Here is a 144179-nt window from a genome sequence, read left to right on the forward strand (position 1 = left end):
AACAATATTACTCATGCTAGAAAAAAATTCTGCATTCTATCATTATGCTATGTATGCCAGGTTCCTTGTATATTCAGCCCTCCAGTTTTTTTTTCTCCAGCATTGTGATGAAACACCAGAGGGAAATTGATGCTGGAACTGGTTCCATCGTTTCTATAGGACAGTTCCAGGCATCTGGCACATTGCTAAATGCCTCCCTGCACAGCGTTGCAGGGATGGTATAGCAAAGCAGGTTCAGGATATGATGCAGCAGATGGAGTTACAAAAGTATTCAGTATTTATTTATGACCTAAAAAATGCAAGAGAATAATAGTAAAATGATAAGTTAAACTTCTACCGTAAAATCACCTAACTACTAATTACTTATGGCTCCTGCACACTGCCGAGGGCAATATCGAGCCGTGAGTTATGGCTCGACATCGCCCTCGCAGTCCTGAAAACCCCTGGATGTAAAACTCGCATCCCTGCAGGGCTTCCCTTTATCTCTGCTGTGTCTGCAACAGCAGTGGCAGAAGATCACGACCTTCTCCTATTGTTTTCAATGGGCGATAAAGAATGCACATGCTGTGATGTGTTTCCTGCATCATATCGCAACGCGGTGCCATGTAGAGAAACCTTGCAAGTGTGAATGAATGGGTTTCATGTTTGTGCAAGATTTGTGCATCTCGCAACGCACAAATCTTGCACGATTTTCTCGCCAGTGTGAAGGAGCCCTTAATCAGCTAACTACAGTTAGCTAAGTCTTGAAAACAAATGTTATCAGGTGAATCATACACAATATCCACAATACCCTTCAAAGGTCACTATCAACAGTATTTTGCAACACATAGTTTTGTTACACCCTAGTTCAGGTCTGTCAATGTAATGTGCAGTTCTTCTGGTAAGGATAAAAATTCCACACAATCAACAAAGTCTAATGGAAATTCATTATATGAAACTTGTTCATAATGGCCTCCTATAAAGGCTCATGTTGCTTGAATAATAACTCAGTTCGTATGTTAGAGCGAAAGTAATTTGCTATAATCCTCTTCTGTAGACTACAATACCTTACTGCACAACAGGCCTATTGTCTACCTAGTAAAGTCGTCAGTGGTGTGCACACCTACACCAGCCTGAGGTCGGCCTCACTTACAGTTTGTTGCATAGGAGTAGTTAGGCTCATCCAGAGTTAGGAATGTTCCACAATTATGGTCTCCAGATGTCCTTGTCGCTATTCAGACTATTGCTCCAATCTGTTCCTTGTTACTTGGTCAATCATTTACAAACCTCTTGTGGTTGCTGCCCTCTCTTGTAACTTGAGTAGCAGGCAGATATTACTTCTATATAATACATGCTGTACGCTCCAAGCAATCTCTTGCCCCACAGTCTCTAGTCTAGTGGTGTGTTGCACCTCTCACTGTGCAGCCGGCAACTTGCTCTGCAGTATATTGCTCCTCCAGGGACACCTGCTCATCAGCACTCTCAGCTCTTGCACTGACAGGCTATGACATTGCAGCTTATTCCTGTGCTCACAGTGAAGTCCCTGCTACACTGCCTGTGGTGCAGCAGAAATTGCCTTTCATATAGGGTAATACATCCAAGAATTGTGTTTGCCTCTTTGGCTACTCATGTTCAGTTTATGATCTATTAGTATACCCAAGTCTTTTTCACATGTGCTGCTGCGTAGCCAAATTCCTCCCATTCTCTATGTGCTTTTTTTCATTTTTCTTGCCCAGATGTAGGACTTTGCATTTCTCCTTGTTAAATACCATTCTGTTAGTCGCCGCCCATTGTTCAAGCTTTTCTAGATCTTTTTGAATACTTTCTCTCTCTTCTCTAGTGTTAGCTATCCTTCCTAGCTTTGTGTTGTCGGCAAATTTGATCAGTTTTCTATCAATTCTCTCCTCCAGATCATTTATAAGAATGTTGAACAACACTGGGCCTAGGACAGAGCTTTGTGGTACCCCACTTGATACATTCTCACACTTCGATGTGCAGCCATTTATGATCACTCTTTGAGTACGATCACTCAGCCAGTTGTGAATCCACCTAACAGTTGCCTTGTCAATCCCATATTTGGTCATTTTTTCAATAAGGGTGGTGTGAGATACTTTGTCAAATGCTTTACTAAGGTCAAGATATACTATATCCACCACATTTCCTTCATCAACCCAGTTGGTGATTCTGTCATAGAAGAAAATTAGATTTGTCTGGCATGACTTGTTTGTTACAAACCCATGCTGGCTCTGGTTAATTACTCCATCTTTATCGAAGCACTTGCATACATGCTGTTTAATAATTTGTTCAAAGATCTTTCCCGGTATAGAAGTCAGGCTCACAAGCCTGTAGTCTCCTGGGTCCACCTTCTTCCCTTTTTTGAAGATAGGGACAGTAATTGAAATCATTGTACGACTTTTTATCAAGTCTGTAAAAGAATGATTGGGAATAGGAAATCAAGCCAGAAAACTAGAGATGAGCGAACGTACTCGTCCGAGCTTGATACTCATTCGAGTATTAGCGTGTTCGAGATGCTCGTTACTCGAGACGAGTACCACGCGATGTTCAAGTTACTTTCACTTTCATCTCTGAGACAGCGCGCTTTTCTGGCCAATAGAAAGACAGGGAAGGCATTACAACTTCCCCCTGCGACGTTCAAGCCCTATACCACCCCCTGCAGTGAGTGGCTGGCGAGATCAGGTGTCACCCGAGTATATAAATCGGCCCCTCCTGCGGCTCGCCACAGATGCATTCTGACAGAGATCAGGGACAGTGCTGCTGGTGCCGGAGCTGCTATAGGGAGAGCGTTAGGAGTTATTTTAGGCTTCAAGAACCCCAACGGTCCTTCTTAGGGCCACATCTAACCGTGTGCAGTAGTGTGGAGGCTGCTTTTTGCAGTGTTGCACATTTTACTTGCGTCCTGCAGTAATTATACATTGTCCAGGGCCAGTAGTGGTGAGGCAGGGACAGAAGACATATTTAGTGTATATGGGCAGTGGGCCTTTCCAAAAACATTTGGGAAAAAAAATATATTTGGTCTGCCTGTGACCGTCCTCAGTGTACTGGGTCTCTGCTGGGGGTAGTTGTCCTAATTCATACGCAGCCAGCTAAGTGTTAAAGCAGGCTTGCGCAAAATTCTTTTCTGCCTCTGTGTTGCCTCTTACATCACCGCTGTATTCCTGTCCACAAGTGTACTGGGTCTCTGCTGGGGGTAGTTGTCCTAATTCATACGCAGTCAGCTAAGTGTTACAGCAGGCTTGCGCAAAATTCTTTCCTGCCTCTGCTGTGCGTTCCGTAAGCGAAGTCAGCCTCCAACCACAGGCCAATAAGCGGCACATTTAATTACAGCGTTCTGTTTCTGCACTACTGGTAATATAGCATGCTGAGGGGTAGGGGTAGGCCTAGAGGACGTGGACGCGGGCGAGGACGCGCAGGCCCAAGTCAGGGTGTGGGCACAGGCCGAGCCAGTGCGGTGGCCAGGGGTAGAGGCAGGGCCAGACTGAATAATCCACCAACTGTTTCCCAAAGCGCCCCCTCGCGCCATGCCACCCTGCAGAGGCCAAGGTGCTCAACGGTGTGGCAGTTTTTCACAGAGACGCCTGACGACCGACAAACAGTGGTGTGCAACCTTTGTCGCGCCAAGATCAGCTGGGGAGCCACCACCACCAGCATGCACAGGCATATGATGACCAAGCACCCCACAAGGTGGGACGAAGGCCGTTCACCGCCTCCGGTTTGCACCACTGCCTCTCCCCCTGTGCCCCAACCTGCCACTGAGATCCAACCCCCCTCTGAGGACACAGGCACGAGTGCCTACCGGCCTGCACCCACACCCTCACCTCCGCTGTCCTCGGCCCCATCCAGCAATGTCTCTCAGCGCAGCGTCCAGACGTCGCTAGCGCAACTGTTTGAGCGCAAGCGCAAGTACGCCGCCATGCACCCGCACGCTCAAGCGTTAAACGTGCACATAGCCAAATTGATCAGCCTGGAGATGCTGCCGTATAGGCTTGTGGAAACGGTGGCTTTCAAAAGCATGATGGCGGCGGCGGCCCCGCGCTACTCGGTTCCCAGTCGCCACTACTTTTCCCAATGTGCCGTCCCAGCCCTGCACGACCACGTCTCCCGCAACATTATACGCGCCCTCACCAATGTGGTTACTGCCAAGGTCCACTTAACAACGGACACGTGGACAAGCACAGGCGGGCAGGGCCACTATATCTCCCTGATGGCACATTGGGTGAATTTAGTGGAGGCTGGGACTGAGTCAGAGCCTGGGACCGCTCACGTCCTACCCACCCCCAGAATTGCGGGCCCCAGCTCGGTGCTGGTATCTGCGGCGGTGTATGCTTCCTCCACTAAACCACCCTCCTCCTCCTCCTCCTCCTCCAACGCAACCTCTGTCTCGCAATCAAGATGTGTCAGCAGCAGCACGTCGGCAGCAGTCGGTGTCGCGCGGCGTGGCAGCACAGCTGTGGGCAAGCATCAGCAGGCCGTGCTGAAACTACTCAGCTTAGGAGAGAAGAGGCACACGGCCCACGAACTACTGCAGGGTCTGACAGAGCAGACCGACCGCTGGCTTTCGCCGCTGAGCCTCCAACCGGGCATGGTCGTGTGTGACAACGGCCGTAACCTCGTGGCGGCTCTGCAGCTCGGCAGCCTCACGCACGTGCCATGCCTGGCCCATGTCTTTAATTTGGTGGTTCAGCGCTTTCTGAAAAGCTACCCACACTCGTCATACCTGCTCGGAAAGGTGCGCCGGGTCAGCGCACATTTCCGCAAGTCCAAGACGGACGCTGCCACCCTGCGGACCCTGCAACATCGGTTTAATCTGCCAGTGCACCGACTGCTGTGCGACGTGCCCACACGGTGGAACTCTACGCTCCACATGTTGGCCAGGCTCTATGACCATCTGCCTGGTCCTTGGAAACTTTGAGGAGTTTACCCAGATGGTGAGCTGGGATGCTGCAATCATTAGCGTCACCATTCCTCTGCTATGCCTCTTGAGAAGTTCCCTGCAAAGCATAAAGGCAGACGCTTTGCGCTTGGAAACGGAGGCGGGGGAAGACAGTATGTCGCTGGATAGTCAGAGCACCCTCATGTCTATATCTCAGCGCGTTGAGGAGGAGGGGGAGGAGCATGAGGAGGAGGGGGAAGAGACAGCTTGGCCCACTGCTGAGGGTACCCATGCTGCTTGCCTGTCATCCTTTCAGCGTGTATGGCCTGAGGAGGAGGAGGAGGATCCTGAAAGTGATCTTCCTAGTGAGGACAGCCATGTGTTGCGTACAGGTACCCTGGCACACATGGCTGACTTCATGTTAGGATGCCTTTCTCGAGACCCTCGCGTTACACGCATTCTGGACACTACGGATTACTGGGTGTACACACTGCTCGACCCACGGCATAAGGAGAACCTTTCCACTCTCATACCCGAAGAGGAAAGGGGTTCGAGAGTGATTCTATACCACAGGACCCTGGCGGACAAACTGATGGTAACATTCCCATCCGACAGGACTAGTGGCAGAAGATGCAGTTCCGAGGGCCAGGTAGCAGGGGAGGCGCAGAGATCAGGCAGCATGTACAGCGCAGGCAGGGGAACATTCTCCAAGGCCTTTGCCAGCTTTATGGCTCCCCAGCAAGACTGTGTCACCGCTCCCCAGTCAAGGCTGAGTTGGCGGGAGCACTGTAAAAGGATGGTGAGGGAGTACGTAGCCGATCGCACGACCTTCCTCCGTGACGCCTCTGCCCCCTACAACTACTGGGTGTCGAAGCTGGACACGAGGCCTGAACTCGCGCTGTATGCCCTGGAGGTGCTTGCTTGTCCTGCGGCTAGCGTCTTGTCAGAGAGGGTGTTTAGTGCGGCTGGGGGAATCTTCACAGATAAGCGTACTCGCCTGTCAACCGACAGTGCCAACAGGCTAACACTCGTCAAGATGAACAAAGCCTGGATTTCCCCAGACTTCTCTTCTCCACCAGCGGACAGCAGCGATACCTAAGCAATACGTAGGCTGCACCCGCGGATGGAAGCATCATTCTCTATCACCACCATCAAAAACGGGGACCTTTTTGCTTCATCAATCTGTGTATTCTATTCATCCTCCTCCTCCTGCTCCTCCTCCTGAAACCTCATGTAATCACGCCGAACGGGCAATTTTTCTTGGGCCCACAAGGCTCAGTCATATAATTTTTGTAAACAATTTTTATACGTTTCAATGCTCATTAAAGCGTTGAATCTTTCACCTGAACCAATTTTTATTTTAACTGGGCTGCCTCCAGGCCTAGTTACCAATTAAGCCACATTAACCAAAGCGATTAATGGGTTTCACCTGCCCTCTTGGTTGAGCATGGGCAATTTTTCTGATGTACATTAGTACTGTTGGTACACCAATTTTTTGGGGCCCTCGCCTACAGTGTAATCCAATTAATTTTTTGCCCACCTGCATTAAAGCGGACGTTACATCAGCTGTGATGGGCAATGCAATGGGATATATTTATGTACCGCCGGTGGCTTCCTGGCACCCACCCATGCTGTCGGTCCACACGGAATTGTAACTCCATGTGTACACTTCTAAAGAACCCCAGTCTGACTGGGGCATGCAGTGTGGGCCGAAGCCCACCTGCATTTAATCGGACGTTAACACAGCTGTGTTGGGCACTGCAATGGGATACATTTATGTACATCCGGTGGGTTCCAGGGAGCCACCCATGCTGTGGGTGCACACGGAATTCCCATTGCGGAGTTGTACCTGCCTGTGACTATTTATAAAAAACCGCGGTCTGACTGGGGCATGCAGACACCTTGACAGAATGAATAGTGTGTGGCACATAGGTTCCCCATTGCTATGCCCACGTGTGCAGCTCCTGATGGTGGTAGCACAGGATTATATTTCTCATTGCTTCTGTACAGCATTGTGGGCTATCGCCCCGCCCCTTTTAAAGAGGGTCGCTGCCTAGCCGTGCCAACCCTCTGCAGTGTGTGCCTGCGTTTCCTCTGGCAGATGCACTTATAAATAGACATGAGGGTGCTGTGGCATGAGTGCAGCTGAAGGCTGCGCAGGGACACTTTGGTGTGCGCTGTGGACACTGCGTCGGAGAAGTGGCAGCGGGGTGTCATGCAGGCAGTGATTGTGCTTTGTTGGAGGTAGTGTGGTGCTTAGCTAAGGTATGCATTGCTAATGAGGGCTTTTCAGAAGTAAAAGTTGTTGGGAGGGGGGGACCCACTCTTGCCACTATTGTGGCTTAATAGTGGGACCTGGGAACTTGAGATGCAGCCCAACATGTAGCCCCTCGCCTGCCCTATCCGTTGCTGTGTCGTTCCCATCACTTTCTTGAATTGCCCCGATTTTCACAAATGGAAACCCCTAGCGAGCATCGGCGATATACAAAAATGCTCGAGTCGCCCATTGACTTCAATGAGGTTCGTTACTCGAAACGAACCCTCGAGCATCGCGAAAATTTCGTCCCGAGTAACGAGCACCCGAGCATTTTGGTGCTCGCTCATCTCTACAGAAAACGATATACAGACAGCTGTTTTGGAGCGTTTGCCCCACATCAGTTTGCAGTAGGTTTCTGGTTTGGCTGGTGAAAGGCCTGTGACGGGGGTCAAGAGGAGTGTCATCTCTCCCTAAGGAGAGCACCTAAAACGTGTGTGGAGACACCTAGAGGATGAGTGGGTTGGGAGATGGCACAAACTTTTTGGGTGCTCCACAAACTTTTTGGGTGCTCTCCTTAAGGAGAGACGACACCCCTCTTGACTGTACATTTCTTGCTAGTTTTCAAAAAATACTCTGCTAAAGTCTCTGGCTGGATTTGGTCTTCAAAAAAATCACTTGTGTGCAGTCTACTGCTAGCTTGGTCTTTAATGGAACACTCAATGAGACCATAGCAGCAAGAATTTACTGAAAGATCACTTACACGTATTTATGTGCGTTCAGTTGACTCAGCAACCAATGATCATGGATTGGGGAGGGATCAAAATTTCATGTACTCGCCCGCCAAAGAACCTCACGACCGCTAACTATTCAACAAAAAATATTTTGCCTTGTGTAATGGCTCCCAACAATTCATTACACAAATTCAGCATTATTGTATTGAGCAACAAGTGACCCACAATTGTTCTTTGTAAAAGCAGGCAAACAACAGTCGTTCGCATGCTTTACTAATCATGTGGAATGAACAATTCTGACAATAGTTGTCCTGTGTAAAGCTACCCTCATGCTGGTTACTATGTATGGGTTGACTTTAATTTTGTTAAAAGAAAAGTAAGGCGAAGAAAACCCAATTTTCTACCACATTTCATCCAAAAAAAAAAAAAATGGACAAGAGTTTCATATATTTTCAACTTTTTGTTTTCTCGTTGATTTCTATGTGTCGTGTTCTTTGAATACAAACTGATAATTTTTATTACTAGCAGATGATATAAATTCCGCACAAAACCTACAGTGAAAAATCCCTCTATAGAAATATAGCATGGCCGTCACTCCAATATAAACAATGTATAACAACTGCAATAAGACATCACATCAAGTGAAAATATAGCTTTTACCTAAGGTTGCCCTTGAAATGAGAAATCTGACAAAACATCCCTCACTTTCCACTGACAAGTAACATGTTCTATTTTGTCATAAAGCTTTCAAACTCATTTCTCCTTTTCATGTTCGGTTTTCTGTCCCCGGCTGCAGTATAACATCACAGAACGTTTTCTGTAATGCAGCCTACAAGTGCAGAATACTGAATCCAAGCACAAAGGCGGCTATAATTAATAGAATGGGAAAAATGCAATTAATCTCACAAAATATTTTTAATTTATCGAAAATTACACATCTTGTCCACTGTGTCCCATTTGACTACAAAAATGTTCATTATGTACCATTAACTAAGCAATTATATTTTGCTTGTCATGTGCAGCCATTAAGCTACTTAGAATGTCATTGAGTAAAAAAAAAAAAGAAATTACGCTTTATGGAAAACAACAGGATGGCATGTTCAATACTCAGTGTTCGTTAGAGCTGTTCAATGTTGTAATACATAATGGAAGTTTAAAGCTGGAACAAACTGTTAACCCGGCACGCACACACTAAATGAAGCAGTAGGGTATATATATATATATATATATATATATATATATATATATTACTGATGGTCAAAAAAAATCAAGCCCCTTGAACTCGGCATGCAGTTCCATCTCAGGCCAATATGCAAATGATTAGAGTTGTGGGTTGATTAAATGAACTGTCTTGCCACCTGAGGCTCTAAAAGTGGTTCCCCACTTGGCCCATTAAGGGGCTCTCAGAGGCTCCTTGTGTGTAGTGACCTCTTCTTCCGTTTGCGTAGAGCTTGCTGACCTCTAGATGCCTCTACGACACAATCAAAGAGATTTCGCCCAGTTAACAGAGTTTAAGAGGGGTGCATTATTGGGGTGCGAATAGCTGGATGGTCGTATAGACGAATTGCCGCCACCTGGGCCATTCTGATCAGACCATAAGGAGGTGTTGGGACCAGTGGATGCGTGAGGGCACACAAGATGACCGGGCTCAGGACGCCACCTACAAGCTCCCATTTAAGGCTTCGGTTAAAGCTATACCACACAGCAAACATTTTTTACTGGATGTTTCGGAATGGAATAGTGCAGTCTGCTGCACTGCTCCATGCAGCAGAAAAAAGCAAATTCAAAGCCATGACAGAAACCACACAAACATATTAGCATGAGATCAACTGTTATAACAGTCCCATTAGTACGCAGATAAGGGAACTTTTCACAGGTGTAGCTCTTCAAACAAATTTGCTCCTCCTTTTGCATCTTTATTCCCTTGCGATTGGGCAGTAGTTTTTGTCTTCTATCCTCCTCCCACAGGTAGAGCATCTCTAGAGCAGCATACCATCTGGTAGGTCCCGATGATGCTGGGAACTTGGCCGTCTTCACAGTTTTGATGCCATTAACCCTTTCCAATCCAATTTGTATCCTAGTTCTCCTAGGGGGCTCACTCTTTTTGTGCTGTTATACAACGGCGCTATATGCTGGCTAAAGCCAGTACTGCATGAGGTGACACATTGGATAGGCTCCGACAGCAGAGAGGCTGGCAATGTACTGTAACAGAACCCCGATGGATATCTTCCAACATCGGAGCTGTACAGCCTTAAATCATAATGTCTTCAGACATCAGACAGTGGATTGGAAAGGGTTAACTCCTCCACTTTCAGCACATTTTTCTGCATAGGACACGCTCTTCCTCTCTTCAGGGCCATCACCCAATACCTGCTTACAGACCTCCTCGCCATTTTTCAGGCTCATTCTGCTGACTATGACATAATTAAAGATATGAGCTGGAGACTCAGACTTGATCAGGATCAACCTTACTGGAGAGAAGGCAGGATGGTCAAAAAAAAAATTGCCCTTTGCAGTAACTGATATTTGGTTGCAGATGCCACTATAAGAAAGCATGGCTGCCGAAGTAAGATGCAACGAGGAGGAATACCTCTGGGAGCCAACCAAAGTCTTGCGATAACGTTTGTGTAATGCCAAAAACAAAATGAGTAGCAGATATCAGGTACTGGTTTCACAGTCTTTGGTGTCAGACTGGGTGGCAGCAGTGGACTGACTGACAATCTTCTCTTAAAAAGTTTTTTCCCCATTCAACTGAACCGTGATAAACTACACAGAGGTTTTCTCGAATGGCCTCCAAACAACCCTATCTCTCACTCTCAATTCCCATATCTATGTGGAAGACCCCTTTTATAGTGCGGGAGCTGCTCTTATTTTGGGGGGCTGTAATACCCATTACAAATGCTCAGCCAGTCACCTACTATGGGCACAGTTCTTACAAGCCAAGTTAAAGGAACAGTATCATAAAGTAACACTCTTACAGCAAATAAAGAAAAATACTTTGGCTAGTAATCACCCCCAACAAATTTTCCCATAATACAGATGAGTTTTCCAGTCTGATCACAGATCTACTGATCTAATGATGAAATCGCTGCTAGCGACCATGCTTACTGATCTAATGCTAGAAAATACAAGGACAGGTATAGAACCACATCCCTCAGCATGCAGACAGGCAGATTGCTATATGGAGGAGCGTAGCTCAGGTTCAAAATACTGATATACAACAACTCACATACCTACCATTTATTGAGTCCAGTGGCTGCTTAGTATAATACTTGCACATAGATAAGGCATACAGAGGGTGCCAGGCCAAACGATACGTGTGGTGCATCATGCAGGCTCGCAACCTATTAATGACACCCCATACGATTCAACCCCGCGGGTTACACTGCACCTCCTAAGTGAACCACACTGGCACTGACACCCCAGGCTCCCACAGTATATAAAGCCAGGCTACTTGATGCAAAAAAATTCAATATAAATATGAGGTATTGGTTAAAAGTTTGGCCAAATTACTCAAGCTCACAACCCAACGTCAAGGGTTCTCATTATCTTGTGATTCCCTACACTAACACTACAAACAAATCACAGAAAAAGGACATATCCATTCACAAATCATTCCCATGATGCTCAGAGTTTGAGTCAGTAGACCTCTGGTCAAACTGAAATGCTCATCAATATTATGGGCAATATGATTGTCTGAGACTGGGTTTAACCACAGTTTGTCTTAGCAGGCATTGCACGCCACTATCATTCTACAATATGGAAGGAGCAATATTGTATGTGGGTGCTTGGGGCTCTTGTATGCGGGCGCTTAGATAGACAGACAGACAGATATATAGATATATATGACTAAGATATGAGATAGATAGATAGATAGATAGATAGATAGATAGATAGATAGATAGATAGATAGATAGAGCGATATGAGGTAGATAGATAGATAGATAGATACATAGATAGATAGGGCGATATGAGGTAGATAGATAGATAGATAGATAGATAGATAGATAGATAGATATGAGATAGATAGATAGATATGAGATAGATAGATAGATATGAGATAGATAGATACATAGATAGATAGGGCGATATGAGGTAGATAGATAGATAGATATGAGATAGAGAGATAGATAGATATGACAAAGATATGAGATAGATAGATAGATAGATAGAGCGATATGAGATAGATAGATAGATATGAGATAGATATGAGATAGATAGATAGAGCGATATGAGATAGATAGATAGGAGATATATAGAGAGATAGATATGAGAGATAGATAGATAGATATGAGATGGATAGATATGAGATGGATGGATAGATAGATACATATGAGATATACATATAGATAGAGAGAGCAATATGAGGCAGATAGAGAGATATGAGATACATAGATAGATATAATATAGATAGATATGAGTTACATAGATAGATATGTATATAGGTAACGAAGATAAAGCTAAATATGAGTGAAACCATAAATGTCCATGTAGATTGATGGGAATTCTCCTCAGTCTCCAGTAATGATACTTTCCAATGCAGTTCTTCCCGTTGTAGCACTTCATTCACATTACATTCAATCCCATCAGCATACTGCCTTTCAATTTCAGTTCTATAACTGCCTTTGTGAGAGAGGATCATTTGTGCTTGGATTTGATTATACAAGGGCTATGTGCTGCAGATGGCTCAGAAAATGTACGAGATCAAATAAAATCTCATATATGGAAGATAAAAGGGTTTCTCTACTTTATTAAAAGACTTTTATTAACCCTGCTTAAAGATAATACCATGGTGGACTCCTGCCAAAGTTAACCCTTTAATAAAGTCCATGATATCAGACTTGTGATTTATGTAAGAACCTTATCTAACCTCTCCTGAGAGGGACCAAGATTTTAGATGTTTAAATGTTAAATGTGCTTACATTTGCTAACCATACAATAGCGCTGTTTCTGAAACAAGCACTCTGTTCTCCATATTGAATCTAGCCAAGAGGCTGTTATGCAAAGGGAAAGGCGATCTATTTAAAACCTTAGGTTTTCTTATTAGTTGTTAAAGGGGTTTTCCGGTATGTACTATTGATGGCCTATCCTCAGAATAGATCAATAGTTGGTCAGCGGGGGTCTATTGCTTTGGAACCCTGGTGATCCCAGGCCCTGCACTCTGAACCTGTTGTTGCAGCTGAACCGGATGTTGACAGCTCTGTTCTTATTGCAGTCAGAGCTGAAAGTGAAATAGGAGGCATCACTCCCATTTATTTTAGTGGGAGTGATGCCTTCTATTAGACTTCTAGCTTTGACCCCAGTGTGAACATCCTGATCAGCTTCATTAACATCAGACCAGAGCATCAACTGATTGGCAGACCATTGAGATCAACTATTGATGCCCTATGCTAAAAATAGGTCATCAAAAAAAAACCCTTGAAAATCCCTTTAACTCCTTCCCACCCCATGACGTAAATGTACGTCCTGGCAGCAGGGTACTTAATGTAATAGGGCGTACACTTACGTCCTGTGGATAGCACAAGATCATGAGAGATCCTGCGCTATCCGGCAATGGGAGCTGGCTGTCACCGATAGCCGGTTCCCTGCTGCAACAGCAGGGGTGTATCAGGATAGTGACCCCTGCTGTTAACCCCTACCCTGCCGTGATCTGTGAAATCGCGGAGAGGCGGAGGGTTGCAATGGAAACAGGATGCCAGATACAGGCACCCTACATTGCCATTGTCTATGATAGCTATAAGAAGTAATAAGGCATTGCAGGAGAGAAGTCCATGGCGTACAGTAACCTTGTAGTGAGGGGAAAGGGGACACGGGACCCCTGTCCTCAAGATTGATAGGGGTCTCAGAGGTGAGGTCTCCTCAAAAAGTTTCCACTATCTTGGTACAACCCTTTTAAGTCTTTTACATTTTTATTGGACTTTTTGTTTCCAGCACATCCTACAGATGCTCAGTTGGATTAAGATCTGGAGAATTTGGAGGCCAGGTCATCACCCTGAACTTTTTGCCATGTTTCTCAAACAATTTCTCAGTCATTTTCAGTGTGGAAGATTGAATTATCCTAGAGGCCACTACCATTAGGGAATACTGCTGAGAAGAAGAGTTTACTTGGTCTGTACAATGTTAGGTAGGTGGTATGTGCTAAAGTAATATCCACATGAATGCCAGGACCCAAGATTTCCCAGTAAAACATTTCGAGAACATCACACTACCTCCACCAACTTCTATTCTTTCCCCCCACTTGATGTAAAGGAACATATGATTCATCAGACTGTTCCACCTTCCTCCATTGCTCTATAATCCAGTTTTGATCCTCACATGCCCGTTGTTGCTGCTTTCGAATTTGGACAGAAGTCAGCATGAGCACTCTGACCCATCTCCAACTACACAGCTCCATACACAGCAAGCTGTGATGCAGTGCGTGTTCTGATCCCTTTCTTTCATAGCCAGCAGTAACTTTTTCTAAGCAACAGTAGCTTTTCTTTGGGATCAAATTACTCCATGTGCATTGCCGAACCTTGGGCACCCATGACCTTGTACCTAGTCCACCAATTGTCCTTTCTTCAACTACTTTTGCTAGGTACTAACCAGTGCATACTAGGAACATCCCACAAGACCTTCTGCTCTGAAGATGATCTGACCCTGCTGTCTAGCCAGCACAGTTTGGCCCTTGCGAAAGTTGCCCTGACCCTTACACTTGTCCGTTTGTCCTGCTTCCAACACATCAACTTCAAGAGTCTACTCTTCACTCGCTCCCTGAGATTTACAAGCCCATGACAGCTGCCATTGTCAGGATATAATCAAAGTCAGTGGTTTATGGCTGTTCAGTCTATACTATATGAAGTCATTTTTCTTTACATAGTCATTATTTTTTATGCTTCTAAAATGTTGGACTATTATATTTTGCAGTGTCACATTTCAGCTATTCTTTGATAGACCTTCCCAGGTTCTGAAGATTACCTCTCCACTATTAGATAAATTATAACCCATAATGTAAACTGACAAGAAAAACACACTATCCTTGTCAGAAATGCAAGTTTCCTTAAGTATCCATGCCATTAGCATCAGAGTGAAAATTTACTACAAATTCAATTAGGTGTAACAGAATTTTTACAAGGCGAGAAGCTGATTTCTCCTTCAATTGACTCAGAAGCCTTCAAGGAAATGATAAACAGTAGGTTAAGTGGTAAAATATATAATAATCTCGTTACTGAAGACAAAATCAAATTTAATAATCCATCTTTCAGTAGTCGTCTTGGCATATGTAGACGGAGGAATATCTAATTGAGGAGGAAGAATGTGTGATTGACAAGCTTGAGTGAAACCTATTACAATAACAGTGGCTGATTCTGAAACAGTTCTGCTCCTGGGAATAAACTTGGTCTGAACATTTAAGAATATATCATATTACTACAATAATATGCAACGTATTACTTTATTTTGATATTTAGTTCTGTACTAGACCAGTGGGAACACCATCTAGCATTTTGCAAGATTTCATTGTGTGATTCAACAAAAGATTTGCTGAAGGGGGTTGTCTAGGATTAGAAAAATAATATTTTTTTTTTTTCCAGAAACAGGGTCACACTGGTCCATTGTCCATGTCAGCTATGCTGTTGCAACTCAGTCCTATTGACCTGAACAGAGATGAGATGCAATATCAAGTACACCCTATGCATAACAATGGGGCGGTTTCTGGAAAAAGGCATATACATTTTCTAATTCTGGACAATCCCTTGATCTAAGTCATAAGTTTATGCAAATTGAGAAAGATGAAGGTGTCGCTAAGATATGCAAATGATCGAATTTTCAATTCTTGCTCCAATCTGTAGCACCTGGGAGAGGCTTCAATGGTATAAAAGCCAGATCGAAGCAAGTTTTTTTTTTTAGCCATATCAAAGCTCAAACTTCAGATTAAGTCTTATACTATGATTGTGTGATGCCTCCTGTTCGTCAATGTACCAGTTATTGCCATTTGTTGCAAACTGAGAGGGACAGAATCCTAAATTTAGAGACGTCTACACAAACCATCAAAAGGCGCTTGCATGACATTGGGTTATGAGCCAGATGTCTAGAGACTGGTGTTCCATTGATCTCACATGACTGCTCTCAAAGGCTAGCATGGTGCAGAGCAAGACAGCAATGGAAGCAGGAATACAGGTTCATCCTCTTTAGCGATGAGTCTCCCTTTTGTCTTGGATGCAATAGTAGATTGGTCTGGAGGCCACATGGGCAACGCCTTGAAGAGGTTTTCACAAGGGAATGTCACACCTGTCTGGCTCCCAGTATTTTAGTGTGGGATAGCATAATGTAGGGTAGCTGGACCCCTGTAGTCTTTATTTCAGGTGCACTAACAGTTTAATCTTATGTTGATTTGGTAGTGGAACCAGTAGTATAGCCATTTTTTCAGAAGTTCCCAGGAGCCGTTTTTCAACACGACAACAGCAGACCACATGTTGCTCATGCAACTGCGAGCAGCCTGCATGGCCTAAGCATGTTACCATTACCTTCAGTGTTTCCAGACTTGTCTGCCACAGAGCACATCTGGGACGTCATCGGTTGGCTATTGCAAAGGGAGCTTCCAGTAGAGCATCTTCATGATTTTAAGCCCAGGTGTATTCAGCATGGCAGAACATTCCTCAGACAATGATTAATAACCAGATTGATAGCACGCCAAGGTGTGTAAGTGCATGTATTTATGTGCATGACGCTCATATTTAATAATTAATAACTCCAGATGTTTTGAATATTCTGCTTTCATTTTTCATCATTTGCATATCACTAACATGTCTATTGATCTTCTAATTTCCTTAATTACATGACTTTTCCTTCGTGGTGTTAAAATTTCAGTGTTGAAGAGTGTACTTTGAAATATTAGCCTATGTTTTATGTAATGCTAAATGACATACACCCCTATATGAATAATCTGATTTTAGGGGGCAGAAGGCTAAATAACTACTCTCCATTATAGCATGTCAAAGGAGTTGCCCACTTTTTAAAGGGACCTCCAATTTGGGCACAAAATTATATCTCAAGACCAGAGGTGACGAATGTTCAATTACCTGCAGTTGTTATTCTCTGCTGTCTGTCCAATTTACTGATTTTGGGTGCCATTGTGTGCTTTGAAAAATGTCCAACACAAGTTTCAACTACCTAACCCCCATAATGCATTGCTAGTGTTAGACTACCAATGTGCTGTACCTGCTTTCTGCTTGGCCAGTGTTGATCATGTGATACAATTAGCTAAATAATTGGGCCATCATTGATAGCCAAAACTGGTACTAGAAAAGGTAGATCCCTTTGTTTCCAGGGCAAAATTTTATCCTGAAACCCAAGACTTTCTTTAACTATTGATGACCTATATTTAAGATCAGTCATCAATGGTTATTTGACGTGGTCCAACACTAAGCACCCCCAGCTGTTTGTCAGTGTTTATGCAGCTGGAATCTGAATGTTCTATATAGTTTGAAGCCTTGAATTCAATGGAAACAGTGACTGCAAAACCAATCTGAGTCGCTGCCAAGTGTATGGATCTGTCAGCTCCCAGCTCTATTTATAATGAAAACAGCCCAGGAAACAGCTGATCGCCGGAGGCTGAGAGTGGTAGCCCCCCCCCCCCCCCCCACAGATCAATTACACTATGCAACAAATTTTTTAAAGTTTTTCGTAACAGAAAGTAATTGATATGTTTCTGTAAAATTAAAACTGCTGATTACACTGGTAAAACTAAATAATAGCAGCACATCTCATCTTCAAGTTATTTAACCCCGTAGTGACCAAGCATTTTTTTTTTTGTTTTGAAAAATCGTAACTGTTTGTTTTGAAAAATAAAATATAACGGCAGTTGGATTACGTTATTCCCCATAATTGGAAAACCCTATGTGGCAGAAAAAATTTTGCACACTAAAGTTACTATAAGCCGCCTATCTGCTTATCTGTTACAAAAATTGTGTTGCACAGTGTTATTGATGACCTATCCTGAGGTAAGGTCACCAATAGTAGACAACCCCTTTAAATGTTGACTAAACCTGGCCATACACATGAGATATATGGGGATCCAAAGCTTGCTCAACTTACAGTTATTTTACTGAAGTCCTCCAAAATACTCAGATTATCTATATACCCATGTTAATTCAATAGGGTATGGATTTGCATAATAGAATTTCCCTAATATTACAATTTGGGATTTTTCGATTTTTTGATTTTCTTTGAATTCAATTATCCAAGTTGTTTTAAGAGGGAGGGCAGAGGAGATAATACATTGTCTCGTCCTGACCTTGTCTCTTATCCTCCTTTTTCTTTTCCTTGTTGGATCGTGCAGGACTAGTTTATTTCTATGTTTTCAGTTTTAAAACTGATTAAACATATTAATTTCAATAGATAGATGGGAATAAGTGACCATCAGCCATCTCTTGGGTGAACAAGTAAAAGTAGTTGCTCATATTGAACTCCAACATGTCCAAATCCGATGTATGCTGCCAGAGGACAATTGGCAGCCCCAATACATATTAGACTGTTGGACAAATTCCACTAAAATCAGTGAGGTTCGCAAACATTAATCTAAGGCCATTTTTAACATAAATGCTGTTTACTCTCTTTCTAGAATTTAATGTAATATTGTTTTATGGCAGGAAGGGCAGGAACATGTCTACCACTGAGATCACAACCTTATGAATATCACCTATCTCCAGTTATGGAAATTACCAAATATGAGAGCTGAAAGATGGAGTTGGTTCTTTTTACAACTCCAATTCCCAAAAAGTTGGGATGCTGTGTAAAATGTAAATAAATGTAAAGAAATAAAGGAATGCAATGATTTAGAAATCTCATATAACTATATGTTATTCACAACAGAACATAGAACACGTATCAGAAGGTGACCGGTAGACATTGTTCCATTACATTTTAATAAACCAACTCATTTAGAAATTGATGGCAGCGACACATCTCACAAAAGTTGGACCAGGGTCATGTCTACCATTGTGTAGCATCCCCTCTTCTTTTTGCAACAGTATCTAAATGTCTGGGAAGTGAGGAGACCAATTGCTGGAGTTCGAGGAGAGGAATGTTGTCCCATTCTTGTCTGATGTAGGATTCTCGCTACTCAACAGTCCTGGGTCGTCTTTGCCGGATTTTTTGTTTCATATTGCGCCAAATGTTTTCTATTGGTGGAAGGTCTGGACTGTAGGCAGCGACTCCTCTTCTGCAAAGCCATTCTGTTCTGATGGATGCAGTCTGTGGTTTAGCATAGTCTTGTTGAAATATGCAAGGCCTTCCCTGAAAGAGACATTAGGAGCATATGTTCTAAAACCTCTATATACTGCTCAGATGAGTTACCTGCTCATGCCATAGGCACTAATCCAACCCAATGGCATCAGAGATGCTGGCCTTTAACTGTGTCTTGATAATAGGCGCTAATTACTTGTTGCAAAGGTTCTGGTGCAACATAGTATAGACATACCTCCAGCACTAGCACTCCATGCCCTTGGGAGGAGATAGAGGCTGATTCTCTGTTTTTAAACTCTTTCATAGTAACTTTGGGTTTACAATGAAACAGGGAATTCAAGATCACATGATGGCTGTGTTCTTTGTGAAGTCATGGGTTGCGCTATGTGCATTTTCACCTTAGTTCCTTTTTCTAGAGCCATCTTGAAAATGAAGCTTGTTTACTTTGAATATAAAAGTACATGCAAGACACAATGGTTGCTGTGAGTAGATTTATGCCTAACGTGACTGTACTTAACTGTTGGACTCCATTATGACATTTATATTTATTGATATCAACATGCAACACCTCAACGGAAGACTGCCCTGCGTGAACAGCTCATGGATCAAACACCAAAAAAGGCTTATTTTATTAAATGGGACACTTTTACCATAAAGTATCCATTATTGTACTTTTAATTTGCAATTAAGAGAACAGAATTGATTGACTATTAAAAGGTTGCCTGACTGATTTAAAAAAATTAAAAAGGCTCAAAATTGTGTAAAATAATAAAATAAGTCATACTCATCTTATTGATCTCTTGCTACTCCCATGCTGACATTTCCCGGGTCCCCTGCTGGTCACTACTAGCAGAGATGTAACTTGTAGCTGCTGGTCTGCAATGTAAAACCTCTAACAGCGCCTGCAACTACAATATTTCCTTTATAGTGCTGGTCTCCCCATATGGAGAAGAGATCCTATTGGATTCCTAAGGTTCAATGGTCTGTGTGCAGCCGGGTCCTCTGCACCCGCTAAATATACTCCTGTCTACTATCTGGTCCCTCTCCACACAGATGTGACTGCTGCAGCCAAAATCTGTCCGCTGAGGGGACTGCCACAAACAGTAATTGGCTGCAGCAAACACATGTCACTTATTGCAGAGCACCAGGAATTAGATGCCAACCTGGGATCTTACTGATTGTCCACCATTCTTTTTCTGATGCTTTCCGGGTATCTTGCTGGTCTCTACTTCTGCCCCCAATTATTGGCTGTGGCGGATTATCGCTGAGACCAGTGAATATGTAAGGGGGGTATTGGGAAGTTAAAGTCATTAAGACAAATAGCCATGATTATTATTGTTGCTTTAATAATATATTCCTTTAAGAAGATATTTTTTGCTCAGCAAGACAGCAGTAAAGACAGCGTAGGGCAGTCTCACGAGAACCTGTCAAGGGTGTAGAGTGCTAATTTGCCTGTACAGACCTTGTTGGGTACAGAACAGAGAGAGCTGCTGAGAGACAAAGAAACATCTGGTGGGGATACAAGTGTTAAAGAACACCCCTGCCCTTTAAGCGTATGCCCATGGTGAGGGAACACTGGACTACTTGAATCCTGGTAAATTGCTAAAATTAGAGCCTGTTCTGATGTATCTGCTGAGGACTTGCCAAGTCGTTCAACGATGAGGCTTAATAAAAGCATCCTAAAAATGTACATGGCTCCAGTTATCCTATACTTTGGTGGGACGCTCTATTTCCAGGTATCTCTGTGATAGTTGGACCTACTCCGCATACTTGTCATGACCCCACAGTCAACCAGCCCTTTCTAAGACCACTGAAGGCATTTCTTCAAATGTCTGCTTCAGTCTTATGCTTGTGTTGAGAGGGAACAGAAAGTGGAGATCAGCTGGGGACCTCTCTGGTCACCCACCACTGTCTCTCCAATTCTTCCCAGGTCCCCTATTCCTTCTTGTTCCCTTTCAACATGGCTGTAGCAGGTCACCGCTGTGGCCAGTGGTTGCAGAAGTCACATGTTCATGTTGACAGGCAACATTCTGAGCCTCCATTGGCAGTTCCATCATATTTGCCAACAAGAAAGGCACAGCATGTACTGTTCTTGCCATCAAAATGAGGAAACTATTTGGATACAACATATAATAATACAGTAATTTCTGTAGATGCAGATGTGATCCCAGCCTCATAGAATATTTTCTGTTAATAAGCAGTCTTTTAGCATAAATCTATTCACATACCAAGACAAAAGACATGTGTAAATGGCAGAGAGCCCAATGCTTTTCCCGGTGAATGCTTTCGAAACAATACCGTTTTTACATTAGTGTTTTTTGGAATTGTTTTAATGTCAGAATCAATAAAATGTACAAAAACAAAGAGAGTTTATTCTGCCAACAACATGGTGTAAACTCTGCATCGCATCAATATCTGCAAAAATATGATGTACATAGGCAAACGGCTGCCACAAATTTGGTTTAGACTATTAATACAATTGTATAATAGTAAAAGAGGTAAAGTTATATGCAACATTCTTCATGCAGCTGTGAATCGGCTCCCTTATTGTCGACCTGCAGTGAAGCAAATCACTGGCCTTGTAGATTTATTTAAGTGAATTGCCTTTTCTTCAATAGAGGCCCATTATACTTTAATATTGAGACCATTTTTCTTCATTTTCATCAAATTCAGCAAGAAAGCTCAATAACTTATAAATAGTGCAGTTTATTTCTCCATGTTACCGGAATCCCGTATCAGTGTTTGTTTTTAATAATACACTGCCTGTACGACTCCGCTGAGTGCAAACAAACATTACTTTGCTATTCAGAAACTAACAGTGGGTAACCAGTGTATTTAGGGGACAAGAAACACTAAGTAACAAAAAGCCGTACTTATTATACAGGATTTATTTAGACTGCTTGTATATTTAACATGTCTTAAAAGGAAGGAAAGGAAATAATTAATCTTCAAGGACAAATATATTCCTTCAAGGACAAACACAACCACTAATCTCATTTTCATTTTTGCACTTTGACTTTGCGCTTTCTGATTTTTAATATCAATTCAAGAGATATGAAAAATAATGTTAGGCAAATCTCAGTATGGGGCACTAGAGGAAAATCTTGGGTGTAATTGTGTAAAGTACTATCTTAAAGGGTGAAAGTGTTGCTATGGCAATGGACTGTGAGATGCCTCAAAATTAGCCTTAAATTATCGTGTTTGCCAAAATGTGTCAAATTTCAGCATAATAGAACTGATCATGCCTAGTGGACACTTACCGATTGGCTGATGAAAATCTGGCATATAAAAAGCGCACTCCCTCTGTGAACCCTTCCCATGCCGCGATCTACACAGAAGGGGTTAACAGCGGGGGGCGCATCTCCGATGCACCCCCGCTGTTGCAGTGGGAGGCTGGCTATCACTGACAGATGCTCCCATTGCCAGAAAGCGTGAGATCTCTATGATCTCATGCTATCCCCAGGACGTAAGTTTTTACCCTGTTGCAGGAAGTACTTCCACCTTCTGATATGTGTTCTATGTTCTATTGTGAATAAAATATGGTTATATAAGATTTCCAAATCATTGCATTTTTTTAGTTTTTTTTATTTGTATTTTACATAGTGTCCCAACTTTTTTGGAATTGAAATTGTAAATCCAGAATCTGCAGGAGGAGTGATAGAGGAATCAGCTGAGTTCCAGGAAAGTAAATAAATTACAAAGTGTTCTGTAATGAATGATCTAAGTAAATCCAATTTGGTCATGGAAAACCCCTTTAAGGCACAGAAAAAGAGATCAAAATTACTTCATATCACAGAAAAAGGTAACACTGATGACATGGGGCAAGTTAAAATACGACTTCCATGCAGAATGCAGACAAGCCACCAATGTCACCGACCTCCTTAAAATTGCTTCGCAACCACTTTTTCCTTCTTGGTTGGTGTTAACCATGACATGTGACTGCTGCAGCTGTGACTGGCTGCAGCAGTAACCTTCTATAGCCATTGATTGGCTGCAGCAGTCACATGTTCGGGTCAGCAGCAACCAAGAAGAACAAAGTGGTTGGGGAGCAATTTTAAACCATGGAAAAACCTCTTCAAGAACCTAAAAAGGCAATACAGCAAATATTTCACTGCTGGCATACAGTTCTATATTGCGATAGTCTAGCTCAGTGTTTCCCAAAGTTTGCAATTATCAAATGCAAACTTTGGAGCTTCGGCAGAGGGTCTAGGTCCCGGATCCTTGTTGCTATACTGACCCCAGGTTCTTCCACATTTATTTTTTCAGAAGGCTATATGGACACTACTACAGCCATAAGTAGAGCAGGGACCAATAATAGATTATAATAGGGGTGATTGGGGTGCCCCCATTATAATCTGCACTGGAGGTCGCTATTACTACTGGGGCCAATATAGCAGAGTCAATTGCTAGTCAGGCCACAACCGGGGACACTATTGCTACTTGGGCCTATATAGGGGACGCTGTTACTACTGGGGCCTATATAGGGGACACTGTTACTACCGGGGCCTATATAGGGGACGCTATTACTACTGGGGCCTATATAGGGAACGCCATAACACTGGGGCCAATTTAGGGGAGCATATTACTACTGGTGCCGCAAGAGGGGACACTATTACTACTGGGACCTATATGGGGGATGCTATTACTACTGGGGCAAATATAGGGGACCCTATTACTATTGGGGCCAATATAGGTGACACTATTACTACTGGGGCTAATATACAGGAGACACTATTACTACTGGGGCCTATATGGGGGAGGCTATTACTACTAGGGCCAATATAGAGGACCCCATTACTACTGGGGCCAATATAGGGGACACTATTACTACTGGGGCCAATATAGGAAATGCTATTACTACTAGGGCCAGCAATATAGGGGGTCACTAATACTACATGGGGCGGATTTGCTGCGGAATTTACAGTAGCTGCAGCAGCAAAGCAGATGAGTTTTTAAAATCTACACAAAACCCATGTGGATATTGACATATGGTGCAAGATTTAATTCCGCAGTATGTTAATTTAAAATATAATGTATATCAATAGCCCCTTCAGTTCCTCCTCCCTGTTTTCTTTTTTTTTTTTTTTTTAAACGGCCATGTCCTTTTTATAATGACATAGGAAAAATTATGTTGTGATAAGCCACACCCCTAACCCCTCCCCTGACCACACCCTTCCGAAAGGTTGAACGAGAAACTTTTGCTTCAAAAAGCACTCCATGGCTGAAAGAGTTTGGGAACCAGTGAACTAGCTAAATCTACCCAGCTATGTTTTCTCAGATTACCTGTGACTGTACTACTTGCTTTAGGCTGCTTTCACACCTGCGTTACGGCTCAGTTCAGAGTTTCTGTGTCTCTACTCCATTTTTGGAGTAGAGAAACTGAAATAAAATAGAAAAAAACCTGTTCCTTTTTTATTTCTCCACTGATTTTAATTGGATTTTAAAAAGACGAAAAACAAACGAAAAGACTTCAATTTGCTTCCATTCATTAGGCTTCTGTTTTATTGAATAGGAAGATAGGGTAGTCTGCAGCATTTTTTTTCAGTAAAAAATAAATGGAAACCAGACGGAGTAAAAGCAAATGGAAACCTTTCCGTTTTTTAAAACCCTATTGAAATTAATGTGGAAAAACGATCTGTTTTAATTCAGTTTTTCTGCCTTAGAGCTCAGTCACACGGGCGATTTGACATGGGAATTTTTTGGGCGCATAACGCATGCGTTCAAAAATTCGGGTGACTGAAGTGGGCGGAACGCAGGAAAAACTGGACCTGGCCGCGTTTTTCCGCTCAAAAAGTGCGCTGCCCACTATCCCATACTGCGTCTGTGACAGCTGCAGCAGGGGATTCCTTGGATGTGAAACCTCTGGATGCTGTCACATCCAGGGGTTTCACCTATTGTCAACGGGGCCCGTGGCAGCAGCGGTGGCCCCACTGACAAACAGAGAACATCGTGATCCTCTGCCCCAGCTGTCACAGCTGTGGCAGAGGACCGTAATGTTCTCCCATTGAATTCAAGCCCTGCAGTGATTTTCAGGGAAGGGCTTTAATATAAGCTCTTCCCTGAAAATCATCCCTAAAATGTGTGAAAAATAAAAAATATATATATACTCACCTCTCTGCAGCTGCCGGGGCTCAGCCTCATCCAGCCAACTCTTCTTCTGCACTGCTATGAAGAGCTTTTAGCAGGCGGGGATTTAAAATTCCCGCCTGCTAAAAGGGCTGCCTCTGATTGGCTGAGAGCTGACTGTGATTGGTCCCTGCGCTCAGCCAATCAGAGGCAGCACTCACCCATTCATGAATTCACACATGTGCCAGAGGTTCGCGATCTTCACTGTATGTTCTCAAAGGGGTTGATGCTGCTGCCGCCGGCCCCATTGAGCACAATCAAAATACATTGATGCCACTGTTACCTGCGACTTCAAAAATGGTGTCCTATAATTTTCACCGCCGACGTTTTTCCGCATGTAAAATTCGCACATGTGACCGCTGCCATTGAAAAACATTGCTTCTATTTAGAGCAATCTTTTTTACGTGCGGAAAAACGTATAGCAATATAGCGCATGGCACATTTAATGAGCTAAATCTGAAGAACGAAGACACAGTAAACACAATAAAGGTAACAATACATTCCTTATATTACCACACATTTACCAGTTTTTCAGTTGGTAGCCAAAGACTATGTGACAGACTTCCTTTAATTTTTGTAAAATGCATATAACATAAAACAAACCCCACATACTGTAGATTGTGCCCCCATATGTAAAACCGCCTATACTTTAAGTATACACACTTCATGAATGTCAGCGATAAACCAGGTTGAGGGAAAAAAGTGGCCACATTGCAGATTTTTTGCTTGTATCCCCAAAATGAATTTAATAAAATGAAACCCTAATTCATGTATATCCCAAAATGGTAAAAAAGAATGTACAATCCGGAATGTCAAGACAAACAAAAAATGCCTGGCCTTAATCCCAAAAATGGCAAGGTCCTTGAGAGGTTAAAGAACATGGCCATTTCAGTTTGTCTACATGGATTAGCCAATGTATTACATCCGTAGTTCTAGAGATGAGCGAGTATACTCTCTAAAGACAATTGATCGAGCGAGCGTTGCCTTTAGCGAGTACCTCCCCGCTCGAGACGGAAGGTTCGGGTGCCGGCAGCGGGCAGGGAGGTGCGGGGGAGAGCGGGGCGGAACGGAGAGGAGATCTCTCTCTCCCTCTCTCCCCCCCCGCTCCCTCCTGTTGACTGCCGCTACTCACCGCTCCCCCGCGCCGGCACCCGAACCTGCAGTCTCGAGCGGGAAGATACACGCTAAAGGCAATGCTCGCTCGAGCAATTGCCTTTAGCGAGTATACTCGCTCATCTCTAGGCTAGTTACATCCAACCTTTGTCATTCCAACTAAACTCATTCAATAATATATTAGTAAGGCCCATTTAAAGGGGCATTTACTTAGACCAGCGTTCTACATGTCCAAAATAACCCCATCCCCTTTCATAGAATTGGCCAATGGCGTAAATCAATACATAAATTTCTGCTATCAACTTTACAACCCACTGACTAACAATTAGCTGTTTTAGAAATCATTGACAAGGGTTTGATTGACATTGTCATCAAGATGATCTTTACAGCCGGTGGGGAGGAGTCTGCAACTGACAGAAGAAGGGGGCATCATTGTTGCGTATCTATAGACCTTGTGAAAGTTGTGCCCTAGGCAGAACTGTCTATTGGAAATCCTGCTATGAGCGGCATTTACAGATTCTGTCACTGAAAATGTAGATTTTTTTTTTTACAGCAGGTCAATAAAAAAATCAACAATAAATCTTGATTGATCTTTTCTCGCATTCGCACTGGACAGTAATTGCTCAGAAAAGAAGGAATACATTTAAAGGACATCTGTCACTGTCCCTGCAACTGCTAAACCAATGGCAGATTCGCTGACATATCTCCCCTCCTGCTCAGCCTACCTCACAAACATCAAAATCTGTTTTTAATACTACTGCGAGCTGTATGTACATTAAACTATCTGATGGGTGTTCCATTGCTAGAGCGTGGTCCTGGGCTTTCTGCATTAAAAGATCATCAACCTTGACCTGGCTCTTGATTAACGGCTCAAGTATGATGCTAGTATGATACTACAGAAAGTGGGAGACCACTTTTTAGTAATGGACCGCCCACTGGACTCTTCCAGCCTCATTTACATACGGTGCTGGAAGTATCAGTGGTTGATTTGGGGGTCCCTGATGGAGGCTAAGCAGTGAGGGAGATATGTGTAGCCTGTCCCTCATGTCAGCGTCCCTGTCCTGCTACTACTTTACTAGCTGCAGAGACACTAAGAGATGTCCTTTAACACTATCTATCTATCTATCTATCTATCTAATATCTATCACATATTTATCTATCTGCAGCATCCGAGTGAGACACGCCAAAGTGAGGGAGACCACGGGCATTGCAAGATGGATGTCACTGGTAGCTCAGCAATCTCTCTCGACAATAGCGGCAAAGGTATACCCCTCGGTTGCAGCACAGTGGCACAAAATAAAGATACATTTCTTACTAAGATGAATGGTGGTTTGTCACATGACGTCAGCACTTCACCTGGGACTACGGTAGTCAATGGCGGGAAATAATTTGACACAAGTCCTGGTAACTGTTTTGTTAGCAAACCAGAAGTGCACAGTTTACTTCAGTATTTTAAAGTAGTTGAAAATAGTATAATTAACAGTGGCAGTCTTGCAGAATGATAGCAGAGCAAACGGTTATGCAGTACAGTTGATTCACTTGTAAACACAATTTCCTCTTCAATGCTCTATTTGAACTTGGAAGGTTACGCAGTATGAATTCCCACAGGCCTAGTTATCTCTGAGTCCCCCTGGAAGTAGATTATGCAGGTGTTAAAATTAGAGCTAAAATGGCCACTTTACTACTCCTGGCATTGAATTTACCAAGCTTTGTGTAACTCACTGTTTTAGTGGAATGGCTTCAATCTTACTCCTCCACATTCCTGGTAAGACTAGGGAGCTGGCGATCCTGGTTTCCCTAAGGAGAAACACTTGCTTCAGCTGCCCGCACTGCAGACCTCCTCCCTGCATGTCCTCCTTCTCCGACTCACTCCTGAAGACTGCTCTGACTCCTCCTTCACTTGCTGCCTTGCTCCTGCACTTTTTCTCCTCTCCTCCCCCTCAGCATAGAGGCTCACTGTGTAGTTTCTTGCTCCGAACTCCAACCACACCCCCTAACTAATCAGTGGCGGCATGACATACAGCCAATTAGCAGCCCGCTGTTGCCAAGCTTTTAGCTTAGGAAGGGGACAAACAGGGTTTCTCTGACATAAGGCACCTCCTATGCCTCCTTGAAGCACATAGGCAGGTGTGACAGGACAATGAATGTATGGCTATTCTTGAGGACCCTCTGGGCCATTAAATATCTATCTATCTATCTATCTATCTATCTATCTATCTATCTATCTATCTATCTACCTACCTATCTATTTATCTTTCTCATATCTATCCATCTAAAAGGGGTATTGCATCTCGATACGTTATCCCCTATCTCAACAGCTGGCACCTACACTAAACTACAGAAAACGCCCCCGAACCACAGAAGTGGCCACTGCTGTCAAACTTCAGGGTTGCACTGGGAGCGATAACTCTTGATTCCCTATGGGTCAAATCCTTGCAGAATTCACCCCCACTTAAAAAATACTGTGTCTTTATCCTATTTTCCTTGTGTAGTAGTGGCTGCACATACTATCCTGCTCTTCGTTCTCAGGATTTGTGGTGACTCCAGCAGTCAGTAACGAATGGATCAAATGATTTAAGTTATGAAGCCATCAGGAGTGGTGATAGGGTGATGGGGGACATATTTTTTATACTCATCCGCTGCTATGTTCCAGCAGTGTCGACCTCTAAAGTCGGTGTGTGGCACTAAAATCTGACTCTTTACAAAGTCCCCTACGTATCTTGTCCCAAAGACTTGTATAGAAGAGTGTGCGCATGGGACTCTGAAAAGAGTCAGACTTTAGTGCCACGCACCTACTTCACTGGGTGACAGCGCTTGATTGCAGGAGCGGATGACCATAAAAAATACATGCCCTGGCTCTCTGTCACGTCCCCTAACAGCTCCACAACTTAGTTTATGGTGTTGTGGGAATGTGACGGGTTCTCCACAAATTTTGTTGCAGATCTGCAGCAAATTTCACCCTCTTAGTTCCACTTCAATTGAAACGGTGAAGTCATCTGCAGAGCTGCACCAAAATCAGCGACGTGTGAACACACTCCAAGTGTCCATCCCAAAAATCAAAGTTTTAGCAGTATACGACAGCAAAAGTTACCAATGGATATAGTTCACCAGAGTAGAACTGAGAGAATAGTCCACACTATACATCAGCTTGTATGATACAACTATTAGTTCTATGAGCAGCAGCCTGTGTTATCTAAGTAGTTAATTCTGTTAAATATTATCCTTTCTTTATCAATACTTTATTGTATGGATGTGTGTGGGACGTTGTATCTAAATTCAGTCAGATTAAACCAATGCACGTCAATGTCTGTGTGAATCTATAAAAAAATACGCCTCGGGAAAGCTATGACAAGAATACTGCAGTTTCCACGGCAACAATGGCAACACTTTGAAATAGATTGTAGCGTTACATAAAATTAAAAGAAGCTACAATTTGTACTTTTACTATGCGGCTGGATTACTCATTATGTGTGGAAATAAGACAGTCCCCGTATAACTCCACCAGGTTAATGGAAATGTTAACAAAAATGAAATATTTGAACACTCACACTAAATAAGCAGAGATCAGTGATAACCGGGACTTCATCTGTCACCATCAGCACATCCTGCTCTCTCTACAAAACTGCAACCGCCTCCCAATACATAGATCATGCACTAAAATGCTTCTCAGGACCTGGATCATAATCAGTTATTATTTACCGTTACTTCACACTGACGTGTTTGCATGCGTGTCAAATTTGCACGAGCAATATGGAGAGAATAGAACCCATTGATATCAATGGGTTAATTCTTATTTCTTTTTTACATGTGCGAACATGTTCTATTTTGTGTGCATTTCTGCACCAAAGGGCCCAGTAGACGTGTATGGGGGTGCACAAATGCGCACGTCATATACAACAGGATGTGCCAAATACAGCGCAAAACCACAGGGAAAATATCCCACATCTGGACCTCATTCGGCTAAATGGCCTTTCAAATTATGGGGGGGGGGGGGGGGGTCCCGCGCGCATGTGAAGATGCCTGTGTGTGCAAAAACGTACAGAAAAATATGCCAATGCATGCACAAAAATGCCTCTTTCATGGCGCAAATGCGAGTATGCTGGTGTGAAGCCGCCCCTATGCCTCAGTCAGACAAGTGTGTTATTTTGCGCGCCTATGTGCGCAAAAAAATGCATGTGCAAAATGTGCGTGACTGAAGCTCCGTGCTTTTTTTTACGTGTGTGCAAAATAGTGTGTTCACGTAATGTAATTATGCGCAGCTCGCACCTATACAGAGTGCAGTTCTATCTTTAACACGCAGCACGGACCTTACAGGCACGTATTCTAGGCACACATGTCCAACTTTTGCAGGTGCGAGTATTTTGCGCCTCTAAAAAACGGACATATGAACACTTCATAGGAAACCAATGGTTCTAATAGACGCAATTTTGTGAGCGCATAGGCGCTCATCTGACCGAGGCCTTATACTGCTATTCCGTTCCATAGTGCTGTACACAGTTTTACCACTCACATATCTCCATGTTCCTAGCAGCAATTGTGCACATAGCGTACAGAGGGAACTTGGTTATAATTACAGATCAGCAAACCAAACCTCTAGCACTCAAATTAGTTTTTGCTCAACCAGATATTCAATAAAATCACTGAAACAAGTACTGAATAGAGATGAGTGAACCTACTCGGCCACGCCCCTTTTTCGCCCGGGCACCGCGATTTTCGAGTACTTCCATACTCGGGCGAAAAGATTCGGGGGCGCCATGGGTGAGTGGGGGGTTGCAGCGGGGAGTGGGGGGGGAGAGGGATAGAGAGAGGGCTCCCCCCTGTTCCCCGCTGCTACCCCCTGCTCCGCCACGCCTTCCCTCGCCCCCCGGCGCCCCCCGAATCTTTTCACCCGAGTACTGAAGTACTCGAAAATCGCGTTGCTCAATCAAGTAATTACTCGAAATGAGTAGATTCGCTCATCTCTAGTACTGAACACTTTCTAAGGGCCCTGGAATAATGATGATGATTATTTTTCAATAGATGTAGTTTAGTGGTTAGCCCTGTGGTCCTTGGTTCAAATCTGCTCACATTTGAACCTAGTATTCCATCACTGCAAGGCAACAGTGCTAATCACTGAGCCACCATGCTGTGAAAAAGGAGAAGAATTAGAAGAAAATTAAAGAGAACACACAAACTCCTTGCAATTGTTGTCCTGTCAGATTTAAACCAAGAACTCCAGCGCTGCAAGAGAACAATGCTAGACAATGAACCACCATGATTCTTTTTTCTTCTCCAGAAGAGGAGGAAAAGAACAAGTAACACAAAGAAAACATACAAACTCCCAGCAGATGTTGTCATTGGGCAGATTTGAACTTAGGACCCCAGTATTGCAAAGCAACACTGCTAACCACTCAGCTACCATACTGCTTCTTCTTCTTTCTTTCTCCTCCCCCTTCTTCCTATTGCTACTTCCTCCTTCTCCTTCTCCTCCTCCTCCTCATCTGCTGGAGAAAGAAGTAAACTTGTGTTTTATAAATCAGTAACCCAAACAAAGATAAGAAAAATTGCAATATATCTTATTACAGAAAAATTCCTCTTTCTCCCCTCATCAGCCACTTCTCTTCCTCCTGCCTCCTGCACTGAATTTACTGATAAAACCTGTATACCAAGTGGTTATATTACAGCTGCCCATAGATGTCTATGGAGAGGTGAGGAGACCGAACAAAGGCTCTGCTAAAGAGGGACAGAGAGACATACAGCAACGTGGCTGCAGCATTTAGTAAGTGCTTCACTATCTAACTTCTGCATTGGATTCATATCTACACCACTCAGTACTGCTGTATAATGTCTTCCATGCTGCTGCTGATTCTGAGGGTGTGTTACGGAGAAATAGGGAAGCAAGATCTCCTCTTCTCTCTGTGTAGTGTATGGGAGACATCATAGTAACTAATCTCCACCCACCAGCTCAAGGAAAACTGAGAAATACAGTTCAGCTAATAAAGTGCAGGATGCAAGTCATATAATGACCAGTGATATAGCTGCTCACATACACACCCAACAGCAAAGGCTCGTGGATTCTGTTGAGACGTTAGCGAAAGTTCAGCAATTAAATGATAGTATTTTGTTTGTTTTTTATCTACAATGTGGTACGTTGCACGCACAAACTATGTGTTGTAGGTGATATTTCTCTACACTACACTGTTTTTCTTTCTGTTACTTTCTCTCTAGAGAGAGGGATTTATTAAGGCATCTATTTGTGAGATGGTGAAGCTCAGACAATTTATGCGAAGTGATGCCTACACCGGAGTACCATGTTACTTTTACAAGATTGCACTTGGCTTATGTGAGTCAATGAGATTCAAGTCACACATTGTTTTGCTCTTGAGATAGCAGGTCATATGCACATCAGAACATTAGATAGCGAACTCTTCAGACCTTCCCCATAAATATTTCACACTCGCCTTGTCTAAGCATATTTATTTTAATAGGATGAGGGAATCAATACACAGTTATACACTTTTTGGAATTTTAAAATCCAATATGTAACATTTTCCATACATCTATCATTGGGGGACAGTCAATGTGTAGCTTCTTGGGTGACTGAGATGTTACAACTTTTTGGGAGTATTTTGGGGTCATAGATTCTGAAATTGACATTATTCTTTCGTCATCAGGTCGGCTTATCAAGATATGACATATGTCCATATAAATGTATACATATTGTATTATACATGTAATGACTGCCAATCAAAAGCTGAAGGTACAAAGATAAATCCCAAGAAGCCTAGACCATGAATAAAACAAAAATTTCTTCATTGAGATGAAACTACATTTTTGTAATTTCCAGCGAGATGTTCCTGGACTTTCGTGCTGGATGTTTCTACAGTAGTCTGCCATCATATGTGTATCACATAATCCACAGTACTGTTTTTCCATGGTCAACAGTAGTCCGTCATCATATGTGTATCCCATCGTCCGCAGTACTGTTCTCCCACGGTCACCAGTAGTCCGCCATCATATGCATCTTATCGTCCGCAGTACTGTTCATCCACAGTCACCAGTAGTCCGCCATCATATGTGTATCCCATCGTCCGCAGTACTGTTCATTCACAGTCACCAGTAGTCCCCCATTATATGTGTATCCCATCGTCCACAGTACTGTTCTTCCACGGTTAACAGTAGTCCGCCATCATATGTGTATCCCATCGTCCGCAGTACTGTTCTTCCAGGGTCCTTATTTCCTGGTGAATTTGTTCTCCTTGTTCATCACTTATATCACCAAGACAATCCGGAAATCCATCCAAAATGACTGCAGGTCGCGCAATCTGATGCTCTTGTTACAACCCAGTGTTCAGAAACAAAAATGCGCATATTCTTCACAAGTTCTCTGTAGTCTACGGCCTTATAGTTCCCAAGGAAATTCTTTACAACCATACAGAACAACGACCTCAAAGTTGTCCACTGAATCTTGGAAATGCCGGTCTTTCATGAGTTCTTGGATTTGTGGTCCATTGAATTTACCTGCTATTAGCTTCTCCAGGCTCATTGCAGGAAATTTTCTACATTTGTAGCTGAAACACCTTCCATTTCTCTTCAATGTCTTTACAAATTATTTCATGAACCAAGTTTGATGTGCAGCGGTGGCAATATGTACCATATGTACTAATAGTAAGCAAATGCTGGAAAGAAAATAAATATAGCAAAAATAGATAATGACATCAGAAATATCTCAAAAACTAGAGCTCCTAGAACAAAATGGATGGCATTTTCGGGAACAGCGGCACGGAAATACCCAGAATAAGGTCAAAAATTCCAGGAGTCATGAAAGCATAATTTTTGTTCCCCAGTATTATTTACACTTTATGCAAAAGTTACAACCAACTAAAACGTACCTACCGCGATAATAAGCCCTCCCCGAAAATAAGCCCTAGCTACACTACATGAGAAGAAAGAAAAACAATATTCACCTAGCAGGTGAAGTCTGGGTCCTTCTCGCTGGTCTGCATCGCTCTGGCAGAGTTCCATGTAGTCCTCAGCGTTGAGAGGGCATTCTCCTTCAGGTAATGGGGCCTGAATACCTCGTCTCCAGCAAGAAATTGTTGTGATTGTTCAGAAACACCGCCTCAGCTAATCAGAGCCGGCACTCCATGAACCAATCACAGCAATCTCTCGCTGGAGGTGGGGTATTCAAGCCCCGTTACCTGGAATAGAATGCTCTCTCAGCGCTGAGGACTACACGAAAGACTGCCGGAGCACCGCAGCCCAGTGAGAGGGACCCGAACGGCGCCTGCTAGGTGAGTATTAAGACAACCCCCCCAAAAAAGACACTGTGCCTCTTTTGGGGCAAAAATTTATATAAGACAGAGTCTTATTTTTGGGGAAACATGGTATGTAATGTACCATGTAGTGTACTGAAAAACTTTTCAAAAATTCTAAGTGGAGTAAAATGAAAAAAAAAAAAGTGCCATATTTAGGTGCGTATTGTTTCTACGGTGCACAAACTACAACAAAAATGACACAATAACTTTATTCTATGGGTCAGTACGATTACTACGATACAACTTGCGATGCCATAGCATTACATTATTCTGCGATCGGGCAATCATTCTATCAAGCCACCCCACAGGGACGGCTTGATAGGCACTCTGCCAAGGCAGCCCTGGGGCCTTTCAGAAGGCCCCTGGCTGCCATGACACCCGCACGGCACCCTGCGATCTCATTGCGGGGGAACTGTACGGGACCCCAAAACATCGGCTGGGGGATTTAAATGCTGCTGTCAGAATTGACAGCGGCATTTAAAGGGTTAACAGCTCTGATGAGCCACGCGGCTCATCAGAGGTGATGCCGCCGGATGTCAACTATAAGAAACAGCCGGAACCTATGTTGTATAGAGAGAGATTGCCGCACAATTTCTCTTCATACATACCCCAACACTGCAGGATGTAACTGTACGTCCTATAGCGTTATGGGGTTAAAGGTGTATCAGAACCTCAAACACAAAAGCTTGTCAATATACTATCACTCCTGTATCAAAGCACAGGAATGATACTGAAGTCTGTGGGACGGCTGTCGGGTCCAACAGTCACCCAGTGTATTAGTACCTTTAGGTAGCTGGCATGTGACACTGAGCATCCAAAGTCACCTTGTAGCACATGTTGTCTCACTTCTGATTGTAGTAGTACAGCTAAGAAAACATCTATAAGGGCTTATACGTGTGTTAGACCCCTGTTTTCACTTTGTTTTTTTAGACAAGGGCATGTACGGGCATGCAAGGTACAGTAAAGTGATACCATAATGTTATATTTGTTTTGTACAGCTATTGATGACCTATCCTCAGGGTTCTACCATTAGGGATTACCGCTGATCAGCTTATTGAAGTGACAGTAGTGCTCAGGTGAGCGTTGCTGTCACTTCAGTCCATACCAGGCACAGCGCCATTCATTGTATAATGGCTGGTACTGCCATTGCAGCTCAATCCCATTCACTTGAATTGGACTAAGCTGCTGTCAAACCATCATGACTGATGAGTGTAACGTTACAGGCCTGCAGAACTTACCAGAATACCACCTTCAATCAGCTATCAGTAGGCATTCCGAGTGGCAGACTCCCACCGATCAGCAATTGATAGCCTATCCTAAGGAAAGGTCATCAATAGTTTAGTCCCAGAAAACCCCTTTAATAATGAGGAGGAGGCATAGTTATGGCAAAAAGCTGCATTGGGCGGAGTATAGCTTAAGTGATTTAAGAGATGGAGTGGGTATGAGTAGAAGCGTTGTAATATGTAGAAAGCATTTCCAATGTAAACAGGTTATTGACTAGCCGATGGGAGGTGTATAGTAGCAGTGTGCAGAATAACAAGCTAGAATGCTGAGGTATGTTGGAGTTATCCCATCAGAGTGTTGCTGATGTGGGATAGCCATCTAGTTCCTAGCCAGAAGAGAGAAAAGCCTGAAGTAACATGTACAGTGTGTACCCAGATGCTGTGTGGTACAAGAACTGGAGCGTGGCTTAGGCAGAGGAGCTGTCCAATGGGCTGGACAGCTCAGTAGGAAGAACTGCTGCTTGGGGCACAAGAGGTCGCAGATTTGAGTCCTGCCACCAAGTGATTGTTAGTTATTTTACAATTTGATTTCTGCAAGTAAAAGAGAATGTAGCCTTAACTCTCTTATTTCCTTGTTTATCCATCTTTGGAAAGACACTCTGACCCTGATGAATCCGTGTCTTAAGCTGTCCCTGACCAATGTAGGTTTTAAGTTAGATGACACCCTGTGCTCTGGGGCGTAGCTGGAGGCTCATGGGCCAGGGTGCAAAAGTTTATCTTGGGGCCCCCCAACTTCTCTTAACTTCTTAACGCAGAGGCGTAACTTGAAGCTCCTGGGTCCCAATACAAAACTTGTAACAGGGCCCCCAACTATAATGCTTTATTCATAGTACTGGACTCCCTATATGGAGAATAGAGGCCTTATGGGCCCCCTAAGGCTCCTTGGCCCAGGTGCAACCGCATCCCCTGCATCCCCTATAGTTACGCCAGTGCCTGCGCTGAATTGTTTTTGGTGGTGCCCCCTACCCCTGAAAAAGACAATATATTTTGCACTAGCAGGCAGTGTACCTGTAGCAGGATAGCAGTACATCAGAACAGCTCGATGAAAAAATATAGCATTAGAACCAAGCTCAGTACATAAATACAACCCCAGAACCAAGCTCATAATATAAATACAGCAGCAGAATTAAGCAATTGTCTTGCATGAGCACCAATGATCTAATAGCAGCACCTCAGAACAATAGAGGTGGGAGGAACATAATTTATATAGCTAAACAAAACACTGCCACACGGAGAAAGAAGGCAGACCTAAGGGGGGGGGGGGTGATTGCCCCAAGCCCAGATCTGCCTGGTATCTTTCCACTACAAGCTGGTGGCTGGCACCCTATGAAACTGAACAGGTTGCACGCAGCTAAGGTTGGCCATGTGACCGCCCCTTTAAACTTATGCTATCCTCTACTCCTCTGGCTTTACACATCATTTCTATTGAAAAATTTAGCAGCTACAAATCTTTTAGCTGCATCTCATCTCTCAGAGGTGGGCTTACCACGTGCATTGGCTGAAAATGAATAGAAAGTCAGCAAATAGTGCAAAATAGTATTTTCCTGATGCAAGCTCAAATATTGCAGCAGCAGGAACAATACTCTGCGGTCTTCATTCGCTGTCATGTTTGTTTCAATAATGCTACCTTAAGCACTACCATAACTTAGGTGAAGCATGAATGCTGTTTGCTTAATTAAGGAAGTTCATTGGCATTGAAACGGCATCCAACTGTAAATTTAATTAGCAGCATAACTTTTTTCATTGTCCACAACATCTGTGCAGACTTGCTGCAAATATCATGTAATATTCCGTTTTTTCTCCTTCCAGTTTAGTAAACGCCATGCTTATTTAATTCCACATAACAACCACCTGAACCGCCGCGGGGAAAAGCATCTGCACTAAATGATTTTATATCATTTATAAAAGGCATAACAGTCACCACATAATATGATTCATTGTCTCAATGACCTGAGACCACTCTCCGAGATCGAAATTAGGAGCCATTTAAATGGGAGCAAAAGGCTGCCTTGCATTTTTGTGAAGAGATGATACGTTTCGGAAGCCAAAGTGCTGCGTGCATACAATAATACGAATATAAGTGTTGAGGAATTAATATCTCATACTGTCAGAAACATTGAGGTGTCAAGTGTTCTTCAGCTATAAAAGCTACATTATATCTATACAGAATTGGATGGTTGGAGAAGGAATATATCCTTGTAAGGGTATGGGCATATCCTTTATATGGGCATATCCGGAATTGCACATGGCTCAGCACAACATATTTACGTTATCAGCTATTTTTTTAGCGCGCATATCAGCATATCTGCTTTGCTTTGATTCATTCAAAAACTGTTGGGTCAAAATGGGCAGTACACCCCTAGATTAATGCGATAAGAGGTCTAGTTTCCAAACTGAGGTCATTTGTGGGGGTCCTCTGCGTTTTGGCTGCTTGAGGGGTCTACAAGTGAGCAATGTGGCCTAAAACGCCTTCAAGCAAAATGCCTGATCTGAAAGCCACCGGCTGCTCCTTTCGGTTTTGGCCCCGTTGTACATACGGACAGAAGATTAGGGCCACAATGGGTATGTTTCTGAACACGGGACAAATGGGGGTATGCATTTTGAGGTGTAAATCCTCATTTTCATGTGCACTATAGAAAAAAACTCTGTGTTAAAAATTACGTATTTGCAAAAATATGAAATTTTATTTTTTCTCCTCTAAATTGCATTAATTCCTGAAAAGAAACTGTGGGGTCAAAATACTCCTGACCCCCCTCAGTGAATACACTAAGGGGTGTAGTTTTTAAAATGGGGACATTTGTGGGGGTATCGATCATTCTGACACCCATGAGCCTTTGCAATCTTGGCTTGGTGGCGGAAAATAAAGCATTCCTCAAAATATTGATAAGTAATGTTAAATTTGTACGTCTCCTAAATGGTTAAAAAAACGAAAGTTTTTCAAACGTGCGTCCAGAATAAAGTGAACAGATGGAAATATATATCTGAGCAAAAATTTTTGCAGTATGTTTGCACATATTTGAGATATTACAGTTGAAAATGTGAAAAAAATGACAATTTTTTCAAAATTTTTCCATTTTTGGCGTTTTTAATAAATATACACAAATTCTATGGGTCTATTTTTACCACCTAAATGAAGTACAATATGTGGCGAAAAAACAATGTCAGAATCACTTGGATATGTAAAGCCTTCACGGAGTTATGATATGTTAAGTGACACATTTCAAATTTCCAAAATTTGGCTCCGTCACTAAGGCGCAAACAGGCTTCATCACTAAGGGGATAAATCAGGGCAAGTGCTCAACTATTACGGTCAGCACCACTGAAATGAATGTAGTGCCGACTGCGCATGCTTGGCCAGCACTCCATTCAGTGTGGATTCACTCATGTGAATAGAGGGACACGGGACCCCATTCTCAAGATTGGTCTCAGAAGTGAGACCCTCACCGATCAGCAAATTAACCCTTATCACTGATGAATCATCTATGGGAGGCCATTTATGATATCCTCACAGTGGTATTGCATGAATATCTCTTTTCGGCACTTACCTCATTTTGCCTTCTTGAAATTATAAATTATTTTGAACTCACATTTTCTAATTGTCTTGCCTGCCAACCTGCCAGCAGAGCAGATATTACATAAAGGCACAGAAGCTGGCATACACCTGAAAACACCCAAAAACCGCTGCAATGTAAAAACCAAACTGGCTAAGTGAATGGACAAAGCTTTTACACACAAAGTGAGGAGGACGAACAGTAGGAACACTATATAATAGCCATTTTTTTCCTTTTTGACTGGTTTCCCTTTCAACTAGCATCATGGTATGGTAAGACAGAAGATAAAAGATTTCATTAAAGGGGTTGTCCACTTGTAAACTACTGATGGCCTATCCTCAGGATAGGTTATCAATAGTAAATTGGCACAGGTCTATTGCCAGGGAACCTTCGGTGATCAGCTGTTCTCTCGGCCAGTGTGGTCATGCGCTGAGCTCATTTCTGCAGCAAGCAAACAGCTCCATTCTCCCTGCAGTGGACAGGCTTGGTATTGTAAACGAAGTTCCCAATGATATGAATAGGAACTTGGCCTGCAATACCAAGCCTGGCCACTGCAGTAGAAACAGAGCTATCTGCTTTCTGTAGAAATTATGTCAGGGATTAAACCTGTCAGTAGCTCTCCCTGCTGAGCCATCCAGCCCTTGGACAGTTCCCCTGCATAACTCTTTACCTTGTCCCCAGATCCTGCAAACCCAGCCCTTGTCTTGATCCCGCCTCTGTTTCTGATTAGGCTCACTATAAAAGCCTGGCCCTGCTACTCCCTCAACGGCTGATTATTATGTTCCACCGCCCTGATCAAGCTTCACTCCTGCCTACTCCTCTGCCATTTCAACAAAACAACCCGATACCGACCTCTGGCTTCCTTTCTGGCAACGCTACCTGCCTCCTCCATTTGTACCGTTACACGAGACCTCCTGATAGCGACTTTGGGCTTTCCTTGACCATTATCCGACCTGCGCCTACTACACCTGCAGCTCCAACCACAGCGCCAGCAACGCTACAATTCAGCTCAGTGCACCAACAAATTGGCCTGACTAACAGCGGAATGACAAGGGTCTCAGGCAACGGACCTGCACTGATCTACTACTAATGACCAATGAAAGGCCATTAATGGTTTTCAACTGGACAACCCCTTTAAACCTATAGTATATGTATCCATAAAACGCAGCTATATAAATACAGAAGACTTCTATTGTAAGCTGCTCTTCATCTTGTTTCTGGATACATTGTAAACTGCCATAGACATTAATACTGTGCGTGATAACCCTGCTGTAGACTGTAGCACATTTCCTTTCACTGACACGCGCTTTCATAGATGATATTGCAAGTTATCTGTAATCTAAAAAATATTTGTTAGATGGATGCTGCAATATTAAAAAAGTGTCAGCGCTGCCGATGATAAATCAATCCCTACATATGAAGGAAAGTGATAAGATTTGTAATGATGGATGGAGTGAGTTTTTCTTTCCTCCCATATATATGTCTGCCTGTCAAGCGGAAAATAACAATATGATCTTTTGTCTAAAAGAAGCAGCGAAGCTCTGACCTGGACACAAACAGAGGAACACCATACATAACGTCAGCAGCTAATATAAGTGCGGGTTGGATATTATTCTCTCATATGTACTACATAGAAATGTTACTGGAGGTTCTTAATTAGATATAGTTAAAGGGACACTCCAGCAAAAACACATTTTTCATCTCTGCTCTCCTTACCTAATTGCCTGTCATGCTCTTGAGGTCTCCTCTGTATTGCAGCTACTTCCCTGTAGTGCAGCCCCGTCTGATGTTTATCAGATAGCAAGTGTGAGATTGTTTGGTTTCACTGTCACACCAATCCCCTGATGCGTCAGCACAGCATTAGCTACAGCTCATACCATTTCTGCCTGCTGGGTAAACAGTTTAATTATCATTACCTTCTATATTCACCTAAATAATCTATGGACCATAATTATACAGTCAGGAGGATGAACTGTGATCTCTACTATACCTGTGTGACAGGGAACTGTGATAGGAGTGTCTGTGTCCCTCCCCCTGATTTAAAATGCTATTTGAGCCTAATGAGATCCCTATGTGCTATCTTCTTCACCGAATCATTTCACGCATGTATTTGCGCCCTTCACATAGCGATGTATGGGGGCCCTTGATGCGCAAATAGGCAGAAAAATAGAACAGGTTATATTTTTTTGAATATATGAGAGATGTGCTCCAAAACAAATGAAATGAGAATGAACCCATTGAAATCAATGGGTTCTATTCTCTGTATTTTGTGCATGCAATTTTCTCCAGGCACAAATATGTCTGTTTTAAGGAACTCGTAGCCTGGGTTCACACACCGGAATCCCGGGGGAAATCTCGCGGTTTGGCCACAGCGAAAAAATGCAAGATTTCCGCCGAGAGAAGTGCTGCTTAAAAACCTGCGGTACTTGGCCGCGGGTTTTTAAGCAGCCTTGCCGCTTGCTCTTCTGCTGCAGCCGGCGCTCCCATAGAGGAGAGCGCGGCCGTAGCGGAAGAAGAAAAAAAATGTACATGCTACGGCCAGGGAATTGCCGCCGCAGCGCCGGCTTTGCCGCGGCGGATTCGCCATCCCATGTGGATGAGATTTCTGAGAAATCTCATCCACATGGCTGTCTTATTCCTGGATTGGCAGCCGCAGGCGGATTTGTGTAAATCAGCCATATAGAGTGAAAAATCCACAGGAGAAAGTGGTTATGCTGCGGATTTTCAAATCTTCAACATGCTCTAATAGTTGCGCAAATGCACCGCAAAAAGTATTCCATGCAATGAGCATATTCTGCAGTGAAAATCCACATCAAAATCTGTATGTGGATTTAGATGCAGATTTAAGACTTCTTCACATGGGTTGATTGTTTCCCCACTGTGTGGCCAATCACAGCCGCATTACGGGAAGAAACAAATAAAATACTCAAAAAAAAAAAAAATCCGTACCTGTGTAACTATACTCCATTTAGCACTGGCGAGCGTAGTTGTGCATACCGCCATGTGAGAAGGCACTTAGAGTAATTTTCACAATTCTAAAATTGACACAGAATTTTTTGTGACTATTTCCACCTTTAAAAACGCCTCAAAATACGGGTCTTTCCGCTGCCGTTTTTGGCATGGATCCACAAGCAGAATTTTCCCTGTCAATGGGCAAAATCCACGTACAGAATTCCGATGCGGAAAATGACATTTCCATGTATATCCACATCAAGAAGTGAAATGTCTCTTCTTGATACAGAATTATGCGTTCAGATTTGGCCTACTGACAAGGCAAATTCCAGGTGCGGATCCATGCCACAAACTGCGACAGAAAGCTATAAATGTTTATGTGGTATTTAGAAAATTAGAAAATTCCATGTGAATTCTGCCTCTAAAATCCACGTTAAGATTCATGTCTTCATGCCACACTTTTTTGGTGCGGATCTGCACGTGGAACTTGCCCTATCATTGTCAAAATGTGTGGAATTCAGAACTGCTGAATGACATGTCACGCAGAAACACAATTTTTTGAGTCAGAATTCTTACCCATTGGCAAGGAAAACTCGTGTGGATCCGCACCAAATGTTCCCACTGTAGATTTCACCCTGCAAACATACCCTAAGGTATGTTCAAACATTGCAGATTTTGGTATGGGTCTGCTCCAAAATCCACAATATATTTTGTGCCACGGATTTTGGTGCAGATCCACAGTAGCTTTCACCCCCCTCCCCACCCCTTGGCTGCAGCCAGCAATGGGAGGGGGCGTTGCGGGGTGGAGATTAGCCCCGACCATCCGTCCCCCTCCCATTGCAAACAGCGGCAAGGCGCAGAGAGGAGGGGAAGGGAGTTTCGCAGTCACGCTGTAAAACTCCCTCTCCACCTCTGTTCTTCATTCTTTGTCATTGGTTCCCATAGGAGTGAATGGCAGTGGCTGTAGTCCAGCCAGGAAGATAGTTTCCTGCCCTGCATAAAAGCACCCAGCCAAGCGCTTTTACGCTGTGGAATACGCCTCTGTGATCTGATGCATTGGAATCCAATGTATCAGATGGTAGCGTATATCAGCCGGCCGTGAAAACGGCGGACGATATACGCTCGTGTGAATAAGCTCTAAATTTGCACTGTCTACTCTTGAAGTCTACAATTTTACTACATTTTTTGCATCAACAAACTCTTTGGCTGGATGTTGGCTGTAAGTTAATAGAAAGTTATGGAACCCACTACAAACATTGGGGGTTTTCTTGTGGACTTTTTCTCACTTGGGGTGCCTTTTGGAAGTTCATATCATTTTCTTTACCTTCATCCCAAACCAGAGCATAAAAGCACATCATAGGACACAAGAGGTTTGCATAAAAGATTTTTTTGGGACATGGCCTGTTTTACTGTACTTTTTACATCCGCAAGGCATGGCAAACAAAGACGCACCGATATGAATGACCAATTAGTCTGTATTCTTTTTCTAATGGAATTATGCAACATACTATGAACATCTTAGCGCATTGAGCACGCATTTGCACCTCCCCCATTGACTTCTATGCGGAGCTTTGATGTGCAAATGTGCAGAAAAATACAGCATGCTGCAATTTTTTTTGCTCAACCAAAATCATAAATTTTGCATTCGCAAATATTCTCATGTGACGACGTCCTAAATGATTAAAGAAATCAGAGGTTGGATTTTTTGTGATCAGCGATCCATAGTTGCGTCAACCTACAACTGGCACTTTGATTCCATTGACCTCAACATGTGTGCGAGAAAGCAGGGTCATGCAACCCTTGTAGCCCCTGTGCAGCCCTAGCCTAAAATTTCAAAAACACCTGCAAAAAAGACACTAGTTGAAAAAATATAACTAAAAAGCCTTGTAAAAATTGCCATAAAGATGTTTCAATCAGCAGCTGTTTTCTACATGCAGACAGAAAAACCACTTAACAATGCTGAAGTGTCCCCGTAGACTAAATGCAGATGCCGCCTAGACGGGATGTCAATATTTTCAGCACCACAATTGAGAAAGGTTAGCTACCAACTCTGCCGTCAGCAGTGCATAAATAATAAGACAGTAATGACTGGATAAACCCAATACTAAACTACTCTACAGACTTCTAAATGATCGGCACACGATTAGTATTCGAGGTTATAGCAGATACACGGCAAAATGTCATTTGTTACATTGTTTATCCTCATTAATGGTTTCTCAATGGCCCTTACAAAGGGATCGTTTCTACTAATATTTTCTAATTTCCTACATGCGATGGATGTCACAAAGGTGCCCTTCTTTGAATCAGCTTGAAGTGTAATGAGAATAGAAAATTGCCAGGCTGTGGTGTAATCCGCATGGCGATGCGGTTTTAAAAGCTTGCTCATTAACAGTGACACTAATGGACCATTTAACTACGTTAATGACTATAGCTGACCAATCCTATCTTGTAAATATCTAAATGTCCCGCTTATTCATGGCATGTGTCTTTTTATTGTATTACATGTATACAGTATACTCTGGTATATTCATTAAAGATAAACTAATATAGTATATTGCAGGATTACTTACAACATCGTTCAATTGATTACTTTCATTAGTTTTTCAAGCAAAAAGGCAAATATAATTATGCTTACTAGGCTCTTAGAAGCTGGCAAATAACTTTATAATTGCTTGTGGATGTCTTCACAGTATTCAATTGCTTTACTGTTCCTGTGACATGGAGTAACAATATGCGAGGATGAGTCAAAAATTATCTGCACTCTAGTTATATTAAAAGTTCTGCTGGCGGCACTGTCTTATCAACGCTTTCCGTTGTAGGTCCCTGTCTCCCCAGTCACTGCTGTGTAGTTGATTCGTGACTGCAGTGCAAGAAAAAATGGTTGCCCACTTGTGATTTGCACAAAAGAAGATTATTGTGCAGTGATTTTTTTTTGTGGTGTGAGACTGTCTCTGGTGCCGATATTTATAGACCATTTTGTGCACAGTATGGAGAAAGTTTTTTGTTGCAAAGAAGTGTGTATGAATGGATAGAAAAGTTCAAGGAAAGTCGTACAAGCGTCAGCCATGAAGAAAGTGCCGAGCGTTGGGATTCTCAAGGGACAGTGTTGGAACATTATGAGGAAAAAGATACAACAATGAACAGTGCTCATTACAATGAGATGCTCACTGTAGAGCTGAAGCCTAAAATTCAAATAAATCAAAAAAGGGAAGAAGGTGGATCCAGGAAACTACAGGCCTGTGAGCCTGACTTCTATACCGGGAAAGACCTTTGAACAAATTATTAAACAGCATGTATGCAAGTACTTGGATGAAAATGGAGTAATTAACTAGAGCCAGCATGGGTTTGTAATAAACAAGTCATGCCAGACTAATCTAATTTCCTTTTATGACAGTATCACCGACTGGGTTGATCAGGAAAATGCAGTGGATATAGTTTATTTTAGCCTTAGTAAAGCATTTGACAAAGTATCTCATACTATACTTATTGAAAAAAAGACCAAATATGGGTTTGACAAGACAACTGTTAGGTGGATTCACAATGGGCTGAGTGATTGTGCTCAAAAAGTGGTCATAAATGGCTGCACATCCAAGTGGAAGAATGTATCAAGTGGGGTACCGCAAGGCTCTGTCCTAGGCCCAGTGTTGTTCAACATTTTTATAAATGTTCTGGAGGAGGGAATTGATGCGAAACTGATCAAATTTGCCTACAACACAAAGCTAAGAGGGATAGCTAGCACTAGGGAAGAGAGAGAGAGTATTCAAAAAGATCTAGGAAAGCTTGCACAGTGGGCAGCAACTAACAGAATAGTATTTAAAAGGAAAATTCCTACATTTGGGCAAAAAAATAAAGAAAGCACATACAGAATGGGAGGAATTGAGCTAAACAGCAGCACATGTGAAAAAGAATTGGATCATAGACTGAACATGAGTCAACAATGTGATGCAGCAGCCAAAAAGGCAAACACAATTCTGGCATGTATTAAGGGAAGCTTAGAGTCTAGATCATGTGAGGTCATTATCCCCCACTACTCTTCCTTAGTCGGACATCATCTGAAATACAGTGTCCAGTTCTGGGCACCCTATTTAAAAAAAGACATAGACAAACTGGAGCATGTTCAGAGAAGAGTTACCAAGATGGTGAGTGGTCTGCAAATCATGTTCTATGAGGAACGGTTAAAGGATCTGGGAATGTTTAGCTTGCAAAAAAGAAGGCTGAGAGGAGACTTAATAGCTGTTTACAAATATCTGAAGGGTTGTCACAGTGCATAGGGATCAGCCCTATTCTCATTTGCACAAGGAGAGACTAGAAGCAATGGGATGAAACTGAAAGGGAGGAGACACAAATTAGATATTAGAAAAAACCTTCTGACAGTGAGGGTGATCAATTAGTGGAACAGATTACCACGGGAGGTGATGAGTTCTCCTTCAATGGAAGTGTTCAAACAAAGGCTGGACAAATATCTGTCTTGGATGATTTAGTAAATCCTGCACTGAACAGGGGGTGGGACCCCATGACCCTGGGGGTCCCTTCCAACCTTAGCACTCTATGATTTTATGAGGACTCCTATCCAAGAGTGTTATTGCATGACAATGCACATATGCATACCGCTGCCCATACTGTCAACACTGTCCAAAAACTTTGTTTTGAGGTGTTAAAGCATCCTCCCTATAGTCCTGATCTTGCCCCATCAGACTGTCACCTGTTTGGTCCTATGAAAGAAGCCCTAAGAGGATGAAGATTCACATCTGATGAAGAAGTAAAAACAGCGGTGCCCGCAGCTCAACCTAAAACGTTTTTCAATGACAGATAGACAAAATGTATTAAAAAGCTGTGAGATTATGTAGAAAAATAATGTATTTGTCTTTTCTGAAAGGGAAGTGGATTAAGATAAATTCTACAGCCAGAGTGCGGTTAATTTTTGACTTGCTCTCATATGTTGGCTTTTGAATTTAAGGAAGGTCAGGATAGTAAGAGACAAAAGTTCCACAGTCACTCCTATCAAACAATGGGAGCCTGTAATTTTCATGCAAGAATCTTAGCTTATGAGTATACAGTATATGGTAAAAAATACAAACCTGGCACTTGAAGATTTATAGACCGTAATGGAAGATTAAAAAAGGTCTACATATGAAGCTTTTTGTTTTCCAGAAAATACTTTAAAATCGCACCTGGTTGCCGCAGCTGGATGATGTTGCTATTAAAATGATAGCGGAAAGAAAACCAGGAACAACGTGTAAGCTATCTGCCATGGGTGTCTTCTGTGCATGTGTTTCTAATTACCCCACTTTTGGGTCACATGTGGGCAATAAGAGAGTTTTATGTCTGTTATTTTTTTTCGTTCTTGTAAACATCATCAGGATGGCTATAAAGTGCGCCAACAAAAGCATCCACTGTAATTACAGCATGGACGCCATGGATGTTGCTGGCAGAAATATTCATATATTCGCTGAACCTGCTTATATTCACAATGTGTCTTTACTCGGTAAATGCTATAAAAACAAGGGTCCTATAAAGATTGGAAGAAGATGTAAATAAGAGCTGCAAAAAGAGGATGATGATAGCATGGCAGAATATTTGAAAGTGTGTGGGAGCCATGGTGAAGGACTAGCATGGCATGAATTACTCTTCTTAAATTGTTTGTGAAGCAGAAGAAATTGAGAACTCAGTGGAGCGATAAAGGAACCAGACTTAAGGGGTTGATTCTGTTCGGACTGTTATTTAGATTGATGTTCCATCTCCAAAGTTCCCAGAAAAATTGGTCTTCCAAAAGTTGAATTGTCACTTTCTGTATTAAATTTTTGTAACTTTGCTCCTTGTCATGTCGGTAGTGTGCTTATCTCTGGTTTCCTTCACATCTCAGTCTATGATGTTGTGTAGGGAGAGGCTGTTGTGTCTCTTATTACCCAATGTGGGAAATAGGAGACACCACTTGGGGTAATAAGAGACAATTTTTGTTCCATAATAAGCATGATGAAATGGAATATGTTATCAACTTAGATCGCGGCAGGGAAGGGGTTAACAGCGGGGGACGCATCTCCGATGCCCCCCCCCCCCTGCTGTTGCAGCGGGACGCCGGCTGTGACTGACAGCCGGCTCCCGCTGCGGGATAGCTCGAGGTCAGTCATGATCTCGCGCTATCCTGATGACGTAAGGGTATGTCATGTTGCGCGAAGTACCAGCCTGCCATGACGTACCCTTACGTCATTGGGCGGGAAGGGGTTAAAGAGGTAGTTCTGGGCTTTATAAACTTCTAATCCTTTACCACAGCCAGTTGGATCAATGTCTTTTAATCAGGGTATGTCACATGACCCTGGCTATCCTGATTTCCAAGCTTCTTCTGATGTTACGACCATGGTCAGGTCCTCCTATCTTCCTGTCCTGACCAACCTATCTCAGGCACATGAATATTTATGAGCTGGGCGGGCAGTAGGGAGCAGAGTATCACCCAGAGTTATGAGTAGGCACAGTTCTAATCTCAGAAGAGGATACTGCATACTCACTAACACAGCCCAGCGCCGCAGCCTTCTCCCTCTAGCCGTTAATGCTCTGATCGCTGTCATGCATTAGGCAGTCGAATGTTATCTACTCATAGGGATTACGGGAGATGTAGTATAGAAGCACAGGAGGACTGTGAACGGAAAGGGCTGATGTAAACAACAACAAAGCACAAAGGAAGATGCAGAATGAGGAGGGCATAACAAGCTGAAGAAATGTAATGGGAAGATTTACTATAGGACTGTGAGATTATTTATGACTATTTTGGAACACTCCTTTAATGTACTGGGTGCTTTGTCCCCCATCTGCATCTCAGCAGGCAATCATGTGATGTCTAAGCACATGACCATTATAGCCAATCACTGGCCCCAGCGGTACCAATACTTTTAGAATTTTTTTCCCACTGAACAACTCTCTTAATGAAGAGCTAGCAAGAGTTAAAAAACAAACTGAATGCCCTGTAAATCAAATTTATTTTCAGTTGCAGTTGATACACATCTTCAGCTCTACTTCTCGGTTCTTCAATGTGCCTCTTCAGGGGAAATCTATCAACAGTCCAAACTTTATGGAAGACTGACCACATACAGTAATGTCTACATTGCTCCAATAACATACTTTCCAGTATGCATGCTATCAGATGGCTGAAAACTGTATTACACAGGTCACCTTTGAATGAATACTGCGTAATACTTAATTTTCCCTTTAGTGGCGCTCCAGGGAAATTGAATTATATTTACTCCAAATTGACCAATATCTGGCAACAAGAGTATCTTCCTCATAAATTCATGCATTTAGTAGAGACTAGAGATGAGCGAATGTACTCGTTTAGGGCGATTTCGCAATCGAGCATGCTTTTTTCGAGTAACTGACTACTCGGGCGAAAAGATTCGGGGGGCGCCGGGGGTGAACGGGGGGTTGCAGAGGGGAGTAGGGGGGGGGGAGAGAGAGCTCCCCCCTGTTCCCCACTGCTACCCCCCACTCCACCACACCGCCCCGCGAATCTTTTCACTCGAGTAGTCAGTTACTCGAAAAAAGCGGTGCTCGATTGCGAAATCGCCCTAAACGAGTACGTTCGCTCATCTCTAGTAGAGACTCTTCAGCTCATCATAAACCCTTGTCTTGAATAAAATCTACAGCAGATATAAATCTTTTTTTTTATCAATGAGCATACATTTTTATATTGTATCCATATATCACATTACAAAATGCTGCATACTGATATATAAATGACAAACTTCACCAAGATGTGTGGATACTGTCCAGTGATCGATGTTAGCCTTCTTAAATGGATTCACACTGAAACTGATCCACGGAAAACTTGTTTGCTTGATTTTATGCTCCGATCGTGAAAGGGCTGCTGCCTCTAATTGAATGGCCATTCAGTGCATCTTGCAGCTCTTCATTCACTTTATACAATATTTCCACAGAGAAAGAGAAATAGTCATCAATCCTAAACCACATTCCTTGCGATCTGGGAATATACCCTCTGGAAGGATACACAGTCATGAATGATCTCTGGGTATGAAGAGGTAAATTCAGTCAAGCCAGAATGATACATCGGCTTCTCAGGCCGCAAACTTTTCCTCTTTTTTACAGTTTTAATATATTTATGTTTTCTAGAGTATAACCGTTCTTGATATTTGTCAAAACATAATTTCTAAACAGCATATGTACAGAAGGAATAAAAATAAGATGATTTGCAAGAGTATGCCAAGTAGGCAGCTTGTGCAGCAGAAGGTGACTTTTTAAACTCAAATCATTTCCACAAAATATGCACAAAGAATGTTATCGGTGAGGTTAAGGAGACATAAAATCAGTGCCCGGTGATTAGGACATAAATGTGTTAGAGAGATTTTTCTAGGTCATATTTTCTGATTTATATTAATAGGATTAATTTGTTAACATTTAGGCAATATCTCTTCTACACTATCCTACCAAAAGTAATTGGACACTTGCAGGGGCAGATGGGCCATTCAATCCACCAGGAAAACTCCAGTTCGGGTTTTGAGGCCAGTGGAGAGGTATAGATTGGAGATCCTCCTTCCCTCTTAGACTCAAACCAAGCCCCAACCCACTTGAAAATACAACTTCTCCTCAGACAGAAACACTTCAATCCCAAAACAAGCATTACTACAAAACGAACTCCCAAAAAAACTCAGCTGGCATTTCTGTTAAACTTATCGAAAAAATTTTAGATTTAGGCATATGAACATAGACTTTGGACGAGCACATGGAAAATGCTACTACAGTCTTAGAATCTCTGAGAAAGAGGTGGAACAACTACATGAAGAAATACAATTTCTTCATAATATGGCTTTGTTCCCACGAGCGTATGTTGGCCCGACGTTTTCACGGTCGGCCAATATACGTTGTGATCTGATGCATTGGATTCCAATACATCAGATCACATGGCCATATCCCATGTAAAAGCGCCTGGCCGGCCAATATAGCGCCAAACATTTTTACGTCGGGCCCAAAAGATAGTCCTGGAACTATCTTTTGGGCCAGAATATGTCGGCTGCTGCATGGGCTCCTATGGGAGTCAATGACAATGGCTGGAGAAGAGAGGTGGAGGGAGTTTAGCAGCGTGACTGCTAAACTCCCTCCCTCTTCTCTCCTACCCTCTGGCTGATTGCAATGGGAGAGGGTGGGGCAGAGGTGGAGCTAAGTGCTGCCCCATCCCGCCTTCTTCCATTGCTGGCTGTGGACAAGGGGCAGGATGGGGGCAGAGGTAAGCTCCCGCCCCTTATCCACAGCCAGCAATGGGAGGAGGCAGCCTTTCCCCGAAAATCATAGCCGTGGGGGTTGCCTTGAATCCACTGCTTTCAATGGGGTTGGCACTGCTGCGGCAGTGGGATAGCATCACAGACTTCTGCCACAGCCGTGGCAGAAGTCCACAAATGTACTCCCTATGTTTTGAATGGAGCTGGCTGCTGCCGCCGGCCCCATTAAAAGCACAGAGCGATATCACAGAGTTTTCTCTGCGCTGCGAGGCACTCGCTCTCGCATCATAAGAAAATATATCGCTAGTGGGTAGGCACCCTTAGGGCATGACTAAGCTTAACAAAACTTACTTTCTTAAAGATCCCTACTGTTATCTCTTCACATGTTGTTTGCCAGGAAATTGCAGAGGGCTAATGGTAATTGGAGACCTAATAGTGGTCTCTTGACCTGCCATTGCAAGTGCTAGCAAAGATATCACATGCATTACAAAAGTAATGCGGTGTATTATCTGAGCAATTAGAAAAACGTAGGTTCAAATCCCTTAAAGGGACATAGAAAAAAAACTTTTTTGCACACTTTTCCCTTTTTCTAAAGATAAATTAAAAAATGCTAAATATGTGGTATCATTACATCCATAACGAAATCTATATATATAAAGGTGAAAGCCCTCACTGACTGACTCACTCATGTAGAAAAAGTGGAAACCAGCAGCACACACAAATCCCAATTCAGGTGAAGTGAATACAACGCCAAGCCACTAGAGGGAGCTTGAACTGTAAATCCCGTCAAAAGTCCATAAAAAATATAAAGGATGTGGCAGCGTAAATGGTGAAGATCAGGTCAATAAATCTTTATTCCTCCATTTTTTTAAAATCAAAGCTATGATTCGACCTTCCTTTGGTTTTTATCAAGCTGAATCACTGATTGACTCGCCACTAATTCTCTAACTTCCCAGTGTCGTACAAATGTGAAATTTGGCACGACTATTCTATAGGTCCTAGATAGGAAAATTAAACAGGTTGCAATTCGATTATTCAATGCTAAGTGCAAAAGTAAATGCACCCTTATGTAATGTACCTAATCTAATTCCCGGTATCGTACAAACATGACATATGGCACAACCGTGCTATAGGTACAAGATAGGAAAAGTTAAGGTTTCATAACTTGATTATTAAATGCTTAAAGCAAAAGTAAGTGACCCCCTTATGATATGTAATTTTCCGGCGTCGTACAAGTGTGCAATTTGGCACGAGCATTCTTTATGTCATAAATAGGAAAAGTAAAGGGCTCACAACTTGATTATTCAATTCTAAGTGCAAAACTAAGCGACCCCCTATGTAATGTAACTAATAATGCACATCTGAACCGCACAAGCGTGCAATTTGCCACAACCATTCTTTACATCCTAATAGGAAGAGTAAAGGGGTTGCAACTTCAATATGCAATTCTAAGCATGAAATTGTGAAAAATCTGCCATACATAAAAGTTATTTACTCAGAAACCATAAAGCCTAGGGAAATTATTTTTATACTGAGGAAAATCTACCTCACCTCTGTGTATATACTGGGGAGAATCTACCTCACCTCTATGTGTATATACTGAGGACAATCTAATGCTCCTCTATATCTATATACTGAGAATAATCTACCTCACCTCTATGTGTATATACTGAAAAGAATCTACCTCACCTCTATGTGTATATACTGAGGAGAATCTACCTCACGTCTGTGTGTATATACTGAGGAGCATCTACCTCATCTTTATGTATACATACTGAGGAGAATCTACCTCCCCTCTATGAGTATATACTGAGGAGAATCTACCTCACCTCTATGTGTATATACTGAGGAGAATCTACCTCACCTCTATGTGTATATACTGAGGAGAATCTACCTCACCTCTATGTGTATATACTGAGGAGAATCTACCTCACGTCTGTGTGTATATACTGAGGAGAATCTACCTCACCTCTATGTGTATATACTGAGGAGAATCTACCTCATCTTAATGTGTACATACTGAGGAGAATCTGACTGACCTCTGTGTGTATATATTGAGGGCAATATATATGACTTCTGTTTGTATATACTGAGGAGAATCTACCTCACATCTATGTGTATATACTGAGGAGAATCTACCTCACGTCTGTGTGTATATACTGAGGAGAATCTACCTCACCTCTATGTGTATATACTGAGGAGAATCTACCTCACGTCTGTGTGTATATACTGAGGAGAATCTACCTCACGTCTGTGTGTATATACTGAGGAGAATCTACCTCACATCTGTGTGTATATACTGAGGAGAATCTACCTCACATCTGTGTGCATATACTGAAAGGCTGTAAAGTACATAAGAAAGCGACCATGGACTGCAGGAATGGGGCATGTCTTTAAAGCTAAAAAGGGGCTGCAACCTCTGGTCTGAGGTTAAATTTAAATGAAAAGAAGCATTACCTTTAGGTCGCCTGCAGACGGGCGGGTCGGATCCAGCAGCGAGGATTCTCGCCGTGGGACTCGACCCGAGTGCCTGCAGGGACCAGCGTGTACTCACCCGCGCCCTCCGGCTCTTTGATGTGCCGGCTTGCCGCGCAGACCAGAGCCGGTGGCAGGTAAATGACACTTCTGTGCGGGGCTCTGCGAGCCCTGCACAGAAATAGGGCATGCGGCAATTTGTTTGCCGCGCAATATTTCACACGGAAAAATCGCGGCTGTCTGAATAGAATTGCGTTTGTTAACGCAATCGTATGCAGGCTTCCAGTGGCAGAAATTCCACGGGAAATCCCGCCGCGGAATTTCCGCTTGTGTGCAGGGGGCCATAAGGGTAAAAAGTGAGGAAAGTAGGGGGGTGGCACATTCTGCAAAGGGACATTGGTACATGCAAGCTGAGGAGAATCTAATGGTCCTTTATGTGTATACATATTGTATTTGTCAGGCCCCACATGGAATACTGCGCACAGTTCTGGTCACCGATGCTCAGGAAAGATATAGCAGTGCCTGAGGGGATCCAAAGAAGGGCAACTAAATTAATAAATAGAATGAGAGGACTGGAATAGCCAGAGAGGCATCAAAATTGGGATTATTCACCCTAGAAAAAAGATGGCTAAGGGGCGACCAAATTACTATGTATAAATACATGAGGGGACAATACAAGGATCTCTCCCAGGATCTGTTTATACCCAGGACCGCGACGGTAACAAGAGGACAACCTCTACATCTAGAAGAAAGCAGGGTTCATCACCAACATAGAAAGGGGTGATGAGAGCAGTGAGACTGTGGAACTCTCTGCCTGAGGATGTGGTAATGGCCAAATCCAAAGAGGAGTTTAAGAGGAGACTAGACATCTTTTTAGAGCGCTATGATATTACAGGATATAGATATTAGGTGACCAGCGGGTTGTGATCCGTGTTTGATTTTTCCCCTGAAAGAGCTAATTGGCTTCTGCCTCTTGTTTTTTTTTTGCCTTCCTCTGGATCAACAAGGAGGTTGAAACAGGCTGAACTAGATGGACATTGTCTTCATTCAGCCTAACATACTATGTTACTATGTATTCCTTCTGAAGTAACCATGACTTCATAAAATTTTCTCTGCGAACAGGTAAACACTTGTACCAAATTAACTCAGCCAGTGTACAATAAATTGAAAAAAGCTTTTTTTATCTTGCATGAAAACCCTATAAAAAAGCGCAAAAAAATTAAATCCAAAATGGTTTTTTTGTTCATTTTGCCTGAAGAAAAAACAATGCACCAAAATCAAAAACGTCATATATATACCACAATGACCAATAAAACTACAGTTCATCAAACTAAAAACAAGCTCTCACAAAATTCTCTCCAGGAAAAATAAAAAGTTATAGGTCTTTGAATACAGGTATGCAAAATAATTTTCTGAGGCCTCGGTCAGACGAGCAATTTTTTAGCTTATGAATAGCCGTGCTTAAAAAGTGCCTCTATTATAGTGCATTCACATGTGTGCACTGAAAGAGACTCAGAGCAGTGATGGGACCCAAGCTGCTAGATGCGCCTGAGCCCCGACAGCGGCGGAGAGGTGAGTATTTTTTTTTTTACACCAGGTAGGAATGATTTTCAGGGAAGGGCTTATATTTAAAGCCCTTCCCTGAAAATCATTGCAGGGGTGCCAGCATTGCAATCCTCTGCCACAGCTGTTACAGCTGTGATAGCTGTGGCAGAGGATTCTTTACTCCCCGCAGGGAGTATTCTTGTCACTGAACACTGTGACAATGCTGTCACAGTGTTTAGTGACAAGGGGACTCCTGGCTGGGGAATATTGACAAGCACCATGGACCTGTGGTGCACGCATGTCCTATGTTTACACACCTGTAAAACACGGACATGTGAAAACACCATAGGGAACCAATGGTTTTAATAAACGCGTGGTTTTGTGCGCACCTATGTACGCACACGCTTGTCTGAAGGCACCCTTAGAACCAATGCTTTCCAATGAAAGCGGTCACATGTATGTTTTATAGAAGCGCTAAATAATTGCACCTGCAAAAGATAGGACTTGCGAGTGCAAATTCACCCGTTCACGCGATTTTTCTACATGCGATGTGCAATTTTTTTGCACGTCTAAAAATCGTTCATGTGAACGCTTCTATAGGAACCCATTTGTTCTTTTAGCAGCGCTCTTTGCATGTGTCTATTCATGTGCGAAAAAAAAAACACTTGTGTGACCGAGGCCTAAAGGGGTAATCCAGTGGGAAAAAAACTGAAGCTGCTCAACATGATGTGAAAACATTGGTAGTGAGCCCAATGCAGAAATCACATTGTAAAATGGTCACCAATGAGTGCAACATATAAAGCACAGTAGAATGTAACATAACACAATACAGGTTATCCCCCTCGAGGTATTCTCTTGCAAGAGCAGATGTTAAAATGTGATCCTGAATGTTTCTACTAGCTCATATGTGACACCACAGTAGTCAAAAATTAATTTGCACATTAGGATATTGAAACAATCTTTTCAAGAGGACCCGCTAGCTCTCCTGAGCACTCCTAGTGTGACAGTTAATGGCAATGATTTACGCTGTGACAGATTTAAATAAGGAAGATAAACACAGCCATGAATTTGTCACAACATATGTCATTATAGTAGCCAAACTTAACTCCCCAGTGACCATCAATACTTGTTTTTGCAGCAATCACCAAGGGACCTTAGGCTTGGCCACTGTGGTTTTATGGCAAACTAGTCTAAGGTCAGCACAGCAGTCAGGTGCTGGGAAAGGCTGGGATGTGGCTGTTTGATAACAGCTGGACTCTTTTTTTTAACAGCCAGGAGCAGAGAAAACTTCTATCCCAGATGTTTATTTCCTTATATACTGTAATCAGTAGTGACCGGAGCATTGACATAAGAAGAGGACTCCCTCTGTCACCCATCAGCACCCTGCAATGTAAATCACAAGGTCACGATAGATTGCCATGGCAGCTGGACGCCTAACAAAGACCTCTGGGCTCCAACCTATTATACTCTATCTCCAACATAATCCAATAGATTGCAGTAATAGGCATAGTACACTGCAATATATAAGTAGTGCAGAGTAGTATGCAAGGGGCTAAAGAATTCTCCATCATGCCGATCCAGAAGATAAAATTATCATGTCATTTATAACCTGTGGGGAACGCAATAAAAACAAAAGCCAAAAAACAATGGTGGAGTTTCTGGGTGCTTTTTCCATCCCGAAAAAATGTTGTTTTTTTTAAAGTTATTGAACATATTATAGCTGCCCTCAAAGTTGTGCCATTGAAAAAAGAACTTGGCCTACAAAAAGCAAGCCATCATTTGGCTCTGTCGACAAAAATGTAATTTCTAAGTGCCTTGGAAGGCAATGATGAAAAAATGACTAAAATTGTTTGGTTATTAAAGGGGTCATCCGGGAACATATTTCTGTTCAAAAACTTCTTCAGCCTGCGATAGCAAGATAACAGAATACATACCTTTTCCCTCTCCCCCTTTGCTGCTGTTTCGCTGGCTCCTTATCCCCGCTCTAGGGGAATGGTTATGATGACACAATACTGGACTGATGAGAGCTGGTGATTGGCTGCAGCAGTTATATGGCCCTTTAGTTGGGGACCTCATTGCCAGCTCCAGGCACCCGGAAGTGAAGACCAGCAGGTTCCATGTAGTCCATGGAATGCATTGCATTGCCAGGCTTGAAAGCAGACGATGGGGGAACGATGAGGATGGTAATTATAAAACCTACATCCCTGAACCCTTTAGATTAAAGCTAAAAGTATCTGATAGAGTTTCTTTAAGGGGTTAACCCTTTCCAATCCATTGTCTGACGTCTAAAGACATTCTGATTGAAGGCTGTACAGCTCTGATGGCAGAAGAAATCCCGCAGGGTATTCTTACTGTAGATTACTGGCCACTATGTTGTCGGGGGCCTGTCTGGCCTGTCATATACTGCACTACTGGCTCTAGCCAGCGGATGGCACCATTGTATAATGGCAGAAAGAGAAAGCCCCCTAGGAAACCCAGATTTCAAAATGGGATTGCAAAGGGTTAAACAATGTCCAAAATGATGACCATGATGATGCTCAGTCACAGATCCTGGACAGCACAGTAGAAAATATGTTTTTTCATTCTTACCTGTTTGAAAAATGTTCTCATTGGAGATGTAGCAACCAGCGAGGAGGAAACTTATATACATCAAGAAAAGTTCTGTTCATATTTTTTTCAAAGTGGTTACTTATCCTCCATTCTCCTTTGTAGCACAGCTCATGGTTACAGAAAAAATGTAATTACAGATTATGGAAGAAAATTCAGCGAAATGAAAAACTTGAAAAAGGAATAAATATTTGAAGTTAAGCAGAATGATCAACGATCAAAGGGGCGATTTTAGTTAAAGTTGGATGAGAATGAATAAATATATCATTAAATATCTTGTATAAATTGTTGGGTGATGTAAAATTCAGAAATATCCTAGAAGTAATGAAATGCTGGATGAAACACTTGGAGCGTATGCATAAATATAATGTATTATAGAGGTGATAGAGCTGAGAAATGGGACTGATTATATGCATGAATGTACATACTGTCATTTTGGAACAAATAAAAGAGACTGATAGAATAAGTACAACTTTTATATGACATCATGTGCAAGTTGAACCATTTCCAACATGTACGCCTACTTGAGTTCTATGCTTCTCTATTCTCTATTCACCTTTCCCATCCTAGCGTTGAACCTAACCTAGAGTAGTCTTCTGATTGAAAAGCAAATTCAAAGGCATAGAGAGGAACAGGAAAGCTTGCCAACTATTCGCCACTCGGAAATCAATATCTGATTCAATTTACATCAATTCTCTTTCTAAAGTTCTAAGTTACTGCCTTATAAACATTTATTATTTAGGCCTGCAAGTATTATTATAGTAGCATTAGCCTAAAGAGAATAGATTTAGAGTGATGTCCACAATACTGAAGGCGAAATGAAAGAGCTTATAACAAATCCCAAAATATAACAGGCAGTGATATCTATTATAATAACAAATACTGTAATTTGCCCAGAAAGATTATTATAGCGGTATATAATAAGTATCCTATTGATTGGATTAATATCAGGACTCACCAATACCAAAGGCTGTCTTATCTCTCTTATATGAATAGGAGCAAGGATGGCATAATCAACTTTAGAGTTGGCAAACTAGTGAATTCACGCATGAATTGATTGGTTAGCAGTGATGGTTGTGCCTGTTCCGCAGGTCACTGCTACTATTTTATCTGTCTTATATAACCGGCGGCTACATAAAATGTAGAAATATAGTGTTATGCCTGTTTAGACACAACGATTATCACTCAAAAGATGTATTTTGAGTGACTTTTGAGTGATAATCATTGTGTGCATTTACAGGGCAAGGTGATCGTTTAAACGGCAGTTTGATTGACAGTTTTGAGCGATCGCTTTGCGCTCCTAGCGGGGTATGCAGAAGACAAGCAGGGCTACTTGGCTTCTGCATCCAGCTGTTCTCTTCTCGGAGCTGAGCGCTCCAAGTGGAGGAATGTAGAACACAGCTGGAACGCTGTGTTCTTCATACCCCGGCTGTTCACGGAGCGCTCAGCTTTTATACAGCTGTGCGCTCCGAGCAGGGTATGCAGAACACAGCTGGACCACTGTGTTCTTCATACCCCGGCTGTTCACAGAGCACTCAACTCGTATACAGCTGTGCACTCCGAGCGGGGTATGAAGAACACAGCTACCCCAGCTGTGTTCACTGAGTGGGATACAGCTATACAACAATAGTATCAGCTGTATCCCACTATGAATTCCTGATAAGGCACATCGTCCTCTTTCAGCATGTTGAAAGAAACGATCAGCGACTGGTTATCGAAATTTGCACGATGTCCGTGCAATTAGACCCAACGATTCTCGCTCAAAAGATGGCTCTGAGCGATTTTTGAGCGAGAGTCGTTGTGTTTAAACCAGCCGTTACATGGCAACCTTCCTTGCTTCCAAGCAGAGGAACCTGCAATGTGATGTCAATATGCCCTAATAGGGCATATAGAGAGGGAGTGTCTTTATGAATTCACCCCTGTTACTACTTAAAGGGGTTTTCCAGGACATGAAAAACTAATCAAAGGGGCCTAAAATGAGCTAAAATTGAACACTCACCTATCCCCGCTGCTTCCTGTCTAGTGTTGCGGCCCCGGTGCCCAAAGCACGTTACCTGTATGATGTGGTGGGAAGTCAAGTGCCGTTCATTGCGCATGTAACCGGTCAGCCAATCACTGGCTTCAGTGGTGATTCTTCTATGGCTGTTGAAGCCTGGGTGAGCGGTCATATGTACGGCTTGTGACCGCCTGCCGCTTTCTCTGGATTTTAATGAGCAATGGGGCTGCAGAGCTGGATATGAACGGCCAGGATAGAGGAGTATTCCATTTTAGTTTATTTTAATCCCTTAATTTTTATGTCCTGGAAAACCCCTTTAAGAACAAGTGAAATCTGTAACAAACTGACATCCTTCTGCATAATAATGTTTGCTAATTCTTCACCATTTTTATGACTGTTAATAAAAGGATACCTTTTCTAAATGTGCATCAAAGTGTCTGAATAAGGTTAGTGCAATACAGCAACTTTGGCCCTTACAGGAGTCGTGGAACCACAGATTGTGGTGTAGCCCTGCATTCTGGCAATCTTATCGAAGTCAATGCTGGTAACGGAAATTTTCAAGCAACCATGACTGAGACATGCAGATCACAAAAAATACAGCAAGATTCGTCACGGCTACTTGTGAGCCGCATGTTGGCCCACAATGACGTCTATGACATTGCTAGATAGACTAGAGCTATACTGCAGTCTTTGGTTGGCAAAGTCATTGTATAGTCCTAGCCTTAAAGAGATTGCCCCACTTCTATCTGTTTTACTGCAGGGAGCACACAGCTCCATACATTGGGCACTGGCCTGATTTAGTACTGCAGGCCAAGTCCTATTGAAGTGAATAGAAAACTTATGCAGGCTACTGCACAATGTACAAGGCTGTCTACTTCCTGAAGCAAAGCAGATAAAAGTTGGGCAGCCCCATTAAACTCTGTTCATGTGTGCATTGGAACCACTATTGCAGATTCTGATTTTTTTCAACAAGAACAATGGTAGTACATACAACGCAATTTTTCCCATCAAGGTGACGGAAACCTCAGTGAAACTGACAGACCCTATTACAAGTCAATGGGGTTTTCCGTCATCACTGGTGTCCATCGTGTGACTGATCTGACACAACACTATGGCTTCTGTTATAAACAGAAGCCACAAAGCAAATTTGAATAAAGCCTCAGCTGTATAATGAGATGCCATTTTGGGTAATTTAGATGTATAATCATTGTTTATAGTAATCAAAGTTTTTTTTTTCCTTTAACAAGACATTAAGTGGATAAAAAGGAGACATAAATCACACTGAGCAAGTTAAGTGAAAACAAGAGATCTGCAAGTAATGGTAAAGAAGAAAAGTTTTGCTGTGGGAATTGGCAAAAGACAATTTGCTAAAGTAAGGTATTGGAGAGCATCCAGGAAAAGTTGCTTTGTGTTTGAAAGCTGCATTATCACAGCAGAATATTAATCATGATGATTCATGAATGTATATTTAATAACTGTACTACTAACTTATCCACCCCTTCCTTAAAGAGAGGTCTACATGGGTACAACTCCAGTCACAACATTTGTAGTCTAATTATGGGATTCCCACTATGTCTGGAATATACCAAGGTAGATAAAGAGACATACATTGCCAAGTAAAAAAAAAAACGAGGACCTGTCACCTCTGCCGATCTATCTCTGTTAGTAAACACTAGTATTCCCCAAGAAATAACAATTCTGGAACAGCTTTTCTTATTTCTTTGTTGTGCCGTTAATCTTCCTAGAAATTCTGAATGTTGACAGCTGGGTGTTACCAGATGAGGGTGGGTCAATGTAAGGAGGTGACCCTTAGGGTCCTTACATTTTTTTTTTATTTTGTTTGTTTGTTTGTTTATAATCTGTTTGTAATGTTAAAGAATTGCGTGCCCTCGGGAACTTGGCAAGTAGGAGCTCTAAGGCCTCCTTCCCACAAACGGATTTACGCCGCGTAAATCCGCGGCAAAAATCCGCTGCGTTGCCCCATGCTATTAGGTTCTATTAAACCTAATAGCACAATGCTCACGATGCGTAATTCCACCGCGGAATTACGCACCGTGAAAACTCCCGTCCTCACCCGCAGCATGTTCTATTTGCCGCGGGTGTACGCGCTGACGGCTTCCATTGCAGTCAATGGAAGCCGTCCGTTCACGCTATCTCCCGCTGCAACCAGCGGAAGATAGCGTGAAAAAATGCTTCCCTGCCTACCGCCGCGCGTCATATGAAGCGGCCGGCGCGTCATACGACGCGGTGGACGTGTCACATGACGCGACGGCGGTGGGCGGGGAAGCGTCTTCACGCTATCTTCCGCTGGTAAGTATGGGGTCTCTGGGGGGCGCCGTGACGGGCTTCACTGCGGAATATTACGCGGCGGAGCCCGTCACGCTTGTGGGAAGGAGGCCTAAGGCCGGCTTCACACGGCCGTGACGGGCTCTGCCGTGGAATTCCGCGGCGGAGCCCATCACAGTGCCCCCCAGAGACGCCAATACTTACCTCCGGATCCGGCGTCCTACGTCCCGCACGACGCTTCGGCGCGCATGCGCAATAGAGCGGGGAAGCGGTTTCACGCTATCTTCTGCTGTGCTACAGCGGAAGATAGCGTGACGGACGGCTTCCATTGACTGCAATGGAAGCCGTCCGCGCGTACACCCACGGCAAAGAGAGCATGCCGCAGGTGAGGACGGGTGATTTTACGGTGCAGAATTCCGCACCGTTAGCATTGTGCTATTAGGTTCAATAGAACCTAATAGCTGCGGGCAACGCAGCGGGTTTCGCGGCGGAAATCCGCCCTAGTGGGAAGGAGCCCTAAGAGTATTATACAGGACTTTTATAGCTATTAGGCCTTAGTCACACGGGCGCATCGGCACCCGTACACCGGCGCCGATGCGCCCGTCTGACTGTCAGTGAGAAGACGGACGTACCTGCAGACGGCCGTCTCTCTGAAGCGCTGGAGGAAAGAACACATGACCGGCAATGGAGCCGGTCACATGTAAGTTCTAGGGCAACCTGGGCTGGCGTACCGGTGGGTAGGATACCGTAATACTCTAGTTCCTCAGTTGTACAGCCTCTAGCTTGGATATAAGATGTGATACGGACAGGCATGGAGTCTCTAGTACCCTGATGGGTCACCTCTAGCTTGGATACAAGATGTGATATGGGTGGCATGGAGGCATACAGGTTCTGTATGGTAATCTTGTGGCATATCGGTCCGCATTTGCTGTAACTGAGCCTCTGGATTGTGCAAACTGATAGGCTGTCAAAGTTGGCATCCCAGATGGTCCCATACATGTTCTAATAGTAAATTTAATCTGTCATGTCTGAACATACCCTTGGGCAGGATTAGTAAATCTTCCCCAATAACGTAAAATAAGGAAATAATTGGAATTCTGTAACTAGCTATGTGTCTATACGATGTAATTGTTAAGAACATTCAGTAAATAAGACAGCGTCAAATATCTAGAGTGTCACGTTGACCTTGACTGTGATATACATGAATAAGACAAGAGCTCAGATATCTTGGCACATGTCAGTGCAGGGATGTAGTACTGGACTTTACCAGCTCTGTGGGCATAAATCAATATCTACAGCACAAGGTTGTCTCCAAAGTCAATGTTGTCAGACTTTATAAGACCTCTTGATTAACAATGCCAGCTCTTTGACATCAAGGTATATCTTACAAGAGGGACCGCTTTTTTTGTGGTTATTAGACTAGGCTATTTCATATTGAGCTTCTGAAGTTCGGACGCATATGCTGAGTCTGCTTATGTCGTAGCACTACTTGATAACTTATTAAATAAAACAGCTAAGAATTTCAAATGTGCAGAGTCAGATGTGCGAATATGCAAATGTGCATGTTATTTTGACATATCTAGGGAGATAATGTAGGGGACTCTAAGGGTAGCTTTACATAGGACAACTATCCTCTGAACTTGGGGTCAGGAATGCATTTTTTTCCCTTAAATGAGGAAAATCAACCTCTACGTCATTGTTATTTTTTGCCCTCCTCAGGACCAACATTGGGGGTTACAAGGCTGAACTAGATGGACGTATTTCTTTTTTAAGCCTAATATACTACCGTATGTTACTAAGAAGAGTCGCTTGAAATAGTTTCTAAAGTGTACAAATCTGTTATATGTGTGCTTTCACACAGAAGGATTATAATTACAATAATTGTTCACTTCTTGTTCAACTTTGCAATCACTGAACGAATTGTTGGGAGCGTTTACATGGGCTAAAATATCTTTCATCGACTAGTTAGTTGACTAGTGACGTTCTTTGGCAAGGGTGTATTTGAAATTTCAACCCCCTTCTCAACACACACACATTGGTTACTGCGTCCATTGGATGCACATAAATACATGCGAGCAGTCTTCGAGTGAACACTTACTACCGCAGGGAGCTGCAGTACCAAATGCCAAACCAGTGAGAGACTGCAATAGTGAGTATATCTTTGAAGAGGAAAACCATAGCAGTGAGTGTTCTTTCGAAGACCAGCATGGACTGCTCAGTCCAGGATCACTCACACGTGTATGTCTTATCGAGAACCAATGAGAGTTATGTGAGAGACTAAAATTTTCAAAAAAAGTTGGGCACCAATTAGTATTCGGTGGGAGGCGCCTCTCTGCAAATTGTTGGCTGGTCATTGAATGACAAAAATTAACCGTTTACACCAGACGATAATTAATCAACCAGTGACTACTTTTTAGATGAGCTGAAACAAAGTAACTAATGAATGAATTCTCACTTGTCACCCAGTTGGTGGCCATGTTTACACAGAACAACTGTTGCTCACATTTGCTTTATCAAGAAACTATTCGGACGCGAGTTGTTCCCATGTAAAGCCACATAGAGGCTGTTCCGGTGCTGCTTATTTAACAGTAAAATAATATGTTGAAGAGGTCAAATTTAATTTGTAAGATTAATGTTGAAAGTACTAACAATAGGTTTTATTTGGCCTCTGGAAAATCCTGCAGAAATTAACCCCTTAACGACCAGCCCATAGTGTTTTTACGTCCTCCCGAAGTGGGCTCTATTCTCTGAGGACGTAAAAACATGCTTCCTGCAGAGAATAGTGCCCCTCGGGCTGTGGACGTGACAGCTCCATGCTGTCGGTGTCCGCAGGTAGCTGACAGCATGGAGCTGTCATCCCGGGCTGTTCGGACACCCCCCCGGCATTGCGATCGGCGCTATACAATGGATAGCGCCGATCGCAAAAAAAGTAAATAAAAGTACACAAAAGTTAAAGATTCAGCTGCTCTGATGGATCGGATCCATCGGAGCAGCTGAAATTACTCACCCAGGTCCGGCACGCTGCTCCCCGCTCTCCTGCCGCTCCGGGGCCCGAAGCCGGTGTTCTGCGCATGCGCGCCAGGCGGCATTACGTCAGCCGCATGCGCAGAAGGCCCGGCGGCGCGGGAGATTTAAAATCTCCTGGCTCCCGGCTCCTGTAGGTAGCCGGGAGGCAGGAGATGTCAGCGGGGACTGCGGTGAGCGGTCCCCGGTACCGCGATCGCCGTTATCCAATGGTTAGCGGCGATCGCGAAAAAGTTTAAAAAAAGTTTTAAAAAAGTCAGTTTCACCTCCCCTCATGGATCGGATCCATGAGGGGAGGTGAAAATACTCACCCCCAGTCCTCAGCGGTGTCCCGATGTCCCGGGACCCGAATCCCCGTCTGCGCATGCGCGCCCGATGATTGACATCGGGCGCGTGCACAGACGGGCTCGAGCCCCGGGGAATTTAAAATCCCTCTGCTCTTGGCTGCCATGTGTAGCTAGGAGCAGAGAGATTATACCGGGGACATGATCGCTGTCATCCAATGGATGACAGTGATCATGTAAAGTGAAAAAAAAGTGTAAAAAAGTAAAAAAAAAAAAAAAGTAAAAAAAAGTTTTTAAAAGTTTAAAAAGCGTACGTTTCATCTCCCCTCATGGATCATATCCATGAGGGAGGATGAAAGTAAGTACCTAAGGCCCCCAGATTTATCCGCGGACCTTACCACAGCTTCTGCACACGCGCCCGTCGCCAAAATGGCGGACGCATGCGCAAAAGCTGTGTATTGCCAGGATAATTTAAATTCTCCCTGCTCCTGGCTACAAAACGTAGCCAAGAGCATGGAGATTTAATGGGGGTCCGCGGTGAGCGGTTCCTGGTCACGTGTTCGCCATTATCCAATAATGCCGATCACGTAAAAGTAAAAAAAAAATTTGAAGTTTCATCTCCCCTCACTGATGCGATCGGTGAGAGGAGATGAAACTTTTTACCGGAGGCCTGCGTATTTGAATCCCGACGCGATCTTCCTCCGTGGACCTTCCAGGATTCTGCACATGCGATTGCCGGCAAAAAGCCGGACACATGCGCAGGAGTCAGGGAGCCCAGGAAACTTAAAATCTCCTTGCTCCCAGCGACCAACAGTCACCGAGAGCCTGGAGCGGTGACGGGTGGCTTCGTTGAGCGGTCCCCGGTCACGTGATAAAAAGGTAGTGATCTACCTTAGGCCGGTCTCACATGACCGGATAGGAATTACGGATTCTGCATGCTTCTGATCCACGGTATTACGCAGATCAATCGCATTGGATTACACAATTCCGCTCACATTAGCGGGTCGGAATTGCGTAATCCACTCGCAGAAAAGAGAACGCAGCAGGTTCTATTTTACTGCGGATATCGGCAACGTAGAGCCCATTGTGCTCCATGGTCGTGGATATACCCGCTGCCCATACGCAACTACATTGTATACGGGCTGCGGGTACCCGCGTCATCGCTAAGCGATGGTGCGGGAAATACAAACAAAGGTGTACTGTGCATGACCGCCTGTGTGAGTACGCAGTTATGCGCAGTACATTACGCAGCCGTACGCAGGGTCACAGCCGGGCTCACAGATGGGATCCGCAGTGGGCCTCCGCAAGCGGATTCCGCCTGCACCCGCGTGAGCCCGGCGTTATTCAGACAGCTACCTGTGATACGTATTTTACAAGAAGCCCCGGGAACGCTCGCCTTCCTGCAGTTCCAGGAGCACCTTGTCGAGCGCCTTCTGTGTGAGACCGCCGCACCTCATCAAGCTTACGGAGACTCACGGAACGCCACTTTTTACACCCCATACCCGCCACTGAGGTCACGAAATACCCCCAAAAAGCATGAGAGGAGGGGGGGGGGGGATACACAGTTTTATTGCCCCATGTACCCATCCCAACCAGCCTCCGTAATTACCCCTGTCTTCGGAAATACTACACAGTTCACATTTTTACTTTTAGCTAAGATTTGCGAACGCCAAAAAGGGCGTGGAGGGGGAGGGGGGGAATTTTTAGGGAGTCAATCTTTATTCTGTACAAATAAGCAATGGGGCCTGGAATTTATTCAGTTGTGCCCTAAAATCCAACAGGTGTTCCGTCCTTTATAGGCCTTGCCATGCTTCCTGTAAGTAGATTAGGGCCACAATGGGTATGTTTCTGAACTCGGGACAAACGGGGGTATCCATTTTGGGGGTGAACGTCTTCATTCTTATGTGCACTGTACAAAAAAACTGTTTTTAAATTGAAAAAATTGCCAAAAAAATTGAAAATCGTAACTTTTTCCTTCTGCTTTGCTTAGATTCATTCAAATACTGTGGGGTCAAAATACGCAGTACACCCCTAGATGAATTCGTTAAGGGGTCTAGTTTTCAAAATGGGGTCATTTGAGGGGGTTCTTTATAGTTTTGGCCGCTCAATGGCTCTATAAGTGGGCAATGGGGCCTGAAATTTATTCAGTGGTACCCTGAAATCCAACGGGTATTCCTTTCATTGTAGGCCTAGCCATTGGTCCTGTAAGTCTATTAGGGCCACAATGGGTATGTTTCTGAACACGGGACAAACAGGGGTATCCATTTTAGGGTGAAAGCCTTCATTTATATGTGTGCTGTACAAAAAAAACTGTTTTTAAATTGACACAATAGCCCAAAAAATGAAAATCCTATTTTTTTCCTTTTGCTTTGCTTGAATTTATTCAAAAACTGTGGGGTCAAAATATGCAGTACATCCCTAGATAAATTCGTTAAGGGGTCTAGTTTTCAAAATGGGGTCATTTGTGGGGGTTCTATATGGTTTTGGGCGCTCAAGAACTCTACAAGTGGGCAATGGGGCCTAAAAGGACTTCAAGCAAAATCTATGTTCTGAATGCCACCGATTACTCCTTTTATTTTGGGCCCCGTTGTGCATGCGGACATAAGATTAGGGCCACAATGGGTATATTTCTGAAAACAGCACAAACAGGGGTATCCATTTTGGGGTGTAAGTCTTCCTTCATATGTGTGCTGTACAAAAAAAGCTGTTTTTAAAATTACAGAATTGCCAAAAAAACAAAAATCCAAATTTTTTCCTTTTGCTTTGCTTGAATTTATTCAAAAACTGTGGGGTCAAAATACGCAGTACACCCCTAGATAAATTCGTTAAGGAGTCTAGTTTTCAAAATGGGGTCATGTGTGGGGGTTCTCTATGGTTTTGGGCGCTCAAGAACTCTCCAAGTGGGCAATGGGGCCTAAAAGGACTTCAAGCAAAATTTGTGTTCCGAAAGCCACCGGTCGCTCCTTTCATTTTGGTCTCCGTTGTGTATCCAGACATAAGATTAGGGCCACAATGGGTATGTCTCTGAACACGGGACAAACAGGGGTATCCATTTTTGGGTGCAAGTCTTCCTTCATATGTGTGCTGTACAAAAAAAGCTGTTTTTAAAATGACAGAATTGCCGAAAAAACGAAAATCACAATTTTTTCCTTTTGCTTGGTTTGAATTCATTCAAAAACTGTGGGGTCAAAATATGCAGTACACCCCTAGATAAATTCCTTAAGGGGTCTAGTTTTCAAAATGGGGTCATTTGTGGGGGTTTTCTATGGTTTTGGGCGCTCAAGAACTCTACATGTGTGCTATGGGGCCTAAAAGGACTTCAAGCAAAATTTCTGTTTTGAAAGACACTGACTACTCCTTTCATTTTGGGCCCCGTTGTGGACTCAGATATAACAATAGGGCCACAATGGGTATATTTCTGAATACGGGAGAAATAGGGGTATCCATGTTGGGGTGTAAATCCTGATTTTCATGTAAACTATAGGAAAAAAATATGTCTTTAAAATGACAGATTTGCAAAAATATGAAATTTTACTTTTTCTCCTCTAAATTGAATTAATTCCTGAAAAAAAACTGTGGGGTCAAAATACTCATGACACCCCTCAGTGAATACATTAAGGGGTGTAGTTTTTAAAATGAGGTCATTTGGGGGGTATCTATTATTCTGACACTCATGAGCCTTTCCAATCTCGGCTTGGTATAGGAAAACAAAGTGTTCCTCAAAATGCTAAAAAGTAATGTTAAATTTGTACGTCTCCTAAATAGTTAAAAAAAAAACGAAAGTTTTTCCAATGTGCGCCCAAAATAAAGTAAACGGGTGGAAATATAAATCTTAGCAAAAATTTCTAGATTATGTTTGCACATATTTAAGATATTGCAGTTGGAAATGTGAAAAAATGACGATTTTTTCAAAATTTTCCCAATTTTGGCGCTTTTAATAAATAAACACAATTTCTATCGGTCTATTTTTTCCGCCTAAATGAAGCACAACATGTGGCGAAAAAACAATGTCAGAATCGCTTGGCTATGCAAAACCTTTCTGGTGTTTTTCCATGTTAAAATGACACATGTCAGATTTGCAAAATTTGGCCTGGTCATTAAGGCGCAAACAGGCTTGGTCACTAAGGGGTTAATAGGATCCATTGCCAAAAATGTAAAGGGGTTATTCACCTTTTTACAAATTCATGGCCAATCCACAAGATAGACCATCAATATCTGAGCCGTGGGACCTACACTCATCAGCTGACTGAAGGTGCCATTGAGACTAGGCGTGAAACCTATGGAATGGAAATAATGAAAAACACTAATGCGATGCTCCAAATTATACAAGAGAAGAAGGAAGATTACAATTCCTTTTATTGGATACAGTTAAAGGCCAGCAATAAAACATGTTTCGAGGCCAAGAGCCTCTTCCTCAGTTCAGGTGGGGCTATGCACTACTACAATGATTAAATATATAAAAGTGATAAAAATATAGGGGAGGGAAAAAATTATATCAAATGGTATAAAAATATAATACAAAACGAAGGTGATGCAAATAAAGACAAATGAAGACGACTATAAAATATACATAAAAATGAAGCAGCAATAATAAGATAATCATGTTCAGCATACAGTAAAAGAGTCCCATGATATATATACATACTGTAGCAGGGTGAGAGGAGAAGTCAGGGATGGAAGGTATGTGTTGCAGAGGTTGCTCAACTCGGTGATGTAGGCCTCGGATCCTCTCTCCAGTACAGGTTTTCACCTGAGCCAGGGAACCAGGTGGAGCGCAGGCACCTGCTAGATATAAAAGGAGTCAGTCTGCAGAGCAGGGTGGTGTGTTTGTGTGTGTGTCTGAGAGCTTCAGACATGTGCACGGTGGAAGACTAAAACAGGAGTTTGTCTTCCTGGAGGCTGATGAGATCCCTGTTCCTGCTACTACTAACTAGGGGAAGCTACTCACTAGTCTACTAAGAGGTTGCTACCGAGAAGGCTCCACTTCAAGCTGGTAAAAGCTGCCTGAAACAGAACTACCACTGTGATAATGTTTATTGCTATGGACTAGTACTTACTGTATTGAACTTGAAGGACTTTGATTTCTTCCACTTTTACTGGGATACCAGCTATTTATGTTATAACCTCTCGTGTGAATAAACAAACACGAACAGACTTTTGTCGTTTGCCTGGTGTTTAAACCCCCTGGAGCGTCACATGTGGTGGAGGATTGCACTGGCAAATAAAGTCCCACTAATATATGTCTTGGGTGAAAACAGCAATAGATGCCGCCTCTACAAGCATGGAGGAGGTGATGAAACAGTTGGTGCAAGCAAATCTGCAACAACAGGAGACCAACCAACTCCTGATCAAGCAAATGGCTATACTGTCTGAGACTGTCAAAAAAGGGACTGAAGGTCTTTTCAGTAAAAAGACCAGTATGGACATACTAAAGACGGTAAGAGGGGCATTGCAGAAAATGACCCCAGAAGATGACGTGGAAGCTTTCCTCGCCATCTTTGAGAGGGTAGCAGAAAGGGAAAGGGTGCTAGCCCCCTACTTGACCGGGGTGCCTCAAAAGGCATACTATGACCTGACACAGCAAGACGCACGTGAATACGGCAAACTGAAAGTGGAAAACCTTGCTCTCCTGGGAGTTAGTATGGCGGTCAGAGCTCAACGGGTCCACAACTGGAGGTACCACCCGGACAAGCCTCCCAGGTCCCAGATGTTCGACCTGCTACACCTGGCACAGAAGTGGTTACAACCAGAGTCTTCCTCCCCTGCACAAATGGTGGAGAAAGTGATCATGGACCAGTCCATGCAGACCCTGCCCAGAGCCATGCAGCATTGGGTGGCTCAGGGAGATCCATGAGATGCAGACGCGCTTGTAGGTCTGGTGGAAAGGTACCTCCCCGTGGAGGAGATGTCGGCTGTTGTGGGATCCATGTGCCGTGACCCTAAACCTAAGGGGATTACCCAGAAAAAAAGAGTCCCAGTCTAATGCAAAGCATTCCAGAAGGAACCAAGCAGCTCCACTTACTTTTTGGGAGTACCAGGCACCTGGGCATATTGCAGCTCACTGTCCTACCCGAGCTGAACCAAGGGTATGTACATATGGACACTGCTGCTCGTTATGGGCTCACCCCGCATGTGGTGCAGTTCCTTCAAGAGACCAACAGCCACAGATGTGTCAGGTAACAGTGAACAGTGCCCGGGTTGCTGCACTCCTCGACTCAGGGAGCCTGGTCACGTTGATAGACGCTTCCTTACCGCACATGCTCACCCCTGAAGGGAGGTTGGGGGTGGTGTGCATCCATGGGGATACCAGAGAGTACCTGGTGGCCCAGGTATCAATAACCACAGACTCTGGGACTCGTCAGCATCATGTTGGGGTGGTGGGAAAATTCCTCCACCCTGTGATTATTGGGAGAGACTTTCCCACGTTTTAGGACCTGTGGTTGAAGGTGTCACGCTCGGCGATCGTGTGGATACTACAGGACTCAATAAGGGTACATTGGACCCTCCGTTGGACAATTCTGTTGCTACCAATAACTTTCCCTTTGCAGGTGTGACTGTGGGTGATGACAAAGTCCCAGAACCACAGGTGCTTGATCTGGAGGTGGCTCATAGTGATTTTCGGTCGGCCCAAATCACTGATCCCACGTTGAAAAAAGCATTTGAAAATGTTTCGGTGGTAAATGGTACTCCCCAAAATGTGGGGGCAGAGGGGCGCTTCCCCCGCTTTGAAATGTATAATAAATTGTTTTACCGAGTAACACAAGTACGAGGTGAGGTAGTGAAACAACTGCTGGTACCTGGTTTCTATAGACGCAGAGTCTTGGATGTGGCTCACACACATGTATTGGGGGGGGGTCACCTGGGAGCAGACAAGACACAGGAATGCATCCTACAAAGGTTCTTTTGGCCAGGATGCATTCGTGAGATAACGTTGTTTTGCCAGTCCTGTCCTGTTTGCCAGGTGACCGCACCTGTTCCTCAATTTAAAAGCCCATTGGTACCGTTGCCGATAATTGAGGTACCCTTTGAACGGATTGCAATGGACATTGTGGGGCCCTAGTAAAAAGCACTAGGGGTCATCAGTATATACTGGTAATCGTAGATTACGCCACCAGATATCCAGAGGCGGTTCCGCTACGAAACACCTCGTCCAAAAGCATTGGAAGAGAATTGTTCCACATGTTTCCCAGGTTGGTCTTCCTAAAGAGATATTGACTGATCAGGGAACACCTTTTATGTCCAAAATGATGAAGGTGTGAGAGGGTGAGACAGCCTCCAATATGTATACATTGTTCTTGTTACTGTAAATAGTCCACTACTGTGTGTTTTACTATTTGTTCACAAGAGGTCGCTGTTCTGCAGAAAAGATTATGGTCAAGCTGTGAGGTGACAGGACCTTGGTAACCTGTGATTGGAGCACCCATTGCCTGGTGACAGCGTGCGCACGGGAGGAGAGAAAATGAAAAGCGTGCGTACACTGAGGTGTCAGTTGGTCGAAGGAGCGATCTGAGTGGAGCTGCGGAAGAGGGACGGAGGTCGTGTCCTGAAGGGATCGGAGCTGCAGCGGATTCAGATTTTGACCAGATGCCCGCTGCATGGGAGAAGACTTGCTGCCGGGGATGTTGCTGAACAACCGGAGTGAGACTGGCTATTGTGTGGACAATACTGGATGTCGCTGAGGAAGTGAGTAACGGCTCTCTGCGGTACCGCACACTTTTCTGGAGGAGCCCCTCATCTGTCTAGACTTTTTGGCTGATCATACAGCAGACCGGTCTACGTGCACGCAAGACACCATATTTTGGCGCCAAGTTACTTGGGACTGTGTTTTGGCCTGTAGTTTTATTAGGTAGGGTTATGGACCATGTCAGGCCACACTTCAGCGGGATCACCATAGTGGCTGGCAGGCCACATCCAGCCGTCAGTAAGAAGCTTCTGGAAAACATTCACCTGGCTATATGGCCGCTGTTATTTATACATGTCCCTTATTGTATTGGGTCTGGGGGAATAGAGTCAGTGTTGTTAAGTCTGTAAGCTGTTGTGCTGCACCGCCGGTACTCAGATCACTCTCCTTCTCCTTTTTTCCTTAGTAGCGGTATTAATAGGTAACAAGGGGCCGGTTTATTTAGGCCGGCCCATTAGGTAAAAGCATACTTTATTAGAGTAGCGCCCTTTGGGGAGTACAGCGCTGTACAGCACAAGCGCCTCAGCCATCTGGCTGAGTGTATGTAAGTTTTGCTGGGTTACCCATTGTTTGTGGTCACGTGGGCCACAGGGCTTTAGTAAAATTGGGTTTGCCCCTGAACTGGTGTCAGAGACGTTTTTCTTGTTTGTGACTTTGCTGTATCCTGGGGAGCCCACCCCGGTACACGGCTTACAAAGGAACTGTGTAAACGCTTGCAGATTAAGCAATTGCGTACTTCTGTCTACCACCCGCAGACCGATGGGCTGGAAAACTATCAATATTATAAGTTGTATAAAAATAAAACAGGTGTAGGGTTAATAAAGCAACAATCAACAAAAAAATATATAGTTTTCTTTTAAGACTTTACACTGCTGAATTTATTATAAACGTATAATTATTAATAACATGAAAATATATTAAAGATACAAATGAAATTTAACAATTACAGATGAAACATATAATTAAAATTAGGTGTATGAAAATAAGTTTTTTATCATTGGCCCCAATAATCGTTATCTAATGAGCCAAGAAATATTAATTTGTTCGCATGCTCTCCCTTCACAATGCTCCTTTGAGCAGACAGAATTTCAGCAGCTTTTGAAAATCTTTTTTCCGCAGGAACTGAAGTATCAACTACAGAAAGATATTTTCTACCAAGTTGGTACAAATTGGGGTAGGGTTGACATATTTCTCTCCATATTTTAAAAGGATTGTCTCCTAAATGACCTGGGGTGGCATTTTTAAGTGCAAAGAAAGTTCTGGTGTTGTTTCATCTAACATTCTTCGTTTTTTTTTTAGGTTCCAGGTCTCCTCTACAACCTTCTGATGAGAGCTCCATAAAGAAAACTCAGCATTTCAAGTTGCCGCTGAGGGACCAACGGTCTCCATGGCAACTTATAAACAATGCAGGGCCTGGTAACGCGAACGCAGTGTAATTGCGTTAGATGGGTTTCCTATCTTTTCTATGGGCACTGCGTCTGCGTTAGACGCTGAACGCACAACATATTGCGTCTCCTTTTCTGCACACGACCTTCTTTCAGCACAGCCCTCCATCTGCATGTGGAAATGCTTTCATTTAGAAAGCATTGCCCACAGCCATCGCGTTAGATGCAAGCGTTCAGAGCCTGCATCTAACGCGATGAACAAACCTAAGTGGAAAAGGGGCCTAAGACCCCACTTTTTCTGAGAGTCGTTTTGCCTGGAGCAAACCTTATTGGTGATAAAGAGTCACCTCACACTTTCCAAAAGTTTCTAGAACTTGTTTATAAGTTCATTAGTGCCGCGAGCAAAACTACATCCTGTACAACACAAAGGAAAGGACAGAATTTAAAGAAAGAAAATATGGTCACCGGACCGCAAGACACAATTCTTCTTTACAAAAATCGATATTATATCACCTTAAACTATTGATGCCTCCAGCCAAATCAGTTACTTGCCAGAGGAGCTAAGAGTAGAACCCAGGACAATCATTTGAATGCCCTAGTTCCTACATTCTCAAAGGGGTTATGCATGTAAGCACAACCCCTTTAAATCAATAGATACATTGTGAAGTAGAATAACATACGGGTGGGTCTCCGACAAACGGATTTTAATTGCAGAATCCATGATCATGGTCCACGCAGAAGATCCACGATAAAACGTGGGCATTGAAAGGCATGTATTTTCTCAACATACCCTATTGTAGCGCAGATTCCGTGCGGATGGCCCCAATTGAAGTCAATGGATGCGAATGCTCCATAACTACATTGTATACACTAACCACATTAAAGGGGTTCTGACATAAAAAAAAACAACTTGTACTCACCTTGCCTGGCCTGGCCCGATCGCCAGGCATGTCCCCTCCAGCCGGCATCTTCTTCTGTGCCTTTAAAGCAGAGCAGGAGCGGTCAAAAAGACCGCTTCCTGCTCTGGTCCGTCCGTCAGGCACTTCCAAGGTGAACGGACGGACCGCCCACAGCAAGCACGTCACAAGCAGTGCTTGCTGTGGGCGGCCCGTCCGTCCTGCTGAACTCCGGAGTGCTGCGCATGCGCAGTGGAGACGCAGCCCGACCTGACTCCTGTCAGAGGGCACCTCTCCACTGCGCATGCGCGCGATTCCGGAGCGGCGCGGCTCGTGCAGACAGAAGAGGAGGAACAGCGCCTGCCGGGAGATGACCCCCCGATGTCAACAACAACAGAAGAACAGGTAAGTATTATGTTTTTATGCTTTAGCAGCCATTAATTGTGGGTTCCCTGGGTCCATTAGGCAGACCAGGGAACAATGGCTGCTAAAGCATAAAAACATTATTTGTGTCAGAACCCCTTTAAATAATGCAAGGTTCTTGGTATATAATTTGATCAAAGTATATTGACCCATCTACCAACATCCAGGTGACCAATGTTGATGGTTGTGCCGATATACTTTGATCAAACTATGTACCAAGAACCTTGCATTATTTAAGGTAGCTAGATCACAGTTACTTATTTTTCTGATAAAAAAACGTATTTTGATTGCTGTTGCCACTTTTCGGTTTCTAATTAAACAATATGTCGCGGCCATGGTTTAACGGACACTTATGCATTTTTATTTGGGAAGTGCTGACTCATTTCTTTTCTTTTGTTGATTGTACGACATGGGTGCGAGTGTTCCATCACCCATAAACAATTAACATTGCGTGTGAGCGGTGGAAATGCGCGCAACTTCAGAGGAAAATAAAAAAGAAAAGCCGGTACGTCAGCTTGAGGGGAGAGAGAGATCTTTCTTCTGCACGGACAATACGCTGTGCATACGTGTACATCCTCGCAGAAAAACGGTCGTATTCGCGATCTTCCATCATCATTCGAAATTACTTTTGGAGAATGATCGCAGGTCTTCCACTGTGGAAGTCCGCATGCAGAGTCCAACCTGTTCGTGTGAGCACAGCCTAAGGCCTCCTGCACACGTGTGCATTTGCAGTGGTTGGCTGCCTCCAGACTCCGCAGCAAATACAGCCAATAGCATGCAATGACAAAATGCCAGTTCACCTCCATGAGCAGAAATCGATTGCAATTTTCCGCTCACGGAGAAGAAATCTCGATTTTGTGCGGGTTACGCACAGCTGCCTTCCATTGAAGTCAATGGAAGCCGTCGGTCTTGCAGTGAGCACTGCAGAAGTATCGTGGGATACGCGCAGGGGCATATCTATAGGGGATGTAGGGGATGCCGTTGCACCCGGGCCCTAGAGCCTTGGGGGGCCCATAAGGCCTTTCTTCTCCATATAGTGAGCTCAGTATTTCAAATAAAGCATTATAGTTGGGGCCCCTGTTACAAATTTTGCATTGGGGCCGGGGAGCTTCAAGTTACGCCTCTGGATACGTCACTCCGCAGCGCCAACGGTTACGGCGTATGCGCAACGGAGTGTTGGTGGGCACATCCACAGCGTTCGCAGAAGACGCCAGGCAGGTATGCAGGGGTTACCGGCCAGGCACTGGGTTTCCAGAAACGTCTATAATATCAATAGTTCAATACATTTTTTTTTTTTTTTTTTAAATCAGATTTTATTGAAGTTTTAACAATACAGAAATGATCTCCCTAGATGGGAGGTCTCTAGAGATGAGCGAGCACCAAAATGCTCGGGTGCTCGTTACTCGGGACGAACTTTTCGCAATGCTCGAGGGTTCGTTTCGAGTAATGAACCCCATTGAAGTCAATGGGCGACCCGAGCATTTTTGTATATCGCTGATGCTCGCTAAGGTTTTCGTTTGTGAAAATCTGGGCAATTCAAGAAAGTGATGGGAACGACACAGCAACGGATAGGGCAGGCGAGGGGCTACATGTTGGGCTGCATCTCAAGTTCACAGGTCCCACTATTAAGCCACAATAGCGGCAAGAGTGCCCCCCCCCCCGCACTGTCAGCGTAAAGATCGTTCTCCTCTGCCATAGCTGTAACAGCTGTGGCAGAGAAGAACGATGTTTGCCCATTGAATTCAATGGAGCCAGCAATACAGCAGGTTCCACTGAAAGCAATGGGCTGCCAGCGTGCGCGGGGATGAATTGTCGGGAAGGGGTTAAATATATAAGCCGTTCCCTGCAATTCATCCAGAAATGTGTTACAATAAAAATATATACCGGCGTATAAGGCGACGGGGCATATAAGACGACCCCCCAACTGTCACCTTATACGCCGGAAATACAGCGGAGCAAAGAATAAAAATCATTACTCACTTCTTCTGACGTTCTGCGCCGCTCCTGCAGGCTGTCGCTCCCTCCTGGTCCACGGCAGAGCATTGCTTTCTGGACGCAGGGCTTGAAATCCCTGCCTCCAGAAACACAGCCATTCAATGACATCATTGTCATTGGCTGTGATTGGCTGAAGGCACGTGTGTTTCTGGAGGTGGGGGTTTAAAGCCCTTCGTAGAGAAATCAATGCTCTGCCGGGAACCAGGAGGGAGCAACAGCCTGCAGGAGCGCCGCAGAACGTCAGAAGAAGTAAGTAATGATTTTTATTCTTTGCTCCACTGTATTGCCGGCGTATAAGGTGACAGTTGGGGGGTCGTCTTATACGCCCCGTCGCCTTATACGCCGGTATAAATTTTTATTGTAACACATTTCTGGATGAATTGCAGGGAAGAGCTTATATATTTAACCCCTTCCCGACAATTCATCCCGCGATCGCCGGCAGCCCATAGCTTTCAGTGGAACCTGCTGTATTGCTGGCTTCATTGAATTCAATGGGCAAACATCGTTCTTCTCTGCCACAGCTGTTACAGCTGTGGCAGAGAAGAAGGATTTGTCTTCTATATGTTCTCAATGGGGTTGGCGCTGCTGCCGCCGGCCCCATTGAGCGCATATAGAGAAGATTTATGGCCTTAAGAAGGACCGTTGGGGTTCTTGAAACCTAAAATACTCCTAACACTCTCCCTATAGCAGCTCCAACACGATAGCACTTTCCCTGAACTAATCTCAGAATGCATCTGTGGCGAGCCGCAGGAAGGGCAGATTTTAATACTCGGGTGACACCTGATCTCCCCAGCCACTCACTGCAGGGGGGTGGTATAGGGCTTGAACGTTGCAGGGGGAAGTTGTAATGCCTTCCCTGTCTTTCTATTGGCCAGAAAAGCGTGCAAATTTCTCAGGGAAGAAAGTGAAAGTAACCCGAACACCGCGTGGTACTCGTTACGAGTAACGAGCATCTCGAACACGCTAATACTCGAACGAGTATCAAGCTCGGACGAGTATGCTCGCTCATCTCTAGAGGTCTCATATTAACGAGAAATAAACAATCATTACAGAGTAATGCAAATGGTTGAGTGTCGTAGGTGACTGTAGAAATCACTTTTCTAGCGAATATCGTTACTTCAGTCACCCATGACTGGGTTTTGAGAAGACAAACATTTTAAAAGAACTGGGAGAGGAGGGGGTTGGTAAGACGGAGGGAATATAGGGGGAAGGGGGGGTAGTTTAGTCTCCGACGGCTCACCAAGTCGATGTTTCTCTCAGCGCTCCCGCTGAGTCCTGCGTTGCCAGGGACGACTGTGACGGTATCAATGTCCGGGGACCCGACCGCGTGGGGGATCAACTGATCTCCACATAGGCGGAGTTGCCCTGTTGGCAAGTAGTTTAGTGTTTGAGTTTTTTCCATGGGTCCCATGTGAGATATCAATACATTTTATTTTGTGTGTGTGATCATTTTCGAATGGGTAAACGTCTGCGGATTTTACCAGTTTTGGCTAAAATAAATTGTCAAGTTTGTAAATATCTGAGGAGCTATGTCTATATATTTGTGAACCCTATTACGATCTCATGCAGTTTGTACTTGTTTAGACGCTCTTTACAACACCTTTTTCCATTTTGCAAGGCAATATGCTTATAAAGCAGGGGCAGGAGATGCCCTCAATTGTAATCAGGTTCTTACTGCCTGATATTCCGACACTCAGATTGTATTAACTCAGAACTCTAAGGACAATTCCCCCGACAAGGAAAGGACATAACAAAGAGCTTCTGCTTCTTTAGAAACCTGAGCCCTCCTCCCTCCCACATTCCTATGTATAATATTCTGACAGAAAGAATTACTGAACTGTATCCCATAGCAGATTTCGGTTCTGTTTACTTGCTTAGTGTCCCTGTGTTACTGTCACCGGTTTCATGCAGAACATTGCCTATGACAGATTTCGTAATGACTGTTTTCAAACCACTTTGCAGTTCTTAAAATAAAATCATCATTCGGTTTTAATATGTCTGCAGTGCTTTCAATAAAGTTCTTAAATTGTTTTGTCTGCATTTTCAACATGAATACGTAACGAAAAGAAATACTTTTAATGGAAGTGACTTCTAACACAGTTTTGGACATAGTTCGGATGAGAGAACAATGCCTCTACAGTGCCACTCCATTTGTATATTTCCCAGAGGAGCATGCATGGCCTTATAAGTCTCCTCACTAGGCGCTCTTCATAAGGAGAAACTATACCCTTCCTGACCCACATCTATAGGCCTCTCACTAGCCAAGCCAGAAACCTACTGTACACTGAGGAGGGGCAATCATCCTGAAACTATATGTACATGGTTATCTTTTCCTTCTGGAGAAGACTGGTTTTGGCTTATATACCCAGTCGTTGTTACAAGGCTTGTTAAAAGCTTTGACATTCACTTGCAAGAATGCTGCCTCCCAATAAGTGGTGCTGTAGAGGCATTGTTCCATCTTTCCATTTGCATATTTCGCAGAGAACCATGGATGTCTTTATGTCTCCTCACATCTTCTAAGTGCTCTCCGTAAGTAGAAATAATACCCTCCCTGACTCACATTATAGGCCTCTCACTCAGTCAGCAACCTACTGACTATACCAAGGGGTAACTAAAATGTCTGTCCCTCCTCTAAAAGTCAGCCTTTTCTTGTTCTTTACCCCTTATAGGAAAATGGTGACACCAAAGGAGAAATTTGACTGTGTGCTTGAGTCTGCTAAGTGCAAATCCATTATTCAAGTGAACCGTTGATTCAAAAAAAAAAAACGCCTCGTCACAAGAAAAATTTACGAGTGGCACAGAAAATTTGTTGAACTTGCTTGCATATACAAATTGGAAAGCACTGGTCAAAACTGTAAACGAGGCACCCAGTGCTGCAATATGGCAGAAAATGGAACTTACTGGCGTGTCATAGAAAACTTTGAACCTTCCTCTTTTCAGTGATATGTGGATTGTGTCCCTCTCTTTTGTAGTTTGTTTGTATATAAGTCTTGAAATGTGCTTCTTCTTTTTGAATTACCTTATATAACCCCCCCCCCCCCCATCTAATACACCCTTACACCATCTGACATCACCTCTATCTCCCCCAGCTCTGTTCCCACCCAACCTTGTCACCTTCCCTCAATGCTTTTAGCCTTCAGTCTGGCTCCACTTTAGTAACTGTGTATAATAAATATATTTAGCTGGATTATGGGAGGAGACAATCAAGTAATTTCCCCAAGGATTCCAGTGTATATGTGCCAATGTCCTGGAGAATGCCTCTACGCAATTTTCAACATTGGAAACCGGAAACAAGGTAAAACCTCTTTATCAGTTCAGCTGCTTAAAATTTACAGACAATTGGAGACCTAGCGGTGCTGAGATCCCAAAAGTCAAGTGGAGGCCTAACAACCTGTGTGAAGTGGGGCGACCAGGGTTTTCCCATGCTGGACACGCACAATATTTAATAAGGGAGACGCTTCGCACTGCATCGTCTTCAATATTTCTTTCACATTTAGAGTGTTGCACTATTACCACTAGTTTTTATAGACTTACTCTCACGTAGATGTGTCAACTGAAATATAAAAAAATATGATTTTTTGAAAGTGGGAATACAAAAACTGCAGAATGTGAACAGGATACAGATGCATCAATGACCCGTGGCCATGAAATGTTAAAGTGGATTATACAATCCATCTTTCCAAGGCAGGCATGTATATTTTGCTCTGATTTGGCTGTTATATTTGGACGTTGTTCCATGGTACATGAGCTGTCACTGTTGAGTACCTGTTGACCGTTCCAATCCTCCTGTGGCTCTGCTTACTTCTCCACGTGAAACTCATTTCCTGACTTTTGGAACATTGTTGCCCTTAACTGACACTTTAAACACCTCAATCTACCTGAAACGTAATTGCAGATTTTGTGCAGCTCAACAGAAAGAGTCCAGCTGTGGTCGCTGATTTTAGATCTCTTCAGAAAACTCTTGTAGACCTCAACTGTATTTGCTTTTTTAAAAGTATTGCTTTTTTTAACAACTGAGGGCGAGCACCCACTGGCGTTTGCATTTTCCGCGTTTTCGCCGCGTTTCCCGCGATTTTTCCGCGCGTTTTTCGCGGCGTTTTCGCGGCTTTTCCATTAATTTCCATTGACTTTCATGGGTGCATTAGGAGAAAAATAAGGACACATATGCAACTGACAGTTCCTATGTTAAAAACGCAAACGCAACGCAAAAAAAACGCCAGTGGACAGGAACACATGTTATCTCTATGCCTGTGCAGGAAAAACGCAAAACGCAAAACGCAGGTAAAAAAACACCAGTGGGTGCTCGCCCTTAGGCCTCCTTCCCACGAACGGATTTCCGCCGCGTAATTCGCGGCGAAAATCTGCTGCATTGCCCGCAGCTATTAGGTTCTATTGAACCTAATAGCACAATGCTCACGATGCGTAATTCCAGCGCGGAATTACGCACCGCGATTTCTCCCGTCCTCACCCGCAGCATGCTCTATTTTCTGCGGGTGAGGACGGGCTGTACGCACTGACGGCTTCCATTGCAGTCAATGGAAGCCGTCCGTTCACGCTATCTCCCGCTGTAACCAGCGGGAGATAGCGTGAAAAAACACTTTCCCGCCCACCGCCGCGCGTCATATGACGCCAAATGACGCGGCCGGCCGCGTCACGTGACACGGCCGGCCGTGCACGTGACACGGCCGGTGACGCGGCGGTGGTGGGCGGTGACGGGCGGTGACGCGGCGGTGGTGGGCGGGGAAGCGATTTCACGCTATCTCCCGCAGGTAAGTATAGGGGCTCTGGGGGGCGCCGTGACGGGCTTCACTGTGTAATTTTACGCGGCGGACCCCGTCACGCTCGTGGGAAGGAGGCCTTAGTGGGAACCGGTCTTCAAATTTTGACTATACAGTCCAAGCTATGCATGTAATAGTGTTGGTTACAATATTACCTAGTGATATGGAAAACTCATTATGTGTGCCACGTTGCCTTTACAGTCTTCAACTGAAGTTTTCCCACGCTGTATAAAATGAGATGGAAAGAGTCTGATTTTCTGAAAAGAGTCAGATTCTTCCTGTAGAGACGCGCCAGTAATGGCCCATGTTCTTGATGGATAGGCCTACTAATTTACATCCTTAAATTAAATGGCACATGTGCTGCAGCAAAGCCTATGTGATGTTTGCACACTAGCATTAGCCTTTACTTGCTGTGACCTCAGCAGCTTGCGGCATGTGCTTTGACAACCATTACTTGTAGTGTCACCTGATCTTAGACGCTGTCCACCGCTGCCGTCTTATGTGCTGCCTTGATCCACACAATGTAAGCGTTATCCTAACAAACACTCCAATGGTTGTGTTAGTTGCCATAAAGTGTTAAACAGTGGATGATGCCTGAGATGAGGGGACACTACAAGTAATGGTTATCAAGGCATAGGCACACTAGGCTTCTGAAGTTAAGGTAAGTACAGAATAATGCTAATGTGCAAGCACAAGCAACACTTGCCACAGCGCATTCGTGGGATATCATCTAAGAAAGGAAACTAATATGTCTGTCCATCAAGATCATGGGGCGGATCTTGATGGGCAGGAGAAATCGGACTCTTTTCATTTCATTTTAATACAGCATGGGAAAATAAATAAATCTTGCATAACGCCAACTTATTCCGCAGCGCTTTCAGGTAATTTTTTTTATTTTTCACCACCAAGCTGGTTACTCATTTTACCTCAGAAGGATGGAAGGCTGTGTCAACCTTGAGCCAGCTACCTGAACATGTGGGGATTGAACCAACAACCTTCAGGTCATGAGCGAGTGCTTAGGACTGCATTTCTGCTGCCTTAACACACATATTTAAATAGTCGTCTGTAGCATGTGCTGTGTGTGAAGCAGGCTTGGGGCTTGAACCCACTTCACAACCACTGGCAAGAGCTGTGGTCAGTGAGAATTCTAATCTTGTCTGTTATTCCTTCAAATGTTGTTGTCAGTTTTGACAGTGGTATTTAAATATCCTGATCAGGATTTAGATGTACCAAATGGTTTCCCTGTGATAACATCGCTGTGCTGCTGTCTGGGTATCATGGCAGCCTGGTGACTTCTGAACGGGCCCTGGACTGCCATGATTGCTTGTTTACTAAAGCTGTGCCTTTAACTGGTCTTTAATTGGCAGTTTGTTAAAATACAGTATAATGCAATACCAAAGTATTGCATTATATTGCATAGGCAAAACATTTTCTTAGTTGTCGCAACTAAATAAAATAAAAAAAGTAAAGAAAGCTAAAAATTGGTATCGCTACATCCGTAAAGGTCTAATTTATTTAAATATCAGATTATTAATCCCGCATGATTACCTCTTTAGGAAAAAGCACAATGGCAGCATTGTGATTTATTGGTGATTCTATTTCCAAGAGAAAAAGTACACAAAAAGCTTGCAAAAAGTCATATGTTCCCCAAATTGGTACCAATGCAAACTACAAGTCAGCCCACAAAAACCGAGCCTTCACACAGCCCTATCATCAGAAAAATAGAAAAGCTATTGGCGTCAAAAGATGGTGGCAGAAAAAAAGAAAAACAAAACAGGTAGGTATTACTATGTAAATTTGGTATCACTATAATTGTACTGACCCACGGAATAAAGACAACATATCATTGTTAGTGCATTAGGAACCCCGGTAAAATAAATTCCTCTAAAATGGTGCAGTTGTGGTTTTTTTTCCCCATTTCACCCTGGTTAGAAATATTTTAAGTCTTCCAATACATGATATGGTACATTACATGGTACCATTGAAAAACAGAACGTATCCCACAAAAAACAAGCCCTTCATGTTACCCAAAAGGCATAAAAAGTTGTGATTTTATTGAAAGTGAGGATATCAGAATTTCAGAATATGACCTAAACAGAGGTCCTGAAAGGGTTAAGCTATCAGATTTCCTCCATAGTAAAGCTGCATTTACAGTTGAGATTTTTTTAGTGAATTTTCACGTTTCTCAAAGTTTTGCCTGTTGTCCATATTTACTAATTATAAAAAGAATCAATTTTTACAGCTAGCTAGCAGATAAAGTGCAGGTTCAGCAAATGTTCTCAAACTGATGAGACCCAAAGGTGTTAGGGGCTGCTTTGCTGAGCGCGCACCTCTTTTATAGCATAGACTTCAAAAAGTGCATACAGTAACTGAATGCAAAAATCAAAATACACACAGGAACTTTCTATGGCATAATGTGGTGCCTAAAATTGTTCATATCAACAGCAAAATTGTTCTTAGATTCCGCTTTATATTTAAAAAAACAAATCAGATTTAATTACCATTTCCAAGTCAATTCCTAACACCGGGTGATTCTCTCGCTCGGAAAACAAAATATTCCTCAATAACTTTATAATTTTTGCCTGGTTCCCAATGTAGATTGACCTGGATGAAGAGTATGTAGCAGGTTGATGAAAACTGTCTAAAAGAAAAACTTTGTTGTAAACAGCAACCAATCACAGAGCAGCTGCACTGTAATTGGTTGCTATTGGCGACAAAGAAAGATTTTGTTTTAGACATTTCCATAAATTTTCCCCTATGCTTATTGAATAGAGATGAGCGAGCACCAAAATGCTCGGGTGCTCGTTACTTGGAACGAACTTTTCGCGATGCTCGAGGGTTCGTTTCGAATAACGAACCCCATTGAAGTCAATGGGCGACCCGAGCATTTTTGTATTTCGCCGATGCTCGCTAAGGTTTTCATGTGTGAAAATCTGGGCAATTCAAGAAAGTGATGGGAACGACACAGCAACGGATAGGGCAGGCGAGGGGCTACGTGTTGGGCTGCATCTCAAGTTCACAGGTCCCACTATTAAGCCACAATAGCGGCAAGAGTGGGGCCCCCCCCTCCCAAAAACTTTTACTTCTGAAAAGCCCTCATTAGCATGGCATACCTTAGCTAAGCACCACACTACCTCCAACAAAACACAATCACTGCCTGCATGACACTCCACTGCCACTTCTCCTGGGTTACATGCTGCCCAACCCCTCCCTGCACGACCCTGCGTCCACAGCGCACACCAAACTGTCCCTGCGCAGCCTTCAGCTGCCCTAATGCCACACCACCCTCATGTCTATTTAGAAGTGCGTCTGCCATGAGGAGGAACCGCAGGCACACACTGCAGAGGTTGGCACGGCTAGGCAGCAACCTCTTTAAAAGGGGCGGGGCGATAGCCCACAATGCTGTACAGAAGCAATGAGAAATAGAATCCTGTGCCACCGCCATCAGGAGCTGCACACATGGGCATAGCAAAGGGGAACCTATGTGCCACACACTATTCATTCTGTCAAGGTGTCTCTGCATGCCCCAGTCAGACCGGGCTTTTTAATTCATAGACACAGGCAGGTACAACTCCCTATTGTGAAGTCCCTGTCGACCGACAGCATGGGTGGCTCCCTGGAACCCACCGACGATACACAAAAATATCCCATTGCATTGCCCAACACAGCTGAGGTAGTAATGTCGTGCTTAATGCAGGTGGGCTTCGGCCCACACTGCATGCCCCAGTCAGACTGGGGTTCTTTACAAGTGGAAACAGATGCATTTATAATTCCCTGTGGACCCACAGCATGGGTGGGTGCCAGGAAGCCACCGGCGGTACATAGAAATATCCCATTGCAGTGCCCAACACAGCTGAGGTAGTAATGTCGTGCTTAATGCAGGTGGGCTTCGGCCCACACTGCATGCCTCAGTCAGACTGGGGTTCTTTACAAGTGGAAACAGATGCATTTATAATTCCCTGTGGACCCACAGCATGGGTGGGTGCCAGGAAGCCACCGGCGGTACATAAATATATCCCATTGCATTGCCCATCACAGCTGAGGTAATGTCATGTTTAATGCAAGTGGGCTTCGGCCCACACTGCATGCCCCAGTCAGACTGGGGCTCTTTAGAAGTGGACACATGTAGTTACAACTCCGTGTGGACCCACTGCATGGGTGGCTCCCTGGAACCCACCGGCGGTACATAAATATATCCCATTGCAGTGCCCAGCACAGCTGATGTAACGTCAGCTGTAATGCAGGTGGGCAAAAAATTAATTGGATTACACAGTAGGCGAGGGCCCACAAAAATTGGTGTACCAACAGTACTAATGTACCTCAGAAAAATTGCCCATGCCCAACCAAGATGGCAGGTGAAACCTATTAATCGCTTTGGTTAATGTGGCTTAAGTGGTAACTAGGCCTGGAGGCAGCCCAGTTTAACGAAAAATTGGTTCAAGTTAAACTTTCAACGCTTTTAAGAGCATTGAAACGTATAAAAATTGTTTAGAAAAATTATATGAGTGAGCCTTGTGGCCCTAAGAAAAATTGCCCGTTCGGCGTGATTACGTGAGGTTTCAGGAGGAGGAGCAGGAGGAGGAGGAGGAGGAGGAATATTATACACAGATTGATGAAGCAGAAATGTCACCGTTTTGGATGGTGAGAGAGAACGATGCTTCCATCCGCGGGTGCAGCCTACGTATTGCTTAGGTATCGCTGCTGTAAGCTGGTGCAGAAGAGAAGTCTGGGGAAATCCAGGCTTTGTTCATCTTGATGAGTGTAAGCCTGTCGGCACTGTCGGTTGACAGGTGGGTACGCTTATCCGTGATGATTCCCCCAGCCACACTAAACACACTCTCTGACAAGACGCTAGCCGCAGGACAAGCAAGCACCTCCAGGGCATACAGCGCGAGTTCAGGCCACGTGTCCAGCTTCGTAGTTGTAGGGGGCAGAGGCGTCACGGAGGACGGTCGTGCGATCGGCTACGTACTCCCTCACCATCCTTTTACAGTGCTCCCGCCGACTCAGCCGTGACTGGGGAGCGGTGACACAGTCTTGCTGAGGAGCCATAAAGCTGGCAAAGGCCTTGGAGAATGTTCCCCTGCATGCGCTGTACATGCTGCCTGATCTCTGCGCCTCCCCTGCTACCTGGCCCTCGGAACTGCGCCTTCTGCCACTAGCGCTGTCGGATGGGAAGTTTACCATCAGTTTGTCCACCAGCGCCCTGTGGTATAGCATCATTCTCGAACCCCTTTCCTCTTCGGGAATGAGAGTGCAAAGGCTCTCCTTATACCGTGGGTCGAGCAGTGTGTACACCCAGTAATCCGTAGTGGCCAGAATGCGTGTAACGCGAGGGTCACGAGAAAGGCATCCTAACATGAAGTCAGCCATGTGTGCCAGGGTACCTGTACGCAACACATGGCTGTCCTCACTAGGAAGATCACTTTCAGGATCCTCCTCCTCCTCCTCCTCCTCAGGCCATACACGCTGAAATGATGACAGGCAAGCAGCATGGGTACCGTCAGCAGTGGGCCAAGCTGTCTCTTCCCCCTCCTCCTCATCCTCCTCATGCTCCTCCTCCTCCTCCTGAACGCGCTGAGATATAGACAGGAGGGTGCTCTGACTATCCAGCGACATACTGTCTTCCCCCGGCTCTGTTTCCTAGCGCAAAGTGTCTGCCTTTATGCTTTGCAGGGAACTTCTCAAGATGCATAGCAGAGGAATGGTGACGCTAATGATTGCAGCATCGCCGCTCACCATCTGGGTAGACTCCTCAAATTTTCCAAGGACCTGGCAGATGGCTGCCAACCAGGGCCACTCTTCTGTAAATAATTGAGGAGGCTGACTCACACTGCGCCGCGCAAGTTGGAGTTGGTATTCCACTATAGCTCTACGCTGCTCATAGAGTCTGGCCAACATGTGGAGCGTAGAGTTCCACTGTGTGGGCACGTCGCACAGCAGTCGGTGCACTGGCAGATTAAACCGATGTTGCAGTGTCCGCAGGGTGGCAGCGTGCGTGTGGGATTTGCGGAAATGTGCGCAGAGCTGGCGCACCTTTACGAGCAGGTCAGACAAGTGGGGGTAGCTTTTCAGAAAGCGCTGAACCACCAAATTAAACACATGGGCCAGGCATGGCACGTGCGTGAGGCTGCCGAGCTGCAGAGCCGCCACCAGCTTACGGCCGTTGTCACACACGACCATGCCCGGTTGGAGGCTCAGCGGCGCAAGCCAGCGGTCGGTCTGCTCTGTCAGACCCTGCAGCAGTTCGTGGGCCGTGTGCCTCTTCTCTCCTAAGCTGAGTAGTTTCAGCACGGCCTGCTGACGCTTGCCCACCGCTGTGCTGCCACGCCGCGTTACACCGACTGCTGGCGACGTGCTGCTGACACATCTTGATTGCGAGACAGAGGTTGCGTTGGAGGAGGAGGAGGAGGAAGGTGCTTTAGTGGAGGAAGCATACACCGCCGCAGATACCACCACCGAGCTGTGGCCCGCAATTCTGGGGGTGGGTAGGACGTGAGCGGTCCCAGGCTCTGACTCTGTCCCAGCCTCCACTAAATTCACCCAATGTGCCGTCAGGGAGATATAGTGGCCTTGCCCGCCTGTGCTTGTCCACGTGTCTGTTGTTAAGTGGACCTTGGCATTAACCCCGTTGGTGAGGGCGCGTACAATGTTGCGGGAGACGTGGTCGTGCAGGGCTGGGACGGCACATCGGGAAAAGTAGTGGCGACTGGGAACCGAGTAGCGCGGGGCCGCCGCCGCCATCATGCTTTTGAAAGCCTCCGTTTCCACAAACCTATACGGCAGCATCTCTAGGCTGATCAATTTTGCAATGTGCACGTTTAACGCTTGAGCGTGCGGGTGCGTGGCGTCGTACTTGCGCTTGCACTCAAACTGTGGCGCTAGCGACGTCTGGACGCTACGCTGAGAGACATTGCTGGATGGGGCCGAGGACAGCGGAGGTGAGGGTGTGGGTGCAGGCCAGGAGACGGTGGTGCCTGTGTCCTCAGAGGGGGGTTGGATCTCAGTGGCAGGTTGGGGCACAGGGGGAGAGGCAGTGGTGCAAACCGGAGGCGGTGAATGGGCATCGTCCCACCTTGTGGGGTGCTTGGCCATCATATGCCTGCGCATGCTGTTGGTGGTGCCTCCCCAGCTGATCTTGGCGCGACAAAGGTTGCACACCACTGTTCGTCGGTCGTCAGGCGTCTCTGTGAAAAACTGCCACACCGTAGAGCACCTTGACCTGTGCAGGGTGGCATGGCGCGAGGGGGCGCTTTGGGAAACAGTTGGTGGATTATTCGGTCTGGCCCTGCCTCTACCCCTGGCCACCACACTGGCTCGGCCTGTGCCCACACCCTGACTTGGGCCTCCGCGTCCTCGCCCGCGTCCACGTCCTATAGGCCTACCCCTACCCCTCAGCATGGTGTATTACCAGTGATTTGATTTCCCAGGCAGGAAAAAAAGTGGCGCAAGCCTGCAGCCAAAATACAATTTTTTCCCTTGTTTTTTAAAGGACAAGCCACACTGCGTGTATTCAATGAATACTACTAAGTTTAATAACTGTGTTGCGGCCCTGCAAAAGTGTCACTGAACTTTACTGTTGCAGAGTTATTAACTGTGGCAGAGCAGGTATTTCCCAGGCAGGAAAGAAATTGGCGCAAGGCTGCACTCAACCGTAGCTGGTTGCGTCTGATTTTTTTACGTTCTCCGTGCAGCACACACGTACCCAGAGCCCTGACGGCCCTGACCGGAACACCGCGTGGTACTCGTTACGAGTAACGAGCATCCCGAACACCCTAATATTCGCACGAATATCAAGCTCGGACGAGTACGTTCGCTCATCTCTATTATTGAACCATCATTCGCCTCAACAAAGGATGGGACCTGATTAGAGATGAGCGAGCACCAAAATGCTCGGGTGCTCGTTACTCGGGACGAAATTTTCACAATGCTCGAGGGTTCGTTTCGAGTAACGAACCCCATTGAGGTCAATGGGCGACCCGAGCATTTTTGTATATGACTGGAAATCTGCGATTTCTATGGCCTTAAGAAGGACCGTTGGGGTTCTTGAAACCTAAAATACTCCTAACACTCTCCCTATAGCAGCTCCACCAAAATACCACTTTCCCTGAACTAATGTCAGAATGCATCTGTGGTGAGCCGCGGGAGGGGCAGATTTTAATACTCGGGTGACACCTGATCTCGCCAGCCACTCACAGCAGGGGGGTGGTATAGGGCTTGAACGTTGCAGGGGGAAGTTGTAATGCCTTCCCTGTCTTTCTATTGGCCAGAAAAGCGCGCAAATTTCTCAGGGAAGAAAATGAAAGTAACCCGAACACCGCGTGGTACTCGTTACGAGTAACGAGCATCTCGAACACCCTAATACTCAAACGAGTATCAAGCTCGGACGAGTACGTTCGCTCATCTCTAGACCTGATCACCAAACATGCATCTGTTTGTCACAAACACGTATTTCAGTGGAGCAGCGTGTGTTTATTGTTTGGGAATACTGGCGAATGAGCTCATCTAACCCCTTCACGCCCCCGGATGTATATGTATGTCCCGGAACCGCAGGGTTTGTATGAAAAAGGAATTGTAGGAAATAATTTTTTTTTCAGGCCGGATTCACACAAGCCTAAGCGTATTTGGACACAAATTTGTACTGTGTGAGCATTGCATATTCGCGCATGCAACTGCGTTTTTTACTGTACTTTTTGCACACCGCAGCGTGGGAGATAGTCACGGCATGTCCTATGTTTGGGTGTTCCCTTGGAATGCCTCTTCCATTGTTTTCAATGGGGCTGGCAAAAACATTGGCACATAAACGCCTTGCATCCACAGGAAATCACACGTTCCCGAGCGTGATATAGTCCCGTGTTTCATGGCCCAATATCGTGCTCGTCCGTGTGAAATTAGCCTTCATTGGACTGACTCATAGAATAAAGTTATCATATCATGTTTGTCGCAATGTGCACGCCATACAAACAAGACACCCCTCTCCAAGATGACAGAATTGCATTTGTTTTTCTTTTCACTCCACTTAGAATTTTTTTTTAAAGTTTTTCACTACATTATATGGGAACATAAATAATACCATTGAAAAATACAACTTGTCCTGCAAAAAACAAGCCCCAGACACAACTATCAGTGAGGTGTAAAAACCAAAACAGGAAAAAAAAAGGATCCCGTGTCCTTAAGGGGTTAAACAATGTTAAAGGGTATTTCAGAATAAGTATTATGAAGGAAGTGTACCAAGAAGACCCCATATTCATAAATTGGTGAAAAAATTTGAGAGGAATTATCGGAAGGTTACCTTCGGCAAGATGGCGCAACATCCCCCCACATCTAATGCAAGCATAAGGGAGATAGGAAGTTATTTTAGTGACTAATTAATTACGAAAAGTCAAGATCACCAGACCTGATGCCATCTGCTTACTTCTTGTGAGGTTTACTGAAGGGCTGTGTATTCAGCAATAAGCTGCAAACAATTGATGCTCTCAAAGACCTGATACGGCGGGAAGTTCTGCCATTACCAATGTCACATTGTGAGATGTCTTGGCCAATATAAAGACTCAAAGTGTTTGGATACTAGAGAGGCCATTTTCAGCATATGCTCTACGCAGACCTGGTTTACAACATAAAAGGTAAAAACATGTCACTTTCCATAGGAAATCAGACAAAAAAAATTACAAAATTAATTAGGAACATGTGGGTCTCCTAGCGAGAGAATCAGCCTCTATAATCACCCAATACAAACAAGCTGCCAAATGGGTGAAAGCAATGCAAAACTGAAAATAAATCTACGCTCTTGGTTAGCATATAGCTGCTAGCTATATTGAGCAGCGCTACACTCCAATTTCAGTAGTGCCTAAGAGCCCATCATGCGATAATAAGTTACAGCATATCTCTAGGATGTGCTATAACATTTTGATTAGTGGTGATATGATCTCAGGGACACTAAAAGGTCCCTAAAACTAGAGGCCCATTTGATTATCGCTCAAAATTCGTTCAAACGACCAAAAATGAGCGATAATCGTTACATATAAACGCAGGCATCATGCACTTTTACATTTGAACAATGATTTTAAGGTGAACTCAAAAATCCATCATTCAGCTACTAAAGATAAAGCAAACACCTTTAACTCTCAGTAGACTGCAGGCTGTTATTTCTGCGGGAGGCGGCAAATAACATTGTAATCTGCTGGTAGCTGCAACAAGAACAATGTAGCTGTGTGCACAGCTGGGCATGGGATTATTCACATGCTGGGCTCTGCAAACAGCTCCTGGAGGCCTTTTTACATGCAAATGAAGATGCTAAAGTATTAATGGTCATTAATGGTCATTAACTCTTTATATAAAAAGATTACTAAATCTTTCAGTCGTTTGAAAGATTATCTTTGTGTGTAAATAGACCTTAAGGGAATATACGTGCCTTCAGTGCTTCTCCTGAGCAGCAGGTTACCAGCCAACTGCATATTTCACTGTACAGTTGTTGTGTAGGTACATCACTGATCAGGAAGAATCAGTGAAGAAATCCAGCAATCAGACACCCATATAAGTGTTATGCCATCACTTTCTATAGTGGGAAAAGCCATTTATTGCCCAAAGGCCTCTATAGGATGTAGTCAAATAAACTAATCAAGCGCTCAAATACTGGTGTCCTATATTAAAATAACAATAGCGTACGCATACGTGAAAAGAAAGGCATTAATGCTCTACGCAATGGAGTAGCGCACAAGTCCCTGTGGGCCCCGGAACATGAATTTCAATTTTGTTTTGTGGCCCCTATAAGAAACAAAGACTAAAACCCAATTGTACAATTGAAGAATAGAATGTGAGAAGCAGAAATTTGCTTTCCACGTCCCTTTAAGTCCCATGGGACCTTTGCTATGACTGTATGAGTTAAGGGTCCTTTTACATGGAAGATTGTTGGGTGCTTCAGCTTACTTTGAATAACTTAGCAAATTGTAAATGATTCTCTTGGCAAAGATACAATTATATTATCACTAACTAGTATGACATGTAATGAAGTTCTCATTCTACAAGAACTATTGATAATTACTGTACAATACTTAGTGCAGTGATGAAATCATTCGAAACAGAAAACTCTTTACTTCAAAATGTCTAAGTGTTCCACTTGTACGTTACAGATTAGCAATAGACTTTAAAGAGAAACCTCCTCTGTAATGAAGATTTTTTGTACAGAGGGTTTACAATGTTGGCATGTACTATTGCAAATTCACTGAAGAAAACACTGAGATTTATGATTTAAGAAGTGTAAAAGAATATAGAAAACAGTCCCTGATTTGCTATAATATTACACTGATATACTTAGAGTGTAGGTAACTTTTCAGAATAAGCAGCCATGTATCTATGTGTGTGTACATGAAAATTAACACTATTTCTGTCCATTATATAACTTGTATCCTGCATTTATCACCATTTCCCCCCTGTATGTCTAGTTTTCAGTTCTTGCTGACCTGATGGGAGGTGCCTGGCTGCTGTGTTCTCTTCTGTTCACTGTACACAGAGAAAACTGCAGATTCTGTTCCCTTACTCTCGATAGCATACATAGAGACATTACATCATCATGTAGAGCAGTACTGAGCAGTGTTGATGTGATTTAAGGAGCTATAACATAGTAAATAACTCACCAGTTAGCTGGAAGCACAGCTGTGCGTGAGGTGCTGTTTCTATTGTAACAGGTGCAGAACAAGACACCATGAATAGAAAGGCTTTACACAGGTTTACAGAAAAACAATACTTTACTGAAAACTGGATAATGAAATTAAGGATAACTGGATAACTTGGCTTCTCCCATTTGCTGCTGTTTTCCCCCTGTTTCATGTTTGTTAGGTCTGATTTTCAGGTGGTCTTCTCCATTTTTCTTTTGTTCTGCTGTTTGTTATCCACTTTCTAGGAAGGGGTGTGTAGCAAGCCTAGCATTCTGTCAGTAGTTCACTGTTCTGACTTCCTTGTTCTTACTTCCCATAATCAGTAGGGAGGTAGTATCCTCTTCTTATTGCTATGGAAACATCCCTGTGTTCTTGTTACTATGGAAGCTCTGTACCTAACAACAGAAAGTGGATTGCAGAGATGCTAAAAGAGTGACACCTAGTGGCAGCCCCTTCAAAGGTGATTTACAGTGGTAAAGCAACAAAATATATAATGCATGTATACTTTTGAAATGATGAATCTAACACAAGCTAGTAGATGAGCATCTTTATGAGTGTAAGCATGTTGGCACTGGCAGTTGAAAGGCGGGTACGCTTATCCGTAATGATTCTCCCAGCTGCACTAAACACCCTCTCTGACAAGACGTTAGCGGCAGGGCAGGCCAGCAGCTCCAGATTGTACAGTGCAAGTTCGTGCCACGTGTCCATTTTTGACACCCAATAGTTGTATGGAGCAGAGGCATCACGAAGGATGGTGGTATGATCGGCTACGTACTCCCTCCCCATCTTTTTACAGTGCTCCCTTCGACTAAGCCTTGACTGGGGAGTGCTGACACAGCGTTGCTGGGGAGCCAAAAACCTGGCAAAGGCCTTGGAGAGTGTTCCCCCAGCTGTGTTGTACATGCTGCCTGATCCCCGTGCCTCCCCTGCTAGTTGGCCCTCTGCCACTAGCGCTGTCAGATGGAAACTTTAGCATCACTTTTTCCACCAGGGCCCCTGTGGTATTGCATCTCTCTCGTACCCCTTTCCTCTTCGGGAATGAGAGTGGAAAGGTTCTCCTTATACTGTGGGTCTAGAAGGGTGTACACCCAGTAATCCGTGTTGGCCAGAGTGCGTCTAACGCGACGGTCATGGGAAAGGCAGCTTAACATGAAGTCAGCCATGTGTGCCAGGGTGCCAGTACACAACACATCACTGTCCTCACTAGGAAGATGACTTTCAGGATCCTCCTCCTCCTCTTCCTCTTCAGCCCATACACGCTGAACAGATGAGAGGCAAGCAGCATGGGTACCCTCTGCAGTGTGGCTAGCTGTCTCTTCCCCCTCCTCCTCCTTCCCCTCACCCTCCTCCTCATCCAAGACGTGCTGAGATATAGACATGAGGGTGGTCTGGCTATTAAGCGACATACTGTCATCCACTGTCTCCTGTTCCAACCACAAAGCGTCGCCTTTATGCTTAGCAGCGAACTTTTCAGCAGGCAAAGCAGCAGGATTGTAACGCTAATGATGGCCGCATCTGCTCACCATCTGTGTAGACTCCTCAAAGTTTCCGAGGACCTGGCAAATGTCTGCTATCCATGCCCACTCCTCAGTAAAGAATTGCGGAGGCTGACTACCACTTTGCCGCCCATGTTGCAGCTGGTATTCCACTATTGCTCTACACTGCTCGTACAGCCTGGCCAACATGTGCAGCGTAGAATTCCAGCATGTGGGCACAGCAGTCGGTGCTCTGGCAGCATATTTCCGCTTTCACTCCAACGCTTGTGACGTTGCTGGATGGAGTGGAGGTGGGTGGAGGTGAGGGTGTGGATGCAGGCCGGGAGGCGCTCGTGCCTGTGTCCTGGGAGGGGGATTGGATCTGTGTGCTAGGTTGTGGCACAGGGGAAGAGGCAGTGGTGTGACCCGGAGGCAGTGCATGGCCTTCGTCCCACCTTGTGGGGTGCTTGGCCATCATATGCCTGCGCATGCTGGTGGTGGTGAGGCTGGTAGTGGTCGCTCCCCGGCTGATCTTGACACAGATTGCACACCACTGTTCGTTGGTCATCTGCGCTCACACTAAAAAACATCCACACCTTTGAACACCTGGCCCTCTGCACAGAGGCTTGCCGCAAGGGGGCACTTTCGGAAACAGTTGGGGGAATCTTCACTCTGGCCCTGCCTCTACCCCTGGCCACTCCACTGCCTCTTCCAACCTGTCCTGCTGCTGCACTTGCCTCCCCCTCTGAAGCCCTGTCCTTAGTAGGCTTAGCAAACCAGGTGGGGTCAGTCACCTCATCGTCCAGCTGCTCTTTCTCCGAATTCTCTGTGCACTACTCCCTCGAACTTACTGCCCTTACTACTGACAGACAAGTGTGTCTCATCAACCTCACTCACTGAAAGCTCTTGAGACAGTTGCCGGAAGTCCCCAGCCTCATCACCCAGACTCCGGGAACTTTCCAAAGGTTGGGCATCAGTCACGACAAACTCCTCAGGTGAGAGAGGAACCATTTTTTCCCACTCATGGCAGGGACCCGAGAACAGTTCCTGGGAGTCTGCCTGCTTAGAATATGTAATTTTCATGGAGTGAGGAGGCTGGGAGGAAAGAGGAGCAGGCAGAGGATTCAGAGTTGCAGTCCCTAGGCGGGGAGTAGTTGTCTGTGTAGAAGACTGGGTGGTCGATACATTGCTAGACGCGCTTTCTGACATCCACGAGAGGACCTGCTCACACTGCTCTGTTTGTAATAAAGGTCTACCACGCAGACCCGTAAATTGTGATATGAAGCTGGGGACCCCAGAAACTTGCCTCGCTCCTAATCCCGCAGCAGCTGGCTGTGATTCACCACGAACCGGGAACTCGGCCTGTGCCCACACCCTCACTTAGACGTCCACGTCCACGTCCACGTACTCGACCCTTACCCCTACTCCTCATCATGGCAGATTAAGAATAGAGCAGGGCCCAAATAAATTATTTCACTGTACAGCACTGACAACTGTGGCTAATTCACCGCACACAGAGACTTGTAGATAGCGGAGGCTCTATGCTGTGACTTGAAAAAATTAACCCGCTGTCTTGTGCTGATACCTAGGGGTAATTTACCCCTCGCAGAGATTTGTAGATAAGAGAGGCTGTATGGAGTGGAAGAAGACTCTAAAGCCAGTGGATAGTGCTGGTAACTGCGGCTATCTCAACCCCACCAAGGAAAGGGTATTGTGAGATGCTCTGCACAGTGGCAGAGCTGAAATACTTTGCAGTGGCCTAGAAAATATTAGAGTACTGTTTAGCGGTGAGACCTCTGTCTAATGCACTGCAGACAAAGAATGATATAACTGAAATAGTTTGCAGTAGGCTAGGAAATGTTAGAGTGAGAGCTGGTTGTATTACACTGCAGGCTGAGAACGTATTACTGAAAGGCTGGGAACAGGCCTAGATGCGTAATACAAAAGTTGGGACACTACTGCTCCCAGCCAGCCACAACTGTGAAGCACACGGTGAGATGTAGTCTTAAGAAGGACCGTTGGGGTTCTTGTACGGAGGATCAGGACTGTATACTTTCCCTATAGAAGTTGCTGTGTCCCTAAACTCTGCGTTATGCACAGCACACACAGAACGGTATAACTAAAGTAGTTTGTAGTTGGCTAGGAAATGTTAGAGTGCAGTTGCACGGTGAGAGCTGGTTGTACGGCACTGCAGGCTGAGAACGCTATTACTGACAGGCTGGGAACAGGCCTTGATGCGTAATACAAAAGTTGGTGCACTACTGCTCCCAGCCAGCCACAACTGTGAATCACACGGTCAGATGTAGCCCTAAGAAGGTCCGTTGGGGTTCTTGTACGGAGGATCAGGACTGTATAACTTTCCCTATAGAAGCAGCTCTGTCCCTAAACTCTGCATTATGCACTGCACACACAGAATGGTATAACTGAACTACTTTGCAGTAGGCTAGAAAATGTTAGAGTGCAGTTTCACGGTGAGAGCTGGTTGTACGGCACTGCAGCCTGAGAACGCTATAACTGCAAGGCTGGGAACAGGCCTAGATGTGTAATACAAAAGTTGCTGCACTACAACTCCCAGCAAGCCCCAAGTATAATGCACACCGTGAGATGTAGCCCTAAGAAGGACCGTTGGCGTTCTTGCACAGAGGATTAGGAGTCCTGTAAAACTTTCCCTATATAGGCAACTCTGTCCCTAAACTCTGCATAATACACTGCAGACTGAGAACGCTATAGCTGAAATGGCCTGCAGAGCCCAAGATGCTTAAAAAGAAAAAATTGGTGCACTACTGCCCCCAGCCAGCCGCAACAGTAATGCACACTGTGAGGAGTAGCCCTAAGGGCTCATGTCCACGGGGAAAATAGGATTTAGGATCCGCAGCGGATTTCCTGCATGCGGATCCGCATCCCATAGGGATGCATTGACCACCCGCGGGTACATAAATACCCGCGGATCGTCAATAAAAGTGATTTTAAAAAAAATGGAGCATGAAAAAATCTGGACCATGCTCCATTTTCATGCGGGTCTCCCGCGGGGACGGCTCCCGCGGGCTTCTATTGAAGCCTATGGAAGCCGTCCGGATCCGCGGGAGACCTAAAATAGGAATTAAAAGCATTTACTCACCCGCAGCGGACCGCGAAGCTCTTCTCTTCCTCACGGCCGCATCTCCCTTGCTTCGGCTCGGCGGATGTGCCCGGCGCATGCGCGCGGCACGTCGACGACGTGCCGGCGACGTGCCACCGGCGTCAGGAATTCATCCGCCGGCCGAAAATGAAGATCCGGCCGTGAGGAAGAGCAGAGCTTCGTCGCCCGCGCCGGATAGGTAAATTCTTTTAAATTGCTATTTTCGGCGCTCATGTCCGCGGGGCAGGAGGGACCCGCTGCAGATTCTCCATGTAGAATCTGCAGCGGATCTGATTTTCCCCGTGGACATGAGGCCTAAGAAGGACCGTTGGGGTTCTTGATGACAGGATCCTATGCTAACACTATCCCTGTATAAGCAGCAGCACTATCCCTAACCTCTGCCAGCATGCGTCTGAGGCGAGCCGCGGGCAGAACCAGTTTAAGTACTTGGTGGTCACCTGATCGGCCCAGCCACTCACTACTGGGGGGGGGGGGGGGGGGCTGGCACGTCACAGTAGGAAGTGGTAATGCCTTCCCCGCATGTCTATTGGCTAGAAAATGGCGCTAAACATGCAGGGAAGGAAATGGAATTGACTCGAGTACCGCGTGGTGTTCGACTCGAGTAACGAGCATCTCGAGTACCCTAATGCTCGGACGAGTGTGCTCGCTCATCTCTATTCTCCGGTTAACCTATATTATAGCCGTGTATTCTTTATTCAACATCATCATCACGAAAGCTGAACAACATACGGTGAGTGAACTATTGTTGGCAGAGAATACATCTACTAGAATATGTGTGCATCAATGCTGCATGAAAATCAATGCAGTTCTAAAAAGCAAAAAATAGGACAAGAAACAAAACGGAAAACAAAATATATTATTCCCTATAATAAAAGAATTGATCTTTTCATGTCTGCAATTCCCCCAAAGGAAAATACAGTCTGAAAATAATAGGCAAACTAGTTCATATCAGCCTTATAGCAATTTGTAGTCTGACATTAATTTGAATCTGTGTTATAGAGAACAGATCTGAATTTTCCATTCTACTTTACCAAAACACAAAGGTTCTACAGTAATTATTGCAGGATCTTAACCCCCGGGGCTCCTCTTATAGTACTTTTATGAGGAAATTGCAGTAGTTTGTTCTTTTTTTTGAACCCCCAACAACAAATCATTTGCATAATGGTACATCTAATTGTGACATATTGCTTAATGTAAAATGACACTTTCGATAAATGCTCAGCAAGGTTTAGGGTTTATGTCAGACAATGGTTTTCACTCTAACCTAAAAAAGAAGTTAAATCAAGACTTTAACCCCATTAGCGACGGAGCTTTTTTCCATTTCCGTTTTTTCCTCCTCCCTTTTAAAAAATCGTAACTCCTTTATTTATCCGACGTCGCTCTATGAGAGCTTGTTTTTTGCGGGACGAGTTTTATTTTCAAATGGCTCTTATTGTACTATATAATGTACTGAATAACTTTTTAAAAATTCTAAGTAGAGAGAAATGGAAAAAAAACAGAATTGACAGCGGCATATAAAGGGTTAATAGCTGCGATCGGCTGAGCGGCCGATTGCAGGTATTGCCCGCGGGTGTCAGCTGTAATAAACAGCTGACACCCGAGCTGTATGGAGGGAGATAGCAGCGCAATCTCCCTCCATACACAATGGCAGGATGTAAAAACACTACGGGGCCGTCACTAAGGGGTTAAGCATGTGCAGTGAATAAAAAAATACATTGGGAAAGTCAACGGCAGGGCAATAGAAGAGTATAATAAATTATTAATAATGATTATAATACTGCTTACTAAAAGTAATATAATAATAAATGACAAAAAGAAATTAAAAATTAAAAAAATCTTGAACCCCCTATAATGACACAGACAATTTTAACATTAAAGGGGTTCTCCAAGTCATCCAAAAATTCCACAGAGTGCAAGAAAAAGTTTTAAAAAATCGCACACTAATGTATACTCACCACTCCACCCACCCCACCAATGCTTCCCATCTTCACCACCAGTCTTGTTTACATTGGCAATACATTTTGAATAAATGTGACCAATCACTGGCACCAGCGGTATAATCCTTGATTGGCTGCAGCAGTCATGTGTGCATATATAGAATATCACTGCCGCTGTCAATGTACACAAGAGCAATGGTGAGTTGGCAGTGATGGTCTACAAGGAGAACTTTAGTTTGTTGCTTTTAATCCTTTCCTCCCCATTCCACATTTTTTTATAAAACCCTTTTGATGATGAAAAGAATTTCCCTTCAGAAGCTAACCCTAATATAGGATGTGCTAATGACAGATACAAGTAACTGTACCTTTTTTCTTTTGATGTTTCAAATGTGAAATACCCCTCTTTCTGAGCTTCCTGTGTAGTATGTGGATTGGTATAGAATTGTCTGATGGGCAGTTTTAATGCCGAAGCCGCCCGGTCTGCCTGCTTATAGGCATGCCCCCTCATCCTGATGGTTGGTGTCTCCAGCTCAGGCTGAAGATGTCATGGTTCTGTGACAGACACAATTCTAATTGCCAAAGGCAAAAAATACCCATAGGTAATATGATATCCCCTAAAATATAATCTAAATACTTTATTATTCAAAAAAGACAAAAACAACATTAAATGATATTTAAAGGGGTTGTCTCGCGGCAGCAAGTGGGGTTCAGCACTTCTGTATGGCCATATTAATGCACTTTGTAATATACATCGTGCATTAAATATGAGCCATACAGAAGTTATTCACTTACCTGCTCCGTTGCTGGCGTCCCCGTCGCCATGGATCTGTCTAATTTCGCTTTCTTCTGGCGTTTTTAGACGCGCTTGCGCTGTGCGGTCTTCTTCCTGGTGAATGGGGCCGCTCGTGCCGGAGAGCTGGTCACCGCGTCGTCATCGTAGCTCCGCCCCGTCACGTGTGCCGATTCCAGCCAATCAGGAGTCTGGAATCGGCAATGGACACAGCACCATGGGAAAGGACCCGCGGTGCATCGTGGGTGAAGATCCCAGCGGCCATCTTGGTGAAGGAAGAAGTAGGAAGAAGGAAGACGTCGCAGAGCGGGGATTCAGGTAAGTAATATGTTTTGTTTTTTTTTAACACATCTATTGGGGTTGACCTGCGCCGAACGGGGGGCCTATGGAAAAAAAACAAACCCGTTTCGGCGCGAGACAACCCCTTTAAACTAAAGGGGCAAATGGTGCTAGCCATGAAATGTGACCAGCAGTCATCAATTAGCATCATGTGTGTAATTGTGCATATACGCACTAAAACATAGGCCTGGATAGCCAACTTCCAACAGCTTATGTGTTAGCATCAATTAGCATCATGTGTGTAATTGTGCATATACGCACTAAAACATAGGCCTGGATAGCCAACTTCCAACAGCTTATGTGTTAGCATCAATTAGCATCATGTGTGTAATTGTGCATATACGCACTAAAACATAGGCCTGGATAGCCAACTTCCAACAGCTTATGTGGAAATTAATAATTCAGCACCAAAACTCTATTGACATCTAATCTATAGCCACCCCGACATGTTTCGTCTTCCCGCGTCCTCAGGGTCAACAACAACCAGGGCTAAAGTGAGGTTCTGTGCTAGCACTGCACTTCCAACTTTGACACATGCAGTGACAAACATAGTTAAAATGGTATATACAAGGTCAGGATGCCTTTGGCCATAAGAGTCACCCATTGGATAGTTCAATACTGATTTCCATACCGCATGAGAAGTGCGAAAAGTGGGATATTTTGTGTTTGAAACAATGGAGAAATTAAAAAAAAAGGTATAGCTACTAGAGATGAGCGAGTATACTCGCTTAGGGACATTGCTCAAGCAAGTAGTGCCTTAGCCGAGTATCTCCCCGCTCATCTCTAAGGATTCAGGGGCCGGCGCGGGTGACAGGTGAGTTGCGGCGGGGAGCGGGGGCGAGAGAGGGAGAGAGAGATCTCCCCTCCGTTCCTCCCCGCTCTCCCCCGCTGCTCCCCGCCCCCCACCAGCTCCCGAATCTTTAGAGACGAGCGAGGAGATACTCGGCTAAGGCACTACTCGCTTGAGCAATGTCCCTAAGCGAGTATACTCGCTCATTTCTAATAGCTACTTATATCTGTCATTGTCATATCCTATATTAAGGTTACTTTCATATGCTAAATTTGGTTGACAGACTTCCTTTAATTTTAACTTCTTCTAAATTTACATGTAAAGACATTTCCAGATTAGATCAGTTGTGGTCCAGATTATTTGCAAAAGATTGTCCCCTTTTTTTCCTTGTTTCTCTTGATGGGTAATTTATTTTCATTCTGAAAAATGTTTTATAAAAAATCTAAAAAGTGGACGGACCACCTAGTCATGTTTATGAAAAGACACTTCTATGTGAGCACCTAGCAGACACTGTTTATGGAGACACCTATCAGGCTCCATGTTTGGTGGCAGCTGGCAACCATTGTTTATGAAGACAATTGGCAGACACTCTTTCATGGGGCAGACTGGTTATCATTGCAATTGTGACATTGGATATGTTATGAGGCACAACAATTGACATCTAATCATTGGGATATATAAACTATTTAAATGTGTGGAGTGCTCTGTTCTGTTATAGAGGAAGGAGGTGTCTAAGATCCCAGAAGTGCTTATGGTTGTCAGACATGTGAAGTGTAATGTTGATGTTACTGTAGACACATGGAGAAGACGAGCTCATCAGTGGCGATCTCATAAAAGCGTAGTGTGCACATGCATGTGCCATCTCAGGGAAGTCATAGTGCAGCATCCCATAGGGTGACCCCGGACACATGGAATACGCTGAGAAACTGGGAGGGCAACATGCTGGCTTGTCACAGCGGCACTTACCACGAGTGTAAGATCCGGAGTCGAGTCATCCTCAGTGTATTACTTCCATTTCACCTGAGAGGCCTCTGCGCAGTCACGGAGTGTGCAAGGCGAAACCTATAAACACAACTCCTACCCCTGGTTACCTATGTGAAGGATTAACCCACTCCCAATGTACTGAGAGGGTGTCATTTTTGAGTATGGCCTTTTGTTTATGACAGCATGTAAGGAATATGACTTGCAAGTACATTTAGAAATTCTACTAGGCTGAAGAGAATTCAGGGACACTAGTATTGTTATGGAGCACATTCATGACTCTTCTCTCCAAAGACTAAAGAACCGAGATAAGTAGAATGACCATCACTTTCTCTACGGAGGATGAAACACCCTGTGACTACCACAAAAATTAGAAAGAGCAACTGGCAGAAAAACAAGAGATGAGTGGAATGACCATCACTCTCCCTAAATAAGTAGAGCTCAACTGCGCAGTCAGTAGCTTAAGTCAATACCGCAGTCTGTGATTGAAGAGAAAGGTGAAAGAAAGGCCCCACCCACTGGGACAGACTAGACGGGCTGCAAAAACACTGAGACACAACATGGGGAACGTGGAACCTCCAGTTATACACATAAAGCATGCATACCATACATACAGATCACACACACGGTGGCATATCTAAGCTAAACATTTTTAAATTAGCATATAACACTTATAGGAGAATATATTACTTTAAATTAGACATGAGCAAGTGAGGCAAACAATAAGTGCTGTATCAAACCTCCTACTGCACATTGCATGAATATTATAAACGTTGCATAACTATATCAAACTTTTTCAATATGAAACTTTAGCATAGACTATGAAAAGGGAGATAAAACTTTAGAGTCCTTTTTCATATATGGGGCTTAACGGAGATCAGAAACAATGTCTCTTATGTAAAGAGTCTTTTTTAACAGTTCTGAGACACGTAGATCTCCTTGTCCTCAGAATCCGTGGTCCAGCCAGTAGGAGTGGGGGTGCTCTCCCAGGAATGGATCCCCAGTGAAGCAAGGGATGATGGACTGTCCGGGTTTCGGACATGACGGGTCACAGTCCTGAGTGGCGTGTCGGCATCAGCAGGGCAGGATTCCCCTAGGGTGGCCTGACTCGTGCGTGGGGTCGTATTTCTCCCTACATAAGAAAGTGTTCCCAGGCACTGAAGAACACATGTACCTCAGAGTCCTCAAAGTCCGGGGCAAAGGGACGCAACCCCGAGGGTATAACAGCACGGACTACCCTGTTGGCCTGATGGATCACAATCCAGGGGAGAGGCGGTTCCTCTCTGGCATAGAGCAGCAGCCATGGCACAGGTCTTGACCTCAGGATGTTTGTGGACAGGATAGCAGGAAGAATCCCGGACGTGCTTGCCTGGTTAACAGTCCTACAGGGCCCCTTAAGTTTTCTAATGTTTATCCTTTAGGTGATGGACCTTTTTTCACACTCTCCCAATCCCCCATTCTTTTGGTGTGACCAGCAAAGTCGGTGTGCACACACCAGCTTGGATCTTTTCATAAGGTTGTGCGTGCATCTCCTCTTCCCCTCTATGGGAGTCCTTGCACGCAGACTTCTTAACAGTAATTGCAACAACATGCACATTTGTATTAATAAAACAGTCTGATATTAACCCATTTGTATATGTGACAGGTTGCTGGTTTGCACTTTTCCATGCTACCTAGCTATCTATATTGTGTTCCTTTATAGCTTCAGGGATTTTTGGAACGGTTTAATGCTTTTATGTTACAATTTGCCTGAAAAGTGTCCTTTACTGATTCTTATACAGTGATTTATGGAGAAAAGTCTCCACTGAGACTGAAGTTTTTTACTACGTTTCTTTTTATATATTTACAAGAAAGTGAAAACTTTTTGAATATATGCAGAGTTGTCAATGTCGGTTCTACGCAGTGGGCCAGATTTTTAAAACTGTCTATATAAGAAAAAAAAAGTAGTTACGCTTCTTATAGCAACCAAAGAGCAGCTTTAATTTTTCAAGATCATCATAAGAAATAAAAGCTGAGCTGTGACTGATGTTTCGGGGCAGCAAAGGCGGTCTGTCTTTGACAGTTTAATAAATCTGCCTTATTGTTTAACTGTTTTCTAGTAAAATGCATACTTTAACTTGAATATGGCAATTTCAAGTTGTGAAAACTTAAATGATGCTGTACATTCAGGTTTTTATGTTAAAGATTTTTTTCTTTAATTGGCAGTATAGGATCTTAAAGGTCCTATTTAAAGTTAATATTTTGCTCAGTTCAAACACACGAGAAAATTGTTCATTGATATCGCCTTGTTTTTGGCATACTTTCGGGAAACCACCTGCTACTAAAGTAATATACATCATATTATCACATCAGTGTACACTGCATAATTTAAATTGTTTTTTAAATGGTTAATCCAAGACTATTCTTGTGTATGTTACATATGGTATAGCAGTTAAGGGGTTCTCTAGGAATTTAGACCTTGTGCTAAAACGCTAGTGCTATTATATTGTGTAACATATTTTTACAAGTCCTTATGGGTGGATTCACACAAGCGTGTTTTTGTGCGTACTTAGGTGTGTACATATGTGTGCATCTAGGTACGAGCAAAAACACTCGTGAATGCAGGTCCGTGCATTGTTTTCAATGGAGCCACTGCTGCTGCCCGTGGCTCCTTTGAAAACAATGCTCTACCGGCGCCCCTGCATTCTTTTTCAGGTAAGGGCTCTACATATAAGCCCTTCCCTGAAAAAGAAACCTCTTAGTGTAAAAAAAAAATGCAGGTATTCTCTTCAATGGAGCCGCTGCTGCTGCTGGCGGCTCCATTGAAAACAATGATCTGCCGGCACCACTGAACTGTTTTTCAGGGAAGGGCTTTACATATAAGCTCTTCCCTGAAAAATAAAAATTTTAGTCTAAAAAAAAAGATATATATATATATATATATATATATATACTGTATATATATATATATATATATATATACACTAACCTGTCTGCCGCTGTTGTGTCCCCCGCGGGGATGAAGAACACATCTGCCGCATGCGGCAGATGCTTCCATTTAAAAAAGCCATTTAGCTTTTTTGAATGGCTTTTCAGGGAAGGGCTTATGAAGCCATTGACGGGGTTGCCAGCAGCAGAATCCTTTACCGCAGCTGTCATCTGTGGCAGCTGCAGTTGAGAATTGAAGAATTCCTCTGCTGCATCTGTCACAGATGCGGCAGATGTAGCAGCAGGGAATTCTTTTAACTAGCGGGGCTAAAGGAAACATCTGCCGCATGCGTCAGATGTGTTCTTCATGCCCACGGGGGTCACAGCGGCGGCGGAGAGGTACGTTTTTTTGTTTTATTTTGCACTAAAATGTTTCTTTTTCAGGGAAGGGCTTATATGTAAAACCCTTCCCTGAAAAAAAATGCGGGGGACCGGCAGAGCATTGTTTTCAATGGTTGACAACAACTACGCAGCTGTCTTCACGCGTGTTTTTGCTTGTACCTAGGTGTGCACGTATGTACACACCTAAGTACGCACAAAAACACGCTCGTGTGAACCCACCCTAATTCAGCTCTTATCTTGGTGTTCATAGCCAAATTGGCATTGTTTATATATGTAGATTTCTGTAGATGTTTTCTGCTCTACTGTTCCATAAATTAATCTGCCTGGATGAGATTTATGAAAACAAGCAATGTATACTCCATACCCCAAATATAAGCCAAGTGTGTAAAGAAGTGTTAGTAGTACTAAAAGCTGCTTGTAACATCCTAGAGAAAGTCTTTTAGTATCCTCACCATAAGCTTTCCATATCACTTTTAAAAGGTTGTAGCTGACTGGAGGATTATGCTCGGTTTACACCACACTTTTGCTATTCAGTTGAGGCATACATTTTACTGCACACTGCATAAAAGTATATTATTACAACAGGATACAACTTTCTCTATGCAGTTGAATCTTGTTGCCATTATTTATATAGCGTTTGGCTGGATACTGTTTGTCAGAAAGAAAAATGCATTTTTTTCAAGTTGGAGATGCAGCTGTTTAGGCATCCTGTTATACCGTAGTAGGTCAATTCATGTTGTGTTTTGTTTCCATTGTCCTCTTTATAACCAGTGGCCATAAGTGAGATATTGCTCCGGTTTTGTTTACAACCTTTTCTTATTAACAAATAAAGTGTAGTTCGGAAAAAAAAAACAAAAAAAGAAGCAGGACTCCGGGGCTTAGCCAGCTGAAGGGGTCCCAGGTGGAGCCACCACTTTTTCTTTTCTGAGGCCTCTTGCTTGGCCGAAGATGGCACCGTGGGTGCATTTACAGGGTCCGGCTCCTGGAGATCCTCCGGATCACTTCAATAGTACTGTGGTTTAGGCAGTGGGTACCCGGCCACCACTCCGATAATCACCCGGTCAGTGGAGCCCGCTGGAGGATACATCTTTACTCTACGAGGTATGCCAAAGTTCTGTCTCATGGAGTCAGCAGCGGCAGGTAACTTCTCCTCTTGGGGGTTGCGTTGAGTCCTGGTGGGGGTAGTCCTCTCCCCTACCTTGTGCCTGGCCAGGGCGCTGTCGTTTTGGCTCCAAATACTTGGGAGTCTTTTGGCAGGAGTGAGCTGGAGAGCTTTAGTGCTTGGGCGCTATTTTGTGCAGTCCCGGGCGGAATGTGGAGTGCAAACATTTGTAAATTATATGAACATTTCTTCTTTCTGGGTGGTACCTCTGCATTACTGCAGGCATAATTGTGTGGCACAGAAGATTCAATCTTGTTTGTAGTGACACCAAGAAGAAGTAGGCTGCTGCAGCATCCCGTAGGGTGACCTCGGACACACTGAGGAGCTGGGAGGGCAAGATGCTGGCTTGTCACAGTGGCACTTACCATGCTCCCTCCCAGTGGGACGCACGCAGCCAAGGCTAGGTCAGCGCTGGGTCTCTTCCGGACACCCCTAGGATAGGGATGCCCAATAGATGGTAGAACTGGGAAAGAGTTTGTCATGGGTGACGCCACCATTACGGCACCCACCGGCATAAACATGACACGAGTATCGTACCTCAGGTCCCTGGGAACGGGGCCTGGAATAACTTTACTTCACAGAAAATCCAACAAGACAAGGCACAATTTAGAACAATGACAGTGCAGGAATTTAACAGACTTGAACCGGAGTACCTCCACCCGGTGATCCAGACTTCTGAACAGCTGGGTGTGAAAGACAAAAGGGTGTACCTCTACACGGCGATCCACTAGCTCTGGACGGCTGCATAGGAAATTATAGCATAGATAGTACCTCTGCGCTGGTCCTTGATACGCACTCAATGACAGTTGCTCTCGTTCTGCTTAGGTGGGGCTCACTCCTTCCTTCTCACATGCACATCCAAGCTGGGAAACCTCTCTTCTCCCTCCCATGCTTCACTACATAAGGGCTTAAGGTGCCCCCAGGTAGCTGGACCTCTTAACTATGACTCCAGAAGACATGGACCTCCTTTCCCACTCTCAAACACTCACTTTTATAACCTCTCTCATACCAAGTGACAGGACATAAATCGATACATTTACAGACAGTCTCCAGGCTTTGCCAACACTTAACCTCTCACTTGCTGCAGCTGTGCAATATATATAACAGAATGACAAGACAGTTTTGCACAGAGCATCTACATAAGACATACATGTATGACATTACGGGGCCACTACATGTACTGGGCCACTACAATAGCCCTGTGGTGAGGGTGTAGAAGTTAGGACTCAAAGCTCCCACCCACTGTGTATCAAATGAGGTGTGAGAAATAGCCACTGTTCAAGCTCACTAAGAAGAGAAGATAAGAGTATCCCTTCAGTTTAATCTTTAATTTTGAGACATCCCTCTGACACTCGTCTCTCTCATGCTGCCATCTTTCGGTGAGAAGAAAGTCATCCAGATTTGTGGCACTGCTGATCGGTGAGCAACTGGTGTTTGACTTCAATTTTATTCCCAAAATAAAGCATAAAAAATGTGGCTCTATAATTCTTCTGTGCCTATGTCCTGATCCAGCCCATGGCACCACTGAGACTGGCAAGTGTTCTGCACTTACTGAGCTCTATGGAAGACTGTCTGGTATGTTGGTGAGCTAGGGGTGCCAAGAAAGTTGACGGCTGGTTAATTTAAAGCACCAAAATGGTCCTACGCATCTGGCTAATCTTTAACAGGTGGAACGATGGCTCTATCACTTGGTCACTGTGTGGCAGTATTGTTTGCTTTCTTTATGATAGCACCATTGAGTTACTGACTAACGGTATTATTTAGTTATTGTATAGCCAAAAGAAAATTAGACACTTTTTGGTTTTCTTTTTTTTGGTACACATATACAGTTGAAACTGTAATGAAAGTGGAAAGTTATTAACTAGAGATGAGCGAGCACCAAAATGCTCGAGTGCTCGTTACTCGAGTCGAACTTTCAGTGATGCTCAAGAGTTCGTTTCGAGTAACGAACCCCATTGAAGTCAATGGGCGACTCGAGCATTTTTGTATATCGCCGATGCTCGCTAAGGTTTTCATTGGTGAAAATCTGCAAAACCCAAGAAAGTGCTGGAAACGACACAGAAACGGATAGGGCAGGCGAGGGGCAACATGCTGGGCTGCATTTCAGATTCCCAGGTCCCACTATTCAGCCACAATAGCGGCAAGTGTGAGACCCTTCCCCCCCGCACTGTCAGCATAAAGATCGTTTTCCTCTGCCACAGCTGTAATAGCTGTGGCAGAGAAGAACGATATTAGCCCATTGAATTCAATAGAGCCGGCAATACAGCCGGCTCCATTAAAAGCTATGGGCTGCCGGCGAGCGCGGGGTGAATTTTCGGGAAGGGCTTAAAAATATAAGCCCTTCCCTGATGTTCATACAGAAATGTGTAAAAACAAAAAAAATATATATACTCACCCGGTCCCGGCAGACAGAGTTCAGCCGCGGCCGTTGGCAGTTCTCCTGAACTGCTCTGAGTAGTATTCAGCAGCCAGGGATTTAAAATCCCTGCCTGCTGAATGAGCTGCCTCTGATTGGTCACAGCCTGACCAATCAGAGGCAGCTCTCACTCACACCCATTCATGAATTCAGCTGAATGACAGCTGAGAGCTGCCTCTGATTGGTCACAGCCTGACCAATCAGAGGCAGCTCTCACTCACACCCATTCATGAATTCATGAATGGGTGAGTGAGTGCTGCCTCTGATTGGCTCAGCGCAGGGACCAATCAGGGGCCGCTCTCAGCTGTCATTCAGCTGAATTCATGAATGGGTGTGAGTGAGAGCTGCCTCTGATTGGTCAGGCTGTGACCAATCAGAGGCAGCTCATTCAGCAGGCAGGGATTTTAAATCCTCGGCTGCTGAATACTACTCAGAGCAGTTCAGGAGAACTGCTGCCGGCCGCGGCTGAACTCCGTCTGCCGGGTTCGGGTGAGTATATATTTTTGGGGGGTTTTTACACATTTCTGGATGAATTTCAGGGAAAAGCTTATATTTTTAAGCCCTTCCCGAAAATTCATCCCGCGCTTGCCGGCAGCCCATTGCTTTCAATGGAGCCGGCTGTATTGCCGGCTCCATTGAATTCAATGGTCAGTGCTCGTTTAATCGAGACGAGTACCGCGTGGTACTCGTCTCGAGTAACGAGCATCTCGAGCACCCTAATACTCGAACGAGCATCAAGCTCGGACGAGTATGCTCGCTCATCTCTATTATTAACACATTGACTGCCAAATTAGGAAAAAATTTCCTTGGGGCCGTGGTGTTTTATTACAAAAATAGAATAAAAACTTCAAAAACAACCTTTTTTAATTTAATCAAAAATTTGTTTTATTGTATTGTTTTCTGTGTCTGAGTTATATGCAACTTACGTGGTGCTAAAATCAATTTGTACACTGCGCACTACGTGAGTTGTATGTGACTCACGACATACCTATTTAATTTAGTTCCGAGAATTGAGTCTTTTGTCATTCCACAAGATGGAGTGGACCTTGGGCGTACCAGGATGAAAACTTCTGAATCATACCACCTACGTATATGGAACAATGCCGCATACTACTGTTTTCATTTCATTCAAAGAGCCGCCAGGCAAACTATTCAAACTGTTTTATTTATTTGTTCCACTTTTTTGGAATGAAAATGTCAATATTGATTGTAAAAATAAAAACATCAACAAGTAAGATTTTCCCAAACTTTAGAGTTTTGCCGAAGACGCCACACATTTCATTACACGTATGTAACAGCATGGCAGAATGAGTTGCCTGTGTATCACATGGCTCCCAAGGTTAAGAGACGTGTACTTCACGAGGCCCTGGCTCAAAACTGGCCTGAGTTAAATACAATTCACAAACAATGCATTTAATGTGTCAAATTGATTAGTATAATAGATAGAATTTAAATAGATACTTTTCGGGGGCGTGGCCAAGCGGATGCCGAGATAGGTCGCACCCGGTGTGGGCTCCCGCGTTCCCTACCTTTATCGCAGTCCTGAGGCACCGGCAAGCGACAAAAGGAAGCGCCCAGACAGCACATGGGGAAGAGGAGAATCCCCCGATCACAAACCGGCACGCCGGCCGGCGGGAAAGGCACGCTAGAGCGCTTCTTGAACGGAGCGGGGGAAGAGGCAGCAGGAAGAAAGATGGCGCCGGCGGAAGCGCGGGCCCCGGAGCCGGCAGAAGCGCGGGCTCCGGAGCAACCTCCGCAGGCACCAGCAGCGGAGCAAGCAGAGGACCGCGTCCCACAGGCAGCAGGAGAGAGAGGAACAGCAGCCGAAGTAATCAAGGGCCAGGAGAGCTGTGAAGGCACCTCAGCAGCAGGGCGACCAGAAGAAAGGAGGTCCATGCAGAGAGGGGGCACAGTGAGTACTCCGGGCAGCAGCCCATACACGCAGTACAGCTCACCTTCCCCCACACCTCGGTCCCCCCCAACTAATAGCAGTGAAGACATAACATGGACACACTCTCAGTCCCCCACAGCTAATAGAAGTGAAAACACTGATTGGACACACTCTCCCAGGCCCAGCACACCACCCAGTCAGCCTCTTAAAGGGGCCAGAAGGCCCCCAGACAAACCAGAGGAGGAAGCCTGGAAAAATCGCATAATGGCGATACCGACAAAAAGTGAGCTCAGTGAGTTTTTCCAGAGACTTGAAACATCCAACAAGCAAGCACTCGATGGTATACGCTCAGACATACAACATCTTGGCCACAGAATAGTGCAAGTAGAAGAAGCACAAGAGGGCACAGCGGCCGTATTAGAGACACATAGGCAAGCAATACAAGCGCAAGCCGATCAAATAACGGGTCTCATTATGCACATCGACGATTTGGAAAATCGGAATCGACGAAATAATCTCCGGATAAGGGGTCTACCAGAGGAGATAGAGGGAAAACACCTAGACGCTTGGGCGCAGGCCTTTTTCCAACAGCTACTCGAGCGACCAACGGAAAGCCCAGTAGAAATCGATCGAATCCATAGAGCCCTAGGACCCAGACCCACTGACCCTAATAGACCCAGGGACGTTATATGCAGGGTCCATTTTTACAGGGATAAAGACGCGATCCTCAGAAAAGCCAGGGAGAGAGGGGACTTACAACACAACGGCAAACCCGTTATACTCCTCCAAGACTTGGCGTGTCATACTTTGCGCATGAGAGGAGCCCTTAGACCCCTGCTAACAGTATTGAAGACACAAGAGATCCCATACAGATGGGGGTTCCCTTTCTCACTATCGGCCACAAAAGATGGGAAAACGGCCGTTTTTCGTAACCTAGGTGACCTTCCCAATTTCCTGGGGACACTACAATTGCCGATGATTGCCCTGCCAGACTGGCCTATGGTCCCAACAGTTGTTGCCCCAACATCCCAAGAACAGTGGCAGACCGTGCAACCAAAGGCCCAACGAGACAAGCGAACCCACACGGATAGGAACACCTGAGTCAACAAGGCCCACACACAGAAGGGTTAACTGACCCCATCTACGTGGACTCTTCCAGTTGTTTCCCCAGACGACCTCAGATCCTTGACGAGACTCAGGCTTATATATTAATCCGACTCCCAAACGCATTATACAAAAAAAGAACCAGCAGACAGATTTCTCTCGGCAAGCGACTCTAAATATGCGGGGGGAATGTTGTCACACAAGCACACGCAACAAGATGGAGAAGACATCAGGCATTACTGACTGATAGCCCTACAACAAGACCAAGCCCGCAGGACTCTCCACAGAGCTGATAGTTCTAAGCCGCAACCACAGATCACTTTTCCTCAACTCACTTTCCTGTCCCTACTCTCTATTTTACGCTGTCAACCGTTCCTTCCCTTTTTAAATCAGAGAACGCAAGATAGTCCCCAGTGCCTCGGGATTTTCATCCATGGCCCCGAAAAGGGCCAGTAGCAGCTGCTACACACAGATCGCCCAGGTGGGGGACGCGGGGGCTCGGCGAACCTCTTGCCGGTACCCCCGCGCTTCCCACAAAGGGTGACCAATCGCATTTTTTGCGAATACTGGCAACACCCAAGCCAGTAGCTCACCCAGAAAGCATGCGCTGTATCTTAGCGCAGCGCAAGGCTTCGAACCGCAAGCCTTTTTTTCTTTACTCTCTCCTTTTTTCCTTCATGTTTTTTTTTATTTCTAACAGTATGCTCTCTTCACCCATGTTCCCCTCCCCAGTCCTCCCATCCTCCCACCCACCCCACTACCCCCGACCTCAGCCGAGACAGCTCACAGCTCGGCAAAATGGATGACCTCACATTTAGTACCTTTAACGCGAGGGGATTGAATAAACCGGCCAAGAGGGGGCAGATCCTGGACCACCTCCACCGTAGGAAAGCTATGATAGTCTTCTTACAAGAAACCCATTTCCAAGAGTCCAAGGTGCCCAAATGTAAACACCGCCATTATACCTCCTGGTACCATAGCACGCATCCCACAAAAAAAGCAGGAGGAACGTCCATAACGATTCACAAATGCCTGCCACATAAACTCCTGTCCTCAGAATCCGACAAGAACGGGAGATTCCTGTTCCTAAAAATTCAAATAAATAACGAAGTCATAACTCTGGCTAACATTTATTTCCCAAACCAGGGACAGAAAGGTTTCGGGATCCGGGTATTGGGGGCTCTGGCGGCCTTTGCAAAAGGATCCAACATCATTCTTGGAGGAGACTTCAACCTCAGCATGGACCCAGACCGTGACTCCTCGGGGGGTAAGTCGGGGGTTCCCCCCTCTACAGCACACAGAATCAAAACAGAGCTAGCCAACCTTAAACTTGTAGATTTATGGAGGACACTTCACTGCAGAGAAAGGGACTTCAGTTTTCATTCACTAGCGCATAACAGTTACCACAGGATAGATTATCTATTTATATCACATGGGCTATTAGATAGGAAACCCTCATCATCAATGGGCTCTTTTGTGTGGTCAGACCACGCTCCAGTTTGGGGATCACTAGCTAATGGGCAAAGAGACAAAACGAGCTTTAGCTGGCGACTAAATGACAATTTATTAAGAGACGCGGTCTGTCAACAAGAAATACAGCAAACAATAGATACCTTCATAGCCACACATGCGACAGACACTACCGCAGCCCCCATGAAATGGGAAGCCCTCAAGTGCGTCCTCCGGGGAATTTTTATTTCACACGGAGCACGTCTTAAAAAATTACGAACAGCCAAATTAGAGTCATTATTGTCCCACTTAGGCAAATTGGAATCGGCTAACAAGAGAACCCCAAATACTAACACCGCAGCCGAGATCTCAGCGACCCGAATGAACATCCTTAACATCCTAGACCAGGCCTCTCTTTGTCAACGTGACAAATTCAGAGGAAAGTTCTATGAATTTGGGGACAAATGTGGCCAGGGACTAGCAAGGGCAATAAACCCCAGATCTCCGCAGACTTATGTATTTGCAGTAGATAAACCAGGAGAAGGGCTGGTACATGACAACACCAGAATCCTAGACAGCTTTCATACAAACTATCAAAAATTATATAGCCTGGGAGAAGAACAGAGGGCCACCAAGAGAGACCCCAAGACGGAAAGGGACAATTACATAAAAGCCCATGCCCCCAAGAGCATACCCCAAGAGGATAGGCTGGCAATGGAGGCCGATTTCACACCCCAAGAGCTGGAAGAGGCGATCGGCACCCTGAAAGCTGGCAAGAGCCCGGGCCCCGACGGATTCACACCACGTTTCTATAAAACATACGCAGACCGCCTGGCCCCCCTGATCCTGGAGGCGTTTAATGCAGTCTCCAAAGCGTCTCCCTTCCCAACGCAAGCATTGCAGGCGATCATAACGGTCTTGCCAAAACCCGGAAAAGACCCGGCCAATTGTGGTAGTTATAGGCCAATCTCGTTATTAAACGTAGATACCAAGTTATTTGCCAAGATGTTGGTGAGTCGCCTGCAACCCCACATACCGGCCTTAATACATGGAGACCAGATGGGCTTTGTCCCCGGTAGGGAGGCAGGGGACAGCACTGTACGCACACTAGCACTCATATCTAGAGCTATTGGATCAAGCACACCCTTATGCCTTCTCTCGGTTGACGCCGAGAAGGCTTTTGACAGGGTGGAATGGGGATTTTTAGAAGCAACATTAAAGCAGATAGGACTAGGTACAAGGTTCCTGGAATGGATTATGGCACTCTATAACAACCCCTCAGCGAAAGTAAGGGTAAACGGCAAGCTATCCAAACCAGTGCAAATCAAGAACGGCACGAGGCAGGGCTGTCCCCTGTCTCCCTTTTTATACATCATAGCAATGGAGACACTGGCAAACGCGTTGAGAGCCAATCCCGACATCCGGGGGGTACAGGTGGCTAACAGCGAACAGAAAGTGGCCCTATATGCAGACGATCTGCTACTATATATATCAAACCCCAGGATAGCCCTACCCAACATCTTGGAAGAGTTTCGGAGATTCGGCCGTCTCTCCAACTTTAAAGTAAATTTAAATAAATCGGAAATCTTAAACATAAACATACCTGAAGCAGAAGAAAAGGTCATGAGAGACACCTTCCCATTCAGATGGAAAAAAGACAAGATCAAATTTTTAGGCACAATAATCACCCCCGACACAAAAAACCTCTTCCAAACAAACTATAAACCACTCCTGACTAAGCTCGAGAAAGATTTAGATAATTGGCGGGCGGCCCCTCTCTCCTGGTTTGGCAGGATTAGTGCCATAAAAATGAATGTCTTACCCAGACTTCTATATACTCTCCAAACTGTACCTATAAGACTACCAGGGGCCTATTTAAACAAAATTAGGAAAATAATGATGAGGTACATTTGGGGAGGGAAAAGGCCAAGACGCAGCTGGAAGATTTTAACTGGCCCTAAGGAAAAAGGGGAAATGGGGATACCCAACATCTCACTGTACTATAAAGCGGTATTGACTAGACGGGTATTGGAACTCACACGGAATGGAACCCAGAAAAGGTGGGCAATAATGGAGCAGGAGTCAGCCCCATGTAGAGGGGCAGGATTAATATGGATCCCAGGCAGCAGAAAGTTCAAAAATCAGGGACTCTCCCCATTCACAGAAGAGATAATAGCAGCATGGATAGGACACGCAACCAAGTCAGGCATGATAAAGAGACCAGGGCCACTGACCCCGCTAGTGGGAAACATAGATATTCCAACTTTCTATAATGGCTCCCCTGTTGTGGACATCCTGATAGGCGACCACCCAGAAGAAATCCCTAGAATTAAGGACATGTATGAAGGAAACATCATTAAACAGCTGGGAGAGATCCTGGGGGGTAGGGATCCACCGAGGGGAGCTTGGTTTCAATACCTGCAGATATGCCACTATATTAGGTCACTAGGTGGTGCGCAGTTGCTAGAAGACCCTATGACGCCCTTTGAAAATCAATTTATCACCAATAGCTCAGTCAAGGGAAGGGTGTCGGAGATATATCAATTCATGGTAAAGGAAGGCAATAAGAGAATTGGGATCGCATTAGAAAGGGAATGGGAAAGGGAGCTGGGCAGTTCCCTACCTGAGGAGTCATGGAAAAAAGCCTATATCTTAACACACAAAATCAACATATCAAGCAAAATACAAGAACTAAATTACAAGATCCTGACGAGGTGGTACAAGACGCCAGCGGAGATTGCCAGAATTTTCCCCCAATACCCGGACGCCTGCTGGAGATGTCGGAGAGAGAAGGGCACTTTTTTACACATTTGGTGGTCGTGTTCTGGGATCTGCCCCCTCTGGCAGGAGGTCAGTGCACTCTATTTGTGGGTGAGTAAAATGAACTTAAAGCTGACACCAGAGCTCGCCTTACTATCAATGTTCCCAGGTTCCCTCTCACAGGCCAAGAAGTCACTATTACGGTTCTTCATCATAGCAGTACGACAGATAATCCCCAGGAAGTGGAAATCCACCTCGCCACCCACTAGGCTAATGTGGCTGGAGGCGCTTGACAACATACAACACTTAGAAGAATTGTGCGCGGAAGACGAGATGAGACGCAGCAGCTACCTAGCCACCTGGTCCATATGGATCATGCACCGCAGCGCACCCGAAACATTAGCGTGGGTGGCGAACGGGACCACTCCTCCACAACAAACCTCACCCAACATACCGTGAGTAAACCATAAATTTAGTAATTCACATACAATCGGCAAAAGGTCAGACCCCCCCCCCCCCCTCCCTGCATCCCACCCCCACATTACCCTAATTTTCCTCCCTCCCCTTCCTTATACACATGAGTATGATTTATACTTTCCCTCCCCCTTTGTCTTTCCTTACTTCTTAATTCTGTTTCATCATAGTTTGATGTTTTCACAAGAATTATTGTTGGTAACGTAATCAGTTTAAGCAAGCACAAACAAACCAAGACAAAGTTATTTTTCTTTTTCAGTATGTTTATTAAATTAATATATAGAATTTTCTATGAGACATTGCAGTGTCAAAAGCTGACCATATTGGATGATGTTACTGTTGAGTTTATATGCATAAAACAAATAAATACATTTTGAACCATAAATAGATACTTTTCCTTTGGCGATTGCATTGCTATAAGTGCTGTGCAAAGCATGATCACATCAACCTAAATGTACAAGTTGAAGGACAACCTTCTATATAATTGATTAATACTTTAAAAGTAGAGATTAGCGAGCACCAAAATGCTCGAGTGCTCGTTACTCGAGTCGAACTTTCAGTGATGCTCGAGAGTTCGTTTCGAGTAACGAACCCCATTGAAGTCAATGGGCGACTCGAGCATTTTTGTATATGACTGGTGCTCCGCTAAGGTTTTCATTTGTGAAAATCTTAGCAAATCACCAAAGTCATGTAAAAAACACAGAAATGGATAGGGCAGGCAAGGAGCAACATGCAGGGCTGCATTTCGGGCTCCAAGGTCTCACTATTAAGCCACAATAGTGGCAAGAGTGAGACCCGCCCCCCCCCCCCCCCCACTGTCAGCATAACGATCGTTCTCCTCTGGCACAGCTGTAGCAGCTGTGGCAGATAAGAACGATGTTAGCCCATTGAATTCAATGGAGCCGGCAATACAGCCGGCTCCATTGAAAACAATGGGCTGCCGGTGAGCGCGGGCTTAAAATATAAGCCCTTACCTGAAAAAAAGATTTTAGTGTAAAAAAGAATAAAAATGCAGGCATTCTCTTTAATGGAGCCGCTGCTGCTGCAGGCGACTTCATTGAAGACAATGGTCCGCTGGCACACCTGAATTCTTTTTCAGGGAAGGGCTTTACATATAAGCCATTCCCTGGAAATGAATCAAAAGTGATTTAAAAAACAAAAAAAATAGATACTCACCTCCCTTCAGCTGCCTGGGCACAGCTGTGTCTTCTCCTGCTGTCCCCTGCACTGTGGTGCTGAACTGCTGTCATTCAGCTGAGAGCTGCGCTGAGCCAATCAGAGGCAGCATTCACTCACCCATTCATGAATTCATGAATGGGTGTGAGTGAGATCTGCCTCTGATTGGTCAGGCTGTGACCAATCAGAGGCAGCTCATTCAGCAAGCGGGGATTTTAAATCCCTGGCTGCTGAATACTACAGAGAGCAGTTCAGGAGAACTGCCAGCTGGCCGCAGCTAATATTTTTTATTTTTACACATTTCTGGATGAATTGCAGGGAAGGGCTTATATATTTAACCCCTTCCCAAAAATTCATTGTGCGATCGCTGGCAGCCCATTGCTTTCAATGGAGCCGGCTGTATTGCCGGCTCCATTGAATTCAATGGTCAGTGCTCGTTTAATCGAGACGAGTACCGCGTGGTACTCGTCTCGAGTAACGAGCATCTCAAGCACCCTAATACTCGAACGAGCATCAAGCTCGGACGAGTATGCTCGCTCATCTCTATTTAAAAGTCATCATAGGCTATCACCCATGGCCAAGCATGATTGCCTTCCAAGTATAGGGCTTAGCAGTTGGTCCGTAGGTGACTATATAGACCTATTCTTGATCCGCTGGCTCTTTTGCAGTGGCTATATCAGTTTCCAAGTGAAAGACGGTCCCGACAAGTGTTGGCTCGACAGTCTTTCCTCTTAATACGTTTCTCCATTTCGCCATCCATTTGTGCCTCTTCGAAATTCACAGTGCTGTTGGCAACAGCTGACCCCCAAATTGAGTGCTCAAGGGCCAAGGCTTCCCAGTTCTCAATGTCAATGCCACAGTTTTTAAGGTTAGCTGTAAGCACATCTTTAACCCCTTAAGGACCAGGCTGTTTTGTACCTTAAGGACCAGACACTTTTTAGGGATTTTACCCAAGCGGTGGATTTACTGCCCAATTTTTTTTCCTTTAGCTATCAAAATTATTTTTGCTGTGTTTTTTTCCATGATACATAGGGCTATTTTTTAAGTATCTTTTTCACTGACTTTTTTCCCCGTTTTTTAGTTTTTGGGGGAGTAAAATGCTAAAAAAATGATTTTTTTTAACATTTCTATTTTTTTTTAAATTAGTATATTTACACTAAAATAAATTATGGGAATGGATTCCTCATTTTGTTTGGGTCGTTTTGATATGTAATATGTATGGTTTTGGATTACAGGGCGCTTATAGCGATGTTTTTGGTTGGCTTCGGTTTTGGGTTATTTTTTTTTTCTTATGTATATATTGTTGTTTTATTTTAGAATTTTGCTTTACTTATGTATGTAATTGTTTATTACTATATATGCCCCCCATGACGTCATATAAGTCCTCTGGGGGACATTCACATGTTTTTTTTAATTTTTTTATTTGACACTTTCCCACTGTAGCTGGGGCATCCATAAGAGCCCCAGTTACAGGGGAAAACAACCCCTGTAGTGACATCAGTTACTGGCAGAGCTGGTCAGGGTCTAGTGTGACCCTCCAGCTCTGCTGTAGCAAGAAACCTCAGAGGTCACATGACCCCCCGCCTCCCGCAGTAAAAGAAACTCTTACACTTTCACTTTCTAGTAGACAATGCTCATTGACCGCTGTGTATTCGGGGAAGCAGAAGGCAGAAAGGGTTAAAAACTCCTCCTGCCTTGTCCTCCGGGTTATCAGCTGTCACTAAAAACTGCTAACCCGTTCCTGCTCTGATTGATTGCAGAGGCAGTACCTTAAAGCACCGCCGTAATTTCACATGCGGCTAAGCTTTAAGCCCAGGACCAGGCACTGTAAATTTACAGTGCCTGGTCCTAAACGGGTTAAATCTCTTTTGTTGTCCACCAACATACCTTTTTCTGGAGTTAAAAAACAACCTTCCATATAATAATCGATTAATACTTTAACAGTACATTGATGCTCTAAATGTTTGTCAATTTTCACTAATTCCTTCCATTTGTATTTTTGTGATGCTGTTTACAAAAATCCATAAGAAAAGAGCAGTTTAGTTGAGTTTGATTTTGCAATTGAATTCCATGGATGAATGAATAAATACGTTTTTAGATGAACAAACCGTTATAAGTGAAGAAAAGCCGTGTGGTTTAGGTGACGAGCCCTGTTGTGAAATTACTATGTCAGTAGCATCACTAAACAATTAAAGAAACATGTTTTCTGATAATAGAGCTTAAAGACATGCTTAAATATTAATGCTGTGATTTGCAGCTGGGACAATAACAAATTGCAATGAGTGATAATCTCGTATGGCGGTGGAAAATGATCACACGAAAACCTTCTACGAGCCTGTTTTACTGTGGAGTTGTAAGTAATGGGCTATTTGAATGATAAAAAATGACATCAGCTCTCTTAACGTTTCAGCTTAATAGACTTCTTAGCGATTCGTGAAATCTGATTATTTCAAGTAAGAATACCGTTAATGAAAAGCATCTTTAATGATCATTTCAGGTGCCCAAGGGCGAACACTTCACATGGGGTAGATACAGCCGCTCATTGATGAAAATGTTAGAGCATGTGAGTGAAGACTGAATAGTATGCTGGGGTTATCAGCATCTGGTGCTACTGAGAAAAAATCAGTTAATCTACGGGTGCGATCTCTGCTGCATATGTATACTGAGAGAAGGATTAGTGATCATTGTAGTAAAATGCTTGACAAAAAATACTACAAGCGTTTCTATTTTAAGGATTTTAAGTAGATTTAAATGGAAACTGAATAAGACACACAATTGTAAATTCTACATACTGTGGATATGCCATAAGTGTTTAAACTCTGGAAAAACTTTTTATTGTTTCCCTATGGTTCAATTGACCTACAGACTATACTGGGGTAGATATTAATCATGAGATTGGTAAGTATTAGAGATGAGCGAGCGTACTCGGCCACGCCCCTTTTTCGCCTGAGTACTGCGATTTTCGAGTACTTCCGTACTCGGGCGAAAAGATTCAGGGGGTGCCGTGGGTGAGTGGGGGGTTGCAGCGGGGAGTGGGGGGGGAGAGGGAGAGAGAGAGGGCTCCCCCCTGTTCCCCGCTGCTCTCTCCTTGTCTGCCTGCCAAAAAATTTGCCGTTGACGTGCGCGCTGCGGCGGGGAGGGGCCAAAACAGCCACATCATAGCAGGGAGGAGCCAAAAACTGGGGCAGGGTCGAACATGGTGTGATGCTCGTTCGAGTAACGAGCCCCATCGAGTATGCTAATACTCAAACGAGCATTAAGCTCGGCAGAGTATGTTCACTCAACTCTAGTTACGCTCCAATCCCCATAATCCCATATGACCCACTCTGTACCTACCCAGATCCTACAGCAGACCAGAAGTGACAGTCTCTATACAGTCATATGTGACAGGCGTTTTGGCTCTCATACAAAAATTCACTTTGAATCCACACAGAAGATGTAGTAGGATCCAACTAATCACATTGAAGATCATATGGAATGATGGGGGACCAGAGCCGCTTACGCATCAATCAAAGGATTCATAGCTCCTGCACACCGGCGTATGCGTTTTTACGTTCGCTCGTGCGCAACATTAATTCACATGAATGGATAATTTTCCGTCCCGAGCTTAATTAGCATTTTCTCATCCATTCACACGGCTGCAACATTCTTATGCACTGCAAATTCGCCTATGTGAACAAATGTATTGGGATCCAATGCCGCAGATGGTTGCGTTTTTTGGCAAGGTGTGAAAACGCTACTACATAGCGTGAAAACACTCATGTGAAGAAGGCCTTATACATTTGTCATCCACTCCAATTGGCTATGCATGCCAATTGCACCCCAAATATACATTAAAAAATTCCCCTATGTGGCCCTTAAAAAAAACATAGCTAAAGAAAAAAAAATGTCTATTTGCCAAATTTACAAACTTTAAACTGTTTACAAAAAACAAACAAGAATCATTTAAATAGCTCAACACAACTAATATAGGAAGGGGTTTCTCCAAATTCACCACAAAATGCCACTATTGCAGTCTCAGAATTATTCAATCCCATGAATAGAATCTCTCATAAGAGCACACATTTGCAAATCAAGTGTTGTCTCAAGCACACCTGATGCAACTAATCAAGGGCTTCATTAGATGTACCAGGTGTACTTGAGGAAAAACACATCACATACCTGTACTGGCTAGGGCATTGTTGACTGTGACATTTTGTTGCATGCTAGAAGTATGTCAAGAGAGTGGTTCAAAAAGTTAAGAAAATAGATCATTACTTTGCACACAAAAAAGTTGAAAGTTTGTAAATTTGGCAAATAAGCTCATTTGCAATGGGGGATTTGAATAACTTTGATTGCAACTGAACTATTTAAAAAATGAGAGAGAGAAAAAGAGAGAGAGATTTTGTATGTTCTATAGCTTTATTCCTAAAATGTGACTCCTAACCCCGTATTTTTACCATGACAAGTGCATAATGCGATATAGCCATTGAGTTGTGAGCTTCATAAATATATTAAAGAGGTTATCTGTTGTAGAAAATACTTTTTTAAATAGGAGGCCTCAAACTTCTGAATTCCCTTTATTAAACAGAGCAGAGAACAGCTGCAAGGAACTTATCTTGACCTGAGAGACCAGTTTTGCTTATGCTTGACTGCTTAGCTCCGCCCCCCTCCCACTGCAAACAGCCAGAGGGGAGGAGAGAGGAAGTGAGCAGGCGAGGGAGAGGGAAGCAGAAGAGGCAATGGCATGGCGGCCTCTGCATATTTTCACTGGGGCACATGTCGTCTGAACGGCCGCACAAACGTTAGATTTTTACACCTCACATCATAGCGTATATCGGACTGCCGTGAAAACGACGGCTGAAATATGCTCGTGTGAAAAAGCAAGCACACAAAGGACCTATTTATTTCCGTGAATAATGTGTAATATTTTATTTTCCCTCTTGGGGTGCTGCAGAAGAATTGAACACTTGCTGCTAGATTGTACGCAGGATTAGTTGACTACTAGAAATCCAAGACGTGGGATAGTCTTATCAGCTGTAGACCCTTCTAACAAAAAGGATTGCTCACAGTGGACTGTCCACTGATACCTCTGTGGTCTTTATAATTAAAATATTCTTGCTTAAGGAATTGTATTGTTTCAAATTAATAGTTAAAAGTGCCTGTTTCATTTTTTCTTCGTTTGTCTAAATATCTGTGGTGATTATTTCATCATAATCTATTATATTAGAAGTTGAAATTGTACTTTTCTGAAAGAGAGCTCCAAATCCGCTGTTCCCCATTACACAGTCATGGATCATCACTAAAGGGAATTTGCTGAAGATGGATGTAGTTTCCATTGAACTAAATAACAAATCTGTCTCCACATTATTCTTTGCTGAAACCGCACAGAAAGCTGCTCAGAGACCTCCTTTACGACTTGTTTAACAAAGGGGCATGGTTCCGTGAAAAGGAGCATTGCCTAAATGCTCCAAAAATTGTACCTAATTTGGACAAAACTTTTGAAACTAAGTTAACGAATAACTAAAGATGCCAGCTCTGTATTAGCATGATCAAAGCCTTATATGGCACTTTTATGTAATTTTATATTTATGGAATAAAGAAGGTACCTTTTATGCACAGTTGGCATCTTTTTGTTGTTTGCCCAGTGCCAAGTGACTACAGCTAGCCAGTGCACCGAACTATTGTCAGCTCTGACGCTATGAAATGTTGCAAATAACCAGCAGAATGGAATGGAGCAATAAATATCTATATTGAAACATAAACTAAGTAATAGATGGCACATTTAGACTAGACATTCCAACGATATGCCAGATTTATCATCCAGAATGTGCCACCACGATAAATCTGGTGCATTTTAAGACTGTCTAGTCTAACTATTAGACAAGATTAGTAAATCTTCCCTATAACATTCTTGCACAATGGTCCTGAATTGTTAGTGTCTGCATCTGGGTAATCTATTGTAATATCATAAGAGTATTGTAGTCAGGTAAGCTGCTACAATATCACAGCTGTGTTTATATCAGATGAACAGCTGTTGTAGTGGCCCAATGTTTGGGGTCCCCTCCAGTACTACATGCATGTTATATGTATGTCTCAATGTCATTGTCATAAGTGTTGAATGAGTCAATGTGATGTGTATTAGCACCTGCAGGCAAGAAGGGGTTAATGTCTGCTAATGTCCGTTAGTGTCTGGAAAATGTATCGTTTTGTCTAGCCATGGATTGGTTAATGCACATGTAATGTGTTGTGGAAGAGATGTCTTGAGGGGAGTTAGGGTTTGGAGGTTGAAGAGAGTGGAGCTTGGAAGGTTATGAAAGAAGAGAGGTGATAGAGATGGAGGAGAGATGGACTGTTGGTCCTGCCGAAGCGCAGCCATGCCAGAGAGTCTCCACATAAGGAAGTTTGCCTTTTCCGGGGTTTTGGAACCTGGGACATGCTGAGTACGTGTGGTTGTTAGAGCGCAAGAATGGCATGTACCTAGTCAGCAATAAACGCAAGCCAAGTGGGGATAGTGAGTAACCACCCGATGTTCAAGTCAAGTGTGAAAGAGTTCCATCCAGTTAAGAGAGTTTCGACCAAGAGAGTGAGATGCAGCAGATAACTGTGACTGTGGATGAAAATACCTTGGGAGACCCGAAATGTGTGAGTGAGAGGAAACAGGTGAGAAATGTAAACCCACTGCTACTAACAAGTTGATAAGATTTAAGCTATTTGCACGCAAGTTATCACAAGCGTTATTTGAAGTAAAGGAACAGGACAAAACGTTCCTGGTCCTTGTTTGAAAAGTACTCTCTGTGCGTGACCTACTGTATTCTAGTTAGGTACAGAAAAAGAAACGTTGGCCTCGCGGTGACAACAGGACTTACGGTAACTCAGGTTACAAAACGTGATCTTCCCCGGTGAGTAACGAGGTTGGGTTCTTAGCCACCCTTAGGCTGCGGTAACATGGGGCGTAAATCCCACAGAAATCTTGTGGAATAACCACAGTGGGACTGCATGGAAATACAGCAAGATTTCCGCAGAAGAAATTCAGCTTCAAGCGGGCTTTGAAGTGGCTTCGCCGCCTGCATCCTGCTGCGGCCATTTCTCCCCATGGAGATGGCAATAAAATTGACATGCCATGGCTTTGAATTTCACGTGACATGTCAGTTTCATCCTGCCTTGGCCGCAACGGCTTGCCCGCAGCGTGTGGACGAGTTTTTTGCAAATCTCGTCCACTTTGCTGCTGTGTCCCGGGTTAAAAATTGCCGCCGAAATTTCCGTGCAGAAAGTCTGCACTGAAATTCCGTGGCAATTCCACCACATGTGAATCCAGCCCTAGAGAGGAGACAGTAGATGTTCGTCACAAGGTTAATTCTCTATACTGCTGTCTCCTCGGCTGAAGGCCTGCTCCTTGTATGCTGCACTATGACATCACAACTGGGTTTTTGTCAGGTAAGCTACTGTGACATCACAACTGGGATTTAGTCAGGAAAGCTACATCACAATTGACATCACAAGTCCGTTTCTGTCAGGTAAGCTACTGTGACATCACAAGTAGGCTTCAGTTACTGCAAGTGAGCTATTATGACATTACAAGTGAGTTGGAGTCACGCATGCTACTGTGACATCACAAGTGTGTTTCAGTCAGATAAACTATGACATCACAACTGTGTTCCTATCAACTGTGATGTGTTACATCGCAACTGTCAGGTCAAATATGTTTCTGTGAGGTAAGCCTTTGTGTCATCACAGGAGGGTTTCAATCAGGCACGTTTATGTGACATCACATGTGTTAAAGTAAGTTAAACCACTGTGACATTACAAGTAGGTTTTCGAGAGGTAACATGCTATGTCATCACAAATCAAATGTAAAACTGTGACATCACAAGAGTGTTGTAATCGGGTAAGTAGCTCTGATATCACAGGTCTCAGTCAGGTAAGCTGCAGTGACGACATAGGTGGCTTTCATCTCAAAAATGTTAGTGTAATATCACACATTCCATCAAAAAATCTGTTGTGATATCACAAGTGTGTTTTAGGTTAATAGTGAAAGAAGTCCATATACTGTTGTTGATCTGCCGCTCTATTATTCGCCAAGCGTGGCAAGATCTCTTAAATTAATAACCCCATTTTCGCACTTTTTACGCTATTTGCTTTACACTTACTGCATAGCCTGGAAAGATTACTACATGATCTCTGACAATTGCCACTCCTGCCCTATATCTTCTAGTCAGGAGACAGAAAGAAGAGAAATAATGAGAAATTCCGAAGTTATTTTTATTCAGGTTTTTTTCCTGATTTAACCGTGCAGAAACTTTGAGCAGACATATAAGGAGTCATGGCCGGGATCTCACTGCGCTTCATTTTATCTGTGGCAGATTTATGTCTCTTTTTCTCTACTCTGTACCTATTTATTTGATTTAGTACAGGAGACCAGTTATTCAGAGCTGCCCTTGTAGAAACTGGCAGAATAAACAGATCACCAGCTTATGCATGGGCAGATGCAGGTCTGCTTTAACCTATAGGTAAACTGTGCATGTGGATCAGGTGCCCCCTGGCAGCGGACCTCTGACAGCATTGCCATTTTCAACTCTGTATTGTCACTACATGGAGTATTACTATCTCTGGAAGGCTATGTGTATATGCCTGTGAATGTACTGTGCACTCAATCACAGTTCTGTGCCTTTAAAGGCGGTGGCTAGGTAGGATTCAGTTCAAAGAGGGTTAGCTTCCCACATTACAGCTAAGCAAAGTTTATAAAAGTTTGTGTTACAAAGTGTGTATAGTACTGTGGAATAGTGTAGTGTAAAGAAGTTATGCTGCTCTTAGGGATCGGTCACTCACAGCAACCTCAAGATTCAGCCAACTGATGGATAAATATTTTATAGAGCAGGCTGCAGACTCCAGGGCTGTGATACAAAATTCAAAATAGGCAATAGAGAGCTGCAAGGTAGCAAGCACTATAGCCACCACCCTCAGGACTGGATTATAAAGAATTGTGTCTTCATCAGCTGGATGTTAAAACATTACACTTTTGGAACAAGTAAAAGTGAGTTCAACTGTTTCCCTCCCTATGTCTCTTGGCTTTCTTTATTTGTGGTATGAACTACAAATCAACCTAGGAAGTGGAGACCATCCCTCTACCATCACTCTTCACTCTGTGAGTATCCAGTTGGAGAGAGAAGTCAGTGTAACAGCCACCATGGGGCAAAGATCTATCCACCCTATATATAATGACACTTTCAACCCCCTTATGTATAATGCTACCTTCAGCTTCCGTTATGTATAATTCCACCTTTTGCCCCCCTTATGTATGATAGCACCTTTTGCCCCCCTTATGTATGATACCACCTTTTGCCCCCCTCATGTATATTTCCACCTTTTGCCCCCCTCATGTATATTGCCACCTTTAGCTATTCACCTTAAATATGTGATAAAATATACTCACAGTCTTGTGTAGCTCTCTAGCCACTAGTAGTCGGCGCCGCTTCGTCCCCTTGGACTGATGCTTTCTGTGATCATGTGACTCATGCATGATTGCTGCAGTTAATCCTAGGCCTCACTAATGCTAAAAATGTCAGTGGACTCCACAGCAATCATCTTATGTCATATGATCACACATTACAGAAGTCAGGGGGGCCCCAACTAGCAGTGGCTGAGGAGCAACACAGGAGGTGAGTATATACCATTTTTATTTTATTAAAAACGCAAAAAAAATTAGGTGGGCCAACAGCTGCGCATGGCACCAGCAGCCCGGGACAGCACCCTCTACCTCCTGTGACCTGACCGACCGTTTGGGATTTCTCGTGGTGCAGTCAGTGTGTGACCGTTGATGCCCCCTACTTTTTGCGCCCGGGGCAAAAGCCCCATCTGCCCCTCAGCTACGTTCCCAAAGGAATACAAAGGAAAACACAAACTTCTGCTTCCTGAGAGGGCCCAGTCGTGGCACAAACTTTACGGCATTATCTTCACCAAACATTCGCCAAACCCAAAGCTTGATACATGAGGTCATTCTGTTTTATGTTGGATACAGCAGATTCAATATATGAGCCAATACTTGATGCCTATATTACACACATAACTTCTGTACAGTATGCAGTAGAACAAGGGTGCACAAGCTGTGATCTGACAGCTACATGCAGCTCATGATGCCAATCTGTGCCGCCGGCAACTGTAACAGGGTCCTGCTAGCGTTCGCTATATATTCAGTGTATTGATGTCTTTTTATTTTTCTCTTCTTTTCTTTTGTTTAATAGTAATAAATGTTTTATGTTATAATGCTATTTTACTATGTAATCTCACTTTAACAGACGCTAGGCGGCAGGCAAAAGTGGTACAGGATCAGGAACTCGTGGGATTAGAGAGCCTATAAAAGGCTCTCATTCTGAAGCACCTGCGGCACAGGAAGAAATTGAGTTTAGGCAGATAGTGTGCTGCAGTGGCTGCTCCATCAAAAGAAATGCTCCTTTTAGTACACTAACTAGGCTGTGCTCGAGGTATAGCCAGGGTTGAGAGCCACTCATTCTCCATCATGCCAGCTAAGCTGGTCAAGAGGACATCGATATTGAACCTGCGTGAAAATTCACCCCTGTGTCACCAAAGTAAATTCACCTCTGTGCCGCCGAATGCTGACGCACTGTCCGGTCTGTTACGGTCCAAGAGACGCTGTTTAAATCTTTGTGTGGAATTGCAATATAGTTCATTGGAGCATTACAAATGCAGTGATGTGGTCCTGACCAATTCTGTCTCCCTTGTACCAGGCCAACATTTGCATCCGGGGAGTTTCTGCGAGAGCACCCAATGCCATATCTTCACCCTGAAATAAGACCGCGAGTGGCAGTCTCTGCCAGTCTGCACACCCCTGAGCCTGGCTATACCATTTCACAACCATGCTTGTTTATTTATGGTTGAGGCTCAAATCTACGTTCCCTGTCAGAGTGAAGCTTGGCACATATAACGGGGCAAGCAGGGACACCTTATTACGAATGGTGCTTTGTGTGGATAACTCTGTGACCCCTATACATTGGCAGAATGGGAATCCCCTGACCCCTGTGTGCCACTCCAAAAAGAAGATAAAATGGCCATACATAAGTCTGGCTATGTTCATTGCAGTTTACGGGAATAGTATAATACTTCGTTCTTTCAGCAACTCACAAACTATAATGCATTGTCTCTTACTTTCTGGAATGTGAATGGGGGAAAGAGGATCCCCCATTGTCCTGATAGCTGAGAGTCCTGGAAGTAGAAGTTGAACCTGTTTGACATTTATGACATGTACTTTCAATATGCCCTAAATGTCTCCAATGGTAATATCTCTTTACGTTTTATTGCGGCCCTTAGGATTGGTTCAGTCTGACAATGTGGCCCTTGGACCAGAAAAGGTTACACATCCCTAGTATAGAATTGAAAATCGTTAAGATTCACATTATTTTAACATAAAACCCACTAAAACTTTGCAGGGTTTCCAGTTACACTTTACATACTAGTAATAAACACTACATTAAACAGATGTAAGCTGTGACTTTTTATTTGCCTATTAAGAAACACATTACATTACTGTGGTTGTATTATGAGTTAACAGTAGTATAAAGAGGTTATATAACTTTTCAAGCAGGTTTAAATTATTGTTTGTGCAGTAGTTACAGTAAAATGTAAGCTGCAATTTGAGTTGTACTTTACATAATAAGAATGTGCACCGAGGATGCCGCACTGTTGTAACAATAGCACCACCTTGAGGGAAATAAAACGAATGTTTCCTATAATGCATGGTGACTGCATATTAGCTTGCCAGGAACAAGTTGCTCCTCCACACATTATTGTCTGGCTGACTACATATCCTCAGGGCTTAAGGCCATTGCGCCTGCCCTACGGCGATTGTGCCGGTGGCGATTGTGCCTGCCTTATGGCGATCGTGCCTATGGCGACCGTGTCTGCTTTGCAGACCTTCAGGTATTTTTGGCTTTTTCAGTGAATGTTTGTTTTTTTCTTTTTCCTCACCTCTGTGATTTCCTATAATGCAGATACCAAAGATGCTAAATAGTCCACAGCTGTATTGATATGTGCTATATACTGTATTTAATTATACTCCGATAGGAAAAAAAATCTGAAACCTACGTACCCAAGGTCCTGGGTTCCACCTTTCCGAAGCCAATGTTCACAGAAGACATTGTAGTCTTTCATTGAAGTCTATTGGATAATGAAGTCTTACACTTGTTAATAAATGCTCCCAAACTAATGCAGAATATATAGTTAACACTTCATTCTATACTTACTATTGAAAATGAGTATTTGCATTGATTATTCCTGATGGTCGAGTCACAAATGGTTCCAAGGTTGTAGACATCATGGGATAGCTGCTCTTAGAAGAACGGTGACCCAAGCTTAGGTTGGTCCTTCTTCTCTATACTGAATGGGTTGTCTGGGACTTTGGGCAGGAAAGGTCTTCAACAGATGACTGGCGGGGGTCCACTGCTAGGGATCCAAGCCAATCAGCTGATTCCCAATGCCCCTGCTGATGTGGTCAGCATTGGAAGTTGATAGCTCTAGAAACGCTACTGTAGGCCGGTTTGCTACTGCACGCACAGCTCCCATTCAATGGGAGTGGTGCTTGCAAAAGCATACTTGGCGGCTGCACTATAGAGACTACTATCTGCTTCCTGTGCTGTCCAGACTGACAGCGACACTGGAAATCAGCTAATCGGTGGGTATCCTGAATGGAGGACCCCCATTGAACATTCATTGATGACGTATCCTGTAAAAAACATAAAATAGGCTTATTTACCTCGACCAATCACCTGCCACTCCCATTCTGATAGAGCACGATACCCTGCTACAGTACTTTTTATTCTTTCTGCAACAGTGATGATAGCCTAACAACGGAACATGTGATTACAGCAGTTAATCATTGGTGTGATAGTGATTAGAAGACAAAAATAGTTGTGCTTAAATCTATGTGGCTATTTTATCAATGTTCCATTGACTCTAAAATGAAAAATGAGAAAGAGTTTGCAAAAAGTCTTGAAAAAGTATTCGAACACTTGCATTCCTATGTAACTCCATGATAACAGGCTAAATGATCCTGCAGAGGTCTGACAGAATCAGACTACACAGAGTTTGTAGTCTGTTACCATGGAGATAAACAGATGTGGAAAAGAGCTGCAGATGTAAAATGGCAGGCTACTGTTCATAAAAACTATTTGCAAAATTGCTTCATTTTCCACATAGAGGCAATGGCTATAGCGGAGAATACCTCTGTACATACGGAATTAAATTCAGCTCTGCATAATTTCTTCCTCTTATGGAGTACAACATGAAATCAGAGGCATAAAGAGGTACTGTAGAGGGCTCATGCATCTCTATGGCAGCTCTAATATGGCTGTATACGTACGGCCACGTGCATAAGCCGTAACACTGTCACTGTAGTAAATAAGCTCTACCAGTTCGGCTCAGACACAACTCGGTGTAGTTTTCCAGCACTTGAGTCAGTTCGGATGGACTTAAATGGACGAATTAGATTCAGAAGTTTGAGAAATTTCTAGTTGCTATGGTTTTTACAAAGGAAGAAACCTCGCTGCTGCAGATAGCATGCATGACACATCGGCTGATAACACTGAAACATGGACGAGGTGTGAAAGAGAAAGTCAAGACATGGCACATGGTATCCAAATATATATATATATATATATATACTGTATTAGGCTTATTAGCCATTCAGCAGGTTGCATACACTTGACATTTTGTCAAGGGAAGAGATCCCACCAGATCATATGCACAAAATATCATAAATTTATGGTAGATGAGAAATTGTTTACGCATCATTTTTCTCATCTGGGCTTATTTCATTGTTATATCTACCAGACAATAGAAAAAGCTTTTGCGAGGTCCCCTTTATAACCACTGGCATTCCAATAATAAGTTGCAGGGTTGCTGAGATTTTTAAAATATCCATTCTTGCCCGATAAGGCTTTGTTGATACATAATAACTAGTAGATAGCCCATCCCAGGACGATGACTGTAATAGTAAATGCATTCATTTAAGGGCAAAGTTCTTGGGTGCTGCCTGCATTGTTCACCCTCTACCCCCATCCCCACAGCTGGTGAGTGGGAGCACAGTGTCCTCTACAGTATAAACAACTAGATGTCAAGTCCCCCTCTATTGGAAAATATATATGAGTGCCTTAGCATGTCTTGTGGTCATCCAACCACATGGTGGCAGTATTTCAGTTGCAAATCGACAGAGGACACACTAAGGCGCATATATATATATATATATATATATATATATATATATATATATATATATATATAAATAAAAGATAATATAGAAAATGGCCAAATATGAAGATTTGAAGGTCAAAATACAGCCTCTCTGGCACAAGCCGGCAGTGGTTATCCCAATGGTAATCGGCACATTGGGTGCCGGGCCTAAAGACCTTGTTAGGCACTTCAGACAACTCAATAATGAAAAAATTATCTCCCTAACAGTCACATTAAATTTGGAAAAACCCTCTAGAAAATGTGACTTTTCTTTGCAGATTTTTAATTTATCTCTCATTTTTTGCACAGAACTCAGTCATCTTAAGGCCCATTTAGACACAATGATTATAGCTCAAAATTCGCTCAAAAGCTGTCTTTTGAGCGATAATCGTTGTGTGTAACTGCACTGACATTGTGCAGTTTTCATTAAACCATCGCTCATCGTTGTCTTTCGGCGTGCTGAAAGACAACGATGAGCCTTATCAGGGATTCACAGCGGGATACAGCTGATACTATTGTTTCAGTTGTATCCTGCTCTCTGATGACAGGCTGGGTATGAAGAACAGAGCGGTCCAGCTGTGTTCTCCATACCCCGCTCTGCTCTCCACACCCCGCTTGTCTTCTGCGTCCTCCGCTCAGAGCGCTCGGCTGTATAACAGCCGGGCGCTCGGAGCGGGGAACAACTGGATGCAGAAGACAAGCGGCCCCGCTTGTCTTCTGCATCCTCCACTCGGAGCGCAAGGTGATCGCTCAACATTTGAGCAACCACCTTGCGCTGTAAATTACTCAACGATCATCGCTCAAAAGACATCTTTTGAGCGATAATCCTTGTGTCTAAATGGGCCTTTAGGCTTCCTGCACATGGGCAGATTTGAATTGCGAAATCCGGAGTGGGATTCCGCCTCTGGATTCTGCAGCAAATCCAGCTCATAGCATGCTGTGACAAAACGCTATTTCCTGCCCATGAGTGGAAATCGAATGCAATTTTCCGCTCGCGGGAGAGAAATCGCAGCATGCTGCAATTTTGTGCGGGCTATGCACGGCCGGCTTCCATTGAGGTTAATGGAAGCCATCTGTCCTGCAGTCATTCTGCAATCATCATTGCAGAATGGCTTCAGGAGCTGCGACATAACAATAGCAACAGCGCGACGTCCTCTGTACTGCGCATGTACCGGCTGGAGCTCCAGATGGCACATTCGCAGCAGAGGAGAAGATGCCGGACTGGTAAACTGGGGTCTCCGTCTGGGCACCGAGTCGAACTCCACTGCGGGAATCCCACATGCGGGGTCCGACCTGCCCGTGTGCAGGTGGCCTTAAGTGCATTTTTAACCCCTTAATCACATAAGGTATATTAGCCTTTAGAATCAGTAAGTCACTTCCCCTTTTGAGTTCGAGTGGTCATAACTTTAAATTTTGAAGTCAATGTCACTGTACGACAAGACAAGTTTTAGTTTTTATAGGAGCCAATTTCAGGTACATATAATGTAATGATTTCTTTTTTTTTTTTTGCTGGGGGCAATAAAAAAAAACGTCACTATTGTTTTTTTTAGAATTTATTTTCATGGCGTTGAGCAGGTGGTATAGATATTATGTTAACTTTATTCTACAGGTCGTTACAATTATGACAACACCAAAATTCTAGAGGTTTTCTTATGTCTTATTGCTTTTGTACAATAGAAACACATTTTTTTAACAATTGTATTGCATACCAAGATTTAAATATTCCGTTGACAGAGCTGTATGTGCGCTTGTCTTTTATGTTTCCATTTTGAGGTTTACATAACTTTTTGATTACTTTTCATCCCTGTTTGCAAAAGTGAGTTAAACATAAAACAGCTATTTTGGCATTTTCGTTTTTTTTGTTATCTTTTTCTATTTAATTTACCGTGCTGAATAAGTAATATAATATTTCATACAACCCTTAATTCGAAAAATGTTGGGACACTGCGTACAATGTAAATAAATGGAAAGAAATGAAGAATGCATCTCATATTTTATGCACAATAGAACATATCAGAAGATGAGAGGGAGACAATCTTTTCATTTCAGTTTAACAAAATTAAGAAATTGATGGCACCAACACATCTCAAAAGAGTTGGGACAGGGTTAACAAAAGGCTGGAAAAGTAAGTGGTACTAATGAAGAATAGATGGAGGGTCCATTTTCTACTAAGTCACATGACTGTGTATAAAAAGAGCATGTTAGAGAGGCAGAGTCTCTAAGAAACAAACATGGTCAGAGGTTCACCAATCTGTGGGAAACTATTTCTAAAAATTGTGGAACAATTTCGGAAAAATGTTCAGCAACATAAAAATGTGAAATGTTTAAATGTCACACAATCTACAGTAGATAATATCATCAAACGATTCAGAGAATCTGGATAAATTCATGCGCACAAGGAACAAGGCTGACGGCCAATGTCATGTTCTAGGTCTATGGGCCCTCAGGCGTCACTGCATTATAAACAGGCATGATTCTGTAATGCAAATCACTTCATGAGCTCAGGAATACTTCCCAAAATCACTGTCTGTGAACACAGTTTGCCGTGCAAGCCACAAATGCTTGCAGGAAGGGTCTTCAACAGATGGCTGGCGGGGGCCCGCTGCTAGGGATCTGCACTAATCAGCTGATTCCCTGTGCCCCTGCTGATGGGGTCAGCATTGGAAGTCAAAGCTGTATCATGCAAAGAAAAAGTCATATATCAACACAATCCAGAAACGCCAGTGTCTTCTCTGGGCCAAAGCTCATTTAAAATGGACTGAGGCAAAATGGAAAACTGTTCTGTGGTCAAATGAATCAAAGTTTGAAATTCTTTTTGGAAACCACAGACACCGTATCATGCAGCCCCAATGTTACGTCACAGTCAGCACACAGTCAAGTATTTGCCAGAACACATTTATTTCTGTGGGTTCTATCCTAACTAGTTTTAGTTAACATCTCCTGTGCTTACTAGTCCAGGTTAAGTAAGCCTGCAACTTTCAGCGAGGTGTGGCTGGTGATTGACATTTCTGTCAGCCAATTGGCTTTTCCCTCTTCCCTTTCTAATCCAGCTCTTCCTGGCTGGGAGTTGCTGATGATTTTCAGTGTTCCCTGAGCAGTCAGCCTGCTCAGAGCTCCTGGGTGTCTGGCTCCTGTGTTCGGGTTTGTTCCCCGTTTGTAACTGTTGTTTGTCTGGTAATCTACTGTCCTTGTCTTTTAGTTATTGTTTGTCTCTGTTTGTTCCTTGGTTACTAGCACTCTGGTTTACTTTGGCCCCCCGCCAAGTCCTCGTGGATGAAAGTGGGGTCATCCATTTTGGCATGGGTGCTTCTCTGCTAGGTGGGTTCATTCTGAGGGGTTCAGAGTTCCCCACACTGTCCATTACCTCACTTTTCTGTCTGGACTGCACCACCCATATAGCTAGTTTACACGTCTGTTATGGCTGTCTTTGTGCCAGGTTCCTGTTTGCAGTCCAGGATGAACGTAACACCCAAGAGGAGAGGGAGCATCCAGTTTGTTATCAGCACATAGTTGATAATCCTGCATCTTTGATAGTAATGAAAAATCCTGAGATTCACTGTCTCTGACCCGAAAAAGCATTACATACTACACCAATCATAAACCTGCATAAAGCTTACTATTCTGGTATCGTCCTTCTATGTCTTTGAGAAGCTTTCGCTATGTTACTAGGCCTTCTGTGCATGCCAAGACACTGTACGACCCGGCAAGTGTATTTTCTTACTGTGCCAAGATCCACTGTGGTAATGCAATGGTTAACTGTTCCTTATCTCTGAACAGTGGATCCTAATTGGCTCATTAGCTCACCTAATTATATTCTGGGACTTCATTCTTGACTTGTCTGAGTATCAGGACAGTTTGAAATGCCAATCCAGGTCACCCTTGTGATAGGATGCCTTGTGTAGCCCAATTCTATACAGCTCTGCTACATGACATTGCTTTGCAGCCCTGCTCAGCAGTAAGAGCTCAGCTATGCTGCATCATTGCTAAACCGTGTTTGTGTTGCCAAGCTACCCCATGATCACCAGTCAGATTACAGCTTTAAGGCTGGCTTCACATGAGCTTATGTGTATTTGCGCGCACATGAGCATCACGTTTTTGCGGAATGAATGGTTTTTTTGCGTGCACATTAGCGTATTTTACTACATACAAAAAAAAAAGATGCTCCCAGCCATTGAAATGGCTAATTAGTCTAATGAGTTCAAAATGTGTTCTATTTCCTGCACAATTTTGCAGTGCTTCACATATCTGCTACTGTACTGCATGTGCATTTGTGCATCCTCATTGACTTCTATGGGGACTTTTGATGTGCAAATGCACAGGAAAATAGAACATGCTGTGTGTGTTTTTTTTTCTGGAAGGGTATCATCTCTCCTTAGGGAGAGCACCAAGAAGGTGAGTGAGGAGACATAAGTCCATCCATGTTCCTCTGGGTAATATGCAAATACCCGAAATGCGCAGGAAATATGCTTCTATGAATGAACCTATTGAAAATGAATGTGTTCTATTCACTGCGTATTGTGCACATAAATACGGTCATGTGAAGCAGGTCCTTAGGCTCCATTCATTCTTGCCATTTTGTTTTTAAAAAGTGCATCAAAAAATCTGCATGCGGTTTATAAAATAATGCCTGTATTGTTAAGAACCACAAGCATTTTTCAGATACCACATGCAGTCAATAACGATACATGCGTTTTTTTATGCATCTTTAAATTGTCCAACGGAGACATCCATTTAGCAAAGAAACACATGTATACTGTATTAAACATACACCTTTTAGAACACAGGAGCCTATGGTGGTGGATGGCCAATGGATGGCTTCTGTCAAACCTAGTTGTTTTTTTTCTTTTTTTTAATCTTGTGCCGCACAAAAGAGTAACAGGCTGACCGCGGAGAATCGCTGCAAATTACAGCATTCTGCGATTTGCCGCCCGCAAGCGGAGAATCGCAATAAATCTCTGCTCGTGGACAGGGGGGCTGCGCTTTCAATAGCAACGCTATGGAGAGCTTTCACTGCGTTCCCCACGGCCGGACTATCGCCGCGGGGAACGCAATTCAAACCCGCCCGTGGACAGGCAGCCTGAGTTACAGGTTATGAAATCATGTCAGATACATAACTACTTTATAAACAGGCCGGTACATGATTGATGCGGCTCCGGTTATGCTGTCATATATTGGGATACTGGTTTACTTTATACTTTTTGGTTTAAGTAAAGTTGAAGTTAGTTTTTGCTGACAAGGGTCTAGCTATGGGGGGGTCAAAGACAGCAGTCACACCTGGGTCCTAGTGCCTGAGGCCATTCTCTGGCACATTAACCCCTTTTCTCCCTATGACGTAAGGATATGTCATGAGAGCGGGGTACTTCCCGCAAAATGACATACCCTTACGTCATAGGAATAGCGCAAGATCATGACAGATCTCGTGCTATCCAGCAGCGGGAGCTGGCTGCCACTAGTAGCTGGCCTCCCGCTGCAACAGCGGGGGTGCATCAGAGACGCAACCCCCGCTGTTAACCCCTTCCCTGCCGCTATCTATGAAGTTGCTGGGCTCTCGCGATATAATCGCAGAGAGCCCGGCTGGTTGCTACAGCAGCAGGACGCCAGATACCGTTGTCCTGTATTGCCAGAGCCTGTGATCGCTGTATAAACGATAAGGCATGGCAGGACTTCTGTCCTGCCATGCCTTATCACAGCAATTATCAGTGCTATGGTGAAGGTCCCCCAGAAGGGCACAAATAGTGTAAAAAAAAAAAAAGACAATAAAAATGTACAAAAAAGAAAAATGTAAAAAAAGGAAAAACCCATATTAGCATAAAAAAGGGTAAAAAAAATAAAATCCCACATATTTGGTATTGACGTGTTTGCAAAAAATAAGCCCTCACAGAGCTCCGTACATAGAAAAATAAAAAAGTTACAGGACTTTGAATGCAGCGATTTGTTAAAGAAAAAACTTCCAAAAAAGCGTTATCGCAGAGAAGGGGAAAAACCTAAAAAAATATATAAGAATTTTGATATTGTTGTAACTAACAATTTTGTAAAAAAAAAAAAATCTATGGCAAAATTGATGCGCTATCTTTGCCTGTTGTCATAAAAAAATAATAAAAGTTTTACAATATGGTCTATGTACCCAAAAATAGCACCATCAAAAACTACAGTTCACCACGCAAAAAACAAGCCCTTATACGGCCGCGTCGACGGAAAAGTAAAAAAGTTATGGCTTTTGAAAAATGGAGATGAAAATCCCCCCAAAATCGTTGCGTCCTTAAAGCCCAAAATAGGCCATGTCCTTAAGGGGTTAAAGACATTTTGGTACAGATTTTGCATTGGGGCCAATGGGCTTCAATTTACACCTCTGCATCCATCCATCCATCTATCTAGCTATCTATCTATCTGTGGCCTCCTGCAGACGGCCGGGTCGGAATCCTGCTGCGAGAATTCTCGCAGCGGTATGTGAGCCGTGCCCCTGCAGTGACCCAGCGCTCACCTCCTCCCGGCGTCTCACTCTGCTCTGCGCTGGCTGTCGCACAGCCGAACATGTGCAGAACAGAGACATTTCTGTGCGGTCCTCTGCGACATACGCATAGAAATAGGACATGACGTGACTTGTTTACCGTGTAAAAAATCTCGGCTGTCTACGTAGGATTGCATTATCTAATGCAATCCTACGGCAGCGTGCACGGGCAGAAATTCTGTGGGAAATCTTGCCACAGAATTTCCGCCCATGTGCATTTGGTCTATCTCATATCTATCTGCGACTGGTATAAGTTATACATCTCCCTGGATTTACTCTATATAATTTCACCCTTTACACGCAATTAAAAAAAACGCATCAAAAACTCGTGTAGTTTTTAATAGAGTTTGTAGCTTCTTAATAACATACGCGGTCTTTAAATACTGCATGCAGGTTTTTTATGTGTTTTTCTTAATTGTGCTTCTAAAGTACATAAACATGAACCACCCTAAGGTCACTCTCACGTGTTTTCAGAAAACGCAACTTAAAAAACATGGCTTTTTTAATGGATTTTCGAGCTTGGTTCTTGAACGCATGGCACAGCATGTGACTGCGCTTTTTAATGCACCCCATCATTGTGATGGGTGAGTAGTTGTGTAAAAAAAAAAAACCCGCAAAAATACAAAAGACAGCTCTCGAAAATTGCGGCATTAGAAACCCTGTCTTCAAGCGCAGGTTTGAGTAACCACATTAAAATCAGCAGGAGCGTTGTACCGCAGTTAGTATGGCACTTGGGACACCGCTCTAACAGCGGTAAAAAGTGGTGTGTGTGAGAGTGGCCTGCGGGGCTACAAACAAATTATCATGTAGTGCCGGAAATGCTTGGAAAGATTACACCAAGGGGCAGATCATGTATCAAAATTTGTTTGGCAGCTGTATGCAGCACGATCTTGGTATAGGTACGGGGAGGAGGGCCCAAGCTGAACATTTGCACCCCGGCCCCTGAGCCTTTAGGTACGCACCTGGTGCACAGGGTTGGCATGTCACAGCAGGAAGTGGTAAAGCCTTCCCTGCATGTTTAGTGGCTAAAAAATGGCACTAAACATGCGGGGAGGGAGCATAAAATTTTCTCAAGCACCGCGTGTTGCTCGCTCTAGTAACGAGCACCATCGAGTATGCTACTACTCGAACGAGCATCAAGCTCGGACGAATATGCTCACTCATCTCTAATTGTGAACCTTAGGGCACAAACAAGTGAGCGCAAATCTCTCCCCTTATACACCTGTGATAATCACGGCCACGTAAGGGGATAAAATGAAACCACTGATCTAAATAGGAGTTCTGTGGTTTCGTTTTCACTGCGGGGATTTCTCAACCATGAATACTACAGCTGAGAAAAGATAGGACATGCCCCATCTTCCCACAGATAGTGAATACAATGTGTGGGGAGAATCGGGCAGCCGCTATCTTCCCGCTGTTATTTTCCAACTCCTGCGCTATGGCGCAGAGTTTGAACTGCCGGCGAAGGAGAGAAAATTTCCCTTATTCAGGCACAACTGTGCTCAGTACTGCCGAAAGTAGTTGCACTTACGGCAATGTGTTTAAGTCCTTATTCATAACGGTCAAAGATGCTGTTGAATACATCCAGCAGACTACTTGGTGCACACACAGAATCAAAGGACTAGTTCTCTCATTCTATGCACATACCTGTGTTGTCCACTTGGTGCATTCAGTGGCATCTTGGTCAGCACACAACGGGGAAATGGCAGGGAAGAGGAGGACACTCATTGGAAAAAAATAATGCACCCACATAGAAATGTCAGATTGTTGCAAAACTCTGCCTGTAGTTATGCATCACACAGCTATGTAAGTGATTACAGTTGTGGTCTGCTTGGATATTGGCTTTTGCTACCAGAAGCCATAACAATGTTTCTCCTGTTGCTCTAAAAAAAAGGCTCACAGAGGCTACTTTTGTGTAGTATATCTCTTGTTGGAAGAGCGTTGACTAGTAGACGCCTGTATAATGCACTAGAAGACACTTTGCCCAGTTAACAGACTTTAGAGAGGGCACATCATTGAAATAGAAGTAGCATGGTCATTTCAACAAACTGCCTGCCATCTAGGCCTTTCTGACCAACCTGTTAGGAGGTGTTAGAAGCAGTGATTACATAAGTGGTGAATAGGCTGTGGATGGCCCAGACAGACCACCTTTAGAGAGGATTCTTTGATTTGCTGACAGACACATGCAATAGTTTCATTATCCACCATCCAGACACAGGTGGCACCATCATTACAAAGCCCTTTCTCTACCCAAATCACTTCCAGGCACTTAGAAGATAGTCATTTGGTGTCACAACGCTCATTACGTGTCCTGCCATTAACACCCCAGCACCATTGCCTTTGTTTGTAGTTGTGATGTGAACAAAAAACCTGGACAGCTACAGACCATAACTGTATTGTCTTTGGCGACAATACAGGCGACGACAACGGTTGTGTTCGAGTATGGAGGCCTCCTAGTGAGTGCTGCAATCTTGCCTTTACTGAGTAGTGATACACTGCCCCAACTGCTGGTGTGATGATGTAGGCAGCCAATGCATATGACAGTCAGTCACCCCTAGTAGTGGTATGAGGGACAATGACAGCTCAGCGATATGTGTTGTAAATCCTGCAGCCACATGTGTTCCTCTGATAGCTAGGCTTCGAACAGGCATTTTTTAGGAGGCTAATACTCTATCGCACACAGCAAGGTTTTTCCAGGAATACCTCCGACAGGTTTCCACACTTCCTTTGCCTGCCCGGTAAACAGATTTATCGCTGATCGAGCATTCATGAAACCCACTAGGGCACCAGCTTCAGTAGCCTATGGGTGTGCAGGATTTAGAGGCTCAGTTGTAACATCTGTGGGCAAATGTGCCAGAGTATAACATATGGTGCCTGTATGCCTCCATGTCCGAAGGCATCTCATCATGTGTCCAGGCTAGGGGTGGCCCAACAGGGTACTACAGCCTACTTTGAATAAACACAGAAAAAAACAAATAAGCACTGCCTTAGATATGGTAACATCTGATACTTTTTATCATTTATAATGTAAATGAAAGGGAATAACCTGGTGCCAAGCACGAGCTCCTATAATAAGGGTAGCCCGCTGATACCTCATTGTCCCAGTTTGCCTTATATAAATGTTAGCCGTGTTTTTGATCCCGTCTTGATCCAGGGGGTCTGGAGAGTTGTCCAGGAGAGGAAGCCCACTATGAATGGTGCAAATTCAAACAGATTTAAAAAGAAAAATCTCCGCACTCAGAAGATCTGGAAGAGATCAGGCCATTGAATTGTGGGCTTGATATATGCTTGAGAAAGGCACAGTACAGCGCCGAAACGCATCACAATTTTCCTTTTTTAATAAACTATGGCTATTTGAGTCCACAATTCAATGGCCTGATCTCTTCCCGATCTACTGAGCACAGAGACTTTTCTTTTTAAACCTGTTGTCGCGGCTTGTCGGTCATGACAGCGTTGTGGCATGGTGGCCTTGACGCAGGCTTAGACCTGTCACTTTGTTATGCAGGACAAGGGTTAATGCACATTGTGCAGAGATTGCTGGTTGCTGTCTCTCTATGCTGCATGATTGCATGCTGACTATTAATCATTCCTGGGAGAAGTTGCTCT

Source organism: Eleutherodactylus coqui, chromosome 7 (assembly GCF_035609145.1).
Source record: "Eleutherodactylus coqui strain aEleCoq1 chromosome 7, aEleCoq1.hap1, whole genome shotgun sequence".
In the NCBI taxonomy this organism is placed as follows: domain Eukaryota; kingdom Metazoa; phylum Chordata; class Amphibia; order Anura; family Eleutherodactylidae; genus Eleutherodactylus; species Eleutherodactylus coqui.